Genomic DNA, 126,541 nt, shown 5'->3' on the forward strand with positions numbered 1-126,541 from the left:
AACAATTGTAATATGCTGTGGTAGATTCTGTCTGATTTTTAATTGGTTTTGTATTGCTTCTTTTATTCTTTTACATTGTATTTTACTACATAACAATTTGCATTCCATATAATTCAAAATATAATAGAATAAAATATAAGAAATCAAAGAAGCAATACAAATGCAATTAAAAATCAATATGAATATTTAATGTGGAGATATCATGAACCACCTGAATGGAACTCATGGATCACTGGTGGTCCACAGACCACAGTCTGGGAACCTTTGCCTTAGAATGAAGGTCACTGGAGATGGAGATGATGGCATCTTTGGGATATATGGTTTTATTTATACATATATACAGGCTGATCATCAGAGGGAAGTACTGGCAGCATTAACATTCCAACATATATCCCCCCCCCCGTTTCTAGTGCCTCCCTCCCTCCCTAGCTTTTGATTTAGCACAAAGAGCAAGTCAGGTCAAGTTCCAGTTAAGACTGTCACAGATCTCCTGATATCTTACACTCAACTATGACATCACTTCCAGCCAAAGGAAAGGGGAAGACCTACCCGTTTAGCCCCCTTCTGGAAGCATCTCCAGTGAGTAGTGTCTGTGACAACCAGTTACCTGTACTCTTTAGTCATGCAAAGAGATACTTAGTAGACTTGGCTAGAGCCATTTACTTAACAAAAAGACTGATTCAATCACTTCAGCAGCCTTTCTTTCTGCAGAATCCCGTCTGGCTTTGGAGGAGTCCTGATATCCAGACCATCCTGACCCCCAATCCTATCACAACATTTCATCTTTTTCTGCAACAAAATTGTTCATATCTCCAATGTGTTCAGCATCAGGGCAGCAGAAGCAAACACCATCCCTCCCATGCTGTTGTCCTGGTGGTGCTGTGGTTTAAGTGAGTTTTTAAAATGTGAAACTGCACACCCTCAGAGTATTTCTTTCTTTTTTAAATTAAGATTGCCAAACCATTTTTGCTGTTGTTCTAAAGCAGGGGTGGGGAACTGGATCCGGCTGGTGGGTCAGATGCTTATCCTCCTCCCATGGGCCAACTTTCACAGGTGGACAGGACCTCTGAGCTGTCATTCACATGATTGTTGGGTGCTTGGGAAGTGCTGTGCAAAGGACAAAGTCTTGCCTTTGCCTGCCCCTCACCTGACATCATATATGATGTCAGGTGTAGGGTAGGGTGTGTGTGGCTTGGCTTGCAGGCCAAATGGGGAGGCCTGGAGGGCCTAATTAGATTTTTTTTTTACTTTGGGGGCATTCACAACATTTGGAACTGTCAGTGTTTCCATGTGAACATCAACAGCTACGACTAGGGTTACCAGGTCTCTGGTTTTTGCCTGGAGACTCCAGATTTTTGGGGTCCTGTCTGGGTCTCCAGGTGAGGCATCTTAATCTCCAGACTTTCACTTTCATTTTTTTAAAAAAATAAGTTTTGAGGTGGTCTGGTTCATGAGATAGACACCAAAACGTCAGGCTCCCCCCCTGCAACTTTTATTAAATTAGCTCATAGCAGGCTGCTGTAACCAAGCCTTTTCAGGATTGTAGCCAACAAATGAAGTCAGGGTTGTGATTGACAAGGCATTTGTTGACCTCTAGGCAAGGCCAGAAAACTGTTTTTTCTGCTTGTCTGAAAATATCAGTAAGTTTATAGCTTTCATCAATAGCAAAAGTTTTTCTGTCTTGTGTGCAGGAGATCTTAATGCCATTGCAATGTATTATGCTTTTCTAATTATGAGGGGTCAAACCAGCTTAAATTTTCCTGGGCTGTTGAAGAGGGCAGTGTTTTGAAAACCTTCCCAATATGAAGCTTTAATCCTATACTCACTTTTCTGGGAGTAAAGCTGCAATGCTAATTCCACATACCAGGAGTAAACCCCATTGAATTCAATAGGACTTACTTTTGAATAGACATGGTTAGGATTGTGCTGTAAACCAACAGTACTTTTGAGTTAACATAGCAAAGGATTGTGTTTGTGTTTTAAATCTTTCTCTCCCCGTCCAATCCTATTTTTTGAAAGCAATTAGGTTGGACTTACTTAGGTGTCACTGTTTTTATTACATAGGAAAGTAATACTGATTTATTTTTTTAAAATGTTCTGCAATAACCAACTGGTTTTGACAATAAACTATTATATAGGGTATATGTATTTTACATCTCCAGTGTGTGTGTATATGGAGTCTCTCCAAAATCCCTGTAAGGTAGGGTTGCTGATTGGAAAGTAAGGCAGCTCACAACAAGAAATAAATCCCTTTAAAATCCAATAACCATAAAAACAAGTATAAAACAGTTGCAAAACAGCTTAAAGTGGCATGATTCTGAATTTGGGGTTGGGTGAGGTTGCAGTTCTGTGCATGTTTCCCTGTTTGAGTAAGGCCCATGGAATACATTGGGACTTGCTTCTGAGTAAACATGCATAGGATTGCACTATAAATATATTTACAGGTTGTGTAAATAATAATCATGCTTTGATAATCATGCTTATATAAATATTTTTTCATACTGTGTCCCTATAAGTATCTGATTTCACACTATGGATGTACATTACTTCCTCTACATTTTAAGTGTGCTCTTCTTCCTTGGGGTGGTCATGGTTTCCCTCTGATGTTTTCGTCCTGAGGTGCAGATTAGGGATGGTCACCTGGTAAAATTTATAGCTCATTTCCATTTAAAAAAATTAATTAATACGATTTACATGCAGGCAATGTTTATGGATCCACACAATACATTTAAAGCACATTCAACTCATATTTATTTATTATTTATTTATTTATTTTATTCAGCTTATATCCCGCCCGACTAGCAAACAGCTCACTGGGTGGCAAACATAGAAACATATACAATAATAAAATTACAAGATCAATATAACAAATATAAAAGTACATCATCTAAAATACCAATTACAACATTTACATAAATAACTTAGATTAAAATGCCTCAGAGAAGAGAAAGGTTTTAACCTGGCGCCGAAAAGATAATAGTGTCGGCGCCAGGCGTACCTCCTCGGGGAGACTATTCCACAATTCGGGGGCCACCACTGAGAAGGCCCTAGATCTTGTTACTACCCTCCGGGCCTCCCTATGGGTCGGGACCCGGAGGAGGGCCTTCGTAGTAGACCGTAGTGTACGAGCCGGTTCATAACGGGAGAGGCGTTCCTGCAGGTATCGTGGTCCCGCGCCGTATAAGGCTTTATAAGTTAATACCAACACTTTGAATCTGGCCCGGTAGCATATTGGAAGCCAGTGCAGGCGAGCCAGAACAGGTGTTATATGCTCAGACCGCTTAGTTCTTGTTAGCAGTCTGGCCGCCGTATTTTGCACTAGCTGTAGCTTCCAAACCGTCTTCAGAGGTAGCCCTACGTAGAGTGCGTTGCAGTAGTCCAAATGTGAGGTTACCAGAGCATGAACCACTGATGTAAGGTCCTCCTTACTCAGATAGGGACGTAGCTGGGCTACCAACCGAAGTTGGTAGAACGCATTCCGTGCCACCGAGGCTACATGGGCCTCGAGTGATAGGGAAGAGTCTAAAACGACTCCCAAACTACGAACCTGATCCTTTAGGGGGAGTGTAACCCCGTCCAGGACAGGGTATGTATCCACCATCTGACCAGAGAAACCATCCACCAGCAGCATCTCAGTCTTATCAGGATTGAGTCTCAGTTTGTTAGTTCTCATCCAGTCCATTGTCGCGTCCAGACAACGGTTCAGCACATCGACCGCCTCACCTGAAGAAGATGAAAAGGAGAAGTAGAGCTGCATGTCATCAGCGTACTGATGACAATGCACTCCAAAACTCCGGATGACTGCACCCAACGGCTTCATATAGATATTAAAAAGCATGGGAGACAAGACCGAACCCTGCGGGACCCCATATTGGAGAACCCACGGGGTCGAGCAATGTTCCCAAGTATTATCTTCTGGAGACGGCCCGCCAAGTAGGAGCGGAACCACTGCCAAGCAGTGCCTCCAACACCCAACTCCGCAAGTCTCTCCAGAAGGATACCATGGTCGATGGTATCAAAAGCCGCTGAGAGATCAAGGAGAATCAACAGAGAGAATCAACACTCCCTCTGTCTCTCTCCCGATATAGGTCATCACACAGGGCGACCAAGGCCGTCTCAGTGCCAAAACCAGGTCTGAAACCCGACTGAAATGGATCTAAATTTGAAGTGGATAACTTCTCCCAAAGAATCCTGGGAAGTGTAGTTTTCCCCTCACAGTCATAGTTCCCATCACCCTTAACAAACTACAGTTCCCATGATCTTGTGGTGGGATTCATGTGCTTCAAATGTGTGTTGAATGTGCTTTAAACAAATGGTGTGGATCTGCCCTAGGTGTGCTCTGCATTCATCAGTGAATTGAAAAGAATCATTTTAAAAGATACTTTTTTAAAATGGGGAAGGGCTGTAGCTCAGTGGTAGGGCATATGCTTTGCATACAAAAGTCCAAAATTCAGTCTCTGGAAAAGACTATTGCCTGGAATGCTGGAGAGCCAGTGCTAGTCCATGTCATCAGTACCGAGCTAGATGGTACCAAATGGCTTGAGTCAGTACAAGGCAGACTCCTTTGTTCCTAAAAGTGGAAAGAGAGCCAAGGGCCACAGTGACTCCAAAATTTATTTATGTATTTTATTTACAGCATTTATATACTGCTTTATTGTAAAAAAAAACCCCTCAAAGTGGTTTACAGAAGGAATTAAAAGGATTCAATTATTGGAAAGAATAGTTTAAGATAGGTATTTAAAAACATTCAAAATAATAAAACCAACAATGAGTTAAAAACAGATAAAAGACACAATGCCTAGGTAGGTGAAATAAACATCTTTCAGCAGGTGCTGAAAAGAGTGCAATGAAGGTGTCACTAGGCAGGGAGTTCCAAAGCATAGGTGTTGCCACACTAAAGGATTGATTTCTTACAAAAGCAGAACAAGTACTATGTGGCACCCGTAACATGGAAAGCACACCTTGAACTTGGCCTGGCAGCAAATCAGCAACCAGTGCAGATTTCAGAGCAGAGGTATTATGTGCTGACAGGATCTCACTCATGCCAGCAATCGTGCCACAGCTTCCTGCACTGACTGCAGCCTCTGGACAGGTTGTGCTGCATGGGGATTTCTGTGACCTTGGCTGCCTGGCTGCCAGGACTTTTTTAGTTTTGGTTTTTGGTTAGGAATCCTGACTGGTTGTGGGATGCAGTTTTCTGCTTTACTCATAGGAATCTTGTAGTGCTTGGTATGGTGTTGCATTTAGGAAATCATCACTGTCTTTTGTTTTTCTTTTCCTGTTTGCATTTCATTTACCTTTAACCTCACTGACTTACATCCATAGAAGCAACAACTGTGGTTCCGTGTGCTCAGCTCAACCCCCTTAAACCCACTGATGAAGTACCTTGTAGGTTGCATGACAGTTTGTTTCTTGCCCAGTAGCGGACATTCCCGGCAGGGGGTTTCCAACCCTGCTTGAATATTGATATCTTTGCAGAGAATCCCTATTTCAAGCACAATTGCGCTTATCAACAGCACAATCCAAACCATGTCTACTCAAAAGTAAGTCCTATTGAGTTCTATGGGGGTTAGGCCCTTAGTGTGTTTAAAACTGCAGCCTTCAGGGGCATCCATCTTTACTCCTGAGTGCTCCCATCGAACATCTCCGCAACACTGAGCTCCCTTCTTCCTACAATGGCCTTCCAGTCACTGGTCTGGTCTGAGGGCACTTAAGCCCTTCTTGCCAGAAGCAAGTAGACTAGATTAAATGTTCCCTCCCCAGGCTCCCTAAGCAGGCGAGAACGAATGATCCTGTCACTTCAGCTGGACCTGGGAATACCCTCATTTAGCTAAAATTTATCTCTTAATGTCCAATCAGATAAATATTTTTGTTTGAATTGTATGCTCCAAGCAACGGTGGTCTCAGGTGGCCAAACGTCTTGGCCTTGCGGACCTTTCTGTAGCATAGGACAAGTTGCAGGAACTTTGGAAATGGAAACAAACTGCTAGATTCTGCTGCCACCTGGTGGCCATTACACCAAACATCCAAAGGCATGTCAAGACTGAGGCACTAGGCAGCTGTCTTATAAGGAAGCTGCCTTATACTGAGTTGACCACTGGCCCATCTAGCTCAGTGTTATTTGCACTGACTGGCAGTACACTCCAGATTTCAGACAAGGAGTCTTTCTCAGCCCTACCCGGAGATGCTGGGGATTGAACCTGGGACTTTCTGCAGGCAAAGCACATGCTCTACTATACCACTGAGCTATGGCCTTTCCCCATTTAGCAGACTGGGAAGAAGAGAAAGAAATAGCATCTCTCTACAAGAATATGCAATTATTCCAACAAGCCAACTTCAGGAAAATTATTTCAGTGTAAGTCAGTTCCTTGTGCTGGTGAAATTTTATCCTGAGATCAGTTTCTTCTCAGTAAAAATCTGGTGAGTTTTCCAGCTTAGTCCTTCCATGGCAACTCTCAGCTGGATCCTGAAACTGCCCCACAGGGGGCAAATACCAATGCAGGCATGTGAAATGTTCAGCTGCTTCAAAAGAACGTGAGTTTCTGGATCATTACAAGAGTCCCCTTCACTGGTCAGATTCAAGGCCATAATTGTATCAGGTAAAGCAGAAGAGAGGAAGAGGAGAATAGTGCTGTAGCCTCCCACTGTTTTTTGTTTGGGTTTTTCTGTAAACCTGCTGGGCAAGTCTGAACGGCACATCCCTTTGTTATGTAAACTATAGGAAATGTATGTTGCTGGAATGACTCACAGCTCAGAGAAGTCTGGTGCGCATAACAGTATCCAAGTATATTTATTTATATGACAAAACTTATTATTACAAAAAAATTAAATTTTGATTAGTGTTGGTGTGTTTTATGTGCCTTCAAGTCGATTACGACTTATGGTGACCCTATGAATCAGCAACCTCCAGTAGCATCTGTTATAAACCAGTCCCTGTTCAGATCTTGTAAGTTCAGGTCTGTGGCTTCCTTTATGGAATCAATCCATCTCTTGGTCTTTCGCTTTTTCTACTTTAATATTAAAATGTATGTATACAGTAACAGTGTTATATATCCCATATGCCTTTGTGACATAAGTCTTCAAGGCAGCGTATTTGAATAAGGTTGTTTTCTGTCTCAGAAGGGCAGGTTTGTATCAGAAGAACAGAATCTGAAGCAACATGCAAATGAGAAAAGCCATCATACAGCACCCAAACCCAATAGCAACACAAAACCATTATTTTCTGCAGCACCTTTGTATATTTTCCTCTTGTGGTAAAAGCTATAAACACATGACAACAGGAGCCTTCACAAGTTGGGCAGTTGGTTGTAAAGAAAACCCAGGCACAAAACACACCTACTACTTAGTCACATTTTGCTCTGTTTTTAATTCAGTACAAAATTCCAGCCTGGGGACTCTAGGGTCACTTCCCAAGATGATCTGTTTATTACATATTCATCCTGATTTGTTTGCACAAAATTTTCGGAAAGGTTATATGATGTCTACTGTTTGTTGAGCATTAAATTAATTTATTTGCAATGACGTTGTGACATCACATCAAGCAATTACCAAATCTGAATTTGCCAACATGTGATTGAATGCCACCCACAAACTAGCAACAGTCTGGAAGCAGCCTAGGTGAATTTCATGGCATGTGAATGCATCTGTTAATGTGGTTCAGACATCCCGAATATTCTCTGTGCAATATGCCCCAAATGTTTCCAGAATTCATTGATGTAGGGCAGTGGTTCCCATCCTAGGGGCCATGATCCCGGGGGGGGGGGATAATCCAGAGGGGGCCGCAAACAGGAAAGAAATTATTTTTTTAAAAAAAGTCTTCACTCCCTGGACACTGTCTGCTCCCCATTGCCGCTGCAGACGACACCTCCCCCTTGCTCCAAACGAGAGGGGAGGACTTTTGCTGAAGCGCCAGAGCATCTTTCAGGCATGCCAAGGGCAGGCATCTGCCTATAAAGCATGTGGCAGATGCCAAAGGAGGCTGAGGGTGAAGCTACCAAGAAGAAGTTACTATCACCAACTCCCATCTCCTTGCACGGCTGCTGACGACACTCTAACTCAGAACGAGTACTGCAGCTGAACTTTATTTATTTATTATTGCATTTATATCTCACCTTTCCTCCATGTTGCACAAGGTGGTACACATAGTCTCCCCCCCTTTCCATTTTATCCTTAAATCAACCCTGTGAGATAGGTTAGGCTGAGAGACTATGTCTGGCCCAAAGTCACCCAGTGGGCTTCATGGCTGGGTGGGGATTTGTACCCAGGGGTGTCACTATGGGGGTGCAGGCGGTGCGGCCCGCACCCGGGTGACACCGAGGGGTGACACCCAGAGCCGCCCCACCCCTAGGCACCGGGAAGCGGGTCAGCCGAGCGGCCGATTCCTCCCCAATCCAGCTGCTTAGCTCGTCGGCGCTCCAGCTCTGGGGGCCCGGAGGGAGCCCGGGGCTAAGGAGGAGCCCGCCCAGTCTGGCCTGGCCTCCACTGCCACCGCCACCGCCTCTTCGCGGCTCCTGGGAGTGGGCGGGGCCAGGCGCGGTTGCTAGGGGACAGCGCCCGAGCGGCCTGGCAGCCTCAGCAGGAGCCGCGAAGAGGCGGTGGCGGTGGAGGCCGGGCCAGGCCGGGCCGGCTCCTCCTTAGCCCCGGAGCCAGTTCCCTGGCTCCAGAAAGGATGCCCCGCTTCACCCCTCATGCTGTGGGCACCACTGGGTGGGAGCAGCCGTGACAGGGCCCCCCAGGCAGAGACGCCGCCACCACCGCCACTGCTGAGCCAAGGGAGAGATGGGTGAGGAGTGGGAATGCGGGGCTCTGGGCGGCAGAGCTAGTGGAAGGCATCCGAGGCCTGCCGGCCTGCCTGCCTGGGGGAAGAAAGGAAAGAGGGATGCTGCCTCCCCTTCCTTAACCTTCTCCACAGCAGGCCCAGGAAGGGCGTCCAGGTTCGTCACGGCCTAGGAGAGCTTCCCATGGCAGGGGCAGTGTATCTTGCTGCCTGGGTGCCACATGTTGCACTTGGGGATTTAGAATGGCATTTTTCCCCCTTTGAAGGGGCTGGGGACTCTTCTGCTCTCATTTGATTGTATTTCACAGTATTTTGCTGTTGTTGTTATGCGCCTCCAAGTCGACTACGACTTATGGCGACCCTATGAATCAGTGACCTCCAAGAGCATCTGTCATGAAACACCCTGTTCAGATCTTGTAAGTTCAGGTCTGTGGCTTCCTTGATGGAATCGATCCATCTCTGGTTTGGCCTTCCTCTTTTTCTACTTCCTTCTGTTTTTCCAAGCATTATTATCTTTTCTAATGAATCATGTCTTCTCATGATGTGTCCAAAGTATGATAAGCTCAGTTTCATCATTTTAGCTTCTAGTGATAGTTCTGGTTTATTTGTTCTACCATCCAATTATTTGTCTTTTTCGCAGTCCATGGTATGCGCAAAGCTCTCCTCCAACACCACATTTCAGATGAGTTGATTTTTCTCTTATCCGCTTTTTTCACTGTTCAACTTTCACATCCATACATAGAGATGGGGAATACCATGGTCTGAATGATCCTGACTTTAGTGTTCAGTGATACATATTTGCATGTGAGTTCTCCAATAGCCGCCCTCCCCGGTCCTAGCCTAATTTCTTGACTATTGTCTCCATTTTGGTTAATGACTGTGCCAAGGTATTGATAATCCTTGACAAGTTCAGTGTCCTCATTGTCAACTTTAAAGTAGGGAAGGGCTCAGCTGGGGTTGAGGGACTGGGGATTTACTGCTCTCCCCACCTTGCAATCCTGTGCATGTTTACTCAGAAGTAAATCCCACCCTGTTGAATGGGGCTTACCCACTAGGACTGGCGTGAGTTTTGTTGAGATGGCACCTCGGCATTGCACCTGCACTCTTTGCCCACTCACTTCTCCCTGCCTCCCATCACATCTGTGGTTCCCACTGGCCCTCAGAATTATCCCCAGGCCAGCAGAACAGTGAGTGCTTTCCTACCCTATATCTCAGTGGTAGGCTGAGCATATGCTTTGCATGCAGAAGGTCCTGGGTTCAATCTTTTGCATGTCCTTGTGAAAGGGAAAAAATGTTCTATGTTGTCTGTGTGATGATCCCACAGCTGGCTCTGTGTGTGTGTGCTATTACATTCAGTGATATACGGGAATTACAATTTACGAGTAACATTAGTACAAAAAACATTACTAAGGATTCTGTATGGTCTGGTATGGGAGGAGGTCCATGGGGGTGACACCATGAGTTACCGCACCGGGTGACACCAACCCTAGTGACGCCACTGTTTGTACCTGGATCTTAGTCCAACGCTGTAACCCACTGGTGTTGGGAGACAGGACTGTACATCTTCAGACTATGGATGTGTGAAGGAGAGGGATACCAATTTGATTGGACCTTTGCATTAAGAAAAGAAAGCAACACCTCCCTATCTGCAGGGAGCTGTTTATGGAAAGGGATATTTGGAGATGTGATTTTGCCACACAGTATTTTTTCAATTAACAGAGGCTAAAATTACAATTAGTGGGGAAGGGATCATGAAATTTTTTTAGCTTATAAAAGCGGTCCCACACTCATAAAGGTTGGGAACCACTGATGTAGGGAAAGTAATATGGCCCTGGATGTCCATGGATAGCATTAATGCTATGCAGAAGGTATTCCCAGTGGCTGAAGAATACACTGCTGCAATAATGGAAATTAAAAGCACCTGCTGTATCCATGAGTAGCTTGTTGGCATGAGGCCTAGTAGTTTTCCATCAAGTCTGAAAGTTTTGAAAGTTAAGAGGAGTTATGTCTTTGCCCAGTCTGGGAATGGACAGTGAAGGCCATTGTTATGGTAACCATCAAGATGTAGACTACTGGGAAAGTTCTAATAGAGTCTGTGAGTTGTGTCCTTCTGCATCATGCCTCTGACCTGAGAGGCTGTCTTACTTTTGCTTTCGGAGAGAAATGTGCTGTAGAGCTAGAGGGGGGGGAAACTGCTGAAAAGCCTTAATGTCTTAATAAAGACTCTTAACATGCTCTAATGCTCTGAAGAAGTTTCTTGCTCAACTTAACTCCAACGTAATGTATGCTGTTTCACGCAACAACGCACACACGCCAACAGGGGTTATGGGCCCAGATCCACAGCGCATTACACGGGAGTAAGTTGCTGGTCTGAACGGCAGGCAGAGTTCCAGAGAGGGCAGCTTGATTGATTGAACCAGACGGAGGTGAGCAACATGGCTGTAAACCTGTCTGGGGGAGGCTTGCCGATGGAACGACTTAATGGAAAGAATTATGGCAGCTGGAAGCCGAGAATGCGGGCTTTGCTAGTAAAAGAAGATTTATGGGAAGCTATTGAAGGTACACCCCCTGCACCCCTTACAGCGGCTTGGACTAGGAACGATGAGCGAGCTCAAGCTTTTATACTTCTGGCTCTATCAGACTCTCAACTGCTACACGTGAGGGATGTTACAAACGCCAAACAGATGTGGGACCGGTTGGAAGGCATTCATGTGCAACAGACTGCGGGATCTAGATTGTGTTTGGCACGGAAGCTTTATCAAATGCGCTTCACGGGTGAGTGCGACATGTGTGAGCATCTCACGGAATTCAGACGCCTGTTTGCTGAGCTGACGGACTGAGGCGTCGAACACTCTGAACTTCCGAAGACCTATCTGATCCTGGCTTCACTCGATGGGACTTGGAATAATATGGTCATGGCTTTCAAAGCCATGCCTGACGGAGGTTTGAACGTTGCGTTTATTGAGGAAAAGCTGACCCAGGAATGGCAGCGGAGACAGGAGGCGAAAAGAGCCGAGTCGATGGAAGCTGTCAGGAGGCAAGAGGTGAAAAATGCCGTGCCGAAGGATAATAAACAGGAGCAGCAACAGAGGCTGAAGGCTTGTTTTATTTGCGGAGATCGACGGCATCTACAGCGGGAATGTCCAGTCAAGCGCAACTCCAGGGACGGAGGCTTGAAGCAGGGAAGTGTGAACTTTGTTTGTAAACAGAAGTCTCAAGATTTATGACCTGTTAATTGGCTTCTTGACAGTGGGGCAAGCCATATATTAATCAAAGCAGAAGTTTGTTTTACACTTCAGAAAAAGTGCAGGATTTTGTGCAACTTGCTGATGGATCACATAAACGGGTGGAAGCCCGTGGACTGGTGAGATTTGATAAACTTGGGATAATGTCAGATTGTTTGTTTGTTCCGGAATTGGCTCATAATATTTTATCAGTGAGCAAACTGGTGAGTTGTAATTATTCAATTTTGTTCCACAAAGACCAATGTTATATAATGAGGGGAGATCAAGTGTGTTTGCAGGGAAGCCTTAATGATTCACAGTATGTAATAAAGAGCAGTCAAGCAGGGTGTGCTGTGTTAAATGCTGAGGCACAGGTACATCAGGGCTGCGTCCATGAATGGCATCAAAGGCTGGGGCATGCAAACCTTGACACGATAAAGAAAACCCCTTTGCACAGTGAAAACATGCGTTTAAAGGATTGTGGACAGTTAATGGATTGTGATGCATGTAATAAAGCTAAAATGACTATTGCACCAATAAACCGGGAGGCTGAGAGAACCACAACAGCTCCCTACCAGCTAGTTCATGTTGATTTATCAGGGCCAATAAATGCTTCACGAGGAGGTGCGAAATTCTTCATGGTACTGGTAGATGATTTTTCAAGATTTTGTCATGTTTTTCTGTTAAAGCATAAAAGTGAAGCTGAGCAGAAGCTGAAACTGTTCATTAAGAGAATCGAAACTCAACACGGCGTCATGGTGGGGGCTATACGCTCGGACCAAGGTGGGGAATTCACGAATAAGGCATTGAGTGACTTTCTGGAGAGTAAGGGAATAAACCAGAATTTCACTGCTCCATTTAGCCCGTTTTCCAATGGAACTGCTGAGAGAAAAAATAGGGTGCTTGGGGAAGCAATGAGAGCCATGCTGATGGATTGCAGTTTAGGGAATTCTTTCTGGGCAGAAGCAATTCTTTATGCAAATTATATTCACAACAGGGTGTTACACAGTGCACTTGGAATGTCTCCTTATGAGAAACTTATTGGCAGAAAGCCTAAAATAGAACACATTCAAAAAATCGGGGCAAGGTGCTGGATCCACATTCCACAGGGAAAAAGGAGGGGCAAGCTTGCACCCAGAGCACAGCAAGGTTTTGTTTTGGGATTTCAGAATGCATATTTCAGAGTTTGGTGTCCAGAAACACAGCAGTTAATTCTGAGCAGAAGCATTAAAGTCTCAGAAAAGCCTTGGGATCAAAGGCAGACAGTCATTCTTACAGGAACAGATGACACACAAACACGAACACAATCACAGACATTTACGCCAAACCTTGACATTAAAGTGGAAGGTACACAAATACCTCTCAGAGATGCTTTGAATGAGCTCATTTGTGGGAAACGCAGTAGAAATAAGAAACGCAAGGCTGAGGAAATGGAATTGGCTGATCAGGCTGTACCAAGTACAAGCAGCTCAGATGGAGGAGCTGCGAGGGCAGAAGTTCCAGCTTTAAGACGCTCTACAAGAGCAAATTTAGGCAAACCGCCTGAAAGATTTACCGTGGGATTAATAACAAGTCCTGGAATGAATAAAGTTGTAGATATGGATGCTGAGACACTTTATTTGACATGTGTTCAACCAAAGTTTGAGTGAATAAAGTTTTGAACTGTACTGAGATGTAATTTTGAACTGTACTGAACTGAAAATGTATGATGCAATGTACTGAAATGTATTGCAAGAGGTATTGTAGAAATGTATTACTGTATGACTATGTATTGTTGAGATTTCTTTGTAATTGACAGACATGATGAGATAAAGGGGGGCTTGTTGGCATGAGGCCTAGTAGTTTTCCATCAAGTCTGAAAGTTTTGAAAGTTAAGAGGAGTTATGTCTTTGCCCAGTCTGGGAATGGACAGTGAAGGCCGTTGTTATGGTAACCATCAAGATATAGACTGGGAAAGTTCTAACAGAGTCTGTGAGTTGTGTCCTTCTCCATCATGCCTCTGACCTGAGAGGCTGTCTTACTTTTGCTTTCGGAGAGAAATGTGCTGTAGAGCTAGAGGGGGGGAAAACTGCTGAAAAGCCTTAATGTCTTAATAAAGACTCTTAACATGCTCTAATGCTCTGAAGAAGTTTCTTGCTCAACTTAACTCCAACGTAATGTATGCTGTTTCACGCAACAACGCACACACGCCAACATAGCTTGGGTCACACTTCCAGAGGGGTAGTCATGTTAGCCCTATTGCAGCAAAAAACAAAGACTAGGGCACCACTTAACAAAATTATTATGGCATAAGCTTTCATAGAGTAGAATCCATTTCATCAGTTCCATTCTTCATGCAAAGACTTATGCGCTATATGTGGGTGCACCCTTGCACCTGGTTTGGAAACTGCAGCTCATGCAAAATGCTTGGTGGGACACCCAGCCTTATACATCCTGAAAGATCTGTACTGACTGCCTATTAGCTGCAGAGCTAAGTTCAAGATTTTGTTGTTGACATTTATAGCCCTAAACAACTTGGGACCAGGACACTTAGTAGACCTGCTGATCATTCCACAACCAGCAGATAAGTGGTCACTGGGGCCCATTGGGACTGGTGGGGTGGAAGGTAGAGAGGCCAACAGTTAATAGATCCAGAGCCAATAGAAGGCAGAGTCAACTAATTCTATTTTTGCCCCAACTCTCCTCTCTGGCGAGTTCTGTAATGGCAACACTGAGACTAAGGAAGAGGAAGTTGACAGCCAGGAACACCTCCTGGACTAGATGTAAGCAAGCAGGCAGGCAGGTTGAGGCTAGCTAAGATAAATCTGAAGTTGGTGAGTCAGTGCCCCATTTGCCGTAACAGTCCAGCTTCCATTGCAGCAGATGGTCATTTGGTGACAATCCAGAAGCGGGCCTTCTTGGTGATGGCACCCACACTCTGCAATGCTCTCCCCCAAGTGATTGTGAAGTAGGGACAGTAATGACCTTTAAACACCCCTTCAAAACTTTAAGCTTTCCTGAACTCTGACCTTAATGTTCATTTCTTTGTCCTGTACACTTCAGTTTTATGTGTGAGATACAGTTGTGTTTTGTTTTTAACTCCTTTTTATCTAATTTCCAGGAAATTGTATTGAATGATGTTGTGTTTTTATTGTTTTTATGTAAACCACTTAGAGATGTTTTTATTATATTAAATGGTATAAACATTTTATAAACAAATAAAAACAATCCCAGAGACACTTAAGGCACACATGTGCAGAGAAGCTTTTGAATGTCTGAATCAGACCTGAGGTTATCTGAGGAGTTAGCTGTGTGCCATTATGTCACTACCACAGCTTACATGGCTGTTTTTGCCTTCATTGATCGCATGCTTGCTCTGTTAAGCATTGTGGGTTGGCAGGGACAAGTGCAAGAGACAAGTGCAAGCACCTGGGCATGCATAAAGTCTGACTGTACATTTCTCTGTCTTCAAAACCACCATCACAATGTGCCTCAGTTAGGAGATGAGGCAAGTGAAATCAAGAACTGGTCACTAAAACTGGAGTGGAAGGAAGGATTATATTGGGGCAATCCCTCATTTCATCCTAGCCTCCTAGTTCTGTGAATGAACACGGACACATTTGCATTGAGACAATTTCACTTTGCAAAGTAGAATTTCACAATAGTGGAGATGACAAGGAAAGGTACAACCGCAGCCTGTTTTTACCTCTCACTTTCCATGGGGGTATACTGACATGTATGGCTTGCTCTACCTTGTGTCTCCACTCCCCTATCAGAAGGCACACCTGAAGCATCAACTTGGCAACCAAGAGCAGATGTGATTTTTGTATTTTATTCTTTTCTTTTTTACAAAAACAATGTTGTTGGGGCTATTTACAGAAGCATGTGGGGGGGGAATGCAGCACAGCTAGATCTCCCCAGCATTTTCAGGGCTATTTCCAGTTCTGCTCAGGAACAGCACAGGCAGGTAGCACAGTGGGTGTAAGTGGGAGTGAAAGAGAATGTCCAGGCATCAAAGAACATCCAGACATCTTCAAAATCTGCCCATGGTGGAGAGGAGATGATTCTGCAAGTCACATGAGCAAGGGAGTTTACATGGCAGTCCTGACTAGACATGCTGGAGATTTCCAGTGAAAATGGAAATGTGAGTAGAACTTGCCAATGTTCACTTATTTGTCTGGATTCTGGAACAGAAATCAATCCAGCTAATAAAACTGGTATTCACTCTTGTTGTTGCTTTCAGTCTGCAAACATATGTAAGTGATTATGCCACCCCCCCTGCCATTTTCATTGTGCTTCCTTTGTAATGAAATGAATGGAGTGGAATAAAGTAATGACAACATAATTTGCAGAGTTTATGTGAGTTACATAATTAATTACGTAAATTATGTATGTTATGTAATCTTATCCAGTTATCAACACACAAGGAACATTGCAGCTATAACAGTGGTGTGAGTGTGTAGATCCTTTCCGCATATAATATTAGCCATAATAGGTGGGTTGGAGCAGGGAATGGCCTTGTTACTATTTGCCAGTTTGACAGTCACAGAGAGCATAGCCTCCAAATAAAAATATTAAGTCCTAAAACAAAACAAACAAAAAAACCCTGTGTGCTGCTCTTCATAAGTTGAGTAATACAGCTGCCACACAGCTAAATCCCTCCCATAAAACTAAATAAAAATATGTTGCAAAATGATGCCGAAATTAATGGAATGCGAGGGCTGTGTGTGCTGTTCTGTAGCTCTCCATCTGAAGATCAAATGGCATGTTACATGGGTGATCTGTGGCCGGATCTCTCCTGATGTTTTTAGTATTTACTTAAAAGTATGCACAGGAAGCAGTGAATGCCACTGAAGAAGGGAGTGATCAACCCTTCACCACCATTTTTCCAATCAAAATCTCCCCTCTCCCAAAGTTGCTGTCAGCTCCAACACTGCAGAAAAGTACATTATATGATTTTTTTTTCTGTGGTGGGGCTAACAGAAGCCTGGAAGGAGCAATTTAGATCAGGAAAATGGCACAGGCGGAAAGTTTTTTTTAAAAAATACTTCCCCCAGCGACATTGCTCCAATTAAATTTGGAGTCACCCCTTACCCACTGCTGCTTTTGAGTAAAAATTAAAATGTCAGGAGATTCAGTTATGGATCTCCCATGTAACATGTTGTTTGGCCCTGAAAATGTGTCACAAGTTACACCTAATAGGTGCCCTTCACAATCTCTTGATCCCAATCCGCACAAAGGCTATGCATGGGTTGTTTGGGCTGGGGGAAATCACATTCTCCTGGAGACAAAATGTTACCCTTAAAACATTACTCATAAAATATAATGTCCTCAGTAACAAGAGCACAATCTGAACAAAATGCATGCCAGGCTATGTGCCACAAGTGGGAAATAAATGCACCTTTTGCATATATATAAAAGGCCCTAGTTTGGAAACAAAATGACCTGGGGACCTATTGACCACTACAACATAACAGGTGTGGAAAATAAGGCTAAGGAAGTAGTCTCCTCCACCCAAGCTAACCACTTTGGGAGGAACAGCTTTCAAGATCATGCCAAACTGAGCTCAGGAACGAGAAGGATTGTCTAGTACAACTTCCTGTGCAAGCCACCCACCCTCCCAAATCCCATAGCCAGCTTTCACTGGATGATGGGTGCTGATCGGTCGTTGGTCACAGTTGGACGCAGTTTGACTGTGGCAAAAGGATTGGTACCTCTAGGAAGAAGAAAAAGAAAGGTAGACATTAAATCTCTGAAAACACATTAACGTGAAACACATACAACACAAAGGCCACCAACACACTGGATACAACCCAAAGTCCTTAAAGAAGCGGCTGATGTCAGATGAACTACTAAATTAACAGATATGGTCAGATATTGACAGATACGGTCTCCCACTTTTTTCTATAAACAGAGTGGCCTAGTTTGGATGATCCTATATATTGGCTTAATAAAACAGATATGAACAAGCTCCTTTGCACAAGCCATGAACAAACCAGGAAATCTCTAATGAACCACAGCTTCCCATTTTAGCCAAACAGGGAAACTACATTTACTAGCTAGCTTTGGAGCAAGCCAGAATATTAAACCAACATTAATATTATTATTATTAAGTGAATGTATGACTGTCCAAATTTGGTCAGTATTTTCAGGATTTACATGATAAATCACCAAATGCCACCATTATATTAGGTCAACTGGACTAAATAAATTGTGTGTGTTATATTTCTAAGAGGATAAAAACAATACTCTTTGAACATGTACGAACAAGTATAAACACTGAACATGTGGAAATGGCACTGTTACAGGTTGCCACATAATACTCTTTCTGAATTTGTACAAAATCATTCTTTAGAGTGGCAGCATCTACACTCCCTGCCTATTGACATCAGGCCTTCACTGAATATTTTTTGGTACATACTTAAAACATTTCTGTTTAATCAAGTCTATCCAGACTCATAGATGTTGATTAGTTTTAATCCCTTTTCAGTTTGTTGCTGTTTTTGATTGCTTTTTAAATGTTTTTAATTACTTGTTTTTATTGATAGTGTTTTTTTAATTGTAAACCACTTAGAGGTTCTGTTACAATCACGCAGCATATAAATTAGTTAAATAAATAACAGTGTTAGGGAACCTCAGGCCTGGGGATCAAATGTAGCCCTCCAGGCCTTGCTATTTGGCCCTTGAGACTCTCCCCAAGCCATATCCCCTTCCCAGCCACACCCCTCACTGCCCTGCTTCACACCCTCCTTGACTGTTTTTGCCTGGCTGAGGTGTGTTCATGAACTCTGATAATGCCTCTTGTTTGTCTGGATGGAGGATAGAGAGGAGTGTGTGAGGGTATGTAGAGTAGGGTTGCCAGGTTCAGGGCCTGAGACTGATCCTGTATCTTTAGGAGAAGAGAAAGTCAGCCAAGTGCAGGTATTCTTGCAACACTGTAATGGGAAAAACCACAAGGTGGAATTCTCCCTTCCCCCTGCACAACTTTTAAAGATACAGAAGACCTCTTGGAGGCTGGGCCTGGCAACCTGAGCCTGGCAACTCTAATGCAGAGACTGGCCTACTGTACAAAGGTGTAATGGACATGTGTTGCTCTGCTCACTTTTGCCTCTGGCCCCACCCACCACCCCTGGCATGTGGCCCCTGGAAGGTTGCCCAGAAGGGAATGTGGCCCTCAAGCTGAAAAAGCTTCCCTACCCCTGACGGCATCATCACACCAACTTAAAGAATTAAGTAAAACCTCAGTTAACAAAATAGATGTATCCCTGGACATTACTTCTTTAACAGAAACTTTGGTACCAGAGGTAGGAATAACATGGAAAGAACAGGGATAGGTTCATACACCCGCTCATAGATGTTGGGGGCAGCTTCAACAGGGGCTTTAAAGGATGCTCCCGGCACCACCCCCCCTCCTCCTCTGAATGGTATTGGATCCTTCCCTCCCCAGCCCTGGGAGAAAGCAAGAGATCTCTTTAATGCAAAGCAAAGACATAGGGCTGATCAGTTTCACCTTAAGTAAAGGCACAGGCTTGAAAGTTTATCCACAGTAAAGCGAAGCTAGTCAGTTTCACCTTAAAAAAAACGCCTTCCTTTAAAAGGAGCTTCCTGGAGGATTCCTTAACTGAGGTATTACTGTATATTTTAAAATGTCTCTTAAAAGAATTGGCCTTAACATATGCTGGGAGTAGCTTGTTCAGAAGAAAAAGGATCATCCAGGACTCAAACATTTACCTGGGGAAGAGTTCTGGAGGATGCTCCCACCCTGCTGGCTTCTGCAACAAAGCAAAAATATGGTGAGCATTGACACGAGAGAGAGAGAAAGTGAGAGAGAGAGAGAGAGATTACCTTGTGAATTTTCAACAGAGACAAAATAAGAAAGGAAGGGACATGCCAAGCACACACACACACACACATATAGGCTCAAGTGGTGTCTGCACCATTGGTTTCCCAGCAGGTCAAATGTGCATCCAACCAAAGGGTTTTGTACCATACTGTGCCCCTGCCTCCACTTGTGGCCAAGTTGGTTCCAGTTGGGAGGGATTTTGGCACGGAGCTCTTCCCCAAACTGAGCATTACCACATTAGAGAAGCATTGCATGTAAAGACACACATCTTATTAGCAAAGCATCTCTAACATAGGCCTGTTTTTTCTTTGTGGTTGGTTGTTAGTTACTGAGTTTTTCCCTTTGCTGCCTTGTCTTTCAATGCAGATATATTCTGATATCTTGAAAATCAAATTTCTTTTAATGACACCTCACTAATGAAACCTCGACCTCATCTCTGGAACTCCTTCCTAGATCAGGTAATCCCTTTCCCTGGCTATGTTCACTCAGAGTTTGAAGACATTTTTATTTGTCCAGGCCTGTGGAAGGGGATATTTAGGCACTGTAATATTTATAATTGCCATTTTAGTGAGTGAATATTAGAAATGGGTGGAATGGCAGGATACTTAATAAATAAATGAATAAATTGCATCTGACTTACACAAAACAAGAGTGCACACATGGCTTTAGAACAGGGGTTCCCAAACTTTTCCCCCTACAGACCACTTGAAAATTGCTGATTTTGATGGACCACTTCATGGTTTCTCTGCCTGTTACAGCAGTTGTAATGTACTGTGCTAGATGCTGTGTGGTTTAAATTGCATTTTCATTGTTTCTTTTAGTTCTTATATTGTACTTTAGTGTATTACAGTTTGAAATCCATAAAGTTCCAATGTATGTTAGTAGGTTTGGAGGTTGCTGTTTACTCAGCTTGTACATGTTCCTAAACTGAAGGCGATGCTCCCCAGGAGAACAGGACAAAGCCTCCAGAACAGGGATGACTAACCTGTGGGTGTCCAGATATTGTAAGTAAGTAAGTAAGTAAAATTTAATTTTTGTGTCACCTATCTGGCCGAAGCCACTCTAGGCGACGTACACATTGAAATTCAATAAAGTACAATATAAATACAGCATAAAATACAATGCAGTCAACAATAACCATTTTAAGTAGCAGCAGATAGAACAATGTAGGGCAATCAATAAACAATTATAAACAATCACAAAAAAATTTAGCCCACCCCAGAGATCCCGAAGGCCTGTCCAAAGAGCCAAGTTTTTAAGGCTCGGCGAAATATATCCAGGGAAGGGGCATGGCGAAGATCGAACGGGAGGGAATTCCACAGAGTGGGGGCCGCCACTGAAAATGCCCTCACTCTAGTCCCCACCAACCTAGCTGTTTTCGTTGGTGGGACTGAGAGGAGGCCCTGCGTGGCTGATCTAGTCGGGCGGCTGAGGTTGATGGAAGTTACAGTCCAACAACGTCTGGAGGGCCCCAAGTTAGCCACCCCCACTCTAGAAAGATCTGCTACTGAAATAGATAGAAGGGGTTGCTGATCACAGGATGCCCTCCTCCAATTGGAGCAGAAAGGGCCTTCACCATAAATCCAGTGTTCTTTTTCTTGTTGTTTTATTGTCTAGGAATTCCTCCTTGCACAGCTGGCAACCTTAATAGGAGACTGCCTGCCTGAAAAGGGCAGTCATGTCAAAATCCCTCTTGCATGTGGCAAGATTACACAACAGGAAGAAATCCAGGTTTTCATGTGGAGACTGGATAGAGATTTTGACCTGGGAATGCTTTCACTTTTGTTCAGACTCTAGAGATGTCTACACACACTTCAGCAACACCCACCACCCCCAAGGCTGTGTTCCCACGAACATAGAAAGACAGCCATGTGCTTTAAATGCATGGTGTGGATATGATTATTCTGACTGGTAACAGCCCTCCAAGACTTTCAAGCAGAGGGGTTTTCAAGCCCTGTAACTTAAGATGTTTTATCTTGAGATGCTTGGGCCTGACCTTGGGGCTTTCTGCAATGCAAGCTATGTGTTCTGCCATTGAGCAATTGCTGTTGGTGTGGGTACCTACTTTTGGCTGAAAAGTTGGACTGAAATGAAATGAAATATAAACCCACTTCTTAGGACTCACAGTCTTTAAAGTGGGTATTTGCTATGACATATGATGTTAGGAGTTATGTCAGAACAAATAATCTCTATCTCACTCGCTCTCTTATTTAAGAGGTCATGCTTTACTTTTGCTGTTCACACATAAACATAAAACACTGGTCCCACCACCACTGGAGGGCAGTAGTGTAGCGGCAAATTCAGACATGCAGGGTCCCTTCATGTTAGTCATAGCCACGTCCCTCCCTCTTTTTTGCTGCAGGGTTGAGAATGAGATCCTTGTTAATGCCTTCTCCCACAACAGACATCCCTAGGAGCCAATAAGCATGAAAGAGGAGAGTGTTAGCTGCTGAGAAGACTCTTCTCCGCAGCTGACTTATCTCCTTTCACTCTGATTGGCTCCAAACAGTAGGAACGGTCAAAGAAGCACATTAGAAGATTCTTCTCAGTGGCTAAGACACTCCCCTTTCATGCTGATTGGCTCACAGGATGCTGAAGACACTGGGACCCTGCTCCCAAAAAACAAAGGGTCTAAGACTCCCCCAAGACCCTGGACGACTACACCCCTGCTGGAGGCACACATTCAGTAAAGTTATGCAAAGACACTTCAAAATTCTTCTGGTCTGCTTGCTGCTGCGCAAGTCACCATATTACAGGGCTGAACTACACACAATGCTAAATATGTCACTTCAAGCTCCATTATTCAATGTTCATCTTGAAACAGCAAGTGATGTTTGTGGGGACCCCAATCAGGCCAGATGTGGGGAACTTGTGGCCCTCCAAATGTTGCTGAACTACAACTCCCATCATTCCTGGTCATGCTGGCTAGAGTCAATGGGAGTTGTAGTTCAGCAACATCTGGAGGGCCAAGGTTCCCCACACTTGATTGATGGTGTGCAGGGGGATGTGCATTAACCTTTTCCTCCCTTGCTGTGGTCATGACAAAGATCAACCCTTCCAAAGTTGCTGTTAGCCCGAATGTAGTTGCTTCCATTGTCATCAATGAAAGTTTCACTCCTGAGACTAACAGCATGTGGAAGTGGCAATATTTGTTGGGATAACAGCACTGGAAAACAGTTTTAAAAAGGCCTCCATGCATACCATCAACTCAATCCTCATTGCTCTCCTCCTCACACCTGCTATTTTGAGTAGGAATGGAGGGAGGAATTCAATTAACTTTGCATCTAAATGTGAATCTACTTAATTCAAACTTTCCAAAACAATATGCAAATCAAAACACAGCCATCCTTCAAAATTCACACTTCTCCAAATTTTGCTATGCTCCAGCCAAATAATATATGCAAATATGTGTCTATTAGAGTCAAGTGTGCGTAAAAATTCATAAATGACTAAAAATAACATACAAAAATGGATTATGCAGGGGAAATTTCTTTGCAAAATTGTATATCTTAGGTAAAAATGAATACAAAATGCGTATATTAGGAAAAATTCTCATTAAAATGCTGATGAATTTTCACGAGGATTTTTTTTTAAAAAAATTGTAAAGTGATGCAGAAGTGTGGAGAACTGAATTTAAGACTGGAAAAACAAGAAACAGAGAAGCTGAAACTGGCAGATTCGCCCATCCCTAATTTAGAGATAAGTACTGATTCACAGGAATTTAGCGTCATGTATAGTTTGGCCCTTAGTACTGGGCAGAGGCAGCCAAAGAGAGGAAGAACAGGCCCTTATCTTAGAATGATAGAATCATAGAGTCATAGAATAGTAGAGTTGGAAGCGGCCTATAAGGCCATCCAACCCCCTGTTCAATGTAGCAATCCAACTTAAAGCATACCCAACAGGTGGCTATCCAGCTGCCTCTTAAATGCCTCCAGTGTTGGAGAGCCCATCACCTCCGTAATTGGTTCCATTGTCATACCTCTCTAACAGGAAGTTTTTCCTGAAGCTCGGTCAAAATCTGGCTCCCTGTAACTTGAGCCCATTATTCCATGCCCTGCACTCTGGGACAATCGAGAAGAGATCCTGGCCTTCCTCTGTGTGTCAACCTTTCAAGTACTTGAAGAGCGCTATCATATCTCCCCTCGGTCTTCTCTTCTAAGTTATTTATCCTCATGTCAACTGCTACAGTCTCAGTGTGAACAACATGGGAGTGTAAAGGAGGGTTGGGATTTTTGTAAAGGGCTTTTGTGTATTTGTTAAACTGAAGAAGCTGTTCGTGTGAACATGGCCAAATTCTCAATCCACAGCAAGCAGCAAAAAAAACCCAACAACCCTGTGTTTTTTCCCATTCATAGAGGCTGAGAATCCTCAGCCTGCCCCAGACCCCACCACTAGCATTCTTCTGCTTCCAGGGCAGCCCTGTCAGAAGAGACATGCCACAGTGCTCAGCAGAGGAAAAGAGAAAAGGAGGGCATCTCCATCAGCTGGCCAGATGGCCACCCAAGCCCATGTTGAACACTCAGAGTCCTACTGTTAGCAGAAAGAGCTGCTGCCCCGAAGCCACCAGAAATCAGGCTGGGATGTCATGGAGAAGAGGAGTGAACTGAAGGGTCCCTGGGAAGTGAAAGAGAAGGGACTGAGATTCTGGGATGGTAAAGCAGGGCACCCAGATAAATATGGAAGAGGGGAACCAACCAAGGTTGGTAGGGCGAGGCAGGCCAAAAAGGATGTTATGCTGTGAGGCTGAGAGTGGCTACTATGAACCGAAAGAAAAGAAAAGCACTGAGGTCAGTCCTAAAACCTGAGTGAGGACAACAAGCTGATGTCACAGGAGGAACTGGAGAAGCACTAAGAGGCCATGGCAATCTAGGAAATTTATCAGAGAAATGTTCACTGAGAATTGGAGGGGATTTCCTTGTGTGAATGCAATAAACATCCTATTTGCATAGAAAAAGAAGCTTCCATTGGCACCAATGGAGATTTCCCTTCTGTTACAAACAGCAGCTTTGAAGGAGGCAATTTTCTTTAGGATTAGTGCAAGAGGAGAAGAGATAATCTCCCCCTATGCACCCCCTTGTGGTGCCAAAGTTGCTTGGGGAGCCCTGCACCCATTAGTTACCTTTTAAAAACCAAGCATGTTTATTATTTATTGCCACTGCATCAGGCTTGGTCATAATTTTCAGGATGAAGTTCTAATGTTGCAGGTGTGACAATAAAGGGCTTTATGGTAGTTATTCCCACCCACCCCCCTTTCAGGATTTATCACTTGGGTGTCATGGATATCCTTCTCACCACCTGCCCTCAGCAATACATTTCCAGACGCTTGTCCTGCAGCTCATTTTGCAGACCCAGCTACTGATATTGGCTAGCCAGGAAGAGCTCTGTGTAGTTTACCCAGCAGGATTTTTTTCTGTAGAAAGGGCAGGAGGGGTGGCAATAAAAGCTGCACCACAGGACAGCAGAAACTGAGCAGCCTCTTGCTTATGCGAGAGAACATTCTATCATCTGTCTGAGAAACCAAGAAGCATTAAAGAGTTCAGGGGTGCATTCCTGCCGGGCAAAAACATTCAAGAAGGGTGGTACAGCCTGGGGAGAGTCCCAACGGCCAGACAGAGAGGCCTGGTTGTGCATTTGGCCCCTGGGATGGAGATTCCCCACCCCTACCATAGCAGGAGGTGGATGGCTGATTCATATGACATTATACCTGCCCCCAGCTTCAGATCATAGTGTCAATATAGGCAAGGCAGGACATGACAACTGCCTAGGTCATGTGATGATGACTTTCCACACCTATGTGGCTGTAACACAGCATGGTAACCATATGATCTGGGCAACCATGTGACTGGCCCTTGCAAATGGTACAGCTGCAGTCTGGAGCTGAATTGCAGGGCAGCAGCCGAAGGGCAGTTTATTGGCAGCTGGTACATCACCTGGGTTACTTATTAATCAGATCCCAGCCAACTCTCTTGCCAACAGCACTCTGTATACCAAGGGGTGGGGAACCTGCTACCTTCCAGATGTCGCCAGCCTACAGCTCCCATCACCCCTAACCACTGGCCATGCTAGGCTGATGGGAGTTGAAGCCCAACATTTGGAGGGCCACAGGTTCCCTGTCCCTGCTTACACCATTCCAAACCCAAACCTAGTGGTCTAAATCTGTACCCCCACATCAGTTGTGACTGGTGGCTTCATGTCAGTGAGGCAGTGGAATCTGCTCTGGGTTTTAGTCCAAATTTTCAAGGAGCTGTCCTTGAAAGTTTGGACTAAAGGCCGGAGTGGATTCCACTGCCCCGCTGAAATAGAGCTACCAGCTGTCACAGCCCCACATGATTTTCCAAACTCCACCAAATGACAGGACAAGCCCTTACCTTGGAATCCGAGGGGGCAGCGGCATTGGCTGTGCTACTCCGACGGCTGCCTGCCCCCAACATGGCAGGAGATGGGCTTGGGGACTGAGGTCTGCTGGAGCTGTGCCAGTAATTGCCAGCAGACGGGGTGCTGCTGGGCTGATCCAGAAGGTCATTGACACTGTGACTGCTCCGCAGGGGGAACATTCTGAGCAAGAGTGAAAAAGGAAAGGTGACAAAAGGGCAGGAAGGGGCAAGCACACTTATTTATTTGGCTTTGACCTTTAAAGCCTTCTGTGGCCAGAGTCCCTGAAGGGCCACCATCTCCAGATGTGCCTGTGGGTACTTGCAAAATGCTCATCAGAGGCCCATGGGTGTCCAAAGGAATATTTCCAGGAATTCTCCAAATAGACAGACAAACATACATGACTAGCATCAGAGAACAGGTCTACTGTTCTGCTAGATCTGGTAAGTGTCAAGGCCTGGATAAGGCCAGGTTCTCAATGGGTAAGCTTGCTATCCATCTGCAGGTGGACCTGACATTCAGACAACACCTTACTACTCACTGCTGAAACCATCAGCTCTTTTCCTGGTCCCTTCAATTCCTTAAATAATTGCACTGCTGCTACAATCAACTTCACAGCCCCTTCCCCACTGCGTTTCATTAAAAACAACAGCAACAACAACAGCAGGTTAACAACACAGGACTACACATAAGTGTTGTCATACATTACCTCTCCCCACTGGGTTACTTTTACTCTTTTTTTAATGAAAGCTGGGAATCTGAGAATTGCGGTTCATGGGGGGGGGGGACAGAGACTGCCACCTCCCCACAGACCATCATGCAGAGGCCATTTCCCACTCTCCAGGTTCCCTCTGCCACTGGAGGAGTAGCTGGTGACTAACAGGGAAGGGTCTCTTTCAGTGGCTTTGCAATGTTCTCCCCAGAGAAGCATGCCTGGCACCCACTGATACATTTCTGGAGGAAGGCAAAAAACCCAGCCTTTTAAACGATGGTTGATCTGTTTTACCTGGGTTATTTTGATGCTAGCTTCAGTTATTTGATTCTTTTTAACTTATTTTAATCCAAGAGTTAATTTATGGTGGTGTTCATTTTTTTTTTTTAAAAAGCCATCCTAATTTTGTATTTGAATGGTTGGATATAATTCTAAGTAGTAAGTAAATAAAAAATAAGTGCAGATATTTTATTTTATTCATATATTTCCCTTCCTACACAGAGTTGATGGTGGTATACGTGGTTTTCCCCCACCCTCCCCCTCATTTTTTCTCTCACATCAACCAAGTGAGGCAAATTAGGCTGAGAGACATTAGCGACTGACCCCAGTGTTACCCAGGGTTCCTCTGGACAAGCTGTTTATTCAGTGTTTGCACAAAGTTTACGCAGTAGTTAACCATGCCCGGTTTTTGTTGAGCATTCATTCTAATATGTCTGTAGCAGTGGCGGCAGGTGGCTCCATATCAGTGGGGCAGTGGAATCCACTGACACACCTTGGACAGCTCCTTGAAAGTTCAGACTAAAGCCCAGAAAGGTTTCCACTGCTTGTACCATGGACAGCTCCTTGAAAGTTTGGATTAAAACCTGGATTAGATTCTACTGCCCCACTGACATGGAGCCACCTGCTGCCACTGGTTTGTAGGATGCAGGTTATATGACATTGGGTATTCATCCTGCATTCATTGTGGTTTCTTGTGAGGTGTTTGCATATCTTCCTGTTAATCATTCATTCATCCCACACTATTCAGTGCATTTCCCCATCACTTTCTGAACCACAAAAAGTGGATGCTTTGTGTTAGAACAACAGAGATCTTTAAGCTACTTTAATTGTGCAAACCTAAAGTCCCAGTACATACTTGAATCTCTCCTGCAAAAATTGTGACAGTCTGGAGGCACTCCCAGTTGGATTCATTAGGGCTGAGTGGGCTTCTCAGGTTCTGGCTTAATACTCTAACCACTCTACCACACTCAATATAAACTATTAAAAGCTGAAAGTGGCTCTGTTGGAGCTAGTACTGGACACTAGCTAAGAGCATCAGCTGATAACTCCTGGCTGAAATCTCACCTCAAGGCCAAATGACGTGTGACATGTAAATATGCTTAACAGTAGCCCAATTGCCCTTTTACATCTGGGAGGGGGAAGTGAGAGCAGAGAAGAAACAGGCAGGGAGAAGGTGCTTAACCCTTTCTTTGCCTATCTTTTCTGTACTCCAAATTGCTTCACTCTCAAGGGCCCTGTTTGGAACCCTGGAGTGGAAATGTTGGAGGGGGGGAGGGTGAGCAATTTTGCACAGGGAAATTATGGACAGGGAAAGGGTTAAGCTCCATTTCTGTCCCTGTTGCTTCTCCACTTCTGACCACTCCCTACCAAAGCAGCTCTTACCGTTTCAAAAATGGCTGTCAGGCTACCCTTATTTTAAATATTTTCTTGTGGGGTTCTCCCTGTCATTGGGCAACTCATAATGGGAGTAATTTTGATTGTGAAAATGATTTCATTTTGCATGTAACAACATTCAAGAGGGAAAGCACTACTGCAGGGGGCCATTCTGAGCAGAGAAATGGCATACAAGTGCATAGGTTGCTTAATCCTTTCCCTGCTTGATGCTTCTCCACTCCAGATCATATATGATCCATCTGAAGCCACTCTACCCCCCCCCAAGGTTCCGAACTTGCATTTCCCTCCTTGTGAATATGTGTCTAAATCTCCACAGGGAGAAGAGCAGCTTCGGAGGGGGGCAATTTGGAACAGAGAAGCAGTAGGGAACTAAAGGGTTAAATGACCCATACAATATATACAGTTTCTCCATTTAAAATTGCCCCCTTTCCTTCTCAGAATTGCTTCCCCCTGTATCTCTTCACATTTGGCTAAGGCTAGGCTTTAAATTGCTTTTTAAAAATGTGTTTTTAAATTTGTATATTTGTTTTTACTGTTTTTAATTGTTGTAAACCGCCCAGAGAGCTTTGGCAATGGGGTGGTATACAAATGCAATAAATAAATAAATAAATAAATAAATAAATAAATTTAATATCTAAGAACACTTCACAAGAGCTGACTTAGCTATGCCCCCCCTTCTGAACCCTCATTATGCATCACTCCTCCAACCCTATCTCTCCAATTTCATGTCCCTGGCCCTCCTCCTCCTCGTTTCTCTTCCTTGCTACCACTGGAAACCTAGCCTAAGCCACACTTCTGCTTGCTACAGCAGTGGTAGGGGCAGCTAGCAGCTGATTGCTTGCCAATAATGCTCGGGAGAAGTGTCCCATCAGCCCAACAGATGGGCCGGCCCTGCATTCAACCAGGCTTCACACGAGAACAAAGAACAGGGCATACAAACATCACTATTGAATGATACAACTCAGGTTCATGGTACCTGGGGGTTATCTCCTCAGCGCCTCTCACCTCCACCAGTGGCTTCACAAAAGCTTCAGGAAACCAGCCACTCCTAAAAGCAAAGACACATGGCAACAGCCATCTTTTATGCACATCATCATCCAACCTCTTATTATGGGATCTGTCTTCTGGTTTCTTTCAATCTTCAGATCAGTTCTCACATTCCCACATCAGTTTGCAATTTTTAAAAATGGGGGGGGGTCATGAAAATTCATTAGCATTTTAGTGTGACTTTCTCCTAATATACATACTTTGTTATGCAATGTTGCCTAATGTACACATTTTTGCAAAACAATTTAATATAATGCATTTTGTATGTTAATTTCTGTATTTTTATGCACACTTTACCCTAATATATGCATTTTTGTACATATTACAGGGCTGGATAACTCCACTGGAAAATTCACAGAAGTGTGCAGATAAACTGGAATGGGTTCAGAGAAGGACAATGAGGATGATCAGGGAGCTAGAAACAAAGCCCTATGAGGAGAGACTAAAAAAACTAGGCATCTATAGTCTAGAGAAGAGAAGACCGAGGGGAGATACTATAGCACTCTTCAAGTACTTGAAAGGTTGTCATACAGAAGAGGGCCAGGATCTCTTCTCAGTTGTCCCAGAGTGCAGGACAAGGGCTCAAGTTACAGGGAGCCAGATTTCAACTGAACATCAGGAAAAACATCGTAACTGTTAGAGTGGTATGACAATGGAACCAATTATCTAGGGAGATGGTGGGCTCTCCAACACTGGAGGCATTCAGGAGGCAGCTGGACAACCACCTGTCAGGTATGCTTTAATTTGGACCCCTTCATTAAGCAGCGGGTTGGACTAAATGGCCTTATAGGCCCCTTCCAACTCTATGATCCTATGATTCTATGAAGGATGGCTGTGTTTCACTTCAGGCATTGTTTTGGAAAGTGTGAATTGGGTGGATTCACCTTTAAATGCAAACTGAATTGAATTTCTCCTTCATGCCTATGGAGATACAGATACCTACACCTTTGCTTGACAGTCTTACTTAAAGGCCCCTTGTTTTCACTTTAACTATTAAGAGCCTTATACTTAAAACAAACAAACAAACAAAAGGTTATGCATAAATGACAAAAAAGCTGTTTTTAAATGCAGTTGCCAGTCCTGGCAAGCACCCATGATGTTTTAACAAGAAACTAGGGATGGGATTCATTGGCAGGTGCTAGTTAGAAAACATTCCATTAACCTAACAGGCTGGCATCGATTTGAATTTGTTCTTAATCCACTAGCTGCTGTTTTAACTGATCTGTGTGTGGGGGGTTGTTTCACTCAGAAAAAATGATATTAATATTTTTAAAGGAAATATCGATATTTTGATGGAAATAATTGCTATTTCCTTTAAAATATTGATATTTTGAAGGAAAAGTAATACATTTAAATGAAATATTGATAAATTATCATTCTTAAAATTGATATTTTAGAGGCAGTTTTTTTAAAAGTCTGTTTTCAAAAACAGCCGCAGAAATTCACTACTTTAAAATCCAGTCCTCAATTATTGAGAATAAGCGAATCATAGAAAATTCAGTACCAAATCCAAATTGGGCTGAATTCTGCACATCCCTACATGAGACACACCACTGTACTGGTAAGAGAGACCTTGACTTCGTGTCTCCTTTAAACAGGACAGTTTTAAAGGACAGTGAACTTGGTTGAAACACGACATTGGTTCAGCACTGACTGCTTCCAGCAAACTCCAGAGTCTGGATTCATACAAGAGCAACTGCCACGCTGGTCCCAAAAGAAAGACAGGAAAGACCCAAAATGGCCCAGGTGACAGTTTTTATTGAACCAGCTATGCCAGTCAATCATCTGTCCATCACCTGATGTTATTAGAGCATCAGAAGATTGACAGGTGGATGGTCCTGTCCACCTGTCAAAGTTGGCCAAAAAGGTTCCCCACCCCTTCTCTTAAGGCTATAAGATGCAACAGGCATGATTTAAACTGATCCTCTAAATGAGCTGCTACTGAAATAAGAATCTGTTTGGTCTGCATCATTTTAAAAGCATGATACAAATTTCAACAATTGACCCGAAGCCCGTAAGCCAAGAACCTCCTCAGCCTACCAGACTCCCACAGATGCATATCTGAGCAAACTTACATGGATGTACCTTCCAGCTTGCCATACAACCAGCCATTCTGTGCTTCTGGTATCAGCACGGTGACTACATCCCCAAGGCTGAACTGCAAAAGGGTCTGATTGGAACCAGTCAAGTGGGGCGCTATTGCTTGGACTTTCAGCATGCTATTGCTGTTCCCCTCTTTACCCCCAGCTTCTGCTCTTCTTGCCGCCTGCTCCCCAAAGGAGCTAGAACGAGAACGTTGGCCAGTGGAGAGGGAGCCTGCAAGATTAAGAAAGAGGCAGAAATCTCTTGGAGGATCCCAGCTCTGCTAAAGGAGGGGAGGATAGACCACATAAATAGGCCAAACGCTACTTGTAAAAAACAACGAAACCAACCCTAGATTTGCCTTCAATACGTCTATGGCAGAGTTGCAGAACCTGTGGTTCTGCAGATGTTGCTGGAGTACAACTCCTATCATCCCTGACCATTTGTCATGCTGGTTGGGGCTGATAGGAGTTGGAGTCCATCAACATCTAGAGAAGCACAGGTCCCCCACCCCTGGCCTATAGGTTAGATAAATTGTTTTGTTTGTTTGTTTATATTTACATCCCACCTTTCCCCAAGGAGGTCATGGAGATGTCCACAATTTTCTCCCAATTTTATCCTCACAACAAGACTGTAAGGTAGTCTAGTATGAGAGATAGTGAGTGGCCCAAGGTCAGCTTAATGGTGGCTGACTGAGGATTTGAATCTGGGTCTTAGTCCAACCCTCAAACTTCTACACTAAATTAGATCTTCATTGTTTAGGTCCTATGCTCATTGTGTTCAAGCTTCATCACTGTCTGGAATGAACATAAATTTCTCACATCTACACACATAACAGGAATCCCAAGGCATCTTAGGAAAATGTTTCTCAATGAAGAGTCTTTATCTACCATCACAAGACGCATGCTGATTCCTTTTGACCTAGGATTCTCCCCTCCTCTGGACTCTCTTACCGATAGAGGGAGTTCTTTTCAGGGTTCTCCTTCTTGGCTCTGACTGAGGGGAAGGCAACATTTCTGCTGTCTCCTGTGGGAAGGGGCTGGAGCTTCGTCCTGCTGTCACTGAACTGAAATCACCCAAAGGCCTCTGGGGCTGCAACAAGGAAGTGAGACCAAGAGTGAGCACTTTGTGAAAATGATCCCAGAGAAGAAGATCCTTTGAAGCAATCCAGATGTCTCTTGAAGACATATTGTCATCTCTTATGTCACAATCTAGACGCCTACATCACCAATCACCAGAAATCCTGAACCTGAATTTACTGCCAATCTACTTAATTGGCTGACTGACAGGGAATTCTGGTTCTATTTTTATGAAACAGAGATAAAAACCAACAAATTTCTCCACACCACAGTGGCAGTTGGTGGGGCAGCGGGATCCACTCCAGGTTTTAGTCTGAACTTTCAAGGAGCTGACCAAGGTGCTAAAACCCAGAGCAGATTCCACTGCCCCACTGACATGGAGCCATCAGCTTCCACTGCCATACCACACATAATTTTATAAACCTCTTATTGTGGTCCCTCTTAGTTATCTTTTTTGTAAACTAAAAAGCCACAACAGATGGTGGACTATTTCAGCCTGAGGTTTTCCCGTTCCCTTCTGGTCAACTTTCTGGGGGCCACATGCCAATGGTGGGGATGAGGAGGCAAATATGAGTGGAGCAGCTCTCTTCCATCTAGGCAAGCAAATGACATTCTTAGGACATATTCCCACCAGGCAAAAATACTGAAGGAGGATGTGAAGCAAGGTCAGTGAGGGGTATGGCTGGGGAGGAAGCATGGCCTGGGAAGATTTCCAAGGACGAGAGAGAGAGGTCTGAAGGGCTGCATTTGCCCTATGGGCCTGAGGCTCCCCAACCCTGATTTAGCCTTTCCTAGGAAGGAAGGTGCTCTGACCCCAGGATCATTTTGGTTGCCCTTTTCTGCACCTTTCCTAGCTCTGCAAACCCCTTTTTGAGAATAACTAACCAGAACTGCACCCAGCATCCCAACGGCCATCCTTGACTATTCCACCCTGAAGGCTACTCATTTCAGGAATCCTTCCTCCCCAAAGGTTGTTGGTTGTTTTCATTTTCCTTACCAACTCAAGGACAGGACTAGGAACCAGAGAGCCAGATGAGGCACCGTGGTTGGGGGTTATGTTGAGAAAGGTTTGGGCAGGATTGCGGGTGGCCTCCAACTGTTCCTTCCACAGTGGTGCTTTGTTCTGAATGATGGTACGGGCCTTAACAGGAGTAAAGACAACAATAATGGAGACTGGGAAGTATAATGACAAAGGGGGAAATGGAAAGCATGAGTCACAACTTATTAAAAAATGGCAGTCCCAAAGGTATCGAATGGGTACTTTGTGTGCTAAGGAGACGTTCCCCCACCACACTCCACCACTCTTTTAGAGTGGGGGCGCTAGACAGAAAAATAATCTATTCTTGCCTCTGCTGATTCCTCCTCTAAAGTGAATGTTGCTTTTGTAGGCTATTCTATTCCCCCTCCTTCCTGTTATCTGACCAATGGAATCCACACCTCCACTTTCTGAGCTTTTAAGCAAGCAAAAAATAATAGTTATATTTTTCCCATGTTTCATCTGCTCTTATGAGGGCTAAAAACTTGATACCTTTTACATCTGAAAGTTAGGGTGCTCAAAGTTCCACAAGAACTAACGTATTCTGCTTCTAGATACTATTCTGTGATTCGCAGTGTGATTCATGACTATTCATGTGGGTAGCCAAGAAATCACTTGCTTTACTGAAAGGCTCTTGCTTCCTTTGTCCTTCCCCCCAACAGAAGATATCAGGCTCCCTTTAATACCAGAATGAGGAACTTGTGGTCCTTCACATATGGCTGGAATCCAACCCCTGTCAGCCCCAGCCAGCATGACCAATGCTCAAGGATGATGGGAGTCCAACAACATCTGGCAGCAGGTTTCCCCATCCCTGCTTTAATCCCAAATGAAATCACCACCACCACCACCTCCGGATCTGCCAATGCACCCATTTCCCTCTCCATACCTCCCCCATATTATATATGCCTCTACCTCTCCTCACCCTGGTGTAGAACTGGAGGAAGGTATTGGAGAATAGTTGGTGCTTCTCAGCTAGGAAGCGATAGCGGCGTTTCTCCTCCATCTCAGCAGCCTTTTGGCTCTCATTGACAAAATCCTGCATCTCAGTGTGCAAGTGCATCATGTTCTCCTGGCACGAGGGGAAAAAGGATTGGTGTCAACCAGAGGACGTCTGAGTCCTAGCTGTGCAGCGAGCTTAATGCTCTTTATAACTTGCTACACAGCAAAGCAATTGTCAAAAAAACTTTTGACACATGTCTAGTTCCATTTTCAGTCTGCAGTAAGATATTGGGGAGGGGGGAGACTGCACAGCATTGAAAAACTGATCTGGCAAGGCATCAAACCAATAATCAGGTGAGAGTTTTGCTGTGTGGCCAACTGGTATGGACACTAGCTTGCTGCACAAATATGTCTGTTCTTCAGCCTCCCTGTGGGGAGGGGAGCCTAGCTGGGAGTCCAGAGTCTGTGAGTTCAAATCCCTCTTGTGTCTCCTGGGTGTCAAGGGCCAGCTAAAGATCACACCACAGTGAATGGCTCAGGGGTTACGTGCCCTGCCACCTGTGCAGCCGTGGGCAAGCTGCATAGTCCCAAGGAGCCCAATTGCCCCCCAGCTGGCAATTGTAGACAAGGAAGGGACTGGCTTGTGCAGCTGTGGCAAGCTGAGCAGGCCCTAGCCAGCTGGGGAGGACTAGCCTCAGAGGGAGGCAATGGTAAACCCCCTCTGATTCCGCTTACCATGAAAACCCTATTCATAGGGTAGCCATACGTCGGGATTGACTTGAAGCCAGTCCAGGAATAGTCAGAGTGGGATGCGCATATTAGAATTGTGCATAGTTATCCATTTTTATTACATTTTTATCCCTTCCCCAAATGGCTCAGGATAAGAAACAAGGTCTCCCTCTATTTCATCCTTACAAAAAACCCACAAAGTAAATTTGGCTGAGGAATACTGACTGGTCCAAGTTCTGTATATGGATACAACACCAAGGCAACCCAGTAAGCTTTGTAGATGAATGGACTTTTGAATCCAAGTCTCCCAGGTATAAGAGACATTCTAACAACGTCCCTCCCTCACCCCAGAGGGCCCACTCACCTGTCAATCACATCTAAGGAAAGAACTCAAGCTAGGCTGTGGTCCCAAGCGCAGCAGATTCCAGTGGGGTTTGCAAACCTCGCTTTTTCAGCAGGGTTCAGCTCCATTCAGGTGATCCAATCAGGAGGTCCCAAGTGGAACCAATCCCAGTGGGATTTGTATTTGGTACCAAATTTAAAGGCGGTGAACGCATCTGCTACTCGGCCAGGAACAATCAGGGGTGCACTTTAAGGTTCATGGTTCTTCCTGTGCACCTGCATCATTACCTGCCTCGCACCTGACATCAGGTTTTAGGTAGGTAGGCATGGCTTGGGGAAAACAGCACTGGAGCCAAATTAGGACCACTTCCTTCCTAATCTGTCCCATGGGCTAGAAGTTCCCCATGCCTGTCATATCCCTTCTTTGAATGTTCTTTAGTGTGCTTCCACCCTAGGCATTTAAAGTGAATTGCCACTTTGCCAGGCATTCTTCACTAATTGTGTACAGGGCATCCACACAACACTGTTGTCTAGTCATTGTCATCCTTCATCTTCTCTGTGACTCATCTTTCTCAATCTGCAGAAGGTCTGACATTTTTTCAGAACAGAAGAGCAATGCACCTCCCACAGGGGTAGATATCTTTAGCACTACTCTTCTGTCTTTTTTAAAGGGCAGGATTTTGACCTGGCATTGACATATCAGGTGGTTCCAGATAGGTATGGGATAAGTGCAGCATCCACATGACATCTTCAAAAAGCCAGCCCATTCCCCCACCGTCATTTAACCCAGATGTACCTTTTGCAGGGGAAATCTGATAAGCAAAAAAACCCTGTGGCCAACTATCCATTTGCGATATCTCGATGATACATTTGCAAATTAAATCTCCATCTGGAAGCAACCATCCGCTCAGCACACATTCATTATTTCTGGTGGACACCATTTTATACCCCCTTTTTAATGGTTCTAGTAGTAGTGGTATTACTGTTTGCATGCTAGTTTTCCATATAACTGTGCCTACAACACAACTTCAAAACTACATGTCAATACATCATTACAATAAACAATTTAATACCAATTGATTTCAATTTAATTATCACTCAAATACTTCTTGAAAGAGGTATAGCACTGTAGCATAATGCTGAAACTTTACTGACCTACGTGGTAGCACTATAGCATCATAATAAATTAACATTGTTCCGATATCACAGAGCAACTATTCTAATGCTAATTAAAAGACTGATTTTAAAAAATAAGCACGCTCATAAAATTCTTTCTACTGAAGGGTTATAGCGCGTGTCTGCTGAGCATGGTGGGTGCAAGACATTTCATCGTCCCTCCTAGCTCGTCCTCCTTTCCTTCCCCACCTATTTTGTAAGTGTTTTGCTGCTTCTAAAATGGCAGCAGCACTGGCAGTCACTGCCCCTCCCCTCTGCCTCACTCAGAGGATGGAGGGTCCTTTCTCAGAGGGAGCCATTTTGGACAAGGTGGCCCAGGAGAGTGCCCAAGAAATTATTTCAGATTTAGTTGCTAATTGTTTTAAACTTTTAACTAGCCACCAGAGCAAGACAGTGGCAGCACAACACTCTCCCAGGATGCCTCACCTAGAATAATATTAATAACAATAACTATCATCATCATCATCATCATTATTATTATCCACCCCTCACAAGTTGGATGGGCCAGGCACCCTGGAGAGCCCCACAGGAGTTGGGTAGGCTAGTGGTGGCAGCTGGGTAGGTGCACTGATGAGCCTAGTGCCCTTTGGACCTCACTAACTCACCATCCCTTCTCCAGAGACAATTTGCCTTATGGATGTGCTGGCCCTGGTGCTGAGCTTCAAATGGCACCACCCAGTGACATTATGCCATGCCCACTGGTGTGGACAGAATATAGCAAGATGTATACATTTAAAAAGACTCCCAACAGCATGGAAAGCCAATTTCAATTCCACTTATAGCTTGCAATGATTGAGTAGGACTAGGAGCCACCTGTCTGAAAGCAGCCCTCATTTTGCTCCATACCTTCATCTCCCGGGTGTTCTTGTCTCGTGTTCTCTCCATTCTCCACAGATCTGAAATGCATTTATCTATGTTGGCTGCTCTGCGTCGGTATTCCTTCTCATATCGCTGCCGGCTCTCCTATGAGCAGGCACATTTAAATAAAAAATTGAAAAGGCAAAAGTCTGAACTCCTGGGTGAGAAAAGAGAGAAGAAAAATACCCAGGCCCTGTACAAATGTTTGCTGAAATACATGTTATTACTGTTGTGTGCATCCTGATCTCCAAGTGGTGCAAGATTTCCAAGGGTTCTTGCACTTACCCAGGGTTTGGTTTCCGTGGAATGAAGGTCAGCGGAGACTGTGATGTCTTTAGGATATATGGTTTTATTTACATATATATACAACCAGAGAGTAAGATGGAGCATTAACAGTCCAACAGGCTTCCATGGAGGCACCTCAGAGCCATGGTTTGGGATTCAGACACAGAGAGCAAGCTTCTCTGTATGCCTTTCCAGCTTCCCAGCTTCAACTAGACTCACTCTAACAAAGAGACCACTTCCTGGCCCAGCCAGGTAAAGGTGAGAGAAGAAAGTGCCTCTCCTGAAAGAGTTGCTATGGCACACACTGATCTCCTAGCTAAATCCTTACACTTGTTAATGGAGGCCACTTGACAAATTTGGCTGGCCTATGAAAGGAACTAGTAGAGCAGGTTTCTCTGCTAACTCCATCCATACAAATTCAAAATCAGAGGCTGGACTAGGGGACCCAAAGACACCTCCATCCCAACCAGCCAATCCTATAACAATACATCATCAACAACAGCAAAAAAAAAAAACTTCTCAGTTGCTCCCGGGGCAAGGACTACAAACAATGTATGGCAATTCAAGGGAAGCAGATTTTGGCTGAATATTAGGAGAAGCTTCCCAGTGGTAGAAGCTGTTCAATACTGGAACAAACTGCCTCAGAAGATGGTGAGCTCTCCTTCATTGGAAGAAGGTATTTAAACAGAGGCTGACCCATCCCCTGTCAAGGATACTGCAGTCACATTTTGCACTGCAGATCCTGTACCATTCAGGGGGTTGCACTTGATGCCCTCCAAGATCCCTTCCAAATCTATGATTCTCTGGTATAGTGTTGTGTGCAAGCCAATACCTTTCAGGACCTGTAGTATGGCTCAAAGTAGAAGATAAGAGGAAACAAGCTAGAGCCAGCCTGGCACTCACATTGATGAACTGCATATCCATCTTGGTGTTTTTCTCCACGTGCTGCAGCAAGTCCACATGGAAGGTCTGTGCCTGCTCCAAAAAGGCAAAGTTGTTGGAAACCACATCACCATGCATCACTCACTAGACATAATAACTGGGCATTAAGTGGTGTGGGTCCCTAGCCTAGTGGTAGAGAACATGTGTTGTACGAGGATGATGCCTGGCATCTTCAGTTTCAAAAAAAGGATTAGGAAACAGGTGATGAGGAAGTCCCAGAGAGTGGACAGTTCATTTAACAAAGGATAGTTCTAGCTCAAGTTCAACAAAAGGAATTAATTGCAATTCATATTTGGCCCTTTACGAAATGAACTAGTTTGGTTCATGATCAATCCACGGTTCAGTTCAGGTTCATCCAAATTATCCTTGGCAAAAAAAAAAGTTCAGCATTCAGAATGTTAAAAGCTGCTGTGCTGAAGTATAAAATATACTTAAGAAGACTAAGAAATCATCAAAATGCACATGCAGTGGCATGTGAATGGTTTAATTTATTTTCCCCAACAATTACAAACTTTATGCTTACAGGTTAAAAGAATCTAAAGAGTTAAAACAAACACATGTAAGAGAATAAATTTAAAGATTAACTAGAAATCATTCAAAGTTCTACCCAAAAAATGAATTTAATTCATGTTCAATTCACCCAGCAATTATGGGAACCACTTTCAGGTGTGGTTCAGAGATTTTTGAACTGCTGAGGAATTTTCATGAGGTCTTTTTTTTTTTTTAAATGCAAGTTTATGTGGGAATGTGGAGAACTGAACAAGATTGTAAACATGAGAAACAAACAGAAAACAAAATTGACAGTTTTGCCCATTCCTAACCCTGGAGAGGTACAACCAATCATGTAAACTAAACTCTATTACTGAGCTCAGTTAGGATGGCCATATCCAGTCCTGGCTATTGACATTAGGCAGACACCTATGCAATATTGTTCTAGACACTTGATGAAAACTTCTTTACTTTAGCAAGGCTACCCAGATATATAATTTGTCTATGATAGTTTTATATGTTCTACTAATTCTACACAGCTTAGAGAGTTCTATGATTATATACATCTTTCCAAATATGAATAAATAAATAATGGCTCACACTTGCAAACATGTATTGTGTACATGCACATGCATTATTTTTTTTAACTGTTTTACTGATAATTTTAAGTTTTTTGTAAACCACTTAAGAGGTCTTATACAAGCAAGTGGTATATAAATTTTGTTAAATAAATAAATTATTCCATGCACAGGTACAAAATATAAAGCAAAAGGTAAATAAATACTCTTTTCTGTCTTGCCCATGATTGCAAACCACCATTTTATTTTCTTTATTGATATCCCTCCTTTCCTCCCAGTAGAAGCCCAGGGCAGCAATCACTAAAATATGAAAGCACTTTTTAAAAGAAACAAAACAACTACTTCCACATTAAAGTGGTGTACTTTAGAGTCATGTCGATGAGACTCAATAATTCCTGCTACAGTTTCCCTGTGAAACTTCCCATTATTGCACATATGTCTCTCCAAGATACTCACTACTACTTCCAGGTTGCGGTTCAAATGTATTTGAGTGTCAGACATCTGTATCAAAATTTCACCTTCGAGGGAGAAAAAAAAAGGATCACAATGAAAAGTTTTTATTTTTTTAAAGTTCATGAGCCATTGTGTATAAACATAAGAGCCCTGCTGGATCAGACCAAAGGCCTATCTAGTCCAGCATCACGCTGTCACAGTGGCCAACCAGATGCCCATGGGAAGCCTGCAAGCAGGACCTGAGTGCAACAACACACTCACCACTCATAATTCCCAGCAACTGGTATTCGGAGGCATACATACGGTAGGCCTGCACATAACCTGTGACCCACCAAAATGAATGCACAAGTCATGTATAGCAGCTCACCAGGGATGAAGTGTACTCTAGTTCACAAAAGCTTATACCAGGGTTGGGGAAGCTTCTTCCAGAAGGTGTTGGACTCAGCCCTACCCAGCATGGCAAATGGTCACGGAGGATGGGAGTTGGATCCCAGCCACATCTGTAGCACTAATACCATTAGTATGTTCTTTAGGGTTGCCAGGTCTCTGGTTTTCACCTGCAGAATCTGTATTTTTGGGGTACCCTATGGGTGGTTCCTAGGTGGTCTGGTTCAAGCGATATACACCAAAATGTCAGCTTCCCTCCCCCCCCCAACAACTTCTGTTAAGTGAGCTAGTAGCCAGGTCCTCTAATCCCCACCCTTTCAGGTTTTTAGCCAATAAGTGAAGTCAGGGTTGTGATTGACGAGAAATTTGTTGACATCCAGGCAATGGCGAGAACCCATTGCAAGTCCTGAAAATAGCTTCCTTTTCCTGCTTATCTGCACATCATAAATTGAACAGGTTTCTAGCTTTCACAGCAGCAGAATCTTGGTAGGCATGCACAGTAAAAATTTCAGTTATGATTATAATAAAAGTGTTCATAAAAATGTACATGCAGGATTTTTATTAATTACTTTTAAAAATAGCATATTACACATTTTATCTTTCAAATAATTTTTGAACAAAAAATTTAAAAAATGTAGATACATCTTATGATTCCATTTTCTATTTATAAGGAGTCAAACAAGTTAAAATTTTCCTGGGCTGTTGAAGTGGGCAGTTTATTTGTCTAATTCATCATCTGTTTTGAAAACCTTCCCACTATGAAGCTTTAATCCTATACTCACTTTTCTGGGAGTAAAGCTGCAATGCTAATCCCACATACCTGGGAGTAAACTCCGTTGAATTCAATAGGACTTACTTTTGAGTAGACAGGTTAGGATTCTGCTGTAAATCAGTGGGGGTTTTGAGTGAACATAGCAAAGCATTGTGTTGTAAATTTCTTCCACTCCATTCCTGTTTTTTAACCAATTAGGAGGGCTTTCTTAGGTGTCACTACTTTTATTTGGTGGGAAACTGATTTAAAAAAAAGTTCTGCAATGACCATCTGGTTTTGACAATCAACTATTATATAGGAAGTATGTTTTTTTTAAAAAAATATTTATTTTCCACTTTCCATATTGAGAAAACTGAACACTTATACGTAATAAATTCCCTACTTTCTCTCCTTCCCCCTTTCTCACATCTTTTTTCCGCCCTCCATTTCCTCTAAAGAGTAACCATAATATTTTGCCTTTTTTTACAGGTGCAACAAAGTGAAATTCTGTTAGTCAAGTCAGCCACAATGTATTTTTACATCTCCAGTGTGTGTGTACATGGAGTCTTTCCAACTACCCTGCAAGGTAGGGTTGCTGATTGGAAACCAAGGCAGCTCACAACAAGAAATAAATCCACTTAAAATCCAATAACAATAAAAACAAGTATAAAACAGTTACAAAACAGCTTCAAGTGGCATGATTCTGAATTTTGGGTTGGGTAAGTGAAGTTCCTTATTACTTGAGGTTGCAGTTCTGTGCATATTTCCCTGTTTGAGTAAGCCCCGCTGAACACATTGGGACTGCTGGGTAAACATGCATAGGAGTGCACTATAAATATCTTTATGGGTTGTGTAAATAATAAATATCTTTGACAGTCATACTTATATAAATATTTCTTCATACTATGTCTCGATCAGTACCTGATTTCACACTATGGTTGTACATTGTTATTTCCTCTACATTTTAAGTGTACCCTTCTTCCTTGGGTGATCATGGTCCCCCTTGTTGTTTTCACCTTGAAGGTAAGATTAGGCTGAGAGATGGTGAGTAGCCCATGGTCACCCAGTAAACCTTGTAGTTGATTTCCATTTTAAAAAAATAATTAAAGTGATTTATATGCTGGCAAAGCTTATGAAGCATTGCAGATCCACACAATACATTTAAAGCACATCCAACTTGCATGTAAAGTGCATGACTTCCCTCAAAGAATCCTGGGAAGTGTAATTTCCCCCTCACAGTTATAGCTGTCACCACCCTAAACAAACTACAGTTCCCATGATCTTGTGGTGGGATTCATGTGCTTCAAATATGTGTTGAATGTGCTTTTAAATGCATGGTGTGAATCTGCCATAGGTTTGCTGTGCATTCGTAAGTGAATTGAAAAGAACAATTTTAGAATATAATTTTTAAATGGGAAGGGCTGTAGGTCAGTGCTATGGCACATGCTTTGCATGCAAAGGTCCAAAATCCAATCTCCGGAAAAGACTAGTGCCTGAAAGCCTGGAGAGCCAATGCTAGTCCATGTCATCAGTATGGTACCAAATGGCCTAAAAGAGGAAAGAAGCCCAAGGGCCACAGTGACTCTGAAATATATTTATGTATTTTATTTACATTTATATTCCACTTTATTGTAAAAAACAAATAAACCTCAAAACGGTTTACAGAAAGAACTAAAACAATAAAATTACTGGCAAAAACAGTTAAAGGTAGGTATTTAAAAACATTCAGAATAATAAAACCAAGAATGAGTTAAAAACAGATAAAAAACATAATAGCTTCTGCATGCTTGGGTAGTCTTGCCTAAACAAACAAGTTTTTAGCAGGTGCTGACAAGAGTACAGTGAAGGTGCCTGCCTAATGTCAATAGGTAGGGAGTTCCAAAGTGTAGGAGCCGGCACACTAAAGGATTGATTTCTTGTAAGAGCAGAATGAGTACTATGTGGCACCCATAACATGGAAAGCACACCTTGAACTTGGCCTTGTAGAAAATTAGCAACCAGTGCAGATTTCAGAGCAGAGGTATTAAGTGCTGACACTAACTGCAGCCCCTGGTCAGGTTCTGCTACATGGGAATTTCTGTGACCTTGGCTGATTGGCTATCAGGATTCCTTTGGTTTTGGGTTTTGGTGAAAAACCCTGACTGGTTGTGGGATGCTGAGTTTTTTGCCTTACTCATAGGAATCTTCTTGTGGTTGGTATGGTATTGCATTTAGGAAATCATCACTCTTTTGTTTTTGTTTTTCTATTTACATTTCATTTACCTCTGATCTCACTCTCTTATATCCATAGAAGCAACAACAATGGTTCCATGAGCTCAGCTCAACCCCCTTAAGCCCATTGATGATGCACCTTTTTGGTTGCATGATGGTGTGTTTCTTGCCCACTGGTGGTAAAATAGTATTCACATGCTGGGAAGTGTGGCTGCAATTGCTGTTGTTCCCAAGCTACTGCCTGTGAACGTAAACTAACCATGTGTTGTCTGTCTGTCAGTTATTACTAATTGGAATTGGGCGGGCTGTCAAAGTGAGTTTATAGCAGTCCACAGAGTAGGCAGGAAAGTGTAGAGAATCTTATTCATTTCTCAAACCTCTCTCTGCAGTAAAGGGTCAATGCTATAAAGACATTTGGAGCAGCCACATTAAAAGGCAGGGGCAGGGCATTCCAAGAAGGGGGTTGCCAACCTTGCTTTGATATTAATATGTTTGCAGAGAATCCCTAATCAAGCCTTGCCAATAGCATAATCCTAACCATATCTGCTCAGAAGTAAGTCCGATTGAGTTCTATGGGGCTTAGTCCCTTAGTAAGTGTGTTTAGAATTCCAGCATTCAAGGTCATCCGTCTTTACTTCTAAGTGCTCCCATCTAACATCTCCACAACACTAGGCTCCCTTCTTCCTACAATGGCCTTCTGGTGACTGGTCTGGCATGAAGGCACTTAAACCCTTCTTGCTAAAAGCAAGTAGGTTAGATTAAATGTTCCCTATCCAGGCTCCCTAAGCAGGTAAGAAGGAATGATCCCATCACTTCAGCTGGACCTGGGAACACCCTCTTTTAGCTAAGATTTCTATCTTAATTTCTAATCAGAGAATTTTTTGTTTGTTTGAGTAGTATGCGCCAAGCAAGTGTGGTTTATGCCTAATGTATCATGCTTAGTGACCAGGGCCCACCTATGACATCACTAGACCAAGCCCTGTGACATTATTGGGGCCTGCCTCTGAAATGTCAGGGTTTGGGATGCTTCTGATTTGGCAACCCTAGTGTACTTAGAGCCAGTGTGGTACTGTGGTTAGACTGGGACATAGGAGACCAAGGTTCAAATCCCTGCTCGACCATGAAGCTCACTGGGTGACCTTGGGCCAGGCATTGTCTCTCAGCCAAACCTACCTCACAGGGTTGTTGTGAGGATAACATGGAGAGGGAGGAGAACCATGTACACCACCTTGAGCTCCTTGGAGGAAAGGTGGGGTATAAATGTAATTAATCAATTAATTAATAATTAATCTTTAAAATTGCTGCAAAATCCTGTTGTTTTTGAATAAACTTCTGAGTTTTGTTGTTTGCTTGGGGGAAAAAAGGTGTTATCAAGCCCACTGTCTACCAATGGCTACAGGTTATGGTATCCACATGCTATCTCCAGGATCAGAGGCAGTATGATTCTGAATTACTAGTTGCTGGGGTACAACAGCAGGAGGGGACTGTTGCCCTTGCTCTTGCCCTGCTTGTGGGCTTCCAAACAGACATCTGACTGGCCACCTTGGGAAACAGGATGCTGGTCTAGATGGGTATTTGATCTGACCTTGAGGGCTGTTTAGTCTGATATTATGTTCCTCTTATAGAAGATCACAATAAGTGGCTGGCAGACAGTGCATACCTTAGCAAATTGCAAGTTGTGTACATCTGGAGTAGGGGGACCATGTAGCAGAGAGGCTCAATTAGTCTTCCCCAACCTGGTATGCTCCAGAATGATATTGTTGGGCTACAACTCCCATCAGCCCCAGTGAACATGGTCAGTGGTCAGTTATAGTGGAGGTTGTAGTCCAACAACATGAGGAAGGGACCAGGTTGACGAAGGCTGGGTTAGATTTTTGTGTGTGGATGGCGGGAGATGCAGGTTCAAATTCTAGCTCAGCCATGAAGCTTTTTGAGTAGTCTGAGGCAAGTTGTTTTAAGTTACCTCACAGGTATGTTGTGAGGATGAATGAGTAGATAAAGACTCACAAAGATCTTTGCTCTCTGAAAACCCCTGCAGAAATGATCAAACACACTATATAGAGGAAGCGATAAATGACCTATTATCTTTAAGCGCCAGTGATATATGACTTCATGCAAAGTGTTATATTGGAACAAAAGGTCAGTTATTATCATTTCACTGATACAGTCTGGATGTCAAGAGTTTTGAGAGGAGATTCAGACTGAAATCTTATTCACACTCCCCTAGGTGCAAATCCCATTGAACTCCCATTGGGCCTACTTCTGAGTCAATGTGTGTAAGATTGTAGTGTGCAACGTTTAACCAAAGGTACAGAGGGTGGGACTAATTTTCTTATTAGCTGCCTTAGGATTCTAGTTGAAAAACAGGTTATAAATTTCTGAAAGAAAGAAGAATTAAAGTGGAAAATCCAAAAATTATCCTGTTGCTTTATAGGACATTTTCACACACGACACTGAAAGCACATCTTGTATTTCCCACATGTCATTTGAATGTAAGCCCAACATTAGCTAGAAGAATAGTTGTCTTCTGATTACTGTCTCGCAGTGGCAGCATTCACACATGCGCACAAACCACACAAGAGAAGCTAAAGGGTACTTTTAAAGTGCAGTCCTATGCATAGTTACTCAGAAGTAAGCTTTACTGTGTTCAGTGATAAGTGTGCTGCCAGAATCACAGCCTTAGTGTCATGTATGAAAACAAGCCAGCCCAACTGCACAAGCAAAACTGTTATGAAACAGTGTGCAACCTGATTGGTGCCCCTCAGGATCACTTGCAATGTCACAGAAAGGAATGGGCTCCAACTCACAGACTGCACATGGTTTGCTCTTAGACCATGCACTGCAAGAGTTTATTTTATTTATTATTATTATTATTTTGAATCATGAATAGCATTTTGAATATTATTATTATTATTTGAATCATGCAGCTGTGCTGCTTAGGATGGCAAGATATCTTATGCCATTCAGTTTCAATGGAGCTATTTCTCATTCTTTCTATCTCTCTCACACATTTTTTTTTAGTTGAATTTAAATGCACTTTTCTAGGATGGACATTTCCCAAAGTGGTTCACAATAAATGTCATACACCAAAAAATGCAGCAAGACGCAAAATCCATCACAAAGCATATTAAATAAATTCAATTAGAACAAAATCAGCAAGTCAGATTCAATATTGCAATGAAGTGATACAATCCACTACAAAAGACCAAACTGAACAGCAAAAATAAATAGCTAACCCAGGCTAGTGCTGATCCAACACCCCAAATTTCATTAACAGTTTGGGATCTTGGTGGAGATGGAGATGGCTTCCTCATGGCTTGCCCCTGGCTTCCCCATAATTTCTCTTTCAAAGAGGAATGGATGGCAGCAAAGGGAAGATGTCGAGGAAAGGCAATGATGGTAAGTCCTCTTTCCTGGTCTCTTGAGATCTTCTGGCTACGATTATTTGTTTGTTTATTGGATTTATTAGTCGCTTGATACCCAAAGGTCCCCAAGCAACTTACAAGACATACAATAACAAAACAATAGCAATAGCACCTCACGTAGCCATAGGAAGGTTTAGCAGCATATTAAAACAAAACATCTCAATCTATCAAATGCCTGGGAGAAAAGGTACCTTTTCGCCGGGCACCGAAAAGATGACAATGAAGGCACCAGGCAGACCTCAATGAGGAGCATATTCCACAGATGGAGAGCCACAACTGAAAAGGCTCTCTTCCTTGTCATCACCCTATGAGCCTCCCCCAGAGGGGGGGACCTGGAGAAGGGCCTCGGAGGAAGATCTAAGGGTCTGAGTAGGTATATATTGGGAGTCATTCCAGAAAATATTGGGGCCCTGAGCCATAAAGAGCTTTGTAGGTCAAAACCAACACTTTGAATTGGGCTTGGAAGCATACAGGCAGCCAGTGCAATTGGAACAGGATTGGTTTTTTATGCTCTGTTTACCTTGAACCCGTCAACAATTGGGCAGCTGCATTCTACACTAATTGAATTCTGATCCTTTTTCAATGACAGCCCCATGTAAAGCACAGTGCAATAATCCAATAATCCAACCTTGAGGTTACAAGAGCATAGATTACTGTAGCCAGGTTATCCCTGTCCAGATAGGGTCACACTTGGGCCACCAGCCTAAGCTGCTGGAAGGCCCTCTGCACCACTGAGGCCACTTGTGCCCCAAGCGACAGCAGGGGACCCAGGAGAAACCCCCAACTATGAATCATTTATATTATTATTGATTTAAAGAACTTTTGCCCTACTCTTCGGCTTTTGGTATGACTTACACATTATTAATAAAAAAGACAGTATCTATTTCTGCTCACAGACAATCTAAAAGACATGACACAAAAGAAAAAGTGATGAGGAAGGAAGAGGAAGTGTTGGCCTTATTGTTCTAGAGGGCTTCTGCTTGGGTAGCTCTACCCCTATCATCAGAGGAGACCCTCCATATGATCTCTCATTATGGCTGGGCTTATTCCAATAGATCAGATGCCTAACTGGCCACCTCACAGCCAGCCAAACAAGAAGAAAAGCTGTTGCGACAGGTGCTCACCTTAGAAAACTGGAGAAAAATCATTTGTGTAGGAGGACACATGCTCAAAATTGTACTTGAGTTTCATTCTTTATGCTACCTAGTGGCCTGGTTCACTCACACGTGCCAAAATAAACAAGAGTTAAAAGAAACTATGGGTTAATGTGAATGTGCAGCATGCAGGTGCAACTGCTGAAAAGTCCTCGCTGTGTTCTGCTCTTGCTCCTGCTGTGCTGCAGGGAAACATGTCAGAGTCTGGCTTGTTGTGATGTTTGAATCCAGGCTCGTGGTTTGTGTCTCTCGAAACAAGCCCTGAGTGGTAACCAATTGCTCTGATCCAGCAGGACTCTTCTTGTGTTCTTATGTTCAATCTTGTCAAAATATGGGGAAACTATATGGTTGTAGACCTGTTTCATTTCTAGGCTAGATAACACTCAGTACCTCAGTATTAATAGACACAGGAACACTATCCAGAAAAGAAATGGGGGCAACTCCTGCTGCCATCACTAAGCTAGGGGGCTTGAAACCGTGGAAGAAAAGGGCAGTAGCAGGAATCTTACCCAATATTTGTGAGGTAGAGCTCTGAAGGGCTTGTTCCCCAATCTTTTGAATTGCTGTAAAATAGACATCAGCGGCCTCAGCTAACACTGCAGAAATTTGAAAAAGGAGGAATATTAGAGGGCTTTCTCCCCCTGGCTGCAATCACTCATCCTCCAGCTTCTCCTGTGTGGTTCTTTCCCTTTTCTCTCCATTTCAGCTCCCTTGAATGCCCTTTGACCCCTTTGTCCACACCTCTCCTCAGTTCCTTCCCCCAAACCTGACTCATGTCAGCAGCACACAATACCCCTCTGCCAGCTCTCCCGGACCTGGTGCCCTCCAGATGTTTTCAACTACAACTCCCATCAGTCCTGACTGTTGGTCATGCTGGCTGGGGCTGTTTCATAATCCAAAACATCTGGAGATCACCAGGTTGGGGAAGGCTACCCTATGCAGACAGTTGACTAGGATCACTTCCACACCATACATCTAAAGCACCTTCCACACATTTATAAAGCACATGGTTTCCCCCAGATAATTCTGAGAACCGTAGCCCAGTTGTCTATGTGTGGCGTACAGGAAGCTATATATGAAGGCATGAATTGCGTGTTGTTGGTCTGCTATCTGTTGATTGAGTATATCATTCATTCCTACTACATATCTCTTCCTGCACAGATATTCTTTTCTACACATGTTCATTGGGCATGCAGAGGAGGCAGAGTCAACAAACACAATCACAATTTCACCACTAGCCCAGATGACATCAAACATCCCTATAGGGCTACTGAGAGACTAACATGAATATTCACCTCTCATCTATAGGCAAAGAAAGTCAGCTAACATTGCCACTTACCATGGAAAGCCCTTAGGTATTTATTACCCAGGTACACCAGATTCTCCAGAGCTGGGTTAAACTGTTCCAGGATATTCTATTAACCATCCAGGTGAAGGATTTAAAAAACAAACAAACAGACAACATATTAGCATGCTTCTCAGATCATATGAGGAAACCTTTTTGATAGCCAAATGCACTGGTGCCCTTCATGTTGTAAAGACTACAACTCCCATCAACCTTGACCATTGGCCATGCTGCCTGCAGCTAATGGGAGTTTGAGGCCAGCAAAATCTGGAAGTCATTGCACAGGCTACCCTAAACCTATGACCTATTATTTGCCCCTGGTGACTCGAAAGCAGGCCTTTTCTGTCACCATGCCTGCACCCTTCCTTCTGTCATACAGGATGCTTTTTCTGGTTCTTGTTTTAGATGTTTTGAAAGAACTAGGTTGCTTCCAGATGACCTGTTTATTGAGAATTCATTCTGATTTGTTTGCGAGGATATGAGATGGTGTCGGCTATTTTTCCAGCATTCATTCTGATTTGTTTGGGGGAAGGTTAGATGACATTGTGTCAAGCAAACGTTTTTAACCCACACTTTCCAGTGCATTTTCCCATCACTTTCCATACCACAACACGTCCAGTTTGGGAGAGGAAGCGGGTTTGTTGTGCAAGACTTCCCAATCAACTTTGTGTCACCTGAATTCGCCAATATATGATTGAATCCCACCCGCAAAAAAAGCAAGTCTGGAAGCACCCCTATTTATTCACCCGGGGTTTCCCTGACCTGACCACTGAATATAGTTATTAAAGCTGGAACCCATATATGGCAATTCTGACTTGTATTGTATCCGTTAATAACATTATTATTATGAGGTGGGCTTAATGGTTTTATACTGTGGTTTTTAGATGCTGAATTTTGTATGCTGCTTAGAGATTTTTTCTGCAATCTTAACTGGGCTATAAATGTTCTTTAATCAATGAATCTCATTAAAATATTGGGAGGTTGTAGCACAGGGATCTTCCATCCTTGGGACCACACAGTTTTCTCCAGACAGTGGTCAAAAAGCCAAACTATTTTTGCCAAACTAAGTCATCTTCCAATAGGTGGTTAGGTTCCATGACAAAGCTGGTGCCAACTCCCATAAGGGTTTTATTATTTATTTATTAAATAAATTTATACCCCGCCCTTTCTCCCAGTAGGAGGACTACTTAGTATGGAATACTTGCAATCAGGCAGAGCTGGAGCATTACACACAAAACCTTAAGTGAGGCATGGCATCGAATCGTGTAGATACCATTGGCATTTACAAGTCTGAAAAACAGTATGTTAAATTCCTTATCAGTGAAACTGTGGGCAAACAGCCTGCCATGCCTTGCTTAAGATTTGATAGGCCCACCAGGAGACAGAAGCGTCAGCAACGGCAATCTCATCAGGAAGAGTCCAAACTACGCTCCAGATTGTACTTTCACCTCTTTATACAAAATATTGTGTCACACAGCAACAGAGGTGGAAACACTGAATTTAATAAATAAAGATATGCAGTGCCATCTATGCATGTCTGCTCAGAAGTAAGCCCCGGTGAGTTCAAAAGAACCTGCTCCCCACATAAATTAGTATAGGATTTCAGCCTAAGAGAAGGGCATGAAGGTCAGGGTTGTCAAATCGTGTTGCTTAGTTGCTAACTGCATCATAGGGAATGTCCAACAGGTGCCTGTGACACTCAGGTAAGATCATTTCACATACTAATTACAGCCTCAAGGGATCCACATCCTGGGGGAAAGTACCACCTCTTTCCTGCAGGGCCAGCCCTGCCTTCAGACAGCCTGCTTCAGGTGACAAGATTTTGGGGTGCCATAAGAAGGGCAACAACAATAAATGGTCAATTATTGCTTTTCACCATGAAAAGGGCCCTATTTGGGTTTGTTGGGGGGGGGCTCAGGCACCAAAACACCTCAGGCTCTTTGCGTCCCAGGTATATGAAACATTATTTGACATATGCAATATCCTCACAAATGCACTACTTCAAGAGGACGTGTGGGTTGTGATTAACAGACACACATGTATTACATAGGCCCATCTAATACAGGATCTCGCAACGAGCTATTATCTTTTATGATCCTTATTTAGTGTTTCCTCATGGAATATTCCACTCTGATCCCTCCATCAAAGAAGGTTCCCCACAATTTTCTCCAGAATATTGCCTTGTCTTATTCAGCTCTCATTTTCTGCTGCTGAGCACTTCCCTGTGCGTATTTTTCATGGTGTAACAAAAAGCTATGTTAAAGGTTTGGAAAGTCCAGCATGAGGAACTTTGCAGGGAGAATAAAACTTAGAATCAGACCATTGGGCCATCTAGCCTAGCATTGCCTATACTGACTGATAGTAGTTCTCCAAAGTTTCAGACACAGAGTCTCTTCCAGCCCTAGGGGGGCCAGGAATTGAACCTGCAACCTTCTGCATATAAGGAAAATGCTCCACCCACAGAGCTACCTTCAAGTACTAACCCTGAGAGCCTGGTAGAGTAGATCAACCAGTGATAACACATGCGTATGGAAGAAACTAACTGGTTCATCAGTCAGCAGGCGAAAGAAAGAAAGAAAAGCCCCAGAACTAGGAACATTGCACATGAGTAAGCAAACATCTTCAGACTTATTTCCAATCCCCGCCGCATCTCAAAAAGGCTTTTACTAGGGTCAAACGGCACTTTCATTCTAAGTCCTTGATCAGCTCTGCCATTTACTGCAGATTCCCTAACCCGGTGCCCTCCAGATATTTTACAGTTTGCAACAGCCCCAGCCAGTTAAAGTTGTAGTCTAAAATATCTGGAGGGCACCAGGTTGGAGGAAACTGATTTAGTCGTTGAAGTAGTGCCCAAGTAAAATGTCTACAACTCTTAAGCTTCTCTATAATTGTTTACATTGCACAGGGGATTGCCCTTTAATCTCTTCTAAACTAAAAGCAATAAATTATTGCCCGTAATTAACTGTTTCAGCTCAGCCAGGCCAAATAGCACTGGAATAGCAGATGCTGTCCAGGAGTATTGAAATGCAAAGGAGGGAAGTGTTAGGCCTGTTCCCATCCTATTGAACAACAGGTCACCTAGATAGCAACCTGCTCCTTTTCAGATATTGCCCATCTTGGCATCCTCTTTGCTGCTGCCCCTCCCATCTACCTGTCTTTTCCACCTGAAGCTCAAACCTATCTTAAACTGGATCCAATTCCCCTTAGAAAGTCTTCACTGGAAGAGGATTCTGTGAGCCTTGCATCAAATGCTGAGAAGCAGAACATCAAATTCTGCCTCGCCCACCTTAAAGATTGAGAGCTGGTTCACATATTACGTAACAATCATGATTGCTGTGACTGTCCCAACGTGAATGGCAGTTGCATATTCTGAAAGATGCGGTGCACAGCTGTTGGGGCCTTGTAGCCTATGAGAAGCTTTCTAGTGCACAGCTTTGAGTGTTTAAGGGAAGCTGACTGCCAGTCACACTGTATTTGCTAGGGAAACCCAAGTATAATGGTCATGAACATTGCTACATAAAGGGTGAAGCTGCCTTCAGTTTGTCCTCAAACCAGATCAAGATTCATACGGTTAAGATCCTCAGTCAGTGACGCATGGTTCATGCTGTGTGCAGAGATGAAGACTGTAACAAATGTCTATTCTGGGCTTCAAATCCATATCCATCTGATTTATGCCATCTGAAATCTGGGCCTCAGATTTTAAGAATCAAGCAAATTGCCCATTTATCTTTTCCCATCACCAGGTCTTTGGCTTCCTTTTCTCTCTTGTGCAACCCTTCATTAAGGAAAGCTCTCCTCAGCCCCACTTCTCCTAGCCAATCAAGAGTAGCACTTATATTCCAGAACATACACATAAAGAACCAACCCTCACCTTGTAGATAGAGATTGTAGATCTGTAGGATTGCTCCATTGCCTGAAGTACTTTATGAGGACCTAAGTATTCCTCCCCAGGAACAGAGACGTTGATAGGATCTGCAGCCCTCAGACACACCTATGAATTCAGCTCCACAGCCCTGCCTGTAGGCTAGGAGCCTCCTTTTTAACACCGTAGGAGACAGCAAAGAAGCACTTACTTTGAAAGGTAGGAAGTTCTGATAGGGTTTTTTTTAATAATTCACCAGTCAGGCTGTTAGAACTTGATCCTTAGACGTAACCGGATATCAAGTAGGGAGGAATCCTGTGACAGCCATGAAGGTCATGTGACTTTCACCTTTAATTATTTATTGCTAGTTTTAATATACAACTCCCTACATAACACTGCAAGATCATCACGCTGACTGTCCTCTTGGGCGAGACAACTGCATCAGGGTTGAGCGTCACCCACAACACACCTGTGCCTTGAAATACAGAATGCAGGGGAGTCTATACTATAAATGTCCTACTTTCATTCTCAGCTGTCCACACATGTTCCAATCCCCTTGATGTGGTTGTAGAACTGACGTATCAGTCATGGGTGCCTGCAGGAACTTTAGGGGGGGGGGTTCCGGGGAGGCAAAATAAAATACTGAAAGGAGGAGCAGGCTGATTTCTCACACAAAAAATGAGAAGAATAGTGTTAGTCTTCTATCTCAGGTTCTATCCTAGAAACTTACTTTTTTAAAAATAAAAAGATGAAGGTTATGGTTCATTGGGGGGGGAGTTGCAACTCCCCCTCCCAGGGACACTCATGGTGTTAGTATAGCTCCTTGATAAAGTGCTAATTTCAAGAGTGGTGAGTGGTTGCCTTGTAACATTTCCCCCCTTTTATGATGGAGCTCTAGGGCTGAAATTCAATTTTACCAAAGGTCAAAGATCACATTCAAACGGGCAAGTGAATCAAGTGATAAACAGATATGCCCACTAGCAATTCACATGATAGCAACACCTGGTGAGGGTACTACCACAAAATCCTCAATGGCCAAATTCACACTCATTTGTCCTTGCCAGATAAATGCTCAAAGAAAGATGTTATCATTGCTCACACGGAAGAAAAAGAAAGTAAAGTTAAGCATGTGTCAGTGAGCTTAAGGGCATACAAGTCTGTGTTGGACTGTAGCCTTACTGCTTAACAGCTCTTATTCATTTATGCTTTAAAGCAGAGGTGGGGAAAACCTGTGGCCCTCCAGATGTTGTTGAACTCTCAACTCCCAACAGTCCCAGCCAGTATGGCCAATGGCCTGGGATGATGAGAGTTGTGATCCAATAACATCTGAAGGGCCACTAGTTCCCTGCTCGCTCTAAAGAGTTGTTCATTGTCCTTAAGCAAGTCTGTTTCTCAATAAAAATCATTTTGCTTAAGGACCACATTTGTATATATTGGGTCTTGTATTTAATTCAAGGAATCCAACATTGGAAGAAATTCTGAGTGTCAGAAGCAAACACCAGAATCAGTGCTGAAATCTCTTGTGTTGAAATCTAACTCCTGCTTTGAAAAGCTGACCTAGATCAGATTCTAGATCAGATTTTGCTTTCAAGTTATTTAAATGTGCCTTTCATTCCCAGCTCTGTTATCTTGGCCCATTTTCTTCCAAATACTTGCTAGCCTTTTCCCAAAACTGTCTACAGGTAGTCACTATATGTGTGCAGGGTTGCTGTTGGACAGTTACATATAAGGAGAACTTCTGTGCAATTAGCCCAATTCTAATTTGCTTAAAAAAGAAAGCTGTGGACATTGCTGGCTACTGGAGCACAGAGGGGGCAACTGTCCTTTTGGGTGCGTGGAGTCCCACTGGACCCTTGTGACTGAACCAGCATGGCGACTTTCTTGCTCTTTCAGAAGGGATTTTGCACCATCCCCAATAGCTGTTTGCTCCTTTCCAGAGACAAATGACTCACACTTGGTATAAGGCAGCGTCCTCTGTTCCAAATCAGACTATTGGTTCACCTAGCTCAGCAGTGTCGACACTGACTGATAACGGCTGCCTAGGGTTTCGGGCAGGGATCCCTCCCAGCCCTACCTGGAGACGCCAGGGAATGAACCTAGGACTTTCTACATGCAAAGCTGATGCTCTACCACCAAGCTACTGCCCTTACCCAAACTTGAAAGAGTTATAAAGCTTGAGCGGAGTTCACATCACACCATCCTTTTATTTAATACTGAGTCAGTTTTGTGGAGATATCACAGTCTATAACATTGCTACAATTTGAGTTGTTTTTATACAAATGGAGTGGATTATAAAAGTAAGGGGTGGAAGGGGAGAGAGAAACACCAATTAGATTTCACATTCCTTGGGACTTTTTTCAAGAGTTCCAACACAGTCAGTTCAATTAGTCACAATGCAGAAACAGTGGCAGTGTTTCCACTTTATGGGATACCACATCAGTTTATCATGAACGCACAGGAGGCTCCCACTTTGCTCTTCTCTTCTAGCCAGCAGGAGCAACAACCCATGATCCCTGGCTTAGGGGCTGTGGTTTGTTTCACTCCAACAAACAATGATCTCAAGCCAAGCTTTGCTTTTAGCTTACTAACTGCGATTTGTTGAGTGAACAAATCATGATTTCCGGTTTGGAGGTAATGCTAAGCCAGGGATTGTGGTTTGTTTTTCCTATTAGCTACTGGGGAAGAGCAAACTGGGAGTGTTCTACATGTTTAAGTAAACCATGGTTTACTGTGACGTGTGAACCAAGCCAATAACATATTGTTAACAGCAGCATTTTAAATTCTTGCCTTTAAGGAGGAAAAGGCAGCAGCATTGATAGGGGTGGGGTGGGAAAATCAACTCAATAAGGAAACAAACCCATGGGAGAACAGACTGAAATGTGAGCCTGACCATTGGCTCTGTCAACAAAAGGTCTCCTTGTTAACTTGGTTGATTTTTTGGTCCTCGACCAAACCTATACTGTTTATTCTCATTAAGGAAGGTCTCCATAAGGGAAGGCACGATACCTTCCACACCTCTGCTGGTGGGCAAATACTATCAGAAAGAATGTCTCATAAACTCGCCATCCTTCTGGCTTTCCTCTGCGCCATTCACATTAAATGAGTGGCTTCCTTCAGAGATGGGAGGAGCCAGAAAGAGGAAATCTCTAAACGACCAGGAAAGGGCATGGGAGATAGCAACAAACAATTAGATTTGTCTTAACTGTTCATGTATAATTTTGGATAGAAAGGTGCAGTAGTTCAGTCCAGAATGTCAGACAATGCAGCTGGCCTTATATGCCCGGAAGGAGCACAGATGGTCCAGTGATGATCACCTAGATCCCATATTATCTCATAAGCTAAGTGAAACTTAGGAAATCCCTTCCAGGTATTAAGGCAGCTGGTGTACTTGAATCAGGCATACGGAGGAAGAGCATCCACTGCAGGTACATGAACTGTGAGTTCACCAAATTCTTCCAGTTGGTTTCCTGGTATGAAGAGAAGGGCCAAGTCACGGGCCAGCAGAATCTGCCACTCCTTGCTGACAGTCCAGGCTCTGTTCTGTAGGGAGGCACTACAGAGTTACAAAGCATCATGGAACTAGAAGCTGCTCCACCAACTGCTCAAATTCTTCCCAATGTTGGAAAATGTAGATCTGAGTTTCCCAGAGCAGGTTCACTAGGATCATATCGCTCACCTCATCAAGCATTATATCCAGCTCCAAAGGGGGATTGAACCTGTGGACACCAAGAAAGTGATAACGAAAGGGGATCAAAAGCAGCATGAGAACTGGAGATGAGACTAATAACAGTCTCCAGGAGAGAAGGCAGCAGCAGTGGAAAACAAGAGAGGAAATCAAATACTCCAGAGAGCACTGTAGTGCAGTAGATAAGGAGAGATGCACTTCCAGATCCCCAAAGTGCAGTGGGTGTAAGACACTGGAGATCTTGAATTAGGGACTCTGGAAGACAAATTCTTGGACATTTTTACACCTTGTTCCCAATGGCATTTTGCCAGAAGCTGCCCCTCTAGGCACCTTCAGCTTCCTATCTTCTGCTCTCTGGCACCGCTAACAGAGCTGGCTAGGAAGAGGCACTGCAATCTCCTACTTGCCATGCCCAAGCTGACTCAGCAGTTCTCTATCAGGAGTTTTATCTTGCCCTGTAAATCCTCCAAATCAGTTGGAGAAATTCTCCACAGTAAGGACTCACCCAGTCCCCCTCCCGCTTCTCTCGCTGCACTGTTCTAGTCTGTACAGACTTGTCTTCTCAGTAAACACCCACCACCTTTTATTGGTGCAATTAGATCATTTTAAATTCTGGACTTAATGATCTGACATCTCCCCTCCCCCATCCTTTAGGTGGTAATGTGTATGACTTCATTTCTTTCAAAATGTGATAATAATAATACATTTATTTTTGTTGTCCGCCTCTCACCTGGAATGCAGGTCCTGAGGCAGATTACATAGATTTAAAAATACAAAGCATACATACACCAGCACTGTCGCATTTGGGGAGCCCACCCGCTCATTCTGCTGAGAGGGGACCTTCTGCATTGAAGGCAGATGCCCTACCACTGAGCTCTGATCCTTTCCCTAACATTGTCTACACTGACTGGCAGTGGCTCTCCACAGTCTCAGGCAGGGGACTCGTCCTACCTGAAGACGACAGGGTATAAGCCTGGGACTTTTTGCATGCAAAACCCTTCTGTGCAGACACTCTGAGAACCAGAGATTCAAGGGTTCAAGGCATGCTCTTTCCAACCCACACAGTACATCAGGCTAGACAAGTTGCGTACCTGACATAATGGGCCTCTATCATCTCACACCAGGCTCTTGCACGGTCCACACATGGGCCATCTGGATCAGTGCACTGCGAAGAAACGGTGATATTATGGACTGACTTATCCTACAATTCAAATACCCAGTACTACAAGGTAAAAGAATTAGAAGACAAAAACAAGTAGGCTTTGTACAAAATATGACCTGGAATGAGACATATTCAACAAATGTATTGTGGTAGCAGCTGCAGATCACATCATGAGAGAATACATCAGTTTCATTTGGGGCTTGGTTATTTCACTTCATCCAACTTTGTCCTTGGGAGCCGACTATGGCTGTGTTTGCACGTCATGTTAAACCAGGGATAGCCAGTATAGTTCCGTCCAGATGTTGCTCCCATAATCCTCGATCACTGGCCGTGCTGGCTTGGATTGATGGGAGTTGGAATGCAACAACTTCTGGAGGGCATGATGTGTGCCAGCATGAAGCAGCAGTAGCAAGTCGTGCGCTAGTACGCCCTGCCTGTCTCTCTCCTTCCTGCATGGCGAAGAAGAGGACCTCCAATGCTTTTTCTTTCTGTTTCTCTTTCAAATATGTCTATCACTGTGTCTGACCCAGGGATTTGTGGTTAATCAGTTTCAAAACAAGGCAACTTCAAACCCATTCATGAAGCCTTGATGTATCTAACTGCGCTTTCCGAGCTTGGAGAAGCTCAGCTCCTCAAGTACTTTCCACATATAAAGGCTTGAGGCAGAAAAGAACCATGAAGAAAGTGTCAAAAGTAAAGAAAAGAGTAAAATGATGGATATTTTGTGATGAATGCAAGTCCAGATACATCATTTTTGCTCAGTGCTACTTTACACATTGTGGCTCCAATCAGATCCTCAACATACTCCCATTTGCTTCATGGTGTGTGTAGAACTAGATCTCTGGCAACTTGCCAGGGTTCATTCAGATCATATCTAGTCATTTATACACCACAAATTCATTTCTGACTGTGCGGCATTCCCCCTATTCATAGTAATGTAAGAAGCTGCCTTATACTATGTCAGACCGTCAGTCCATCTAGCTCAGTGCTGTCTACCCTGACAAGCAGTGGCTCTGCAGGATTTCAGACAGGGACATTCACAATCCTACCTGGAGATGACGGGGATTCAACCTGAAACCTTCTGCATGCAAAGCTGATGTTCTACCACTGACTTATGGCCCTTCTCTAGCTCCCATTATAAGGCTTCAGTTGCCAAGGAGGATTAATTCATATATTCAGAGGAGCCATCTCAGCCCCAATCTTTTAAACAGGTTCAGATCCCTGCCCACTGGTTAATCTTAAACTTGTCACTATCTCTCAGCCTAATTTAACTTCCAGGGTTCTTGCGAGGATAAAACAGGGTGGAGAGAGAGAGAAAACCATGGACACCAACTTGAACTCCTTGGAGGAAAGGTGGGAAATAAATTTAATAAATAATCAAATCAATCTGCATTACAGCCAATAGGTTAATCTGCCTCTTGGCCCAACCATGACACAAACACTGGGCTGTAAGATGACACAGAGAAATGTGTGGTTCCTCTGGCACTTCATGTTACCACTTTAGAGAGACACACCTCTCTCTTGGAGGACCCCAATTCTAGCCTCAAGGCAATTCCTTCACATGTCTTGGGAATATAATAATATATTGCTAAATCCTTTCACTCCAATCCCATAGAGAAGTCCTCTGCTAACATCTGGTGTCTCCATCCTGTCCCCATCCAATACTCACACAGTCGACCACCAGCTTGCCCAGTTCTTTAGCCCCATATACTGTCTTGGCCAGTTCCCAAGGGTTGGAGGGGCGGAAGACATCCACGGAGCTCACAGGAACCTGTGGAGATTTCCCTGTCCCAAGAGAGACCACCACTCCCAACTTCTTCACCTTGTGGCCTTCACCCTGGAAGGATGGGAGAAAAGGATGATCTGTGAGCAAGGCTGAACCTATTTATCATGCCTTGAAGAGGGGAAAAAAGGTCTTTAAAGATCTACGGCACGCCTCTTCCCTAAATGTATTCTGTAAAGCCATAAAGACCTGGCTCTTTCAACAGGCCTTTGGGATTTCCGGGGAGGGTTAACCGTTATGACTGAAATGCCTCTAATCCTGTATTAATATTGTTCTCGCTGCTGTATTATTTTTACATTGCATTATTGTATTTATTGTATTCTGTTTTAATTGTTACATGTACGTCGCCTAGAGTGGCCAACGGCCAGATAGGTGACACATAAATTAAATTTTATTATTTATTATTATTATATTTGTTTCTGTATTCCCAGAGCATCTTATTTCATGGATAGCGTAAGCAACCATCCCCCCTTCCACTGAAAGTTTCAGTGCTTGACTCCTGCATGGTATCTAAAAAAGTTAAACTAGAGAATTCTGTACAGCTTCAACTGCACTGTTCAGAGCAGGTGTAGGCAACCTTTGGCCCTCTAGATATTGCTGAACTACAACTCCCATCAGCCCCAGCAAGCATGGCCAATGGCCAAGGATGATGGGAGTCGTAGTTCAGCAACATCTAGAGGGCCAAAGGTTCCCCACACCTGGTATGCAGCATGGAATGTAGATGTTTAGTGTCCTAATTTGGTAGTACATTCCCCTTCTTCAGATGGAGACTTCCACACACATGATGCCTCATAAGCAGTTAACACGTGAATTGCTCCTTGGCCTGATGCAACAGACTGACAAAGAGCCCAGAAGCACCCTGAAGACATTTACTGTGATAGGAACTTTCAACAGCTAAAGTAGACTCTCTTATGCTGTAATAACATTTGTTAAGTTTGCTAAAGTGCCGCTTCTTTTTTAAAGAAGTAAATCTCACTGAACTATTTTGGGGCTTACTTCTGCACAAGCCTCCTTGATTCACTGCTTTCCCCGGATGCTCATGTGATGGCAGCTGCTAGGAGTGACTTTTATCAGCTTTTGTCAACACTCCAGCTTCAGCCTTCCCTACAGAACTGGCTTCACTCATCTATGCTTCAGTTACTTCCAGTCTGGATTACTGTAATGCATTCTATGTGGGGCTGCCTTTGAAGACAGTCTGGAAGTGTCAGTTGGCCCACAATGCAGCAGCCAGGCTTTTGCCTGGTGTTTAGAGGTCAGAGCACATAACTATGATCTTCTGTCAATGCCACTGGCTTCTTATGGGCTCAATTCAAAGTGCTGGTTCTAGCCTTTCAAGTGATAAATATTTTTGATAAATATTTCACCCTATGTAAACCCCTTAGAGATTTTTTAAAGTGATCTACAAATTTTGTTAAATAAATATAGTAAAATAAATGGCTTACGACGAGGTTAATTTTGGGACCACTTGCTCCCACATAGGCCCGCCCAGGAATTGAGATCAATGTCAGAAACCTCGTTTGTAGTGCCGTCTTGGGAGATTCAGCAGCAGAGCACGAGATAACAGGGCCTTATCCATGGTAATGCCATGACTCTGGAATCCTCTTCCACATGACAATCATCAGCCTCCCTTTTTGTGTCACTTTTGAGGACACTTTTAGTTTGGCAGTTTTAAATGTGTTAACATCTCGTTTTATTGCTGCCAGTTTTAGTGTGCAACATCTTTTACACTTGCTGCTGTTAGGTTTTTGTTTTGTTTGGAAGTGTTGGGTGCATTATATTATTTATTAAACAATGGTTGTCATATTTGTACTTTTTACTGACTATATGGCTTTATTATAAATGCCTCTTCTTCAGGATTAGGCTACAACCCCCCAAACTGTGCTATTAAAAGTGCCACTTAAACATACATTCTGGATTAAGAATTTGTTGTATTCATTGATCTCAGTCATGGCATCCAAGGTGGGGTTGTTGGCCAACAGCCCTCCATCCAGAAACCGTCCAAAAGGTCGAAAATATGTTGGGGCAGCTCCACTGGAACGGGCAGCCTGCCATACCAGCTGGTCTGTAGGGCAAAAACAAAGAGAAATTGTCCCTTTCCCCACCACATGTCGCTCAATATGCATTTGGCCAATTGTTAGCACAAGATCTGCTACTACTTAGAATTGTACATAGTGCTTAAGGGCAAGGGTGGAGATTCAGTGGTCCTCCAGATGTTGCTGGACTACAGCTCTTGTCAACCCTGACCACTGGCAATGCTGGCTGGGGATGATGGGAACTGGAGTCCAGCAACTTCTGGAGGACTACCATCCCTGCTTTAGAGGTTCAAAAAGTTCCATATGCATACACTCAATAGTCCATGTGACAAGAGCAATTCTGTAAAATATGTCAGTACTGTTATCCCCATATTACAGATGGAGTACTGAGGCCCAAGGATCCCCATCAGCTGTGAGTTCCCCAGTGCTCAAGTGAGCATCAGTGGACCACAATCAGCTAAGCCAACTGACCAAGCAAATACCAAAATTCACCCCACGAAGGTTTTAGCAAATTTTCACAATAACACAACAAACCTCTGAAAAGAAGCAACAGCAAGCCAGGACCAGGAATCAGAAGTATGAAACAGGATGGCCAGAACTGACATAAGAGATAAACTCATACAAGAGATGAACTCTGATGATGCAAAAGCTCATGAAGAGAGTTGAGAAAAGTTGAAGAACTGTTATTTACACTCTCTCACCACACAAAAAGTGGAAGAGAACTGACCATATCAGCCAACATCACAAATACCTTTTCCACACAAAGGGTTGTATTCAACCAAATCCTAATCAGAATACACCCACTGAAAATAATTTAAATTAGTCATGCCTATTAACTTCAGTAGGTCTACTCTGAGTAGGACTAGCACTGAATACTACCCAAAGAGACATAAAGGCAGGAAATATGATGGCTGAAACATATGCAACTGGATTCCAAAAATACATAGGACCATAAAACCATCAGTAGATTTTAGCCCAGACAATCAGGGATATGTCCATAATTCTGAGACTGCGCTGAAACCTTTGACTGCCCAAAGACAAAAAATAGCAGAGAATCAATAACTAATTTCACGGTATCAGGTATGCTTCTTCTGGCTACTATCAGAATTTTTTTATTGCAGGGCTGTCCCATACAACATTTTTCCTGTACGGAAATCATTTCTGTATAGCGGGGAAATGTGTCGACTTTTGCATTCACAACTGCACAGGTATTTATACTGGTGCAAGTCACAAGCTAGGGAGAGTGATATGCCCAACTTCACCAAAGATATGGTCCACATTTTTAAATACATGGAGATCATCATGCATGCTTAGTACTGCTTGGACACACTCCCACACAATGAGGAAGGAGAAGGAAGTACTCCTTTAGCATGGGCTTTCTTTGTTCAATGAACAACTTGAGTCCACTGACTGCTGCACAAGCGAGCATTTACCTTCTGGCTTGGTCAGTGCTTGGAACAAGCCTGTTGTCTTGTAACGGGATTTGCCTCTTCCTTCTGGAGGACTGTAATTCCGGAACAGGTGGAGCTTGGCAGGCTGTCGGTCGCACAGAGTAGCTGTCAACATGAGCCTGTCAGAGGTTTCAAGAAATCAAGACAAGGGTTCAACTTGATTGTAGGAGAGGGAGCCACAGGCCAGTGAGAATGTGCAGGCTTTGCATACAGAAGGTGCCAGGTTTAATAACTGGCATCTCCAATTAAAGGATCTCAGGATCTCTGTTGCGCCAGGGTGCAGAACTAGAACCAGCTGGTGGAAACTGCCAGGAAGCAAATGTCAGCTGAACGGAAGGAGAAACTTTTGAACAGTAAGAGCTGTTTCACAGTGGAACAGTCTCCTTGGAAGGTGGTGGTGGACTCCTCTCCTCTGGAGATACTTAAGCAGAGGCTGAATGGCCACCTGTCAGGGTTGCTGCAGTCAGTTGTACCCTGCACTGAACAGAGGGCTTGACTAGGTGACCTCCATAGGCCCTTAAATCTTGATGATTCTAACTGCTGGTTAGACTTTTACTTGAGACTTTGCCCCAATTGCTGATCAGAGTAGCGTAGATAATACTGGGCTAAACAGACAAACGGTCTGACTCAATATATGGCAGCTTCATGTTATCACATGTCTATCCTTCTTTCCTTCCATGGAATGTCAGATGGCGTACATAGCATCCCCAGGCAGTCCTCCTGCCTGGACACTAGCCAGACCCAAACCCACATACCCACGTTATGCGCTTTCAGGGCATTCCTTGGGCCCATGTTCATATTCTTGACCTCTCTCAAATTTTGCCTACAGCAGAGCCAAACACCTTGCCATGAAGGAAAGAAAGGGACAGGAGATGAGGAGGCCATCGGGATAGAATGGGACAGCCAGCACACCTCTAATTTTGGCTCAATAAAGGCTGCTCCGTTAGAGCGAACGGGGCACTACCCTACCCCCCTCAGTCTGCACTGGCTTGCCTTCTTACTTGCACCTTGCCCTGGCTGTCAGATTTCTCCTCCTTAGTTTTCCCCTTGCAGAATTCAGCCGGGAGGAGGATGGGGACAAAACTCAAAATCTGTTGGCTCTGCCTGCCATTAGCTCTGGCTCTGCCTACTACTGGCCTCCTTGCCTTCCGCCCCACCAGTCCCAATGGGCGCCAGCTACCTCTGTTGCTGCTTACTTGGGTTGCTTGAAATCTGTCATTTTGGTATGCTCTCCAAACTCCTTCTTCAGGAAGTTCTCAAGGGGTTCCGACTCATAGGGCCGCGACCCTCGAAACACCTCGTCCTTCATGCGGAAGTACAAGCAGCGCATGTAGTCCATTGGCTTCCCTAAGGTAGGAGAGGGCATTAGTGGTACCCAGGGGGACACTTTTGGATCCAACTCCACGGTGTCCGAGCATTGTCCCCCCCGTGAACGGCACTGGAAGCATTTGAAAACATGCAACTAATGAGCCAGAAGATCACTGTGTTTCCACCAGAAAAAGACCCACGTTTTGCTGCAATGTGCGAAGCAGCCATAAAGGTGATAGGAGGAAATAAAGGTTATTGGAGAGTACAGAGGAGGGGGGAGGGGAATTATGAGGGAAAGAACAAGAAAGCCTGGTTCAGGTGTTAGAGGACCTACACGTGAGCAGGATTGCGCCAAGCAGCCCCACCCCGGATGCTGAATGTGCTGAGTAGCCCCTTGTATACCCTGGCATTCACGCAGACAGCATGCAGATCTGCAGAAGGCAGCCTTTGTGTTTACAGCTGTACGCACAAAGGCTTCCACACAACCAGAATTCCTGACTGATTTGGATGCCAGATCCCCTGGAGGCTTTCATGTGTACAGCTGTATTTTTTTTAGTATTTTTACACAACAAAATGTATATACCACCTGATTGTAAACAGAACCTCTAAGCAGTTGACAAAAACAAACATTAAAACGGTAATAAAAAGTATGTTAAAAGTGGGTATTTAAAAAAAAAAATCAAAATATAATGAAAATCAGCAGGTGGACATGTGAAGGTTCCCTCCCTGCAGATGTCCAGGCTTTCAACACAGAGCCCAGGGGGACGGGATAAAGTGGCTCATGCAAGGGCAAGGCCACTCATAACATCCCCACTTACTTTCATATGGGAGTTATAAACACTTGTAATAAGGCTGAAGTCTGTGCCAAACGCAGAAGAGGAATGGATAACACTGAAAGCTTCAGCCATCCTTGATGGAACTTGGGGAGGGACCATTCAGCTCCATGGTACAGTTAATACTCTGGATGCAGAAGGTACCAGGTTCAATTCCCGTCATGAACTGCTGCCAGTCAGAGAAGACAGCAATGGGCTAGATCATGTATTGTGAACCTGCGGCCCTCCAGATGTTGTTGGACTACAGCTCCCATCATCCCTGACTACTGGCCGTGCTGGCTGGGTCTGACGGGAATTGGAGTCCAAAAACATCAGGAGGGCCACAGGCTCCCCATCCCTGGGCTAGATGGGCTAATAGTCTTGACTTCATATGAGGGAGAGCGAAGAGCAATTGAATGTGATCAGCTGATGGACAGACCAGTCCACACATTATTATGGACAGAGAATTTGGGTGACGGGAGAGCAGGGCAAAACACAATGTTTAAGTGTAGGACTGTGTGTTCTGTTGGTGCACAGCATGGAAACATTACACACTGAATCCCAAATTCTGTACTAGAAAAGTCTGAGCTCTTCTTTGAAAGTGTAAAACAAAAAAACCCAACCCATTTTGTATTTGAAGGGAAACAACTGAAAATGAGAAAGTGCCCCCTGCCAAAAGCTCAGAAATAAAAAACAGGCCTTGGACAGGATTTACCAGGGCGCAGGATACCATTTAATGCACCCTCCCAATCTGCAAATTCTGCAAAAATCCAAATATTGCACGTCAGACTAAAGCAGGCATTGGGGTAGATTTGAATCAGAATACACAGTCTTGCCATGTGGCACTTTGGAGAGAAATCTGTTACCCACTTCCATCCATTTCTTATTAAAACCAAACACCTGACTTCTGGTTTAGGAAACCAGCTTTGCCTAAACCGGTGCCCTCCAGTTCTGGTTGGGCTGCAACTCCCATCATTCCCTACTTCTGGCCATGCTGGAGTTGATGGGTGTTGGAGTCCAACAACATCAGGATGGCATCAAGTTGGGAAAGACTGCATTTGGCAAAGGCCAATTCTCTCACAGCTGGTAAGAACAGCCTTTAAGGCTTGGAAGATGCCCAACACCCTTCCTTTCTCTTCTTCTCCAAAACCGTCCCCACCCCAGGCTAGGGCACTTCCCCTTCTACATGCAGGCCCACACAATCTGCTCACACTACTCCTTACCCTGCACAACAGATACTGCCAGAATTCCCCCAGTGCTAGTCCCTGTGACCCAGTCAAAAAGCTCCCTGATGGGACGCCCTGCAGCTTTTTCTATAGCGATGAGAAACTGGATGAGCACCAGGCCCCGGACACCCCCGCCGTCCAGACTCAAGAGGCGGTCTTGGCTAGAGAAGGAGAGGGAAGAGACAGAAAAGGAGTTTAATGTCCATGTGGTCCCACCTATCTCCCAGAACTCAGATGCCTCATGGAGATACACCCTCATGGAGGTGTTAAACATCAACACACCTCCAGGGTTCCAGGTAAGGATAAACAAAACAACTCTGGAAAGATATGCTTTAAGATCCAGGGATGTGGAGAAAGGATGGGTGGGGAGTCCTCCTCTCTGGGAATTTCACTAGCGCACAGGAGAACCAACCCTAGCTTACATCTTTATGTCCAGATCAGGAATCGTGGCTTGTTCTGTGCCTAAGTTTTGTTCTAGAGTCACATATTGGAGTAGTTTTGGAGCCAAAGAAACCACAATTCCCAGTTCAGACATAACAATGAGCCAGGAATCATGGCTTGCTTCTTTTGTGCGGGGGGCAAGGGGAGAAAATCAAAGAATGATTTTTGGTTCAGAAAAGGGCAACCAGAATGATCAAGGGGATGGAGCGACTCCCCTATGAGGAAAGGTTGCAGCATTTGGGGCTTTTTAGTTTAGAGAAAAGACAAGTCAGAGGTGACATCAAGTTTATACAATTATACATGGCATGAAGAAAGTAGATAGAGAAAAGTTTTTCTCCCTCTCTCATAACATTAGAACTCATAGACATTCAGCTGAATGTTGGAATATTCAGGACAGACAAAAGAAAGTACTTCTTCTCTTGCGCACAGTTAAACTATGGAATTCGCTCCCACAGGAGGCAGTGACAGCCATCAACTTGGATGGCTTCAAAAGAGGATTAGACAACTACACGGAGGATAAGGCTACCAGTGGCTACTAGCTAGGATGGCTATGTTCTACGTCCACTGTCAGAGTAAGTATGCTTTTGAATACCAGTTGCTGGAAATCATAGGAGGGGAGAGTGCTGTTGCACTCATGTCTCGCTTGTGGGCTTCCCACCGGCATCTGGTTGGCCACTGTGAGATCAGGATGCTGGACTAGATCCAGTAGGCTCTTCTTATGTTCTTAGAAGCTAACTGGCCCAGATCAGCATGCTCATGGTAGCTCACTAACTGTGGTTTACTGTGAAGTGCAAACTGGGCCAGTGTATCCTCCCCATTATTACTATCCCTACCAGCATAGAGGACCCCAAACTAGATGAAGTAAATTTCACTGGCTGTGCCCACTCACGTTCTTTTCCTCTCAGTAGTGGAGTCCACCACATCTGGTTTTTTCAGCAAGGCACCAAGTGCTGCAGAGACATGGATGATGTCCTGGAACTCTGGAGTGGCAAGGGAAACAAAAATATTCTATTTAGCAGGATGGTGAGAAACAGGTGCAGCAGATTGGGAACATGAGAGCCTAGGAACTGGGCTCTCCATTTCCCAAGTGGCTGTATTCCATAGAAGGCAGGGCCCTTTCGCCTTTAATTGTTGTATAGAAGGAAATGACGTAAGGGGCACAGCTTCCGTTGCCACTGCAATTCTATGACAGGAAAAAAACTCTCCCTGCCAAAATTCTCTCTTGGATACAGCTATCAAAAAGCACAGGAGCCCTGTCTTCTATTAAACATGGCAATCTTGTCCACTTTCTCCAGACACTTACCAGGAGCTACATTATCAGTCTGTCAATTCTGGAATATTAGTATATAAACCAAAACAAAAAAAAAAGATCATCATGAAGGAGAGAGAGGAAAATTACTGATAGTGTCAGGATGTAGGTGGCCATCAAACAGGGATGGAGAGCTGACAGAAGCTGGAGGCCAACAACATCGGTAGGGCCACAGCTTTTCCATCCCTGTCACAGAACTTAAGGAATGATCCCTGCAACTGGTCATGGCTTCCTTAGCACATTCACACAGCATGGAAAAACGGGTGTGTAATCCTCAACTGTGATAATAAATATGCCCAGGTTGCATGTTTATCCTGACATGCCAATGCCTTCCCACTTTCTAACACCTGAAGAAGTCCTAAGACAGCAAAAAAAGAGAGAATGAGAGAGAGCGAGAGAGGCACAGGGGTAGGCAGTCTGTTACCTAGGTTTTGGTTAGCGCTCCGTGGGGGTGGTGGTCTTTCCAGGAAAGTGGAAGTAGTTGGCGGTGATGTGGCTGTGCTAGGTGGGTGGCAGCGGTCAGCCCCTATAATTTTCAGCAGGTCTAAGAGCACCTTCCGGTTGGCACCTTGCATGGTGAGCACATCACATGCGTCACGAGAGGAAAACCCATTAAAATAAAGCAGATGGTCACAATTGCAAGCTCTGAGGCCAGCGCATCCCTTACACCTGGCAGGAGGTTGCATTTGGAGACACAGCTGGAAGCGCTTGCCTCACATGGCCAGTGTAATCCACTGAGATTGTGACAGGGGCCTAGTTCTCACAGTCCTCTCCCACAGTTGGTGCCTCGTCAATGTCCTTCAGCCTTGGTTTCTCACCATCCCTTCACTGGGCAGAACAAATATGTGCCCTTGTGCAGGAGGCTGCAAGGCCTATAGACAGATGAGATTCTCTCCACATCATCAACACGGCCCAGCTGAGTAGGCTGAAGCGCACTTTCCACCCTGCTCCCAAGCGCCTGTACACAGGTCCTCCTCTCACCTTTGCTTGTCCTGGCTGCCAGCAACCCTGGTGTCTCCCCGAAGTCATTGGGGACATCCACATCTGCTCCAAACACAATAAGGGCCTTGATCATTTCTAGATGGTCTTGCTGTTGGGAGGAAAAGAGCTTGTCAAGGAAAATCCCCCAAGCTGGCAAGGCTCATTTAACGTAGACATGAAATCAAGCCTTCAGTGTCATCGGCCCAGTTCTCTGGAATGCTCTGCCAGCAGAGTTTCAGCAGGCACCTTCTGTTGTAACTTTTAAGCACCTACTGAAAACCTTTCTGTTCCACCAGGCTTATGCAGACAATGAAGAAGAGCTTCTTTCGCAACAGTTGGCCATTATTTTTATTGTATTTTTAATGTTTTTACTCTATGGGTTTTTTTTAATAAGTTGTAAGCTACTTTGATGTTTTTAACAAAATAGTGGCATACAAGTATTGTTATAAATAAACAAACAAATAAAATGTCGAGCACTCCCTTCATCCTTGGCTTACTAGGTTGGAGTACCCATCCAACAGCCATCTTGGCAGCCAACCTGAGCTGCCAGTATACTCATCCTACCCAAAGCTAAGTTTCTGTAGGCATCTTTGTGCAGGAGGACCACCTTAGCCTTAGCGGGAGAGACAAACAAAAGTATTCATGGGGGTGCACTGAGGCGCTATGTCAGGGGTGGGTGTCTCTGCATTCTGCCCCACCAGTCCCATTGGGCACCAGCCGCCATTGTTCACAGCAAGGCCTGGCCCCTGCCAGGAGTGCCATCAACAAGTAAGGGATGGCACGGATCTCGAGTGTGAGTGCGAGTGTGTTACCATCACCAAACACTGGGAACTTCCCAGTTCCCAACTTGGCCCATGCGGCAGGTAAAGGTGTGGTCTTCACTTTGAAGTGCATTTCCAAGCCGCTTCTATTGAAGCTACTTGGAAATGCACTGCAAAGGTGCTGTTGTCATCTGGTATTGTAATGACATCAGGTGATTGACAGGTGGGCAGCCCCACCCCACCCCACTTACCTGTCAACTTAGCACCCAGGGCTTGTGCAGATAAGAAACTGGCCCTCCTGCACTATGCGTACATGCTGTAGCAGGAACAGTGATTGTTATATCAAAAGAATACCAAGAAAGGGTTTCCTCTATAGACTCTGTGCATTTAAGGATGAAAACGCCTCTCCACTTTCCCTCTCCTCCCCCGCTTCAGTTCTGGGAAAGCATCAAGCTGATGAGAAGCCCACCTTCATGGCCAGGTGCAGTGGGGTGCTGCCATCCTTCCCTTTCGTATTTGCCATGGCTCCATGTGTCAGCAGCACCATTGTGCAATCAAAGCGCCCCCGCCGGACAGCAATGTGCAGTGCCGACTCCCCTGTCGCGCTGAGGGTGTTCACTTCGCAACCATAGTCAATGAGGAGCCTGGTCATCTAGATCCACAAGGGGAGAGGAGGCAAAGGTGGAATTAAGACAGCACACAACGCCACACTTTGGATCCCAAGTGCTTCTTGGTTGTAGCAAGTGAGATAAAATTTATTTCACAGTGGGCCAACGATCATAATGAACATGATATTGAGGATTTTAAAAACACTAGATTTAAGGTTGAAGAGAAGAATAAAGGTTCTTAAAAATGCATTCATGCTCCCAAAAGCACAGAAATTGTGCTTTAAGTTTAACAGTTTAAGCCTTAATTTGCACATTATGACACTAGTAAAGACACTGTACAGACTCACACGCTGTACTCACTAACGCTGACTCCATCCACTTCCCTCAGAGCTACAAACTCAGTTTACAAACATAACAGAAAGAGTTACGGCAATCTCACCATAAATTTATCAATCAACATACCAATATACAGTTTTTCTGGTTAACTATACCTCTTCTGCCAGTGACTTTCATTGCTTGCCTTTCACAAGGTTGCTGAATGTGAATCAGCAGCAGCAGAGCTGGTAAATCCTCAGGCAAACACTTATTGCAACACCACTTTGAAAGCTGCTTGTAGAGGTCCAGTCTCCGCTATGTGTCTGCTTTCTGACTTAAGCACCAAAGACATCAAACTTACCTCTGGGGCCACTAAATTAACGATGAGAATACATCTGATGGGGTATGCCTTAGGATCAATTTCTCCTAACCTGATACCTACCAGATGATTTAGGCTACAACTCCCATCATGCATGGCCATTAGCCATGCCGGCTAGATGAGATGTAGTCCAACAACACCTGGAGAGCATCAAGATGGAGAAGGCTTCCTTTAACATCAGGAAAAAGTGAGCAGGAGTAGCATCTCCCATTTCTGACATCCTGACAAGAAACTACCAAGCATCTTAGTGTCTTGCCGGTATTAAAGACACAGGAATTGGCAAGTGCACACACAAATTGAAAGGTTGGAGATGGGCTGCGGGAAGGATGTCTAACTGGAGGCACGACCAGGGAGGGAAGACCCCCAATAAGCCAAAACAAGATGTCTGCCCTGCCGGTGGTCTATCTGCTTACCTCAGCATTTTTGGCCCAGTGAAGGGGTGTTGCTCCATGGCGTGGGTCCACTAACTGAATCTGGCTGACTTCCTTATCAAGAAGGGCCTCAGCACACCTAGAACAAAGAAGCAGAAAACAGTGACAGATGTGGCAAACACCTACCAGCTAACTGCACATGCAGTATGAGATACTTTCAAGGTGCCAGTAACCAGCCCGCAAAGGTGTGCATGCAGGAGTGGAGGGAAGGATGGGGTCTTGGCCAAGCAAGTGATGCCTCCAAGGTCAACAGGTCAAAGTGCAGGCTGCCCCGATCCATGGTTCAAGCATGTAGCCCTGCAATACTGTAGTTTTGAATCGGGGTGGGGAACCTGTGGCCTTCCAGATATTCATAGAATAGTAGAGTTGGAAGAGGCCTATAAGGCCCAACCCCCTGCTCAATGCAGGAATCCAAATCAAAGCATTCCCAATAGATGGCTGTCCAGCTGCCTCTTGAATGCCTCCAGTGTCAGAGAGCCCATTACCTCTCTAGGCAATTGATTTCATAAGAACATAAGAACATAAGAAGAGCCTGCTGGATCAGGCCAGTGGCCCATCTAGTCCAGCATCCTGTTCTCACAGTGGCCAACCAGGTGCCTGGGGGAAGCCCGCAAGCAGGACCCGAGTGCAAGAACACTCTCCCCTCCTGAGGCTTCCGGCAACTGGTTTTCAGAAGCATGCTGCCTCTGACTAGGGTGGCAGAGCACAGCCATCATGGCTAGTAGCCATTGATAGCCCTGTCCTCCATGAATTTGTCTAATCTTCTTTTAAAGCCATCCAAGCTGGTGGCCATTACTGCATCTTGTGGGAGCAAATTCCATAGTTTAACTATGTGCTGAGTAAAGACTTCCTTTTGTCTGTCCTGAATCTTCCAACATTCACCTTCTTTGAATGTCCACGAGTTCTAGTATTATGGGAGAGGGAGAAGAACTTTTCTCTATCCACTTTCTCAATGCCATGCATAATTTTATACACTTCTATCATGTCTCCTCTGACCTGCCTTTTCTCTAAACTAAAAAGCCCCAAATGCTGCAACCTTTCCTCGTAAGGGAGTCGCTCCATCCCCTTGATCATTCTGGTTGCCCTCTTCTGAACCTTTTCCAACTCTATAATATCCTTTTTGAGATGAGGCGACCAGAACTGTACACAGTATTCCAAATGCGGCCGCACCATAGATTTATACAACGGCATTATGATATCGGCTGTTTTATTTTCAATACCTTTCCTAATTATCGCTAGCATGGAATTTGCCTTTTTCACAGCTGCCGCACACTGGGTCGACATTTTCATTGTGCTGTCCATTACAACCCTGAGGTCTCTCTCCTGGTCGGTCACCGCCAGTTCAGACCCCATGAGCGTATATGTGAAATTAAGATTTTTTGCTCCAATATGCATAATTTTACACTTGTTTATATTGAATTGCATTTGCCATTTTTCCGCCCATTCACTCAGTTTGGAGAGGTCTTTTTGGAGCTCTTCGCAATCCCTTTTTGTTTTAACAACCCTGAACAATTTAGTGTTGTCAGCAAACTTGGCCACTTCACTGCTCACTCCTAATTCTAGGTCATTAATGAACAAATTGAAAAGTACAGGTCCCAATACCGATCCTTGAGGGACTCCACTTTCTACAGCCCTCCATTGGGAGAACTGTCCGTTTATTCCTACTCTCTGCTTTCTGCTTCTTAACCAATTCCTTATCCACAAGAGGACCTCTCCTCTTATTCCATGACTGCTAAGCTTCCTCAGAAGCCTTTGGTGAGGTACCTTGTCAAACGCTTTTTGAAAGTCTAAGTACACTATGTCCACTGGATCACCTCTATCTATATGCTTGTTGACACTCTCAAAGAATTCTAATAGGTTACTGAGACAGGACTTTCCCTTGCAGAAGCCATGCTGGCTCTGCTTCAGCAAGGCTTGTTCTTCTATGTGCTTGGTTAATCTAGCTTTAATAATACTTTCTACCAGTTTTCCAGGGACAGAAGTTAAGCTAACTGGCCTGTAATTTCCGGGATCCCCTCTGGATCCCTTTTTGAAGATTGGTGTTACATTTGCCACTTTCCAGTCCTCAGGCACGGAGGAGGACCCGAGGGACAAGTTACATATTTTAGTTAGCAGATCAGCAATTTCACATTTGAGTTCTTTGAGAACTCTCGGGTGGATGCCATCCGGGCCCGGTGATTTGTCAGTTTTTATATTGTCCATTAAGCTTAGAACTTCCTCTCTCGTTACCACTATTTGTCTTAGTTCCTCAGAATCCCTTCCTGCAAATGTTAGTTCAGGTTCAGGGATCTGCCCTATATCTTCCACTGTGAAGACAGATGCAAAGAATTCATTTAGCTTCTCTGCAATCTCCTTATCGTTCTTTAGTACACCTTTGACTCCCTTATCATCCAAGGGTCCAATTGTCTCCCTAGATGGTCTCCTGCTTTGAATGTATTTATAGAATTTTTTGTTGTTGGTTTTTATGTTCTTAGCAATGTGCTCCTCAAATTCTTTTTTAGCATCCCTTATTGTCTTCTTGCATTTCTTTTGCCAGAGTTTGTGTTCTTTTTTATTTTCTTCATTCGGACAAGACTTCCATTTTCTGAAGGAAGACTTTTTGCCTCTAAGAGCTTCCTTGACTTTGCTCGTTAACCATGCTGGCATCTTCTTGGCCCTGGCGGTACCTTTTCTGATCTGCGGTATGCACTCCAGTTGAGCTTCTAATATAGTGTTTTTAAACAACTTCCAAGCATTTTCGAGTGATGTGACCCTCTGGACTTTGTTTTTCAGCTTTCTTTTTACCAATCCCCTCATTTTTGTGAAGTTTCCTCTTTTGAAGTCAAATGTGACTGTGTTGGATTTTCTTGGCAATTGGCCAGTTACATGTATGTTTAATTTAATAGCACTGTGGTCACTGCTCCCAATCGGTTCAACAACACTTACATCTCGCACCAGGTCCCGGTCCCCACTGAGGATTAAGTCCAGGGTTGCCGTCCGTCTGGTCGGTTCAATGACCAACTGATCTAGGGAATAGTCATTTAGAATATCTAGAAACTTTGCTTCTTTGTCATGACTGGAACACATATGCAGCCAGTCTATGTCCGGGTAGTTGAAGTCACCCATTACTACCACATTTCCTAGTTTGGATGCTTCCTCAATTTCATATCTCATCTCAAGGTCTCCCTGAGCATTTTGATCAGGGGGCCGATAGATCGTTCCCAGTATTAAGTCCCTCCTGGGGCACGGTATCACCACCCACAACGATTCTGTGGAGGAGTCTGCCTCTTTTGGGGTTTCGAGCTTGCTGGATTCAATGCCTTCTTTCACGTATAGAGCGACTCCGCCACCAATACGTCCTTCCCTGTCCTTCCGATATAGTTTATATCCAGGGATAACCGTATCCCATTTCATTGTCGTATGGTTCTAACAGTTAGGAGGTTTTTCCTGATGTCCAGTCGAAATCTGGCTTCCTGCAACTTGAGCCCATTATTCCGTGTCCTGCACTCTGGGACGATTGAGAAGAGATCCCAGCCCTCCTCTGTGTGACAACCTTTCATGTACTTGAAGAGTGCTGTCATATCTCCCCTCAGTCTTCTCTTCTCCAGGCTAAACATGCCCAGTTCTTTCAGTCTCTCCTCATAGGGCTTTGTTTCCAATCCCCTGATCATCCTTGTTGCCCTCCTCTGAACCTGTTCCAGTTTGTCAGCATCCTTCTTGAAGTGCGGAGACCAGAACTGGACGCAGTATTCAAGATGAGACCTAACCAGTGCTGAATAGAGGGGAACTAGTACTTCATGCGATTTGGAAACTATACTTCTCTTAATGCAGCCTAATATAGCATTTGCCTTTTTTGCAGCCACATCACACTGTTGGCTCATATTCAGCTTGTGATCAACGACAATTCCAAGATCCTTCTTACATGTCGTATTGCTGAGCCAAGTATCTCCCATCCTATAACTGTGCATTTGGTTTCTTTTTCCTAAGTGTAGAACTCTGCATTTAAGAACATAATAAGAACGTAAGAAGAGCCTGCTGGATCAGGCCAGTGGCCCATCTAGTCCAGCATCCTGTTCTCACAGTGGCCAACCAGGTGCCTGGGGGAAGCCCGCAAGCAGGACCCGAGTGCAAGAACACTCTCCCCTCCTGAGGCTTCCGGCAACTGGTTTTCAGAAGCATGCTGCCTCTGACTAGGGTGGCACAGCACAGCCATCACGGCTAGTAGCCATTGATAGCCCTGTCCTCCATGTTTAGAGAAAAGGCGGGTCAGAGGAGACATGATAGAAGTGTATAAAATTATGTATGGCATTGAGAAAGTGGATAGAGAAAAGTTCTTCTCCCTCTCTCATAATACTAGAACTCGTGGACATTCAAAGGAGCTGAATGTTGGAAGATTCAGGACAGACAAAAGGAAGTACTTCTTTACTCAGCGCATAGTTAAACTATGGAATTTGCTCCCACAAGATGCAGTAATGGCCACCAGCTTGGACGGCTTTAAAAGAAGATTAGACAAATTCATGGAGGACAGGGCTATCAATGGCTACTAGCCATGATGTTTTCAGCCCAATGCTCCAGCCTATCAAGCTCCCTTTGAATTTTCTTTATGTCTTCCATGTTATTAGCTATGCCCCCCAATTTTGTATCAACTGCAAATTTGATAAGCACGCTCTGTACCTCCTCATCCAAGTTGTTAATAAAGATGTTGAAGAGCACTGGGCCCAGGACCGAGCCCTGTGGTACCCCACTCGTTACTTCCACCCAGTTTGAGAAGGAACCGATTCAGGAGCCAGCTGTTGCTCCACCTGATAGTTGTTCCATCCAGCCCACATTTAGCTAGTTTGCTAATCAGAATATCATGGGGCACTTTGTCAAAAGCTTTGCTGAAATAGAGATATATTATGTCCACAGCATTCCCATAGTCTACAAGGGAGGTTACTTGATCAAAAAATGAGATAAGATTAGTTTGGCAGGATTTGTTCTTCATAAATCCATGTTGGCTCCTAGTAATCACTGCATTATTTTCAAGGTGCTTACAGACTGACTGTTTTATAATCTGCTCCAGAGTTTTTCCAGGGATTGATGTTAGGCTGACTGGTCTGTAGTTCCCCGGTTCCTCCTTCATGCCCTTTTTGAAGATAGGGACAACATTAGCTCTCCTCCAGTCATCCGGCACTTCACCAGTCCATGATTTCGCAAAGATAATAGACAGTGGTTCTGAGAGTTATTCAGCCAGTTCATTCAATACTCTAGGATGCAGTTTATCGGGCCCTGCCGATTTGAACTCGTTCAAAGTGATTAGGTATTCCTTGACCATTTGTCTATCAATCTCAAGGTCCAATCCTGCCCCTTCTACTTCATGTTTCCCCGGAGGATCACAGACCCTTTTTTGGGAGAAGACTGAGCCAAAGTAGGAATTGAGCACTTCTGCCTCTTCTTTTGTCATCTGTTATTGTTTGACTCCAACAGCCATCAGCCCGAGTCAGCATGGCCCAGGGTCAAGGATGATGAGAGCTGGAGTCCTAACAACATCTCGAAGACCAGGGGTTCCCCATCCCTGTTTTAGATTACTGGTTTCAGAATACTGTCGCTATCTGCACTGGCCCACATCTTTGCTCGTCCAATTGTCTGGCCCTGCCTTGCATCCTGCCTCTCCTTCTTACCTGATGGGCTGCATTTATTTATTTATTAAATGTATATCCCACTCCTCCTCCCGGTTATCTTGGCCTCAGACCTTTCACCTGTCCTATAGACTGAGCCAGCCTGCATCTTCTGCCGTGGTCTCCAGTAGCTCTCTACCACCACCCGAGCCTTTTCTCCAAGCTCTTGGGACAGGAAATGTATTTCAATACATTTGTCATTTAAATACATGTCATGGAGGCAGCTTCCTAGGTGGGAGTACAAAGGGGAAACTCCCCATGGAAGTGACTATGTGTGCTTAAGATGCCATCTTCAACCCACATCTTGTCCCTCCCTGCCTGGGAGGTTCTGCAGCAACATTCAAGGCAACCTCTGCATTTCCTAGTCTATAACTGCGAAGGGAGTTACCCAAATCTCAGGGCATCCTGTGGTTCTGTAGTCACATATAAAAGCACAAAAATAGGTAAGGAATTCCACTGCAAAGAATCAAAGGTTTTAAGTCTAAAAAGCAAGTTCCTAGCCCTTAACGTTGCGCTGCCTGATTTCCGCCCTCCCCTTTAAAATCTCATTCTAGAGCGCACACATATAATTTGCCTGATGTTGTTGTGTTGTCCTGCCATTCCCCTGGTTTATATTGTTTTGCTGCTGCTTGTATTATTATGCTTTTGCAGGTTTAGAACGAATTGCTCTAACTGGGTGGAGGATACAGGGCAGAAATGATTCTATACAGAAATTAGGGCAAACAAAGGTAGACTTCAAAATGTGCAGGCAATGCCTGGTGAAGTCTCAGGGCCAAAGCAGACATAGTTTGGTGTTGCATTGATTATTTCCGTTAACCCTCCCCCCGGCTGTTCACAATGGGAAAAGGGATCCATTGGCACCAGTGGGGGCTTTACTCCCACGACAAATAGCAAGCACTTTGGGAGAGAGTAATTCTGATCAGGACCATGGTGGGGCAAAGGGTTAAAGCCCCTACCCATGGCATGATCCGATCCAGTTAGGATGGGGGTCTTGTGCCAGCTATTTGTTTGACCAAAATCAGGTATGAAACACCAAACTACATGACAAACATCATGTCTAATTCTGTCCTCAGATGCTTGGGGAATGGGGATGAGAGAACACAGTTCAAGACCAAGTTGGACAATTCCAGTAGTATACTGTATTACAGAGCATTAATTCTAAATAATGTACGCCTCCCCTAGCTCCATCACTAGCAGAAGCAGAACCAATTATGCAAATATGTGCAACCTTGTGTAGATTGCAGAATTTGGCTTTTCTTTGTGCAGATTCTTCAACGTGCATGAATGGGTGTGTGCGTGAAGGGCAGAATATATACAACCCTGAACTTACTACACAGGACCTTAAAACATCCTTTCTTAGGCAAAGACGTATCAAGGACCGACTCAGTTGGGCAAACTCCAGCACAGATTGGGTTTATCACAATCTCTACAGCGCTTTTCAGTGTCTAAAAGTGCACTATACTTATTTATCCTCACCTTGTCTGTGGCAGAATCTTAACACTATTTCATTAGAAACAATTATATTGCAGCAGAAAGCACACAGCAAATAGGTCAGCTCAGGGTTCTGTGATGGGGAGAAGTATATGAATACTCATAGCAGTTAGTGACCAGTTGAGACTTCTATCTAATGAAACATAGGAAGGAAAGGGTCACACCAGGAAGGTGTGCGTGTGTGGGAGTACATGGCATCCTACTCTATGGACTGGTAGGGCCTGTGTCTGTAGGTGGCCTGCCTGGGACATAGGAACAGCCCTGCTGGATCAGGCTAGTGGCCCATCTACTGCAGCATCCTGTTCTCACAGTGGCCAACCAGATGCCTATGGGAAGCCTGCAAGCAAGGTCTGACGGCAACGGCACTCTCCCCACTTGTGATTCTCAGCAACAGGTATCCAGACGCATGCTGCCTCCGACAGCAGAGGAAAAACAAAACCATCATGGCTAAAAGCCACTGAAATCCTCCATGAATTTGTCTAATCCCCTTTTTAAGTCATCCAAGTTACTCTTGTGGCACATCTTGCGGTAGCATATTCCAAAATGTAACTATGCGTTGTGTGAAGAAGCATTTCCTTTTGTCTGTCCTGAATCTTCCAACGTTTACCTTCACTGGACGATTCTGGGACAAAATGAGCAGGCACAATACAACTACAAATTGCTGTTTTAAAATAAGAAGAGAAATCATTTTAATATGCCAAAAAGCATTTTAATTAGAGGTCAGAGAGCCCCTTCCGTGCCAGTATGGAAAATCAACTGGTAAGCCATGATTGCTTCCAGGTCAGTTTCCTCTTCCCAGGCCTGCTACACCAAAACAGGTCAATGATGTTGCTGACTGGCTTTGGAGTTGCCAGTCTTGCTCCGGTAAGGGAGTCAGGTCATGGAAACTACACCTGCAGATTCCCTCTTTCACATACTTGTTAGAGAGCCCTGTCCTCTTTTTTCACCTACCGCACCCCCACCCCACGGCTCAGGCCTTGCAGACTGAAGGATGGGGGTGGGTGAGAGCAGGCTCTTTGCCACCTCCCTTCAGAAAGCTTATACAGAGGATCTGCTAGTCCTGAAAATGCTGCACTGGCTACCAGTGAGTGACTGGCCCCAATTCTTGTCCTAGTCTACAAAGCCCTAAATGGCTTGGGGTCCAAGAACTTAAAAGATCACTTCTCCCAATATCAACCATCTTGGGCAGGGAAAGCCCTATTGTTGGTGCTGCCGCTGGATGCTGCCTGGCTGCCAAAGACCTGTTACAGGACCTTCTTGGGAGCAGTCTCCTGCTTATGGAATGCCCTCCCTGGTGAGGTGTGTCTGTTCCCCTTGTTATTGACGCTTAGGCAGAATGGGAAAACATTCCTGTTCACCCAGGCGTCTAGTGGTTGAAAGACATTGTTTCAGGCAACTATGAAAGGCATCAGTTATGAGGAAATTTGGTTTGTTTGGAAAATGTGTTTCACATTTTGGTACTGTTTTGCTGCTTGCCACCGTGGGCTCCTTTGAGAGAGCTAAAAATAATACTAATAGCATCAAAAATTACTTTCTAGTGCTCTTATCCAGATAAAGCAAGCAAACCCACCTTTTCTGGGAGTGTTTCATAGCAATGTGGATGGGGTAGCCCAGCGCTCCCAAATTGCTGCACTTTGCGTCAACCTTCAAAAGAGAGAGAACAGCATCCTCTTTGCCCAGTTGGCAGGCCAGATGCAAAGGGCTCTGTCCTTCGTCGTTCAGGTGGTCCAAAGCAGCGGTTGACCTCTTGCCCATGAGCTGGAACAATTGAACAATGTCACTCGAATCTAGAGACTCTGAAGGATACATCACATAGCTCGGCAGGAATGCCAGACTTCATTCCTCTAATGCAAGGGTGGGGAAAACCTACATCCCTTCAGATATTGTTGGACTCCAACTCTTATCAGCCCTGGCGGGCACGGCCAATGATCAGGGATGATGGTAGTCCAATAATATCTGGAGAGCCACAGGTCACCCCATCCCTGCTGTAATTGTGACAGCAAACCCAAACACTGCTTCCCATGTTGCAATTACACAAGGGAATGCTCTCACATGTCATTTCAAATTCTTTTGAAATATAACCGAACAAGTGAGAAAGCATAAGCCTAGCTCCTAGAATGAGATAGGCATGCACTCTTTTATTTAACTGAGTCCTACTCAGAGCAAACCCACTGAAATTAATAAACCTAAGTTAGTCATATCCATCAGCTCAAATGGGCCTACTCTGAGTAAGACTAGGGTTTGTTTGTTTACTTATTTATTTATTGCATTTGTATACCGCCCCATAGCCAAAGCTCTCTGAGTGGTTCACAATTAAAAACATTAAAAACAGATATACAAATTTAAAAACACATTTTAAAAAAGCAATTTAAAAATGCATGCTAAAATGCCTGGGAGAAGAGGAAAGTCTTGACCTGGCGCCGAAAAGATAACAGTGTTGGCACCAGGCGCACCTCGTCAAGTGTTAAATTTTACCTTAATATTTACATCTAAAAAGATATGGATAACAGTAGCTAATATGTCATCTTTACACATTGGGTTTTCCCCCCGCAAGTCTTGAAGCAATCTGGTGGTACGCGCATCTACTTCAAAGACAGGTGAGTATGTTAATCCTTCCCATGGTGCATTTTAATTATTCCCATTGTTTCAATCAGCTCTTAATTTTCTTATAGCGTAATTCACAGTTGTGGAGATCATTGCTGTTCTGAATAAGTAACATTCCTAGATTTCAAACTGGTTTCTTTGTCAGCCTGTTCCTAAACATTTCTTCAATTCCCTCTTTTATGTTTTCACTTAAATGAACAATTACTTTTTTTAATTTGTTCATTCTGTATCCTAGATCCCTCTCAACTAGGATAACATTTCTTCTAAACTTTGAATGATTCTGGAAACTGCACTTTAAGACAGATGCCAACAAACTGGAACAGGTTCAGAGGAAGGCAACAAGGATGATCGGGGACTGGAAACATAGCCCTTCGAGGTAAGACTGAAAGCACTGGGCATGTTTATCCTTGAGAAGACTGAGGGGATATATGATAGCACTCTTCAAGGACTTGAAGGGTTGTCACACAGAGGAGGTCCAGGATCTCTTCTCAGTCGTCCCAGAGGGCAGAACACGGAATAATGGGCTCAATTACAGGAAGCCACATTTCAACTGCTCACCAGGAAAAATGCCCTAACTGTTGGAGCAGTATGACAATGGAACCAATTACCTCGGGAGGTGGTGGGCTCTCCAATAGCCACCTGTTGGGTATGTTTTAACTTGAATTCCTGCATTGAGCAGGGGGTTGGAATTGATGGCGTTATAGGCCCCTTCAAGCTCTACTATTCTATGATACTATAATTGCAGAAGAACTCTTTTTTATCATCGCCACAAAAACTAATTTTATTCATTGTCACTCCTGTTGTTATCCTTTGTATACCAGAATCACATTTTACTGCAATAGCCAAAGGGTTCACTGGGATTACAAATACTGATGGAAATCATTGTCTCGGTTAGCACAAACACAGCTGATAAGTATCCTAGCTTTAACTGAATGGTCTGTTGTCCATATCAAAGTTCTAAATGTTGGTCCAATTAGGACATTCATTTAATGACCTGAAAAAGGTAATTCTGTTCCAGATTATGAAAAGCTTTCTTATAATCTAAAGCAATTGCCAACATTTCCCCCCATGTTATATTTACAGAGAATGATAGGGCAGAATGGCACATTATTTTGGCAAACATGTTCTCAATCCTGTAATGGAAATACATGGGGAGGAAAATCTTGTATGGAAGAGAACTGGCGGGTGAGCATGGAGCACTGTCTAACCTTTCCCTCAAGCGCATCTCCCCTGCCCCCCCAAAACACTAAGATTATGGGGCAAGCAAAGAGTTAGGAACCCCATCGTATCTCCTAATGTGCAGTTCTGCCCTTAACCATGGATGTGGCATGCAAGGACATTCCCATGCTATCTATATAAACTTATGCGGAGCAGTCTCTTTCCAGCCCCTCCAGATATGGAAAGCTCCCATTACCTCTGCTTGTGGGCTGTTTCACTCTGCCCTTGACCTCTCTCCTGGCAGGAAAACCCACCTTTCTCCTTCGCATCCTCACCTCTAGGATCTTGGGGTTGCTCCCTCGGACAGCATAATGGAAGACCGTCTCTCCATTTTTGTCTGTGAGATCTAGACGGGCATGGCACTGCTCCACCAGCTCCCGCAAGCACTCCATGTTTCCTTTCTGACAGGCTAAATGCAGTGGGGTGCATTCATCGTCACAGCTGTTGCTGTTGATGCAGCTGCAACACAAGATGGGAGGAAGGCTGGGCACAGAGTCGGGCCCAAGTGCAAAAGCCAGCCACAATCGCCATGTTTGGTTTCAAAAGTTCACAACATTGCTTTGTGCAATAGCACCCCACATTTAATACTGCTGTTTTTCCAATACAGCAGCCTTTCCCACTTTTGGGTCTCCAGATGTCGCTAGACTACAACTCCCATCATCCCCAGCCAGCATGGCCAATGGTCAGGAATGATGGGAACTGTAGTCCAGCAACATCTGGGGACCCAAAGGTTGGGAAAGGCTGCAATATAGCATGCATTTAACGCTCTAGGTGCCAAAGAGAATATTTAAGGGACACCAGAATTACCCAGAAAGATTACATCTAGGTAAGAGGGAGAGACTGGTCCCCATTCTATCCCAGCAGCACCAGCCACAGCCTTTGTAAACAAACAAAGGGGATCAAATGACAGAGACTGAGCATGAGGTAATGGTTGAGCACTAGCGCAGTGTAGCATTGGACAATGAGCTGGAGGTTCAAGCTCAAATCAGAGCAAATTCACCAGATGGCCTCAAGCCAGTCACTCACTCACTCTCATATCCTAAGCCAAGAGAGTAGCCAATGAGGTGACCTCCAGATGTTGGATTACAGTCCCCATGATCCCTGAACACTGGCCATGTCGGCTGAGGGAACTTGGAAGTCCAACAACATCTGGAGGACACCACATTGGCAACCCCTTTTCTAACCTATCTCATGCATTTGTTGTGACAATTTAAAGGGGGGGGGGAGAACCAAGGGTTCTTGAGAAAAAGATTTATTTTATTTAACAAAATGTATATACTGTTTACTAGAACAAAAGACCTTGTGGTTTACAACAGACAGTGAAGGATGGGGCAGAAATGTAACAAAATTAACGAATCTGCTCATAATCAAGACCGACAATGCTTCACTCCTCTTGACCAATTATGTAAAAAACAGATGCAATTACAATATGCTGCCATCTCTTCTTACTGATACATATAACAGTAACCCCCAAATTAATCTTTTTTCAAAGTTTATCAATGTTTCATGCTGGGCTGTTTTTTCTTTTAAGAGTTCTCTTCATGGGGAAAAGATTCTTGCGAAGTGTTCAGGTCTCTGTTGTGAATGCTCAAGTCAACGGGAGAATCTTTAACTTGGCAGGCTGCTTTGTTTATGGGTTAAACTGCAATCCTAAACTCCGGACATTTGGACTCGAACTGCCCTAAACTGAATTTGTAATATCAGCTATTCCCCACCAGGAGGAAACTCAGCCATTGTACCTCAGGATGTGATTGTGACGGAAGCTCTCCAGGAGTCCAACCTCTACTGCTACATGAGCCAGCGACCACCTAGGATGGCTGCGAAAACAGTCTGTCAGTTGCTGCAAAGTCTCCAGTGCCAAAGGATCGTGATAACTCTCATAGAAAGGGCGCAACTGCTTTACATACAGCTCGAAGTGCTCAAATGCATATACTTCATGGTCTACCTGGAAGAGCCTACAAAGGGAATTTATTTAAGATGTTTACATCCTGCCTCTCCAAAGCTGGTGGTATAGCTCACAACCAAGATTAAAATCATTAAATCATAGAACCATTAAGAAAACAAAAACACGCGCACACACAATTCTATGCAAAGACCAAAAAAACCCAAAACAACTCCAACAAATCAGCAAGAACATAGCATTTTGCAACAGGAAGACCTCAATCAAACTTAGCAAACAAAAATCCCATTATAAGAGTGGAGTTTTACACCATCTTCAGAAGGTGGAATTAGAGGAACCAAACCACACCAAAGAGACCATTCTACAGCCTCAGGGCAATTGTATAAAGTGGTCCTGTTCTTCCCTAGGGATGCTCTCAATTCATAAAGCAGGCTCCACCTTGCAGAACACAAGCAGTATCAATGCTCATATGGGGAAAGGCTGTCTCCAAAGTTTTGGGTCAATGCTCATATGGGGAAAGGCTGTCTCCAAAGCTTTGAAAGCCTTTAAAAGCAAGCATCAGCACCTTGAATTGGGTTCAGAAACTGATGATTGGCAGTCAAGCCAGTTGCCCAAAAATAGGATGTCTCCTACTGTTAGAAGGCTGGAGCATAAACAGTGGTTTTCTACACTAGGTGAAGCCTCCAAATCATATTTAAGGACAGTTCCATGCAGGGCAGGGATGGGGAATCTGTGGCTTTCCAGATGTTGCTCAACTACATGGACAACAACTACCATAATCCCTGAACCCTCTTAAATCTAGGCTTGTAGATTGGAACTAACATTTCCAGGTCTTGGAGCCAAGTACAATATAAGTCACCTCAACCTCCTCAGAAGAAAGATGGAATATAAAATAAACTCAAGGAAGGACAAAGAACCTGTGGCCCTCCAGATGATGCTGAATTCCAACTCCCATCATCGCTAACAATTAGCCATGTTGGCTGGAGTTGGAGTCCAACAACACCTGGAGGGCCACAGGTTCTCCACCCGATAGTATTTATTACTAGCAGAAGACCCTAAACAAAAGGAATAAGACAAGAGAGTGCATAACAGTTCCGCCCAGATATATGGAGAAGGTTCTAGTGTAACTGAGAGTGAAAGACATCTCCTCTCTTTACTGTTCCCCAAAAAGTACCCTTCCTCAAACAAGGAAAGATATTATTACTATTTTCAGAGGGGTAGCTGTCTTTCAGCATAACCCTAACCATTAGATGTAAGTCCTATTGAATTCAATGAGGCTTACTCTATGGCGAGACGGGTTAAGGATGGCAGCCTTAGTCTGTTGCAGAAAGAAAAACAGAACTTGTAGCGCCTTAAAGATGAACAAATTCATTATGGCATCATTTTTTGTGTACTAGTCTACTTCATCAGATGCAAGAAGTGTTACCCGAGGTGTAGGTACATATGCACATGGTGGTGGTAACTGCAACATTGAGGTCAGAAGGAAATTAAATGCAGAAAAGTATGTAATTATCACCTCAAGTACTTTTTCTGCATTTCATTTCCTCCTGACCTCAGTGTTACAATCACACACACCCCAACCACGTGTATACGTACCCACAACTCAGAACACTTCAGGCATCTGAGGAAGTGGACTGTAGTCCACAAAAACTTCTATTATCATGATGCTCTCTCATTCCTGCACGGTCCCTTTGATCTGTGTTCATTCCAATCCACCATCAGTTTCACCTTCCCCTACCAGGAAAAGGTTTTGTACTATAGTCTTTTAAGACTTGGGAAGTCTACTCTCTTATTTTCCACTGCTCCCAGCCTCAAAAAACAGATGATGATGACAATAACAATAATATATTTTTTTTTCCTGCCACTCACCGAAATGCAACTGTTTCATTCTGGGGATTAAGGAGAAGACAGTCCCATGAGTGAGCTGAACTTTTTTCATACAGCACTATCCTATCTTCCCACCTTACACGTTTCTGAGATGCATACTCTGCCAGGGATACTTCCTTCACCCGGAAAGGGTTTGAAAACAAGTTGGTGACATTGTTGAAAGTATTCATAAGTCGACCAAAGAACTGCATGTCTTTAAAAAGTAGTGCAAACTATCTTCATTTAATGCTGTGGAAAGACAAAGTTCTCATTCAGTAATGTTGACGTCATTCATTAAATGCATCTGTTCAGCACAACCATTTTTCTGTTTTTAAAAATATATTATTAATGTCTAATAGATATCTAGGCTGCCTTTCAAAAATATGGATATCTTTCCAAGAGAACAAAGAACGGTACAAACATTTTAAAGCAACCCTCAAAAATGCATAATTAAATTAATAAACCAGAAAGACCTGTATATCTATTATGTACCAAGACAGAAATCCCATGCTAAAATTCAAAACTGTAGCTTGCCACATTAAACCCATGTATAAAAAAACCCTAGTCTCCTAACTAATTAAAAGCCAAAAAAGTATTCAGAAAGCAGAGATGGAGCTAATCAAACCTCTCAGAGGAGGGTTTTTTATAAATATGGGGCCACCACCAAAAAGGTTCTCATTTCTGTGTTCTTCAATCTTGGGTCCCCAGATATTTTTGGACTACAGCTCCCATTGTCCCCAGCCAGCTTAGCCAATGGTCAGGGTGATGGCAGTTATATTCCAACGTCATCTGGTGACAAGTCTCTAAACCCCTTTAGAATGAAAGTTACAAAGAAAAATGTATAGGCCAGACTTAAAGCAATTGCTTTGTGAGATATAAGCCTGTTCTCATTTTTCAGTGTTTTTAGTCAATAAGCGTAGTCAGAGTTGTGACTGATGAACACAACAGAGAAAACTGGAGCCATACAAGTCCAAGGGAAGAATGAAAAGCAGCTTCAAAATAACCCAGTAAGTCTCTTTTCCAAACAATACAGAAAGAACTTCCTGATTCATTTTGATGCTGTTTTGCAACTCTGGTCTTTCTCTAGATTTAGACAATGGAGAAGAACTGCCTGTTTCATTGTGAAGGCACTCTGCAACATATTCTGGAACTCCCTTTCTAGGGAGGTTAGACTGGCTCCCTCCCTGCTGTCATTCCGTTGGCAGGTGAAGACTTTTCTATTCCAACAGGCTTTTGGGAACTGACTGCAAGGGCTATTAATAGGGTGCTGTTTTACCGATTCTTATTTTGTGGTTTTTATAATTGCTGTTTTAAATGGTTTTAATTCTATAGATAGTTTAATTACATTTTAATTATAGCTTTCAGTATGTTTTCCTTATATGTTTTTAGCTGCATCCGAGTCCCAGTTCTGGGGGAAAGGAGCAATATAACTGAATATCATCATCATCATCATCAAGTGTTGTTATTCAGTCTCTTAGTGTGCTGTTTTTTGTTTTGTTTTTAGAGAAATGCAGGGGCTGTTAAGTTAGTGAAGCAGCAACATAGTGGAGGAGTGATTAATTGCTTTCCTATGGGGGGAAACAGATGGATTCTTAGGGTGGGTTGTTTCTGCTGGCACAAACACTTACAAGGGTATATTTGTGTCAAAGATTCAACTCAAATTAAAGAGAGAAAGAGAGCCGAATGGCTGTTTGACCTGCGCTGATAACACTGATGTAGTTAATGTGAGGTATAAATTTTAAAAACAACAAATGCTTTTTTTAAAATACTGCTTGTTTTTTTAACAATTTAATCTTGACTTTATCCAAGCATGGGCATCACAACCTTGGTTGCGGTAAAATTTAAATCTTTTTTGCCCCCTTCCCTCCACCATTTGAAACAGCATGGCTGGACTTGCACTGCCAGCCTAAGGTCAATTGATAAAGACCTACAATAACATAAATGGTTAACAACTCATGAAACCAGACTTCATTGCATGGTTTAGGGCTGGCATTGGGGGACAACAGGGCTCTTGAGCCTTTAACGGCTGTGTGGCAAGAATAAATTCCACAGGTTCAACTTCTTGACATTGTGTCCATCAGACACCCTATTACTTGGTGTGTAGCCCTCCCCCCTTCCACAAAACAGGATACAAATTTGCATGCAACAAAGCATAAGAAAATATTGTAGAGATTTTTATCCTCTTTTATGAGTGGGGTGAAGGGCCCAGTCTATATGCAGAATACTGGGCCAAGAAAATCTTGTTAGTACTCCTTTGGGCTAATGGACAGGGATGATGGGAGTCCAACAATATCTGGAGGGCCACAAGATCCCCATCCCTGATTAAGTACATTTATATCCCACCATTCTTCCAAGGAGCTCAAGGTGGCTTACATAGTACTTGGCTTGCAACCTGGAAATCCTAGTTCCAAGGTACAAGTCTAGACTTAATAGAGCACAATTAATAATCCATCAATGAGAAGGCCTCCAGCAAGTTCCTATGTATCCTTAATAAAACTGTCACAAGAGCTTGGGTCTCCCCAAGTCATGTCACCAAAGAGATACTCGTCTTTTCCCTCACCACTATATTAAATGATTGCCATTTGTGACACTGACCATACAGGCAAGGGTGAAACATCTGCCAGTTATGGTCAGTATTATGGGACTACATACTTGGGGCTGCACTGAATCAGAGGGCAAATGTCTGTAATGTAGGCTTTTAAGTGAATGATTACATCAAAATGTTGATCTGCGCATCCAGCCTGATTGGCCATTATGCAAGGTAAATAGAACAAATCCCAGTGGAGGCTGATCCATTAGGACAAATGGGGCATTGCTCCACCAACCTCAGGTGGACCTCAGCCAGCCCTCACCTGTTTACCTTCTTACTTACAACCATCCTTGGGGTGGCCTGGCTGTTAGTTTCCTCCTCCTCCTTAGCCTCAATGCTGGCCTTCTAGAACTCAGCAAGGAGGATGGGGATTAAATTAGATGGTTCTGCCTATCATTGGCTGTGGCTCCACTAATTGTGCTCCCTGCCTTCTGCTCCACCTGCTCCACCAGCCACTACTGACAAATCCCTAGTCACACGGAAGGCTTCAAGTTTGTTTATACATGGAGGATCCATTCTGTGGACAGAGTATCTATCCTGCTCTTTGTGCTAAGCTTCACTAAAATTCCTTGTAGCTGAACAACTGCCATTTTCCCTCATCACATGACATGGGAGCAGTTGCAATATTCCCTATTCCAAAGATGAAAAATGTGTGGCCCTCCAGACGTTGTTGAACTACATCTCCCATTACCTCTGACCATTGGCCATGCTTTTTGGGTCTGATAGGAGTTGAAGTCCAGCTATATCTGGAGGGCTATAGGCTTCCCATCCCTAATGTAAGGGGAAGGAAACACATTCATGTTACATTTTCTACATACTACTATGAAAGCCTCATCCAGAATGGTCTGTTAGGAGACATTTTTAGATTCCTTCCATTAACAACTGAAGATCTATCTTGTTATTAAAAACACTCCAGCTACTGGCAGATAAAAATATTACTTATTCCATGCAATTTTCTATTATACTTTTGTGTATTTATTTATTTAAGGTATTTAGATTACTGTAGCTTCTGTTGTTCATTTCTGTATGGTTTGTTTTGTGTTTTCTGTTTTCTGTTGTTCATTTCTGTATGGTTTGTTTTGTGTTTTCTCCAGTTCATTTGAGTGTATTCTAAAAGCTGTAAATAAGTTGATATTCCTCAACATTTTGTCCCACATTGTTGCACATTAGAGTGATTAAGAAAAAGAGCTTAAGACGAAGGGTTGGAGCTATTCAGGTAGGGCATCTTGATAGAAAAAACTGGTTAGGGCTCTCCAGCAGCAGATAGTAAGTTTAGCCACCCACCCATGTGAAAGCTGTCATATTTCTACACAGAAAAATAGGGAGGAGTGCCAACTTGCCCTGTAACATTGGCACATTGGGGTGAAGGTGGGCTGTCAAGCTGATGACTAGAAGCAACCGAACATTTTTTTTATTCAGACTTGCCTTTTTCATGCTTTCACTTCCAGGAGACAGAAAAAGTAAGCAAGAGAAACAACATTCGCCCACTCACTATATAAATACATATAGATGGGAAAAGAGGAACAGAAAGCTAATTTGACAATATTAAAAACCAACAAAGATAAAGCTTGACATTTGGAGTTGGAATTTTATAGGAACTTCTCTTTTGTTTCTTCCCTCCACCCACTTCCAGAAAAGGTGCAGTTTTCTATGTCTCACATTTCCATTTCTCTTACATAGGCAGCTACCTTATACTGAGTCAGACCATTTAGCTCAGTATTGACTACACTGACTGGAAGGTGCTCTCCAGGGATTCAGATTGGGGCCTCTTCCAGGCCTACCTGGAGAAACCAAGGATTGAACTTGGAAGCTTCTGCACGCAAAGCAGACTCTGTACTACTAAGCTATGGCCCTTCTCCTTTCATGTTTCTTCATAGTGCTGAACTATTTTCATACTTTCAGTAAAGCAACTCAGAGATATTACCCTGTCCCCAGAAATCAAATTTCTTTGTGGACCATATACTTCTCTCAGTACCATTTTGTCAACAGTCAGTGATTGAAACATACACTTTCCAACCCTTACATTTGTGAACCTGTGCTCCACTACGTGACAAACCAATTTCCCAGCAAAAGTTGAAAATTTCCTTTTGGAGCATCAGAACTGTACCATCACAAATAGATTTCCTGTACCTCACTGTTTAAAGAAACTGTGCTTAAGATCTCTTGTATGATATTCCAGGATAAGATACCAAACTGTATAGGTTCCATCTGATGAAGAAACTGTGCATATTCCTAAAATGAAAGCAAAGTTCATCAATAGATGTAAAAACACTGTTGCCAGGTCAAACATTTTAGTCACATGTTCACAATACTTTTAACACTGCAGTGACATGGAAGATGCAAAGCTTTAAGCTTTCCACTCAAGTATTCACAGCACTAGGGGATGTAACCTTGTTTTTCTGGAAGGGATCCTTTGTCTTTAACAGCTGCAGGATATGCAGGTTTCACTAAGCAAAACTTTCAGTGTATCTGAAAGCCATCTGCTGAATGGCTGCCAATCATGAGATTATAAACTAGGCAGGGTTTGGAGGAAAGCAATCACTGCATGAGATAAAAGTGCTGAGCTCAAAACCACAGTGCTGTCTCTTCAGCATTATCACTCTCTCACATTTGCACACAACGTAGACTGAGACATATTAGTAGATCTCTGAGTGATTCTCAGTAGATTGGCAAGGGCTTCTATGACTGCCAATTGCTTAACAGCAGCAGCAACAACACGATGACTTTTTTCTACCTAAACTATGCTGCCAAAATGACCCAGCTAATCAGGAGTGGATTTCTGTATGAAAGGATAGCGAGTTCAGTTCAGTTCTGATACTGGAAACGAATTACTGGGCTCAGAATGAGCTCAGAGGCTCTCTGCTTAATTCTAAACGGATGTCTTTTGCCCCGGGCTCTGGTTAGTAGATCCTAGAATTCTAGTAAAAAACAAAGCAGATATGGTAAGTCTGAACTTTGCCCACATCTACATTACAGTATGGCGGACATGCAAGCTGTTTTTTGGGAAAGACTACAGTTGTTCCAAGATAGAATAGGAAAGGGAAGGACATGAAACTAGAAAATGAAGCACAAAGGGGAGGTGCCACCTGCGCTTATCTTAACGCCCATAACCTTTATCAAAAAAATGAGATCCACACTTTAATACCAAGCGTGGGGAGAGAAAGAGAGATCTATCCCTTCCCTGTGCTCTAAGAGCTTTACTCACTCACCTCTGCAATTAGCCACTATTCACGCAACTACAACTTCCGCCAACAAATTCCTACAGCCTCACGTGATCGACTCTCCACCAATCACAATCTGCCAGAACGACTCCTCCCCACCGCTTAATCGATCACCTCACTGCCTGGCTCGCCAAAGGATCTGAGTAAGAAGGAAGCATATTGACGTGCGTGCGACCCTTGCGTCTCGACGTTAGGAGGAGGCCGAGTGCCCATCTTTGCATTGGGCAACTGATGGTGTGGTAGGTTCGCCGCCGCCATCTTTGTGAAGGGTTAAAGGCGTGGATTAAACTTTCGCACTTGCCCTCTGCCCGCTTTTAAAGAGGCAGTTAAACTGAAACATTCACTTGTTAGACAATAAAAGGATGAAATAAAACGAGAGGGCTCTTGCCTTCATGTCGTGCTTGTAAACTTCTCAGAGGCATCTTACTGACCACTGTTGGAAACACTGCCGGGTTAGATGGATCTTTGATCCAACCCATCTGTTTTTTTCACGTGTTAATTCTAAATGCGGCAGCTCGACTACTTACAAACTGTCGCCGCCGGGAGCATATCACCCCAGTGCTGTTCGACCTGCACTGGCTTCCAGTTGTTTTCCCGGCCCAATTCAAGGTGTTGGTATTAACCTTTAAATCCCTACACGGTCTCGGCCCAGTTTATCTGATGGAGCGCCTCCAACGCCACCAATTATGCCGCCCGACAAGATCAGCCACACAGGGCCTTATCTCAGTCCCGCCAACTAAAACAGCTAGGTTGGTGGGGACTAGAGAGAGGGCATTCTCAGTGGCGGCCCCCACTCTCTGGAACTCCCTCCCGTATGATCTTTGGTATGCCCCTTCCCTGAATGTATTCTGCCAGGCCTTGAAGACCTGGCTTTTCAGACAGGCCTTTGGGACTTCCGGGGAGGGTTAATCTCTATGACAAATTGCCTATTACTCTGAACTGTCACTGTTTATAGTTTTTATTGTTTGTATTGTATTATTATGATGTATTTTATTGTAACCGAGATGTACGTCGCCTAGAATGGCCATTGGCCAGATAGGCGACACATAAATTAAATTATTATTATTATTATAAGTCAAAAAAGGCATAAGATTGGGCGGTAAGTTAGTAGTTAATGGTGTCTTTCTTTTTTTAAAAAAGAGCCTTCTAATATATCTGGAGACCAGCTGAATTTATATTTGCAATTTTATTTTTGCTACCACAAGGATCAGAAGGAACCAATGGCTTTTTAAATAAGAAACTTTTCTATTTAAGTATCCCTTGCCCTTTGCAATCCTGAGATTGGTATATTAAACTAACAAAAAAAAAGTCTGACAAGGTTATTAATTAATCAGCCTAGTGTGAATCACTAAATATGACTGGTATATCCTCAGTTGCAAATAAATAACAACAAAATGAATGTCTATGATTAATAAATAAGAGCATCACTGTGTCTATCAATACCAACATCTAATCAGTATCTGTATTAACTAAAGAATATAAATCAAAAGCACTGACACAGATCTAGGGAAAACCAAGCCCCTCTTACAGAATGCAGCAGAATTGGTTTATCTGTAAAGTTAGTTCAAGATCACTTAACAAGAGTTAGTTACCACTGAGCACTAATCCTTTAATAAACTTAACCATTCATTTGCACACATAATCAGGTTGGTTAAAGTGTTGTAGATAAAACATGTAAATGTACTGCCTTCAAGTCGATTCTGACTTATGGCAACCCTAGAAATAGGGTGTTCGTGGTAAGTGGTATTCAGAGGGGGTTTACCATTGCCTCCCTCTGAGGCTAAGAGGCAGTGACTGGCCCAAGGTCACCTAGTGAGCTTCATGGCTATGTGGGGATTTGAACCCTAGTCCAGCACCTTAACCACTACACCACACTAGCTAGGGTGGATTTTTTAATGCACATTTGACACATGATTGTATGTGGCATGTTATTCTAATTCACTTTAGTAATTGCTGTCAAGCTATTACGTTTACTGTCCTCCTTTTTGTTATATGCCACCCAGGGAATATTTATTGATGGGAAGCTATATACATTTAATGAATAATAATATCTAGTACACATGCCTCAAGCTATAGCTGAAGTCCATCGGTCGGCAACCAAGATTTGCAGCTGAGATCTTCCCTACCTACTAAATAAGCCAGCGCTCACTTGCATTCATATCTGAAAACACCTGTGCATTTAAATGTTCGTCTTGTGTAAGAGTGAAGCTGAGCTTTAAAAAACAAATTACCTGGTTTGGTATCAATCCACAGAACTAGTTGGGCCAGTTTCAAATCAGGCATTTATTTTAAGGCTGCCCAGAGGTGAGGCAGACCTAAGTGCAAGCAAGTTTAGGAGACTAGATGTCTGCTCAGATAGCCACTGTTCCATTCTGGCTTCCAAATACTGGGTTGTCATATGACAAACTTCAAGAGGCCAGCAGAATGGACTCTTACTTCAATCCTCTTCCTTTCCCAAATGAACAGAAAACTTTAATCAGAACATAAAGGCTGATGAAAGTGGTGATCTTACTGTTCTCAAAAAATGAAATATGTAATTTGATAGGGGTCTGAGAAAATGCCAAGGCTTGACTTGTACAAATATTTTAGGAGGAAACACTGGAAATCCTTTAAAAATAAACTACAGTATTTTGCAAGAATACTTATCTGCCCTGAAAATCTGACTTTGTTGAACAACCTATGTCTGCAGCAATCCCCTCTTAAAGGACAGCTATTAACGGAAAGCTGCAGAAGCCCTGCCCTCTTTTGTATCTGATCACCCTAATGCCATTGGGAAAAGGTCTGCAGCTCCATGGTAAAGCACATGCTGTGCATGCAGAAGGTCCCTGCCATCTCCAGCTAGGGCTGGGTATATATCCAGCCTGAAATCCTAGAGAGCTGCTGCCAGACAATGTAGACAATACTGAACTAGATGGACCAACAGACTGATACAGTATAGGGCAGCTTCCTATGTTCCATCTGCATTTCTTTCATCCAACCTCCAAAATCTTTTGAAAGGGACTTAAACAAGAAATGCTTGCCTATCTGTTTTAGGGTTTGTGTGCTTTTTTTTTTTTTGAATAGGACACTTATTTGAGAGCTGAGGAACTGTTTTGAATACAGTTGTGTGAATTAACATACTATTGTGAGTTTGGCCAGCTTCATTGTACTGATTGGTCACATTAGTGCCATCCATTTAAGCACATAGCTTCCCTCAAATAATCCTGGGAACTGTAGTTTACCCTTCACAGAGCTACAGTTGCCAGGACCCTTAACAAACAACAGCTTCCAGGATTTTTGAGGGGAAGCCATGTGCTTTAAATATATAGTGTGGGTGTAATCAGAGTAGCTGGAACAAATGGATGTTAATGGTGATTTCTGGCATGGGCAATTCACCTGCAGGGTGTGTTGGTCCAAGACCAGCGCTTTGCAGGTTTTGTGCTGAGAGAGGAGAATGGCAGTCAGTTCTTGCAGGCTGAATTTATAGAACAGAGCCAAGAGTTTAGATAAGATGCAGCTTTGGAGCTGGCTGCAACAGCTGCACTCTCTAGGAATCTGATGCAGAGGTCAGCAGATTTGCTGCTTGCTGTCAGACAGCTGTACTTCTTGCTTTCAATAGACTCTACTTGTATATTTGTAAATAAGGAAACACCACAAAGACAAAATAAGTCTCTAGTGTTCTCCTATCTAAAGAAAACGTTGGCACTGCCCCTGGAACTTCTCATGGCTTAGGGATGTGTGGTGACAGCGAGTAACAATATAATTTCTTTCACATCGACAAGATACATTTAAAGCACATAGCTCTGCCTCCCCCATCCCGAATCCTGAGAACTGTAGTCTGTTAAGGGTGCTGGGAATTATAACTCTGAAAGGTAACCTACAGTTCCCAGGATTCTTTAGGAGAAGCCATGCGCTTTAAATATATGGTACCTGTGAGGTGTGTGTTATTTCTAAACTGATATATCAGAGGTGCTAGCAAGGTTTAACAGAAAGGGCTTGGGACTGGGTCATCATTATGAGGAATTTTCTGTGTCACAGAAACAGCAATGTTCTTGGAATACATCTGCAGGGCTGACAGGCAGAAATTCAATCAATGAAGCTTTCCCCAGCATGAAAATACGATGAGCTCTATCTGTTGATTTTCTGCCCATTGCAAAGCTGTTAAAGCAGGAATATAATCCACCAGATGTGCTAATAATAATAATAATAATAATAATAATAATAATAATAATAATAATAATAATAATAATAATGGCTTGCTGGCTGAGGCTGATGGGTAGTGGAGTCCAACAATATCTGGAGGGCCACAGGTTCCCCATCCTTATGTTAATGCAGTGGTTCTTACCCTGTTTTGTGTTACAGACCACTGAGAATCTGATGAAAACTCTGGACCCCAATAACTAAACAAACAATAAATGCAATTAATTTTATTGCATTGGATATTTTTTATATATATTTTTGCCCAGATCACAGACCTCATGATGTCAAGAACCCTGTGTTAAAGGCTTAAAGTGGGAGATTATGAGTTCAGAAATAAGGGACTGTTCTTCAAAACAAGATGTGTAAAAATATTGTTAGCAGTAGTTGAGGCTGGCATTTTGGCCTCCCAATTTTCAGTGACTCCCTCTCTCATCAAAAATAATCCATTTCTTTGCATTAAAGTACAGATGACGATTAGCTGTTAATTCTGAAGAGAAGCAATTCCACCAGTAAAATATTTAGGCGCGGGCCCCTTTAAAACTAAATGCCCAGCACTAAGATGGCAGCTTCCTTTCACCTCTCTCCTGCCTGTGCCCTTCACTAAGATGGGGAGGGAGGGGAAAGAATGATGTCATCGCATGACTGTGTTTTTATGAATGAAAAGAATCCTGTGAGTGAGTAATTCCAGGAAACTCATATTACAACTCAGCAGATCACAGCGCAGAGCCCAGCTCAGCCCTTCTCCTCGGAAAACAACTTCATTTACAGAAATAAACAAGACGACTTGAAAGCCGAATCGGCGAGAAAAAGGAGGAGTTCTCCGAGGAAATAAAGCACGAAAGAAGGACCGCAAACAAAAGACTGATTCGAAGGATTCGTGTGAAGTAAGTGGAGGGTGGGTTTGTAACTCTGTAGTAAGGAAACTTAAAGAGACGTCAGCGGACGAAGGATGATGGGCTGTTTCTGGGCTCCTTTCCCGTGTAGGCTTTTGAATGCCTGGCCCTTCCATCCAGAGGTGAGGGGGCAGAGAAACTGACGGTTTATATGGAAAACAGTATTTTGTGGCTTTCTCTTCGGTGTACGTGGTGAGGAGTGGCTGGTGTTGATTTCCTTCAGGATGCGAGAATAACATCCATTACACACCAGGATGCGTTTTAAGGCCATTTTTTCCACGAGGGTAGCTGCGTCTGTTGGGGGGAAGGAGGGTCTTTTCAGAAAGGACCTCGATCCAAGAATGATGGGGGGGTTGTATAGCCCCTTTGCTTTGCTTTCGGTTCATGCGTATCCACACAGTTGTGAGGGAGCCGAGACAGCTGCAAAAAGGCAGGAAATCGCTTAATAACATTGGAGTTACTCATAGTTCATATTAACCATGTGTATGCACGTGTTGCGGCCTTGGTCACATGTAATATGTCTGTCTGGCACAGATGTGCTCTGAGGTTTGATGGTGGATTTAGGGGTGGGAAGGTGGTCACTAACCATATAAAAATCCTTTGGATCGATGGAGATCCGAGTTCTGTTTGGGGGTTGTTGTTGTTGCAGTTGTTTCCTGTAGTAAACGCCAATTATCCATTTTTAACTACGGCGCACTGGGTTTTCTTGGGAGGGGGGACCATAGAGGAGGAGGAAATCCATCAAGCAGGTTCCCGAATCCTCCAGAAGGGGGCTGGAAGTCTGATGGCAAGAGGGCAAGGAATGGGAACAGAGGGGAGGAGGGCGAGGGGTGGGTTGCCTTTGGGTAACTTCCATAGGAAAGTTTCCAAATCAGCATTTTAAAGAACAACAAAAGCTTGAGAATGGTCTGGTCTGGAGCAGTCGTAGGAGAATTTTCTCTCACGCATAAATCTGGGTAGGTGAGTGTCTCTTATGCCTGGGAAGTCCTGTTTGGGATCAGAACTGGCCAGACACCCTGTGGGGTTTGTGCCTGTTCCTGTGTATTGTGTGTGTGGTATGCTTGGGTGGTGGTCCGTTTGCAGTGCACCTGTTGTTTAGTCATTTACCACCCCTCAAATTCAGTTGTTCCAAACAGCTTGGGGAAAAAAGACTAAAACCATATAAAACCGGGTTGGAAAATCTGTGTCCTGAGTTCAGATGTTATAGGACTCTAAATTCCCACCAGCAGGGCCAATGTTCAGGGATGATGGAAGCTGAAGTCTGTCCCAACAACAGCTGGAGGGCCACAGATTCCCCATCCCGGATATAAGATGTTGCCAATTGCTAAAAACAACAAAATAATCAGAGCTTGGAAAAGTTACTTTTTTGAACTATAACTCCCATCAGCCCAATCCAGTGGCCATGCTGGCTGGGGCTGATGGGAGTTGTAGTTCAAAAAAGTAACTTTTCCAAGCTCTGAAAATAATCAACCATTACCAAGCACAACAGGCTGGTATAGCACAGTGAGGAGGAGAGCCTGGCTGGGAGTCCAGAGTCTGAGTTCAAATCCTTGCTCATGTCTCCTGGGTGTCAAGGGCCAGCTAAAGATCACCCTCACAGTGAGTGGCTCAGGGGTTACGTGCCCTGCCACTTGCGCAGCCATGGGCAAGCTGCAGAGTCCCAAGGAGCCCAGTTGCCCCCCAGCTGGCAGTTGCAGACAAGGAAGGGGCTGACAAGCTGAGCAGGCCCTAGCCAGCTGGAGAAGACTAGCCTCAGAGGGAGGCAATGGTAAACCTCTGAATACCGCTTACCATGAAAACCCTATGCATAGGGTCAACATAAGTCAGGATTAACTTGAAGGTAGTCCACTTCCATTTTCCAAGCTCAAAAGACATAGCAGAGCAAAAGAGCTGAACTTAAACAGCCACCTTTGAAGGGGCATTTTTAAAACCAAAGGGGCAAGAGAATTTTGCCACTTTCACCCAGTGTTTAAAAAAATACCAGAGTTAGGTGCCAGGTGGGCACCAGGAAGCCTGCTATTAAATTCCCTCTTCTGTACAACTCTTAAAGAAACAGGTGTCCTCTTTTGCTTTTGGCCACCCAAGGTTGAGCTGAGAGGAACCAATTCTCTATAATTTGGGACTATCGCTTGGGACTCAATATAACTTGACTATTAATTTGTTTGGTTCTCTTTGAGGATTTTTTTAAATGGATTTTTTTCTTTATCCCTTCTACAGTGTTGCCATTCACTGCAAAAGCCCTGCTATGGCCATCCAGCTGAGATGGCTGCATTTTTACAAGTGAGCCAGGTGGTTTCTGTACTTGTAGTATGACTGATAGATTGCTTTAGAAAAAGAAAAGAGACCTACAAGTAAAAGGTGTCACTGTAAGTAAAAGGGATAGAGGTGAAAGGATAGAAAAGAACTGTGGGTAAAAGGCAACAGTTACCCAATAGATAACATAATTAGGAAAATTAGTTAATCCAAGGGACAGAAAATAGGCAAGGATCTCACCGATACTATCACTTGTGAGAGAACTGCAAAGACAGGTGATTGCCTTGTAACTTATTGTTTGAATTTTTTAAAGAGATAATACAGTAAACAACAAGCATAGACAACATAGACAACAAAATAATTACAATCCCTCTCCCTGGTTACACTTTTATTTTGGTTCATTTAGCATAAAAACAGAGAAACATCATCTTTCAAGGCATACAGGGTTTATTTGTTCATTTGGCTTGCTGGTGTTCAGAGGCTCACCAGTCAATTTCTAAGACTGTAAGATGCTTTTGAAAAGTTATCTACTATAAACATAGTGCATATATGTTGCGTATATAAACGGAAAACTTATTTTCTGCTTTTTATAAGGAAGGTCAAATGTTGGTATATGGATGCCTGCATAGTATTAATTTTTTTTGTAAAAGGTTTTTTTGGGGAGAAAGAGCACAATTAGGTTTGGTTTTCCCAGAAACCTTTTGTCACACGCAGGTACTCCTTTGTGGTTCCGTTTCTGGTCTGCTGTAAACTCTCTGATGCATGTTTATGGCTTCCAAGGAATGTAATTTTGTAACTAGTGGTTTGGTCTACAGTCCAGTGATTGCTGTGATTAGGAAATTCTTTCATTAAGTCACCATTTAGCAACACCTTTTGGAGGTACATGTGGTACCCAAGGGGCCTCTAACCATTTTTTCCCTGCCACATTCAAGGTTGGCCAACCCTCTGAGGGCTACAAGCCGGTGGTGGTCATGGCAAAAGTAGCTGTGGCCTCTAAAAGTGCCTTCCCCTATGCACGCACACACAGATCATACACTCTCAGCCCACCACCACACTTACAGGTGCACTGTACACTGCAGCTGGAAATTGCACAGGCAGGCTAGACAGGGGAAGGCGTTAGTCAAGTTGGCTGATATTATCTATAGCAGCATCAGTGTACATGGCATTTTAAAGAAAAAGACAGAAGCACATAATTCCATTTTGACAGTGGGGGAGGCAGGTGGATGTGGTGGGGAGGCAACATTCGATATGGTGGTGTGTGACTTGTTTTCATATTCTGTAGGGACTGAATACACTGTGAGCATATGAAACTTCCTTTTGCCAAGTCATACCATTGGTCCTTCTAGACCAGTATTGTCTTCATACCCTGTCTGACAGCAGCTCTCAGGCAATCATCTTTGTTACCTGGAGCTTTTTAACCGGAGATGTTGGGAAATGAACCCCTTGGCATGTAAAAAATGTGATCTGCCACTGCACTGTGGCCCCCTCCTCACTGTGTTGAGGGAACGTCTGTGTGCTGTGGTATATTTTAATGTCTTAGCTTGTTACCCTATCACACATTGCTTATTTGCATAACTGCAAACCCTTAGAACAACACTTAACTGTACATGGAGTACTGCACATCCTCGTGATGCCATACCTGTGGTTCCCTGAAAGTCAAAGTATTGTTTTTCTTCCCTTATATGAACTGGGGGGGGGATGAAGTGGGTGAAAGAGAGAGCAAGTCAAAGTGCTGGTGCTTACCTGTTAAAGCCCTATGCAGCTTAGGGGTGCATAATGTTGCTTCTGTGTTTAAGATGCTACTATTTATTATAGGGGATTTGCATTGTTATCATGTTTTTGCAAATTTCTCTGGAAGCTTTGCTGAAGAGCAGTACTTTTTAAACAAAAAAAACCCAACTGATTCTCAACACGTTTCTTAGGGTGGCCAGATCCAAAAAAGGACAGGGCTCCTGCTCTTTTAAGAGTCATATAGAAGAGAAGATTTCAGCAGCTGTAGTTTCCGGTACTGTAATCCTATGCATATCTACTGGGGAGTAACTTCCATTCAGCTTGCTGCAAGTTTTCTTCTGACAGGATCGGGCTGTAGATGTAAGTTTCAATTGCAACAAATGAGTCTCAGCTCTAAAGAAAATTGAGCTGTTAGCATTAATGTTTTTTTTTAAAAAAAACTGGTGTTGGAGTGACTGTGACTGAAGACAGGTGCCTCACCATCTTCAAACTAGAGCAGTCAGATGCACAGGGCTCCTGCATGTTTAATAGTTGTGAACACACAGCTATTAAAGGTTCAGGAGCCCTTTCCTCTTTTGGTTGGCCTAGTTCAAACACACTTATTTCTGGCTGTGGTTTGCAAGTTTCAAGTTGAAGCCAGCTGGGTGTGCTGCTAATTTGTTGGAAGGTACATGAGACTGGCACCTTGGCTAAAGTTAAGAAGGTCTGGGTCTGATCAGTGCCTGGATGGGTGATCTCTAGAAACCACTTGTATGCCAGCTTAGGTCACATGACATAAGAAAAGTGGGATATAAATTTAAGTGAATAAATAAGGTAATAAATGATTGGATAGACCTCCATAATGTCAGCAAAATGCACCCACTCCCAATCCTCCCATGCATGCTATTTTCCAAGTTTAAAAATGTATAAATGCATAAATGTTCATGCTCTGCTTTAATAATAAAAGGTGAACAGCTAATCTAAAGCAAGACTGACAGCTGAGCCAGCATTTAAATTGCTGGCCTGCACACCTGTAATTTTGAGCTGTGAATCTAGGAGGTAGCTGGGCTTCCTCTAAGGATGGACTACTGGTGCTTAGCTTTGTTCTTATATTAGGTCTGTCTTCATCTTCAGTTTTTGTCATATTCACTCGGCTGTTACTCTGCCCTGTCTCACGTGAATTATAAGTTGACTCAGAATTAAGGTTACTAAACCATATTTCTTATGAGAAGAGGAGAAGCATAACCACCTGGGATCTTAAGTCTCACTTGGGTCCAGAGTTTCTCTTCTCTCCCATTCTTCCTGCCACAAACCATATATCAGTATGTGTCAACCATACTTTATTATTAAGAACAGGGATGGGGAGTCTGTGTGGCCTTCCAGATTTTTTTTACTCCAGCTCCAGCAAACATGGCCAATGGCCAGGGATGATGGAAGGAGTTCAAAAACATCTGGAAGGCCGCAGGTTAGCCACCCTAATCTGAGGCATGAGATTTGAAACAAGACTGGATTCCCACTTTATGGAAGATGAAAGCTCAGACAAAGAGACATTAGATATTATCATTAAAGCTGAGTTGGCTTTGTTCAAAGAACTTTATTCAGAGAATAGAAATGAAGCAAATATTAGCTATGCCTTACAGATTTATAGATATCCCATGATATCCTCAAATCATTCAAGTCAGTTTTTTTAACTTAGAGATTTACTTCATGGACCATAAAATGTGTAATAATTATCTTTTGATCTATAGGTCATAAATTTATATAACAGCACCTGTTGACCTGGGGCAATTTTGTAAACAGTACAAAGAGACGTAGCAACCCTCAATTCCTAAATGTGGGATTCTCTGATTCCTATCAAATAGCTAGTTTTCACTGACCTAAAGCCTGCTGTGCATTATGTTGAACTCCGGTTATGTATGCAACAAGCCAACAGTATTTTTATTAGATTTCTTACCTGCCCTTTACCATGAAGTCCCAGGGCAGGTTACAACAATAAGCCATACAATTATAAAACAAAACAGTTTTAAACCACGAACAAGAAAAATGTAAAAACAGTTTATATAGTTATATAGACACACACACGTATGTATGTGTATATAACAATTCCTTGTATAAACATAGTTAAAAATTATTCCAATACAGATGCAGACTGGGATAAAGATCTCTCCTTAAAAGGCTTGTTGAAAGAGGAAGGTCTTCAGTAGGTAATGAAAAGACAACAGACCCTGTCTTATATGTAATGGAATTCCGAATGGTATATTTTATAACATGATAGGTTGATATTAAAAAGGGATCATATTATTCCCTTTTTACCCTTCCACCTCTCTCTCCTCCTCTTTAGATTTAGATTGTAAACTCCTTCAGGCAGGGACCTGTCTCACTGCACATGTTTCTATGGAAAAGCCTTGTACATTGATGGTGCAATACAAATATCAAATAATCAACACAGGTACCCTTTCTACTACGCTGGGATTTCTTGTAGCAGAGATCTGTGTGAATCTGGGAAATAGCTGAAAATGTTTTGGCCTCCCTTTGCTGTAGTTCTTAAACTTTGATGAACACTGATCTGGAGGCAGCTGAACTGGTGAACCATTCAGGGTATAAGAGAGGGATGACAGGCCAGCCCTGCAGATGTTGTTGCACTCCTGGCTCCCAATGGTCAGGGATGATGGGAGCTGAAGTCCAGTAACATCTGGAGGGCCACAGGTTCCTATCCCTGTGTCTGTCATGAAGAGACTTCAAGTAGTCACCGCTTGGTGGGGAAAGTGGTCATGTAAACCCTTTCTGTGTTTCTTGTCAGCTTAGAAAACACAACTCAGTGTCTCCACGAGGAACTGTTTTAAATATTTGATGCTATGATGCCAGAAGTTTAGCTGTGTGCAGATGTGTATATGTATGCAAATATAAGCCGCCTCTGCTTTCAGAATAGCATACACAGCACTGAGCAGCGTCTGCTACCCCTGAAGTAGAAACTCTCTAGTCAATTAATGAAACTTCATTAGATGATGTTAGATGCCTAGGTCCGTGACAAGTATATGTTCTGGATTGCTTCACTTAAATTATCAGAATAATACTGATTTGTGCCAACAGATGAATAGGACTATCCCCTGCCTTGCTCCTCTGGGAGTTGAGTTGCCAGCTTCCAACTTTAAAAGGGAAAAATCTTCAAGGATTTTGCTACAGAGTTCGCATAGGGACTGTGATAGGCTCAGTGAACCAGACTTGGAATGGAATTACTGTTTTTATTCTGATCTTCTCCCTTCACTGAATTGTATGGCACATCGATGTCAATTATTGAAAGCAGTGAGGCAGAGCTGTTGGATGCTTGAGGTTCTGGAGATGCTGCTGGACTAGGACTGATTATTTATGAGTACTAGGGTTGGTTAGGGTTTTATTTATTTATTTATTTCATTTATTAATTGTGCTTTTATACCGCCCTTTCGCAATAAGCTCTCAGGGCGGTGTACAACAATAAAAACAGGTTAAAATACAAATGAGTATAAATAAAATGCACTATAAAACATATGTGAAAACAAGATTGCAACAAAAAAAATTAAAATTAACATTTGAAATTGAAAATTCCACGTTCTACCCTAATTAGAGTGGCCGGACTCCTGCACCTTTAATATTTCTACTCTGCAACTACCAAAGGTGCAGGAGCCCTGTCCACTTTTGCATCTGGCCCCACCCTAAAGCATCTGTTTCTGCTATTTTCACTTCTTACCCATATAGCCACTGAAACACAGAAGTCTTAACTACTTTGTACTTATTTATGCATTTGTGCCACCATTCCTTAGTTACTAATTGATGGTGTCATTTCTGTGAGTCCCAGTGCAACAGGTAAGTACAGCACAGTGTGATCCTATGCATAATTACATAGTCGCACTGTGTTCAGTGGAGCTTATTCCCAGAGCATTGTCCTTAGGATTGCAGCCTTAGGGTGGTATCCAAGTAAGTTCTACTCAGAGTAGACCCATTGTTATTAATGGACCTAAGTTAGGCATATCCATTAATTTCGATGAGTCTACTCAAACATACAAGAAGATGGCAGGAGACTGATCACAAGCCCATAGACCTATTTAAATATTCCAACAAGCACCTCCTCTTTGTCTTAATTTCCTGACACAGAAGTACCAAGGGCATCCACTTGCTACAAAACATTCAGGGTGTACGCTTCTATGCCTTACTGATGGCTGGTTTTGTTATTCTGTTAGCTAGTTTGCTGCCTGCAGTATACTCATCATTTCTTTAGGTTGCACTCCTGTTGTAGGAAGATCTTATATTCCCAGCACAGTATTTTGTACTTTTGGGGGGAAGGGGGATTCACTTCCTGCCTATATAGTATATTTGTTGGTATTCTGCTTCCTTCACGGAATGTAGTTACACAAGTGCCATGGAGACTTGCTGGACATTCCCTGTGATGCAATTAGTGAAGTCTGGCACAAATCACTGCCACCACAACCCCCCCCCTCCGGTCACACAGCACTCTATGAACTTCCTTTTTAAAAAAACTCTCCAAAAGTTCATGAAAGGGTAAGACAGTATATTTAGGGGGTATGTAACTTTGTGTCTTTTGATTTTGTTTTAAAGCTAGATCACTGCAGCAGTGGAGTTGCTCAGAGAGACAGCACACAACTGCAAAATAACTTAAAACATTGTTTAGTTTGTAAACAATTTTACAAAAATTGTGTTTTACAAAAATTATCCATGGTCCTCCCACTTTCCTCATCTTTTCACAGAAGCTTATTATGATTGTGATTTATTTCATTTGTGCATTTCTTCCCATGAGGCATCTGTAAGCAATTTACAATGTAATAACAATATATGTGAAGCTGTTAACATACATAAAAACAATTCAAATAATTGCATGTATAAAAACCACTTGAAATATGTCTATATACAGTTTAAAACAACGGTATATACATAAAATAAATTCACATCCAATACAGATACCACCTGGGATAAAGATCTCCATTTACAAGGCTTGTTGAAAGTGGAACATTTTTAGCAGGTGCAAAAAAACAACAGGGAAGGTGCCTATCTGTGTTGGAATTGCTTCTGTGTTGAAATTGCTTTTTAATATGCTTTTAAACCTTTTTTTAAGATGTCTTCAAAGCTTTTTTAAAGAGGTTTTTGAAGTTGTTTTATTTTAATGTATTTAAAGTCTGTTTCTCAGAGGAAGGCAATGGTAAACCACCTCTGAATACTGCTTACCATGTTAACCCTCCCATAAGTCGGAATTGAAGGCAGTCCAAAAAGTCTGTTTTTATGATGTTTTAAAGTGTTTTTAGTGCTTTTGTTTGCTGCCCTGGGCTCCTGCTGGGAGGAAGGGTGGGAAATAAATCAAATAATAAATAAATGAATGAATAAAATAAATACCTTGTGTGCAGTGGGAGGGAGTTCCAAAAGGTAGGTGCTACCACACTAAAGGCCTGATTCCGCCGTGTGTAGAATGGACCTCCTGATAGTCTAGTTATCTGTAGGATGCTCTCTGCTGCAGAGTGCACTGGTTGGTTGGGTAAATAAGAGGGAAGGCTGTCTTTTAAATATCCTGATTCCAAACTGTGTACGGCTTTGTACACTGTGAACCTAGCCTAGGAGCTAATTGGCAGCAAGTGCAATTCTTTCAGCAGCAGTGTAATATGATGATGATATTCTGCCTCAGCCAGCAGTTGAGCCACCACAAATTTCTTGTACCTGCAGCTTTAAACAACATTATAAACAACACTTTAAGCAACATTATAAAGATGTTTGGTTGTAGTGTTTCCTCCTACCCACCCTGTCTTCTGTGCTGAAGCACAGACTTACTTACGCTTTAAAATGCTGGGAGAAGGTTGGAATGTGGATGTCCCAGCTATTGCAAGCATCTTCATCCTTGCCTGTGGGGCTAGAATGTGATGCTCTTGGTGCAGAATCTGGGCATGCAGGAGTATTGCACAAAGGTTGCAATGTGGATGCAGCAAGCATTCCTTGATTGTACAGAAAGGGTCTCACTCTTTGTAATAATACAGGACTGTTTAAAAATGCTTAGCATCTATATAGCGCTTTAGTGTATGTGAAGCACTGCAAATGCTCTCTCATTGATTTTCACAAGAATATAGGGTAGATCAGCGCTGTTATCCCCATGCTGCAAATTGGAGTGAGGAATAGGCCTGACAGCACAAGCCTACACATATTTGCTTGGAAGCAAGCCCCACTGCATCCAGTGAGCATAGTTTTTAGAACTGCAGCTTGAGGGAGTTTGTTTTACCTTCCGCCACCTAGTGAGTTCAGAGCAGAGGCTAAAGCAAGGTCAGGCTCAGCATGGCTGATGAACTCCTGAAGGCTCATGCCCCAGCAGGCGACCCCTTGTCAGAATCCCTCTGGATCTGCACCTCTTCCTCATCATTGCCACCTGTTTGCTCACCCGCCCTCTCTTTGTGGTCCAAAGGGGGTGAGCAAGGGAGCAGCGATGGCAGTGAGGAGGAGAATGTGCTTCAGGAACTGGGAGCTGCTGCTGTTTGCCTGCCTGCCTGCCGGCCAGCCCTCTTTCTGCCACACGAGCAGGTGGTGGAAACAATGGTGTGGAACAGGTGGTGACAAGGGCAGGGAAGATCAAGTGGATCTGCTGATGGGAGTATTTTGCCCAAGGGTTGACCAAGATCTGAAGACGGTGCTGATGCGAACAGAGGACTTCCTGGTTCACAGTTTGAACACTTCACTAGCTCACTATCCCTTACTTCAACTCTCATTTCCAATCTCTGTTACCCCCCCTTTTTTGCAGTGGGGGGGAGGCTGAACACAGGTTCATTTTGTGTCTTATTTTCTCTGCTCTCTGTTGATTGCTTATTGGGAATATACTGTGTCTGACTTGCTGTGGAAATAAGCTTGAGCTGGAGTAGTTGGCTTTCCCTTATCATAGGCTTCTCCAACATCTCCGCATGTTGCTGGACTCCAGCTCCCACCATCCCTCGCCATTCGCCATGTTTGCTGGGGCTGATGGGGGTTGGAGTCCAAAACATCTAGGGGGTACCAGATGGGAAAGACTGCTTTATTATTCCATTTCCCCTGGAAGGTACAGTGCTCCCATACTTTTGAGGATCTGTGCAGGGTAAAAGCCAGTGACCTTTGGGGATCTTCTCTCTCTGTCACAGTCCTTTGTGTGTTTTTGTGCTGCTTGCTTTTCCACGTCTTGGCTTTGCTTTCATTGGCTGTGGAGTCTCACCAGACTCCATCTGAACAAGTCCCACATCATTGGCTTGCAGTCCTCATTTTCTCATGTTTTCTTTCACCTGTCCTATTTTACATTGTGGCTTGCCTATCAACCTTGCAAGCTTTCTGGGAGTAGGGCTTGTGTGCTTGGCTGCTTTGCAGCAGTCCAGTTCAACCTTCTGTAGTGGTTGGACGCACAGTGGAAAGGCTGCAGATGGCCTTGGCAATCTTTTTTGTTTCTGCTGATTCACAGTGAGGCGGCTTTTCCCCTCCCACGTTTCTGCTGTTTCTGACCTATCATTCTTCTTCCTCCTCAAAGGACTCTCTCTCTCTCTCTAAGCTTATTTATTTGGTGGGATAGCGGATCCCATCTGAAGAGCTTGGAGCAGATAAGGATGGGAAAAAAGCTAGAGGCATAAAAGAAGAAAAAAATACCATTCCTCTTCCAGCTTGACTAACTGCGAAAATTAGCCCAAATAGGACTTAAAACACTTCTGCAGCATGCTCCGTCTCCAGGGTGAAGGAGTTCCATTCCTGCAAGACAGCCACCAAAAACTCCTCTCTGTACGAAGATGGTATTGTTGTCAAAAGGGTGTCCTCACTCAGTTTCAGATATGGTGATGGGATATGGGGAAGAGATTGACTATATGTTTCTGCTGGGCTTAAGATGGGTTATTTTCCTAGTTCTAATGTTGTCGTCACAGGCAAATGTTATAGGTTTGTTTTCTTTTTAAACTGGGTTTTATTTTGTTTATGTATTTATTCGTTCACTTATATCCCGCTTATACACCAGCCAAGATTACGTTCCAAAGCAGCTTATAATTAATTTCCCCACAAAGGGATAATTTGGTTAGAAATATTTGGGAGGGTGGAGGACGTATCCCTGGTCTGCAAAAAATCAAGTTCCAGGCTCTTCCCCTGAGGGTGGGTGCAGAGGGAACTTCGTATGTAGATGGATATTCTGCCTCTGGGACCCCAACAACAAATGAGTTATATTGTGCATTTATTGTGAGAAGAAATGATTGCCTGAGAAGGTTCTTAAAAAATCACTTTTTCTATAGGCTTTATTGACTAGTAGAATAATTGGGCATGTTTAGTATACAGGCATATCATTATGCCTGCTATGCGCTCAGGATGCAGGCAGGAAATTTATTAGCTCATGGTTCCCCTCTGCCTCCCATCTTGAATGTCATTTGACTGTACAGACAGGTACTGTTTGTCCTCCCATGGAAACACGGCTGCCCTGAGGGTTGAAAATGGTGACTGACTAAGCTGTGGCAACTGAAGCCAAGAAAATGAGTGTATTTTCTGCTCACTGGGCAGAAGTTGAGTGCATGTGTTGCTTTCCATTCCTAGAAGAAACTCTGACCTGATTCTGGCGTTCGAGAGGTACATTAGCAGTGCCTCAATACAAGCTGGCTCTGTAGGGTTCTACCATCCTCAAACAGGCTGTTGTGTTTGTTCTCCAAGACTCGGGAACCTGTTGTTTCTCTAGCTCCTGGGTCTGTGCCCATCTTGGTTGCATCTGTCCCCAGTCTCCTGTCTAGGCATGTCTCAGTATGAGCAAAACAAACAGACTTGAGTAACTTTTTCCCTCCTCTACCTTCTTCTCACATTCTAAGGGGAATATACATCAGTCCGTTTCTCAGGACAGGGATCCTCCACAAATACATTTGGGTCCTAATTTTTATTTTTTATTTTTGTAACCATGACTCTTAGGAAAATCACTGAGGATTTTAAAGAAATCTATCTGCCTTCAGTTTCATACCTGGGCTTTGGAGATCTTGTGAGGAAATGTGTGCAAGCCTGAAAAATAAAAATAATTTCTGACCTCAGATGCTCAAGTGGAGATGCCTTAATTTGCCCTTTTTGGAGGAGCAAGGACAAATAACTCCCATTTTCTTTTATTATGATACACAAGACTGTTCTTCCTCTCTGCTTTTCTATTCCCATACAAGCACCTAAATCCTATGCTTAGAATAAGCTACATAGAGGTTTGGTCATTCATGTAATAAGTATTCTGGTGATAACGAGCGGAATCAGCAACAAAATGTTGCAGTGTTGGATATTCATAGGCTTCTGGAACAGTAGGATAAATGGGAACTTTATTTGTTAACCTGTTGGATCTAACTGTTCCTATCTTCAAAGGCTCAAAATGCATGACAATTTAAAAAGCAATCTGTACGTAGAGAGAGCTCGTCTTGTGTTAAAAGAAGCTGCTGCTCATTTCTAGCAATTTTTTTAAAAAAAACAAAACATGCATTGTTGTTCTCCCCTCTTCAAAGGAGTTCAGGGCAATATACATGGTGCCCTTCCATTTACCACCCCAACAATCCTGTGCGATAGGTTACGCTAAAATAGTTACTAGTCCAAGGTGAGCCAGGGCTAAGCAGAGATTTTGAACTCTAGTTTTCTCCAATCCAACATTTTGCACACAGTGGGATGATTGAGCAAGCTTTGGGCTGACATGCCTGGAGACCTGGAAGTTCTAAATAATAGTCTTCTCTCCAAATCTCCCAATCCTCTGCATCAAGGATAGGGAACCATGTGGCCCTCCAGGAGCTGTTGGCCCTCCAGTGTGGCCAGTGGTCAGGGATGATGCGAGTTGTAGTCAAACAACACCTGGAGGGCCACAAGTCCCCCACCCTTGGTCTATGTCAGGGATGTGGAACTTTAGGCCTAGGGGCCAAATGAGGTCTTCCTGGGGGACTCTCTCCAAGCTATGCACCCCTCCTCAGCTCCATCCTATTTCCCTAGGCCACATCCTTCACTGGCCCTGCTTTGCACCTTCCTGGAGTGTTTTTGCCTGGCTGGAAGGTGTCCTCGAGCTCTGACAATGCTTGTTGCTTGCCTGGATGGAAGACAGAAAGGGATGTGTGAGGGAACACGGAAACTAGTCTACTATACAAAGGTAACATTCAGATGCATTGCCCTGCCCACTTTTGGTGCTGGCATGTGGCCCTCAAAAGGTTGCCCAGAAGAGAATGTGGTCCTCAGGCTGAAAATGGTTCCCCACATTATGCTTCAGTTTGAGCTGTTTGGGAGGGTCCCAGCCTGACATTTCAGAAGGGATACTGCCTAACATTTGCAAAGTCCAAGCACACATATGATTGGGTGTTTATTGAAGGGTACAAATACAGAGCCAACTCCGCATTTGAAAGGGCTCCAGGCAAAGCATTGGTGGGTCTCCTCCTTGGTCAGTAGGCCGGGACATCCCTTAGCAAAACGGCTGGTCCAGAAATTTCACAGAAACCTGACTGCAGGCAGAGACGCTTAATGCATGATCCCCGGGAGAGAAGATGCGTATACAGCTGCCCTTGGGGAAGTCGGGGGGGGATCTTGCTTATTAGACACCCTTTCCCCCCTCCCCAGTTGCCTAAATCTCTCTGCTGTGCACTTAAAACTTCTGTGCTGATTCTCTCTCTAGTCTTTCTAGGCACTGTGGCACCTCAGGAGCACACCCGCCAGCTGGCTCCCCACCATTCTGTTTCCTCCCTCTCAGGAAATGTTTGCCCTTGTGCAGTTTCCTGTAGATGCAGGACATGACCAGTATAGAGATGCATTGGGGGTGGGGGTGGGAGAATGAATAGAATCTGCCTAACCTTTTTGGATAGGCAGATGATCTTATGTGTGAGAGCATCAGCTCCTGCTGCAGCCCGTTTTGGGAAAATCAGAAAGGGCACGTTTGTTTAAAGCGAAGCAAACCAACAAGCATGACTCATCCTGACAGTAGGTCGGCAATCTGGTATCTCTCCATTGCTCTGCTGGACCAAAAGGTTGTGGAACATTAAAAGAATACCTCCGCCCACAGACAAGGATGGTTTTCCTACGGAAGAATCCAAGTGTCTGTTCTGTGCCTTTCCATTTCGTATTATGGCTAGTGGAGGACGGGGCTGGAAGACACAGGCAGGGTACAGAGGAGGGTGAAAAAATTGTGGGCAACGGTTGTCTTTTCCCCGAGAGCACAAAATGCAGAGGGGTGAATAGAGATCACAGGTTTTGTTTTTTGTTTTTGTCCTCAGTTACAGGCCTTTTCCTGGGGATCGGCGGGTGTGCGAGGGAAAATGTCATCTGACAGCTTGTCAAGCAAAGCCCTAAAGGTAAGAGCCAGTCAGCACTGAAGAACAAGCTTCTCCCAGCCCTTGTTTTCCTACATCTCTAGATCAAAACAAAGTCAGGCCAAGATGGGAGGGTCTTCCAGGACAGCAACTAATCCATTCCAGACTGTAACTGTGGGACAGAGTGGGAGAATGGCCATAAACCAGGAGGGCAACTGCCCATATGTTTTCATTTTAAAATACTGTCCCCAGAAGCCCCATTTGGAACAATTCAGAAATATGTGAATGTACCTTTGCCCGGCATTTCTGCACCATCTTCTGTGTATCTGCTCCCATCTTCCTCTTCTACTTTACTCTCCTCACCTTCCACTTTCCCTCTTTTACCATATGCTAGTGGCTCCGAAATCCCCCCCCCCCATGGACCATTTGAAAATTACCAGTTGTCTTGGCAGGCCACTTAAATATTTTTCTGCCTGTTGCAGCGATTGTAATGCACTGTGCTAGATGCTGTATAATTTTTAATTGTGTTTTGCTTTCATTTCTTACATTGAATTCCATAGAAAAACAGAAGCAATTAAAAGTTAATGTGACTATTTATTGCGGACATGCTGAATGAAGCTCACGGACCACAGTTTGGGAACCCCCTGTACTATGCCCTCAATTTCTTATTTCACAACTGTTTTTCTCCCTGTATTATTATTAGCCATGTTTTCCTGTGCCACTCCCGTTTTTCAGAGCTGGTAAATATACGTGCAGAAGTTAGTGTGAAATTAGATTTCCCCCTCTTCCCAAAACAACTGGTATAGGAGGATCCTGAGGGTCTAGACTTCCTTATGTTTTTTGAGAAAAGCAAGTTTCTAATCCTCATGGTTGGCAAAAAAAAATCTGCATGGAAAAACAAGCAGACAACATCTGCAAAAGATTCCAGTCAGGGTGGAGCCAAAAGGGGAAGGATGTTCTGTGCCCTTCCTCTAGTACTTTTCCTCTAAGGGTGTGGCTTGCACTATGTTTTGGTTTATTTAACGTGATCTGCCTTTTGCTATCATGATTACCTTGTGCAGTAAGGAGAAGGCAATGTGGTACAATCAGAGCCTTATTTTCTTTCTTTAATCCACCTTTACTTTGGTGCAAATGGTAACATTGGTCTGATGTGACAACTTGGCAGGGCTCTGGGGGCCTCCATGTTCCTTAGAGCAGGCCAGAGCCTCCCCTCGCCTCCCACTCCTATATACAGAGTTAAGGGGTTTCCCCTCACATGCACCTTTCCCCAAGTTGTACAAGAAGTTAGCACAGGAAGAAGAAGAAAAAGGAATGTCTAACTTGAAACTGTAACTGTTGTCTTTCCATTTCTGGGACTATAGTGGAAGGGGATGCTGAGCAAGCGAATTTTTCAGAGGGATTTCTTATGAACCAGCCTGTTGGGGGTGTGGTAGGTGAGCATACCCAGGAGGTTTGAGGAAACAAAAATAAGAAGTGTCAGTGTCAGGAAACTGATGTGTTTTGTCAAGAGGCTGGGCAGGTCTTGAGAAAAGAGCCTCCTGGTTTCTTTCCTTCTCCCAATGTTCCTTTCTAGTATTAGCCATTAGGGGCCTGGATAGAGAGGTTTTGCTGCTGCCTGTCCTGTACACCACTTCTCTATTCAAGACAATGCTATTATAAATCCTCTTTTGGTTCACTGTCATTGGCATGAGGTGTTGCATAGTTCAAGGAACTGAAGCTTCCTGGTCAATTTGCCCTGGGAGTGGGGACTCAAGGTGATGTTCCTGTTTTAATTTCCTCGCACCCCAAAGCATGCTGGGTTTGGGGTAGATACTGCTTTAGTTCCCAAGGCAGTAAAAACTGGGCTCATAGAGAGATAGAAAAGCCAGGCTCTCACTCCGAAGCAACTGGGGTCAGAAAAGGCCTATACCCAGGAGAGGGCAACTATAAGCACTTGGTATGGAGGGGGGGGGAGCTGCCCTTACAGACAGCCTGGAAACTTGGATTGGTCCAAAATGCAGCCACCTGGCTGTCAGTAGGAGCAAAGAGATCAGATCACATAAACTTAACCCTACCCTACACCAGTTGCACTAGTTACTAATTTGTTGTTACAATCATTTTAGAGTCATTGAGTTGAATCCAGACTACATTAGTCACATTTTCAGTCCCATTGACTAGTCCCACTGAAATCAATGGGATAAATTAGCCATGAGTAACATTTAGTCCTATTGACTTCAATGGGACTAAAGCATGTCTAACTTAACTGAGAAGGGTTGCATTCAAATTCTTTACCCTGGCTTTTGACACCTGGGAAATACGTTTTCCAGACTCACCCTATTCCTGTGACTGTAATTTGTTTTTGTTTTTAATATTGAATTTGAAATTGTTGTAACCCACCATGGGACCTTGTGATGAAAGGCCAGTAAGAAATTGAATTAATAATGATGATGATAATAAATACGTCCAATGCTTTAGTTCATCATTAAAACCCACCCTTATTTTACACATAATTTTGAGTGCTCTTTTATATTTAAACAGTGTTTTTAAAAAAATCTTTTTAAAAACATCTTTAAAAAAGATGTTTTGTTTTATTATACTTTAAAGTTTGTTTTTATGATGTTTTAAAGTGTTGTTAGTGCTTCTGTTTGCTGCCCTGGGCTCCTACTGGGAGGAAGGGCGGGATATAAATCTAATAAATAATAAGTGTTGAAAATATGTATAATTGCTCTCCAGCTGTTGTTGTTGGACTATGACTCCCGTTGTCCCTGACTATTGCCCATGCTGCCTGAGGCTGATGGGAGCTGTAGTCCATCATCATCTGGAGGGCCACAGGTTCCACACCCCTGAATAAACATAATGCATGCTTTTTACTATTTGCATGATGATTGTTACAGCGCTCGGATTTTCTTGCTGCAAAATATTACCTGGCCTGCTCAGTTTTCTCCTGGCTTTTTACCTTTCTGAGCCACTCTCCCACACTGCTGCCCTCTCTCTTGTGTTCTTCTCGTGCTCTTCCTGCACTTGATTCTCATCCACTACTTCTGCTTTTAAACAGATCAAGCGGGAAATGGGGGAGAACACACCGCACCTTTCGGATGAAGAGCTAATGGGGTTGTCGGTCCGGGAACTGAATCACCATCTGCGTGGCCTGTCCAAGGAGGAGGTGGCGCGGCTGAAGCAACGCCGGCGCACGCTGAAGAACCGTGGCTACGCAGCCAGCTGCCGGGTCAAGCGGGTGTGTCAAAAAGAAGAGCTGCAGAAGCAGAAGACAGAGTTGGAGAGGGAGGTGGATAAGCTAGCGAGGGAGAATGCCGCCATGCGCCTTGAGCTCGATGCCCTGCGCGGTAAATATGAGGCGTTGCAGGGCTTTGCCCGCACAGTCACTGCCCACGGCACTACTGGCAAGGTGGCTACTGCCAGCGTCATCACCATCGTCAAATCTGGCTCCAACCAGCCCACGTACTCCTAGTGTCTGTAAGCCCAAGTTGCGAACTGAGTCCTGTTGCCATGCCTCTGCCCAGCTCTCGCCTAGAATGGCTGTTGCTGCCTTGGCGCCCCTCCCTTTCTTCCACTTTTCTTCTGCCATCCGAAGGAGACAGAATCGACTTGAAGACAAAAATGGCTGAATGTTGAACTTCCTCCTCTGTACCTTTGCCTTTGCTAGGGGAGGGTGGGAAGGTGGTGCCCGACTTGTGTAATTAACTGTTGGTGTTTATCCATGGATTGGAATGTAGTGGCCAGTTAATCCTCTTTTTCCTTTCCCCGTTTCACCTTTGCTAGGTTTTTCTCCTCAAGCCTTTCTGCATACCTTTATCCCCAGTTAATGTCATGGGGATGGGCCTAGAGAGTGCTTCTCTGCTATAAGCTGGGAATGCAGCTTCAGAGAACCTTTTGATTGCAAGGTTAGCAAAAGGGAAATAACCTCTCTGTGATGGAGCAAACAAGGTTGAAGCCGCTGCCTTTTCCGTAAGGGCTACGGCTGCAGGATCCATTCAGGATGTCACCAAAGCTTATTTCCAGAACTCTTGACAGTCCAGCTCTCTCATGGTTCTGGGTGTGTCCTTATCATAGCTCTGCCTTCCCTCTTCAATGTCATAGACATTTACTCTTTGTCTCAGAACCCCCCTGCTCTGCTGTCCTCAATTTTGGGTGAGAACCAGCTATAACAAGAGCCACCCTCATCAGACTTGAGCCTTTGATGAGTGGGACAGCTCGATAACAGTAAAGGAAAGGGGAAATTAATTGCAGCAAGGGACGAGAAAGGTCAGAGGAAGGAGTCATTGATGTCCATGTCAAGAAGACGAGGTCAGTTGCTGGCATCCCATCCTAGCATGATAGAAAATGGCATGCCACAGTAACTAGAAAAGACAACCACTGTCTCCAGCTGTCTCTCTCTGTGTGTAACGCTAGTTCATGTACATGTTTTGTTGTAATGGTGCTCTTGAACTAAGGTTTATTGTCTCTGGCATGGGATGGAAGCAACATCCTAAAGAGGAAGAGCAAGTGAGGGAAAGTAAAGAGGGAGTGTGGTGGGAGGAGGCAGGAGAATGAAGGGTAAAGCAAGTGAAATAGTTGGGATGGGGAAGGAGAAAACAGGATTATGACGGAAATCCTGGGCAAAGCCTTTTGGTTCTAGTGTGAACAGTTTGCAGAGGAATAGCTGTGGTAGCCTGTCACCCAAATTTTTGCAGCATGCATGTTTGAGTGATGGGTATGATAATTTGGGAACAAAGAGGAGGCACAGTTTTTTCAGTTAGAGAAAACCCCAGCCTGGTCCACAAATGTCCCTTTATTATACTAGATCACTTTGTGTGACCATAAATAGCAAGTGTTTGGAGAGGGTGGGAATTCAAATACATTGGAGACAATCTTCCATATTTTCTTTCCATCTTTCTCATCTAATGGAAAATCTAGAACCAGGAGAATTTAACTATGAAGAGGGTTGATCCAACCTAAGAGGCTGTACAGGCAGCTGCCTAGGGCAGTAGGATTCAACAGACTCTACCCTAGGGATGGACACTCTGTGGCCCTTCAGCTCTTGTTTGATTACAGCTCCCATCATCCCTGTCCTTTGCTCATTCTGGCTGGGGTTGTAGTCCAAGAACAGTTGGAAGGCCTCACGTTCCCCTTGTCCAACCTAGATGAAAGGAAAAGCCTACAAGACCTTTTCCTCGCTCTATAAGCAAGTGAGGAAATGTCTGTTTGCTTGTATGGAAGACAGAAAAGAAGCTGCATGGGGGAATGCAGTGAAATGCAGTTCCACTCCCAACATTTTCTGGCCCCCTTCCCCCTTCCCCTTTGTTCCATTCAGTTGTATAGAACAGGGAAGAGATGCTGCAACTTGGGGGGTGGGGGAGCAGGAGAAACACAATTGCCCCACCCCAGTGCAAACAAGCAGATGTGTGTTTAAGGATTCATTTTCACACAGGGCACCAAAATAGCTTGAACCAGTCCTGGCTGCGCAAACCAAAATGGAAGGCTCCTCGCCGAAAACAATTTCTGCCCCAGTGAGCAGCACAGACAAAACTTGGCTAGAGAGACTGAGTCAAAGGGGAAGCTGAGCTTTGCTCAGGGGTGTTGAGAGCTTCTGTGGTCCACAGTATTTATCCCATCATCCTTCTAAGGGCAGAGTCCAAGATTTATCTGGAGGGCACCACATTAGCTATCCCTGATACTAGGCCCACCTCACCTGGGAGTAAACCCCACTGAGCTCAGTAGGATTTTCTTCTGAATGGACACAAGCACAAGGAGACACTGAAACATGCTGCTGCAACAACTAAAGCAGAGAGAGGGAAATGCATTGATGACCAGTCAGCATTTGGGAAAGTCTTTTCTCTTTTCCCAGGAGTCATGTTTAAATGCCCACTAGATTACTGTTTGCCCCCTGAGAATGGGCAGTGGTGCTGTTTGGAAACCCAATGCAGGCTCAGTTTAAACATGTTGCTGAGTAGGTTTTTTAAATATATACACCTTACTTAGCCAAGCTTCCATGAAGCTATTGTCCCATTTAAACCAGGTTACCTGCATCTCCATATAGAACACTGGCATGTTAGGCATCCATGGGCCAGATGTGGCACAGCACCTAATGCTCATTTCTAAACCAACATGGACAAGCAGTTTCAGCCCATCCACCATGAAAATCAGGCTAGCATCTAGGTTCAAGCAGGGAGCACAAGAGAAAAAACTTGTATGCCAACCAGGCACCCTCTGGATGTTTTGGATTACAATCTCATCAGCACTAGAAGGCCGGGTCCACCACCTCTTTGATAATTTCAGGATGTTGGCAAGGGAACATGTCATGGATGGCTTGAGTGCAGGTGGCCCTGAAAGGTCGGGGGGGCATTAGATTGGATGAGTGTTGAAGGTACATTCCACCGTTAAGTATATATGCTAATATAGGAACCAGTGAGTATTTATGGGCAGTCACTTCCAGGCATGTACCACAATGACTTATTTAAATGGCAAACGAGTGACCCTTTAATTTCTTTAGACATATGGTTGGGTTCACCCATCCTGCAGCTTACAATGACATCCAACACCATGATGGAATCAGCTTCCAAACCAGTGTTGTCCGTCTATCCTTCCATCCACCCTCCCCTCTCCACCCTTTGATGATGCTTATGGAGGTTCCCTCGTTAGCATTTCTTCCCACCCCTATTTCTCCCTGCTCCTACCTGTGATTTATTTATTGCACGATATAAGTTATTTTTCACGTCCTTTATGCCATTCCGCCTTGTGGCACGGCCAGGATGTTGGTACAGAGCCGTACTTTATATTTTATATATGCAAATCACATTTTATCTTCTATAGAGCAAGAAAAGTACTTATTTATTTTCTGACTTACAGTAAGTGTCCTGCCAGACTCCTCTGTATTTTGTAGACTTTACAAATAAAGCCAGATTTTTTTTTCAAAACGGAGAAGCTAAAGCCAAGATGTTTTTCTCAAAACTCTTTTCATACCAGGGAGAGGTGTAAGTCTGAAGGTATTCTGCACAATTGGTAAATATGAACACCAACTTTGTTTTAGGCTTTGAGTGACAGTGACATACCCTCTCTTCAAAGGCAATACTGTGAATCCATTTTACACCAGTTTCTAGGGAAAGTATATTCTGACTGGAGAACATACAAATATCCTCATAGAACTGAACAGAATTAAAGAGGGAGATGAAGAATTGCTGCAGGGAGAATCTGGTACGCCAGAGATAACCTACCCAGATGTTGTTGGACTCCAGCTTCTATCAGCCCCAGCCTCCATACCTAGTGGTCAGACTCCAAAAGCAGCTGGAGGGTCACAGGTCTAGCTGATGTTCTGAATTTTTTCAAAGGTTTCCAATTACTCCTGTGCTAGCAATGTAGAGCAGGGGGAAAGTGCTTTTTCCCTATACTGTCATGAGGATGGGGGCAGGGAGAGTGAGAGAAGGCACAAAATGGAGAGGGATGGGGAAGTAGGATTGGCATCACTCATTGCTATTCACACCATAGGCAAATAATTCAGTTGGTGTCAGTGGCCACCATGCAAACACTGTCTTCATGCCAACGGTAACAGATATGCTAACCTGGAATTCCCATGTGCAAGACACAGAACAGCTGCTACTGGGAAAATAGTGTCCCTGCAACAGATTTACAACCTCAAGAAAAGACTCTTCAGGCTAGCAATGCTTTAACGAGTCCAAGACCCAAAGGCCTGTCAGAAAGTGTGGACTGAAAACAGCGCCATCCAGAATTTGGCAAAGTATGGAGATGAAGGGAATTGCAGAAGTAGACTTTGGTTCTTACGCTTAACTACCGCAGCGGGAATAATCTAAGCTCAGGCTTATCTCTTCTACTGAAATCGGTGGGAAGTGCTTAACTGCTTGGATTATATGTTGTTACAGGGAACATACATGCTACTGTGAGTTTAAGGTACCGTTTATTTAAAGGAGGGGGAAACTGAATTAAATGACTAAAAATCAGAATGTGGTTGTATGACTCCTACCAAAGGTTCTGTGCATGGAGGAAAAAGAAAAACCCAAGGGTGAGATCCGATATCTGAGTGGCTTCAGGCCATTGATTTCAACTGGTCTGTTCTGACAGTTTATTATTTATTTATTTATTTATTTGATTTATATCCCGCCCTTGAGCCCAGGGTGGCAAGACTTTGTTAGTTGTCACCATGGTACAGGTTGCTTTATTTGTGTTTTTTTCTGGTGTATCTTACCACTGCATGTATCCTATGAACTCTCCACTGATTGTTTGAAACTATGGGGCAGGAGGAACCATAGCTCAGAGGCAGGGTGCATGCTTTGCATGTTCAGTCCCAGCCAGGGCTAGGAAGACTTACATCTGAAACCATGGAGAGCCACCACCAATCTCAGGCCTGTGGATAATACTGAGCTAGATGAACCAATGGACTGAATTAGTATAAAGCAGCTTCCTGAACTGATTACACAGTGAAACAATTGTAAGATGGGTTCGTCGGATGGCACAAACACACACTAAACCAACTTTGAGCAGCCTTGCAATTTCTTTGTAAATACAGAACTGTGAGCTGAATTGGTGGGGAAACAGGCCCATGACCCCTTCTGACACATACTTACAATTCTTGCATATTGCACATCTATTTGTATGGATCAGGCCATGCAACTAATAGAACCTCACAAACCACTTCATTGGGAACATTTGCACATACTAGCTTTTATCTGCTTTGTGGCTGTTTGGTAAGTCATATGGGTTGATCTGTAGGCCTCAAAAGGATCTTTCCCCAAAGGGAAGTGGCTGATTGTGATGACTCCAGAGTCATTTCCAGATCTATAAATCTAGTTTCACTGACACAGAATCAACAAAGTTGTTTTAACAGAGAGAAAACTGTCAGCATACGCTAATCTAAGTTTGACTTTGGAGGAAAAAATACAACAGCAGCTTCTCACATAATCTATGACCAACATGCCCTTTAGAATCATACCAGCAGTACTAACATGTATGAATGACAACTGCCATTTGCACACATGGAAGGCTTTCTATAATCAAAATAGGGACTTTTGCATATAAAGGCCAAATGGGCAATTCTGAGGCAGAGAAAAACTATTTTAAAATGAGAGGAATACCAAGCAGCGCAGCTGAAGCAAGCATGTGAAAGAATCTCTGGAATGTTACCTGGAGGTCAGAGAGTTTGGCAAGTGGCCTCACCCATTCCACATTCCATAGCATTGCCATCACTGTAAAACAAGGATTCTCTTCATATCAGAAAACAAGCAGCCATGTCAGTTACTAGGAGACTATGCAGAAGGGGAAATTAGGTAGCTGCTAGCAGTTCAAGATCACTAGATTTATAGATAGTGGTCTGCTGATGCCGTAATACACGGAAGAACGTAAGAAGAGCCTGCTTGGTCAGAACAGTGGCCCATCAGTCCAGCATCCAATTCTCACAGTGGCTAACTAGATGCCTGTGGAAAGCCTGCAAGCAGGACCTGAGAGCAACAGCACTCTCCTGCAGTTTCCAGCACCTGGTATTCAGAAGCATTCTGCGTCTGACAGTGGATGTAGAACACAGCTGCTGTGGTACCATTGGTAGCCTTATTCTCCATGAATTTGTCTAATCTTTTTTTAAAGCCATCCATTTGTTAGCCACAAGACATTGCATTGTTTATCCAGCAAGAGTAGCACAGCTGCCCCATTGGGAATAGAGTTCCAAGTTAACTGTGCTTGTCCCATTTATTTGCAACATGCCTACACTAGGGGCAGTTAGGACATTGCTTTGAACTGGAAGTGTCAAGTAGATCAGGGATGGGGAAGCCTATGGCTCTCCAGATGTCGTCAGGTTCCAACACCCATCAGACCCAGCCAATAGTTCAGCACCATCTGGAGGGCCAAAGGTTCCCTATCCCTGTTCTAGATAGTGCTACTGTCTTCTCTTTAAATCATTAGGCCCAGTTTAAATACCACCTTGAGCAGCCTTGTTGCCACTTCTTCCAACACTGGTCAGACAATATGGTTATTTTGTGCTCATGAGGTTAAGGCAAATTGCTTCGCTATGTACCAAAGGAAAAAAAACATGTATAAATTTGTAACAATAACAATTACAAATAGGGTCACCTGCGTCCTTGTGGAGATAAAGTTGTTGAAATCTTAGGTCATGCCCTTTTTGTATGTAATTTTTATATTGAGGAATGTAGTATATTACTTTGCCCTATTATGAGGAATTGCCCTGGTAAGACATTGGAATGGTATCCGAAATATTTCTTGGCTGATACAAATAAGTTAACAACAGAGATAGTGACCAAGTTCCTCTTCTCTGTACAAAGGACTTGGAAGATAATCTTCCAAAGTGCAACCCTAGTTTTATTGGGGGGGGTATTGTATTTTAAGCATACATGTGTTTTACTGATTATATCTTTTATCTTGTTTTATTGGGTCTGTGACCATAGAATAAACTGAAACAAATAAAAGGAAGAAGTTGGAGTCAGCTAAGTCCTACTCATAGCAGACCCATTGAAATTAATGAATCTAAGTTAGCCATGTCTATTAACCTCAGTGAGTCTACTCTGGGTAGGATTAGCATTGAATACCACCCTATTAGTAGTAGCAGCAGCAGCAGCATTTGCTAGGGACTGTTCAGATTGAGACCATGATGGTGGTGGTGAAGGCTTTGACCTTTTACCCCCGTCCAGAATCCCTCCACCTTGTGTGCTTTCCTCCAGATACAAATAGCATCCACAGAGGTTTATGTATCTGGATCAGAACCATGGCAATTGCAAAGGGTTAAAGCCTTCTTCCCCAGTTATGAACTGGACAAGCCCTTCTGTGATCTTTATTTACTTTTTTTTAAGTGAACAATTTCAGGTGTGGTCTGGCCCTCATTATTTAAGGCACATCTAATCTATATTAAAGTGAGCTTGCATTCTTGCTTAGGAGTGTTAGAAGTACCATGCTGGATCAGATCAAGGTCCATCATATCCAGCATTCTTTGATAGAATCCCAGAAACAATCTCTAGGTTGGTCCACCAGGAATTGGCTGGTGGTCCACCAACTGATCACAGTCTGTCTTCTGCCTATCTCTGTTATTTATTTATTTATTATTTGATTTATATCCCACCCTTCCTCCCAGCAGGAGCTCAGGGCAGCAAGAGTTATAAGCTATACAGAATCACAGGGCTGGAAGGATGCAGGACAATGCTTCTTGTCCTAATGTAGGGTTTTCTGCACAACAGAGCACATGCACAGTAAATTGTATTTCAGACCATAAGATGTTACAAAGCAGACAAGACCACAGGTCGGTTCTGTACATGCTTCTGCTAAGTAAGCCACACAGCAAAGGCAAAAACCTTTTCAAATACAGTACCACAATCTAAATAATGTTGACTCTAAATTTCATGCTTCTTGCTGCCAAGTTTGGCAAGATCCAGAATGCACAAGCTTCACAAGGTTTAAATTAAATCCTCTTATGGCCACCAGCAGCAGAGCACAAGTTAACTGCTGACATCAGGATTTTAGGGAAGTGAAAGTGTAGTGTCACCATTAGCTGGCAGTCTCCAGAAATAGTTATCATCCTTCTAGGAGATGGGGAAGTTTATACAAAGTAACTCCACTAATGTTGCACAGTGGGAGGATGTGTGTGTTGACCCTACCACGCTGGGGTCATGAGATGCAGCAACAAGGTCTGTGACAATGGAAGACAGTGAAGAAGACGGATCGAGTCAAGGAGTGAGCCATGGAAGCAGCTGGTAGCCCTGTCTTCCTGGCAGCCAAACCAGGAGCAGAGGAGCACAAGGTTACAGACACTGCATCCTAAACGTTCTGCAAGCCAGAAGTGGAGACTATGTAACAAAGGTGTCCACGTTGTGTCTCCCCCCCCCCACCAAATGTTGCTGGACTCCAGCTCCCATCAGTCCCAAGCCAGCATGGCCAATTATCAGAAATGGTAGGCCTTGGGGTCCAGCAACATATGGAGGGGTCATAGGTTAACCCAGGCTTTCCCAACCAGTGTGCCTCCAGATGTTGTTGGACCACAATTCCCATCTTTCCTGACCATTGGCAATGCTGGCTGAGGCTGATGGGAGTTGTGGTCCAACAACATCTGGAGGCACACTGGTTGGGAAAGCCTGGGTTAACCAATCTGGACTATAGATGGTCAGTATAAAAACTTGCTTATAAGCAAAGGCTTTCTTAAGCGTACAAAGGTGGAGATTGAACAGGAAATGGATGTAGCTTGAAGTGCTCCTTTTAAGAGTCAGAGGAGGGAGAAGGTGAGGAAAGATGGCTCTCCTGAGCTGCTGCCCGAGCTAAAAGGGTTAGAGGAAGCAGCACTCGGGGCCAAACAATCACATCAGTGGCTCTTAAAAGGAAGGACCCCGATGTGATTGATGAGGTCCCCACCTGCAGTGCCAATCTGCATCGGTTCTCCTGCACCTGCTATTTGCAATGGGAACAAGCTCCCATTCACTTTTGGCCTTGAGACAAGGAAGGGGGGGGGAGATCATGGGTGATCGAAGAAGGGAAGGGGGTTGGCTAAGGACTTTGGTAACTGGATGGGGCAATCAGGAAAGGAGAGTTTAAGAATCCTACCTGGGGGTTTGAGGTGCAACAATCCCACCCTGCACAAGCTGTCATTTATCCACTTTTCATGTCCACCATGGCTGGTACACACAAGGATCTGCATCAGCCTTCCCCTACCTGGTGCCCTCCATATATTTGGACTACATCTCCCAATTAACCCCAGTCACCATGGCCAATGGTCAGGGATGACAGGAGTTGTCTGGCAACATATGGAGGGCACAAGGTTGAGGAAAGCTGATCTACATCATTCTCATGGTATCATTTTTATATAAAAATCCCAAAAGATACTTCAACAAGAAAATGAGTTCAGACATATTGAAGTACACAATACATAGCATGTTTCCATTTTGTGAGACTAAACTACTAAGGTTACAACTTACATTTCTACTCTCCAAGACGTCTGGTAAACCAGTATCTCTCAGCTCAATGCTCCTGATTTGAACCAGTGCTCTATATATTATACACCACCCTGAGCTCCTACTGGGAGAAAGGTCAGGATATAAATCTAATAAATTAAATAAATAATAAATATATATCACACCAACCTCCTAAGCAACTCTTTTCACTGCTACTGCTAGGAAGGGGTGATAAAATCAGCCTCTGTCTCATGCCCAAGAGTGTTTGGGGGGGCGGGCGTAGGGCATGGAGAAATAGGAGATAAAGATTGGTGCCAATGCTGCTTACTACTTGAATGTTGAAAGATGACACCCACAAGAGAAGGGACAAAAGGTGAGCAGAATGTTACACCACAGAAATATGTTGAAATATGCACTGAGAAGTTTCTGT

At 43.7% G+C, this 126,541-nt stretch overlaps 3 protein-coding genes across 11 annotated transcripts; 1 reads left to right on the forward strand and 2 right to left on the reverse strand.

Annotated features, from left to right (window-relative positions):
* Nucleotides 1-16,938: 16,938 nt before the first annotated feature.
* Nucleotides 16,939-54,801, reverse strand: BAIAP2L2 (BAR/IMD domain containing adaptor protein 2 like 2). Its single transcript, XM_061582718.1, has 15 exons — nt 54,753-54,801; nt 53,760-53,860; nt 49,883-49,958; nt 49,053-49,139; nt 40,619-40,680; nt 39,057-39,128; nt 37,857-37,973; nt 34,747-34,893; nt 33,786-33,929; nt 32,663-32,801; nt 31,703-31,943; nt 29,557-29,628; nt 26,191-26,377; nt 19,711-19,751; nt 16,939-17,695 (listed from the first exon to the last, which is right to left on the reverse strand). The coding sequence occupies exons 1-15, from the start codon at nt 54,799-54,801 to the stop codon at nt 17,620-17,622; spliced, it is 1,611 nt and encodes a 536-aa protein (XP_061438702.1). The 3' UTR covers nt 16,939-17,619.
* Nucleotides 54,802-55,934: 1,133 nt separating this feature from the next.
* PLA2G6 (phospholipase A2 group VI) lies at nt 55,935-93,112 on the reverse strand. Of its 4 annotated transcripts, none has more exons than XM_061639105.1 (18): nt 92,950-93,111; nt 91,871-91,972; nt 87,154-87,399; nt 85,124-85,339; nt 83,660-83,843; nt 81,133-81,320; nt 72,418-72,514; nt 71,172-71,354; nt 69,942-70,050; nt 69,385-69,528; nt 68,541-68,631; nt 67,208-67,371; nt 65,061-65,211; nt 63,847-63,983; nt 62,288-62,442; nt 60,267-60,434; nt 58,527-58,600; nt 55,935-57,466 (listed from the first exon to the last, which is right to left on the reverse strand). In XM_061639105.1, exons 3-18 carry the CDS (start codon nt 87,360-87,362, stop codon nt 57,322-57,324), a joined length of 2,415 nt encoding a protein of 804 aa, XP_061495089.1. In that variant the 5' UTR covers nt 87,363-87,399; nt 91,871-91,972; nt 92,950-93,111; the 3' UTR covers nt 55,935-57,321. The 4 variants fall into 4 exon arrangements, with proteins under 4 accessions (XP_061495089.1, XP_061495090.1, XP_061495091.1 ...); XM_061639106.1 differs by lacking the exon at nt 92,950-93,111 and adding an exon at nt 92,886-92,907; XM_061639107.1 differs by lacking the exon at nt 92,950-93,111 and adding an exon at nt 92,827-92,845.
* A 4,615-nt stretch (nt 93,113-97,727) lies between these two features.
* MAFF (MAF bZIP transcription factor F) lies at nt 97,728-120,138 on the forward strand. Of its 6 annotated transcripts, XM_061639109.1 has the most exons (4): nt 97,728-98,024; nt 111,945-112,098; nt 113,210-113,287; nt 116,280-120,138. In XM_061639109.1, the coding sequence occupies exons 2-4, from the start codon at nt 112,024-112,026 to the stop codon at nt 116,691-116,693; spliced, it is 567 nt and encodes a 188-aa protein (XP_061495093.1). In that variant the 5' UTR covers nt 97,728-98,024; nt 111,945-112,023; the 3' UTR covers nt 116,694-120,138. The 6 variants fall into 6 exon arrangements, with proteins under 6 accessions (XP_061495093.1, XP_061495096.1, XP_061495094.1 ...); XM_061639112.1 differs by lacking the exon at nt 111,945-112,098 and having other exon boundaries at nt 97,729-98,024; XM_061639110.1 differs by lacking the exons at nt 97,728-98,024; nt 111,945-112,098 and adding an exon at nt 98,050-98,155.
* Nucleotides 120,139-126,541: the final 6,403 nt, after the last annotated feature.

Source organism: Rhineura floridana, chromosome 8 (assembly GCF_030035675.1).
Source record: "Rhineura floridana isolate rRhiFlo1 chromosome 8, rRhiFlo1.hap2, whole genome shotgun sequence".
Classification (NCBI taxonomy): domain Eukaryota; kingdom Metazoa; phylum Chordata; class Lepidosauria; order Squamata; family Rhineuridae; genus Rhineura; species Rhineura floridana.

Bases quoted from the DNA above. Each gene is read 5' to 3' on its own strand.
- BAIAP2L2 (XM_061582718.1), bottom strand. From the start codon at position 54,801: ATGAGTGTGAATTTGGCCATTGAGGATTTTGTGGTAGTACCCTCACCA. The intron at 39,129-40,618 runs GTGAGTATCTTG...TTTTTGGAGCAG, and splicing joins ACCGCAACCTGGAAGTAGTA to GCACAGACCTTCCATGTGGA. The intron at 19,752-26,190 runs GTAAGGGCTTGT...GCTTTGTTGCAG, and splicing joins CTGCCCCCTCGGATTCCAAG to AAGCCAGCAGGGTGGGAGCA.
- PLA2G6 (XM_061639105.1), bottom strand. From the start codon at position 87,362: ATGCAGTTCTTTGGTCGACTTATGAATACTTTCAACAATGTCACCAAC. The intron at 69,529-69,941 runs GTGAGAGGAGGA...TCACCATGCAAG, and splicing joins GGCAGCCAGGACAAGCAAAG to GTGCCAACCGGAAGGTGCTC. The intron at 68,632-69,384 runs GTAACAGACTGC...TTGCCACTCCAG, and splicing joins GAGCGCTAACCAAAACCTAG to AGTTCCAGGACATCATCCAT.
- MAFF (XM_061639109.1), top strand. From the start codon at position 112,024: ATGCTTGTTGCTTGCCTGGATGGAAGACAGAAAGGGATGTGTGAGGGA. The intron at 112,099-113,209 runs GTAACATTCAGA...TTTTGTCCTCAG, and splicing joins AACTAGTCTACTATACAAAG to TTACAGGCCTTTTCCTGGGG. The intron at 113,288-116,279 runs GTAAGAGCCAGT...GCTTTTAAACAG, and splicing joins TGTCAAGCAAAGCCCTAAAG to ATCAAGCGGGAAATGGGGGA.